Below are 123,584 nucleotides of genomic sequence, written 5' to 3'. Positions count from 1 at the left end.
TTTCTTCTCTCTGAAACAGAGCAAGGAGAGGCCAGGCTCTCTGGTGCTCCGATGAGCTAAGAGCACTTGTCATTTTGCTGCATCTTCAGTCTGCCTCGGATGGCCCTGCATGATCCAGCCAGATCCATGTCTGCGGCTGCAGTGGTGTCCATGAAGCAGCAAAGATGGACCAAACACTGAAAAATCCTGAAAAATCAGGATGATGGTAGGAAAATGCATATTTTTCCTTCCTTTTTTTTTTTTTTTTTTTTTTTTTTTTTTTTTTTTTTTTCCCCTAAGCATTTTCATTGTGAACCATGTGGCTGAATTCAGATTTCAACATCAGTACACAGTCCTCTCTGCCTCTTCCTCTCCTCTGAGAGGACATCAGCAATCTCCTCCACCACACTGCTCGGCACACCAGCCACTGGCACACAGCAACCAGGATGTGATACACTTGCAGGTCACTCCACTCTATTGTTTTAAGAAGAAACGCTAATATCTGAGGAACTGTGTAGTGCTGGCACCTTGGCCTTTCACGAGGTCTATCTGTGTCCTCTATGACCTTCTTGTGGCGAAAGGCTTGTACACAAAGAGGTAATGTGCAACCACTGCAGGCAGGTGGTTGCTTAACACCAGCCAGTGCATCCTGTAAGTCTCCAGGGGAAGGGAACTCATGTGAGGCATCATTAGCAGGGTGGTTTCATTAGTTCTCTATTTCAATCACCTGGGGTATCTTATTTACATCAGTATGATCCAGTCTCTGGACTGGATTCTCAGCAGTCCCCTCGTGTGGGGCAGCAGGCTGCCCACCACTAGTGCTCCCCAAAGAGCTCCCCAAGCTGGGTGGGACACCTCCACCCCCAGTCCCACCAGGCTGTGGTGCCAGCAACTTAAATGTGAAAAAGAGTGGCTTAGGGAATTAGAGGCTTGGAGGATTACAGGCCAGCCAGCCCAACTTGAACACACAGAAAGCTGCGAGCAAAAATTCTTAACCAGTTTGTACTTAGCTAGGGGATAGTGAAATGATAAGGAGCAGCTAACATGGATCTGTCAGAGGAAGATCCTATCAAACCAATCTCATTTCCTCCCTGACAGGGAAATGCTCCAGGGAATAAGAGAGAAGCAGCTAATGTGGCATATTTAGACTTCAGTAAGGCTTCTGATAGAGCTCCTCAAGAGATATGAGGATACTGGGAAATAGGATCCTTTCATGATGGGCTGAAGGGTTGAACTCAAAGTAGCTGTCAGTGGTTTGCTGTCCATCTCAGGGGAACCCAAAATATTCATGTTTTTGATAGCAGCCTGGATAATAGGACAGAGAAGGCAACCAAAATGTGTTGATGACACTGAGCTGGTAGAAGCATCTGCTTTAGAGGAAAGAAACAACGCAGTATGATTTGGGCATGTTAGCCATATGGAGTCACCATATGAAATTCAGTAAAATGCTGCACTCAGTAGCTGGAGGAAAAATGTACAAAAGAAATGGGGAGGTGGTGTAAGTGTATGCCAGGGCAGGAGGTGTAGCTAATGATGGCTGAGTATCCCCTTGCCAAAATTGTGACTGTCATTCTGAGTCACAGATACAGGAGGGCGGTGAGATCCGTGAGACAGGAGGAAATTATTCCACTTGACTTGGTGTTAGCAAGGTCTTGGCTAGAGTTCAGGCTCTAGGAAGGTGTGAGCTAAATGGAAGGAGTGAAAATGGTAAGACGATTAAAAGTTGGGAAAACACGACCCACAAGGAAGTGTTGAATAACTGAGTTTGTTTAAACTAGAAAAGAAAAAGGCTGAACTGAAACACAGAAATTTCTGTAGTACAGAAAAGAAGACAGTCAACCATATTTTTAATCCTATTTTTGTCAGAGACCAGGAGAAACCAGGCTAATTTCTTGTTAGAGTAAACAATTAGATTTTTTGAGTTAGGTTAGATATTTAGGAGGATTTTCTAAATTAAAAGGTATTCAAATACTCAAACAGGCTACCCAGGGCAAAAGAAATCTTGTCACTGCTTTAAGGAAAAACAGGACAAAATTTGCCGACGGTGATCTAAGGACAGGTCTTGCCTCAGAGGCAGGAGATGTGCAAAGTAACCATGTCAGGTCCCACTGTGTGATCTCTGCAGGATCCCCCTGAGGGGGAGATGTGCCCCCTGCACACACCAGGAAGAAAATTTGCTCTAAAGTACATCACTCACCAGCAAAGCAAGCAAAGCATGCAGATGGGCTGAAAGAACATAAAACCCCGCAATGCAAGGGAGCAGATTCGTCTGCTGACAGTGGCCCTGTCATGTAGGGCCAAAGGGCCTCGTCATGCTCAGGCCGAAGGGCAGGATGCCATTACTGTCCGCACAAGCCCTGTGGACTCTGTGGGGCCGTCCTCACATCCTGCTCTGTGCTGGGACAGGATGGTGTTGGGACCCTTGGCAGGGAAGCAGAGTCTGGACAGTGATGAGACCTCTTCATGGTGACAAGCGCTGCGTGGCTGGAGGGCTAGGAAGTTTGTATTGCCTTGGCCTGCTGCCCAGCCCCGAGTCTGTCCTGCTGGCAGATGACGGGGAGCATGGCACGTTGCCTTGCCCTGGGAGAGCTGGATGGATGAGGCCCCTTCCCTCTGTCTGTTCACCCAACACAAGCACCCTCTGAGCCCTTCACCTACCAGGATGATTGCTTTTGCACTCTATTTCACAGGAGAACAATCAAGACAAACCCGAGTCCCAGCATACCTGAAAGCCTTTCTCTTTCCCTTCTGGTAGGGCTGCCCAGGGCAGTGGTAGGGTGGCCCACTTTCCAGGAAGATCTCGTTGTTCCCATGGCTATTCCCAAGGAATCTCTGTCAGGCAGTGCTGCCCAGCTGGGACCCTCAGCATCAGCACCTCAGGGCGCTGAATACGTGTGTCCCCACAGAAGGTGGTGGCACATGCCCAAGGCAGCACCACAGAAGGGCTCTCCAAGAAGCCCTGGGCACTTTGTGTGCGGTTCCTGCAGCTGGAGCTAAAACACAACGCTGCCTTGCCCAGATTCCTTGTTGGTTATCTGCTCACCCCACCTGGCTACCTGGCTGGCTTTTGTGGAGGAGGCAGACTGCAGTGCTCGGGGGGGGGCAGCTTGGCTCTGGTGGGTCTCTGCCTTGACTTTTGCAGGCACTAAGGATGGATGGCAGTCGGGTGTTTCAGACAGCAAGAGAAGGGCAACAAGGGTATGGTGAGAGACCTGGAGAGCTTGTTCAGAGCTCTGCCTCTGCAACCATTTCCCTGAGATGCCTGGCAAGGGCCCTCGTTTCGCAGAGGGGGTTACACCGGCAAGCATTTATGACCTTCCTAACTGACAAGCCCAACCAGAAGGCTGGGCCCACAGCTTTGCTGGACTGCAACAGAGAAGGAGACCCTTCTGGAGGGCAATCCAGAGCTCTCCAGTTCAACTCCAGCCTTGCAAAGTTCCTGGAGACACACAGCTCCAGGCCCTTTCCAGCTGCTTAGTCAGGCACAGGGGATCTTGGCAGCTCCTGAGAGAGGCAAATCCGCAGGACAAAGAGCTTGACACCCAGAGCCACACCACAGGGCAGGAGGAAGCCCAGAAAGAAAGACAGGAGGGGCGTGCTGGGGCTTGTCTGCCTTTTCCATCCTCTCACATTTTGCAGTTTGAACCCTCCTTCTTGGTGCACAGCATGTCCCACCTTACTGCTGTTCAGGTTCTTTTTCTCCTTTGTGCACTCATTAAAGCTCTATTTTTGCCCAAGGACCATGTGTCCATTCAACTGTAAGGAAACGTGAAGCTGTAGCCATGCCAAAAGATTCTGGTGCTGTATAAAGAAACCAGCAGGTAATGTACAGAAGGCAGTAAAACAGCACCCTCTGTCCCCAAAGAAGAAAAAAAAAAAAAAAAAAAAAAAAAAAAAAAGAGAGAGAGAGATTTATAACTAAATTGATATTTATTTCAGCAGATAAGTCAGGCTGTATTTAGAGTAATCTGTAGAGTTAATCAAGCACAAAATATTCCATTCAAATAAGCAATCTCCTCTCTCTAGAAGTTTAAAAGGCAGCTACAACAAGCATGTAAAATCTCTGCCTTGTAACAACCTGGCATGTTCTCCAGCACTCACAGTCCACACAACTGAACACATGCCAGTAACCAGCTGCTCATTCCAGCTGCCTTCCTGGGACATTCTCCATTTTTCCTGAGTTTCCTGTCAGTGACCCAGGCCCATTCCCTGTGGCCCATCTTCCAGGCAGAGGAAGACAATCATCAGCCCATGGCATTGCCGATGTCCCCAGACTTTGGAGACAGCACCATGGTGCCCGCAGCCCCGCAGAGGCACCCTCCATCACCAGGATGTGGCCACCAAAACTGGTGTGGAAGGTTCGACGTGTCCTTATGCTGTTCCCTGGACCGTATACTTGCCTGACCTCACTGACAACCCAGTCACTGGGGCAGCACAACTGGTCCAGTTGGTGAATGCCTACCCTGCTTGCATCCTTGGAACCAAGCCACGGGCTGGCATGCCCGCATTCCTTCTGTATATATGGAGAGGGTGGGATGCAGTGAACTCTGTGCAGCGGCAATCAGGAGGATGAGCAGGGCTGGGGGCACCGTGCAGGGAGGAGAGGGGAGCCAGTGGTGCCCAGGGGTGCTGCTGTTAGGGCCGATAAAGAGCCTGGCTGCTGGCCACTGGGCCGGGGAATACAGGCTGGCGAGACCCAGTTTAGATGTTACAATAAAGAGTAATGAGTTTAAATTCAGTTGTTGGCATCAGACACCTGCACTATATGGCAAGAGAGTTCTTTGCTTCCTTTCCTTGACCTGGCTGCTATAGGTACCTTGTGCCTTGTTTTCCTCGTTGATTCTTGGCAGATACTTGGTTTCCACAGTCCTCTTCATAATCCTCCTGAAGACCTGTGATGTGCATCAAGTTCCTTAGGAGAAAGGTGCTACCTGAGTGGAAAACCGGTGTGTCTCGTAAAAGGTTTTGACGTGTTAATGTTATTGCACACCTACAACTGTTATTGGTGATGGTCTGCATCTTTTAGAATGGGCTTTGTTCCTCCTTTGCTTGTGTGTGCTGACAAGTGGGCTGGGATCTGGCATGCTGAGTAGTAGACAGAAACCGTGGTGATTGTATCAAAATAAACAAGTAACAAATAAAAGAAAGTAGAGCACACACACACACACAAATATCTTTATTAACTAGGACGATTGTATTTCAAAAGAAAAATCAAATTTTGAAATCAGCTGTTAAGAGTGGCTGCATGGCTCCATGGATTGGCTGGGCTCCAGGGAGCCTGCCCTTTGCTTTAGTTTAAGAGAGCTAACCAGGATGGACAGTGCCTGCCGGCAAAGATCACTGGGGTCTGTCCAACCAGTGCCTGCTGCCAGTCACAAGAGGAGAAAGTGAGCTTGGAGCTTTGATCCTCCAGGGGATTTTTCATCTGTGTTCAGATAGCTTAGACTGCAGACAGGGACTGTCAAAGCCACATCCAGGGCTGTCGATCTGTGTCTGCCCTTATGCAGCCCCAGAATTTGCAAAAAAAAAGAGACTATCCCAGCAGGGGGATGTGGACTGGGAGCTCTGATGTCCCCCCAGAGGTGAGTGAGCAGATGGGGGCTTTGATATGTGTGTATGAGCAGCTCTCTGCAGCAATGATGTGCATAACAAATCACCTGTCTCCTGACTGCCATGGAGTTAAGCTGTGTAAGCAGTTCAGTGCAGTGGTGACAGACCACATAGCTCTGCTGATCAAACTGTGGCTGATGCGAGTGAGGGAAGATGATAAAATATGCCCCACTACAGCTGGAGACACTGGACTTGCATAGGAGCAAAAGATTGACATCTTAAAGACTGGCGTAGGTTAAATGTCACCTAGCATCTTTATTCTGTTTCCTTGCAGGTAAGACTGTATTTCAGCAGTAGGCAAGCAGGTCTTTATCTTGTCGACCCTACAAACTCCATAGGTTTGCCAAAGTTGACACTTCTATACTATTACCAATTGTGACATAAATATTTGCCTAGTCTGCAGCCTACTGCAGCTGGCACTTTGTTATATGCAGCAACATATTTCTTGTGTGAGGGAGCTCATAAATAGGACAGTGAATTTGGTCTCTGAGGAAATTATTACTGTACCCCAAACAGCGGATGGCGGGAATAACTCCACTAAGCTGCACTCATGCTTTCTCCTGAAACTGCAAGTAGTGCACAGAGCAAGAGATAAAACCTCTAGCTTTTACCTACCACTGGGATTTGTTGCAAAGAGGGAATGCTTCTTAACTTTGGAGAGATATTCACGAACAAATGCAAACCACTTCTGGTTTGTGTCAAGTTATGTGGCCTTGTGGGAGGTATTTACCATTAGGTAAACTGCAGTAGGTTAGGAGGTATTTAACCCATCTACTTTTGTCGAAGTTGTCTAAAATGGGGAAATAAATGCTCTGAGTCAAATAAATGCTTTATTCAAGTTGAAACACTTTTTCTTTTTAGAAAAATAATATTAGTTATTTTTTATGCATGCTAAACTCTTTTCAAACACAGTTCTGATAGACAAGTTGAATAAAAACAATGCATAATCTCCAGTGATTGCTTTTAGTTTTCCAGCACTACTTTAAAAGACCAAAGGAGTCTCTACCATGTTTTCCAATCTGCCCAATTCTTTGAGTTTCTGTGGCAATGCAAGACCAGTTTAGCATTAGATTGTGGGAATATACAATCTCCTGTGTTGAAGTGATCAGAAAATGCTTCTCGACCCTACCCAGGAAATGCATGGGCAAGCTACAGCTGTGAAAAACAAATTGTGCAGTCAGTTGGAGGGGAAAACTTCCCCACGCACATCTTATCCAAAGAATGAACTGTCCTTCTTGGTCCTAAGCCTCACTGACTGATGTCATGTTGTACCCAGCTGTGGGCAGAGTTGTCAAATGTCCTAAGCAGGAAGTCAGCCTAGCATCACAGGGCTAAGAAAATACATGCTGGTGGGAACTGATTGTTTTTGTTGGATAAACCTTGCAGAAATGCTTGGTGCTGTTGCATTTACATACTGCAGAAGTTCAGCACAACGAGAAAAGCATCCCTGAAAGACACCACCGCGTAACGCAGCTCATAAGAAGAATGCAGCAATGGTGTTTCAACCATGAACACTTTGACAGTCTTCAACTGGCTGCTCCATTTACAGCTGGCCATTCCTATGTGGGTGAAGGGAGAGAAGATAACAGTGTTATGGCTTCATGCTACTAGCCAGCTTTTCTGCTTCTGGTTGATTAAAAAATGAGCCAGGCCCAGATAGGCTTAGAATGGGGGGTAGCAGTGGGTCAATCCTTCCTCTTTTCTTACGTCTCTGAGATAGTCCTTCTATAGCCAACGGCAACTGTCCTCGATGTGTCCTCCACAGTTTCCTTCAGAGTGTGTCCTCATTGCTGTCAAATGTTGGATTGCTATGGCCTCCCATATTTTCATCTACTGATATTGCCACGGAATCTGAGAAGAAGGTTTCATTCAGAGGTGGCCAGGATGAGTCCTGCTCTAACACCCGCTGCAGCCTCTTGTAATGGCTCTTTGAGTGGTACCGGAAAGTCTTTTTCAGCAGCAGCCACAAGGCTCTGTTCTCAATGACACCTTCCTGTAAAAGAAAGAGCAAAAAGGAAAATTTTGGAGGACTCAGCAGGTTTTCCTCTTCATCCACAGGACACAGGGCAAGTAGTGGAGACCTAGATCTCCCACAATCTCCTGTTCATCCACATCCCTCACAAAGCCTGTTACTGAGGGCTTCTCATACCAGCTCTACCAGACCTCGACACCAGAAAGATTCTGCAGGATTTGAGTAGAAAACACTGAAAGACTCCTCATCTTTCAGTGACTTGGGACAGGGTCTGATACATTCCATTCACTGGGAAAGAAAATGTAGTTGGGCCTGGCATTCCTTACATCCAATCACTCAGATGTGGGGATCTGAAGAGAGGAGGTGTGAGGCAGCAGCAAAAGTTTTACTGGATATTCCCCAACTGGACTGAGAAGGATGGAGAAAGGGTGGGACCTGACCCTGCTGTCTTCCCAAATAGTGTGACAGGTACATTCAAAGAAGCACACTCACCTCAACAAGAAAGGACACAGCGAGTGTGACCGCAAGCATTATCACCATGGAGATCCGCCAGCTGGTGGGGGTGCAAACAAGCTGGGAAGAAAGCAGAAGCCAGTAAGCAATGTGTGCACACTAGGCACTGGTGGGAGCTTGTGTCATCAACAGACAGAATCCCACACTGGCTGTGCATTGCTGACAAACCAATGTTGCCACTTATCCTGAGGAATTACTGATAAAGAAACATTTAAACTTATGACCCGGCAGAGAAAACCGTACTCCAGAACAGCAGCAGGAAATCTAAATGTTTCCTTTCTTCCTAATATCAAAATTAGTTCCAAGTATTTCAAATTCCAAGCCCAGTTCCAGCTTCCCATAGCTGGCAGCAATGGTTTTCTGGCTGTCGCTCAACTTATTTTGGAGATGCAGCTCAGATCCAAAATTTGGATCAGCAGTTTCTTCAGGGCTAGGTTACTGCGGTTTCTTATTGCCACTCCCTCCTTCTGACTTCTCAGTAAATCCAGTGCAAGCCCCCCAGATTTGCAGTTCTCCCCAAAGGCATTTTAGCCCCTCATGGCTGCAGTGCTAACACTGTCCTGTGCCACCACAGCCCACAAACAGGACTAAGACTTGCTTTCAAGTGCCATCTCGTGGCAGAGTCTTTAACTGGGTGTGCCTGCTCAGCCTCTGCTCTAAACTGTTAACAAGGTGAGGCAGCTGTGCTTGGCTGCTTGGTGTTCAAAATCCAAGTATGTTATTCTCATCTGTGTTTCTGTTTCTTTCATTATTTCAATTTCTAAATCCACCTGCCAGCTCTTATATAAAGATACAGGAGTGGAAGCAGCATCGGGTTCAGTACCTGTTATCCAAAGCCATCACGCTTCATCGCTCTGTTAACATATGTAGTAAAAAAAATAGCTGTGTATTTCTTTTGTTGTTTTGTTCTCATGACTCCTAGTACAAGGTTGTGAGACAATCACAGCAGAGGATATTAACATCTTCCTTACAACTTCCAGCCTTAACGTATTAATGGCTGGGTCCACTAACAATGCTGTCCTACAGCCCATGTAGATCTTACCCTTCCCTTGCACTTCTCCTAGAATGAATTTGCACAAGGCAACTCCCAGCTTGTGTTCTGCCAGACTAAATAAACCAAGCCCTACTGGTATTTACCAAGACAAATCCTCAGCCATGACAGCCTCACTAGTCTTTCTCTACAGCTGTTCCAAACCCAAATGCTGCTTTAGGAAATTACAGGCTGTCTGACATTTAGACAGGGAGCCTGAAAATGTTGGGGAGTGAGTACTGAAGATTGCTGAGAATGCTGAATTTTCAAGAGGATCTGTGTGCAGCACAGGCTGAGAATCTGAACTGCATGGTATTTTAGTTTAAAGCTGCAGGCCCTAGCTCCTTTCTTCTGGCTTCACAGCTATCAAGCCACAACATACCAATCATGGTACGTTTAGCAATGTCGTCCCTTGCTGCATGCACAATTCACTGAAACAATCAAACTGAGGTATAGCTGTCCAGTTGTCAGAATGCACAGATCTTGTTTGTTAAATATCCTAATAGTTGTGGAGCTACAATGTCTCCAGAAGGTTCTTCAATCCCATCACCTAAAATCCATCTCTTTAAACCTGATTTGTCATCAGAGGTGCCAAACATTCCTGCAAAAATCTGTGCCTTTTGTTAAAAACAGTCACAGTGCAGTGGAACAATACTCACATCCATCTTAGAGTAGAGATCATCAATATCAGCAAACACCAGAAAGAGGCAAACACCCAGCTGCCCCATGAGCACCAGGATGAACACATCTGAAGGAACAAGAACAAGCAAATAAAACCACAGGTATATGAGCACTCTCAGCTGCTTGCCTTTACTACAGAAGATTGTAACCATAATTTTCCATGTTAAACACTCAAAAAAAAATCTATTAGATAGCAAAGAATTTTCAGCAAAAGAAAAAATGAACAGAGTAAAGCCCCAGCTTCACTCAGTCAAGCAGATATATATTAGGCCGGTATGAGCCTATATGAGCTCATATGAGCCTATATGAGCACACATAGATTTAAAATGCCAAAAGAGTATTTTGATCATTTGATCTGACCTCTCACACTGAGAAGCCAGAGAACTTTTCAGCAAGTCTCACACCAAGCTCATTATCTCCTGTCATTCAGAAAGAAGTCTAGGATGTAGTCTTGCTCTTGTCGATATAATTAGGAGCTCTGCCCTCCATTTTAATAATATCATGACTTCACTCTTGATCAGGATCTAAAAAGTCTGAGTAATTGAGAATTTACCCTCTCTCCCCCCCAAGGCAAATATTGCAATAATATGCAAATTATATTTTTCTCCAGCTGGCATGTGCCAGACTTCACCCTCTATCCACTCACTCGAGTTTTGCCCAAGACTGATGACATTTCTGCTACCTGGGAGGAAGGTCCCCTCCTCACTATTACTGAACCTAAACATCCAAGCCATGAACCCTACAGCATTAAATTAGTTCTTTAGCACAAAAGAACTGAACAGAGCTTTGCCTGAGAGACAGCTGCAGGATTGTCCCACAGACAAAAATAATAGCCCTCCTATGCCATGCAGCGACTTCTAGAACTTCAAAATCATGTGCTGACCTTCCATTCATATCAGTCTCTCAGAGGCAGAAAAGACCTACTAGACTTCATTAGTTTGTTCTAATGTAACATGACTGCCTTAAGTACCATGATGCTTCTGCAAGCCAACTCCACCAATTTTTATCAAACAGTGGAGTTTTTTTCAGAAACCCAAATGTCTGGGCCAATTTTTTAGCAGCACAGAAGCACAAAAAGTGGGCCCAGCTCAGAGAGCTGCTGATTAAAGGATGCCACTGAGACTAAAGCTTCCAAAAGCTGACCTTTAGTCATTTAGGGATCCACTATTGGGTTCCTACTTTTTTGGCTGGCATCACTTTGGTCAAGTTTTAACTTTGTCCTAGTGAATTGACTTTGTGAGCTGACCAACTCACAGATCCCTCCCACCCTTCCCACACTTACAGTTTGTGTAGATGGGTTTCCTGAAAGGCCTTCCCTTGGAAAACACTAGAGCAACAATGAGGCAGTTGATGGTACTCAGTAGCCACACTGTGGTGTTTTCATAGCTCTTGTAGCCATCGTCTGCTTCATTAGGGGCTCCATCTCCCATCCCATGGAGGCCCAGGCTGGAAACAGAGGACGAATTCTCCATGTGGCTGTCTACTGAGAGGCAGGCGCTGTAAAAAAGCATCACTCTGGTTAGCGAATGATCTCTGTCCTAGCCATTTCACCTGGCCACTATCAGGCATTCTTCCTCATCATCATGATTTGCTCCCGCTGTCACAAGGATGTAGGTTGTTGGCAGTGCCCCCAGTCTTACCCACTGAACGTGGCAAAGCCTAAGTTCAAACCTACATGGATACTCTGGTCTTCCCCACGATCTATTACTCTTCTTAGTGCTCATCAGAAGTGTTCTTACCACTAGCACCGTGCTATACTTTTTGGAGAGGTTAGGGACCTGCAGACACCACTGCTTACTCTGTTAGTAGCTGGTGGGGAAGCAGAGGGTCTGCTTGCAGCTGCTCACCCACACTATAGTCAAGCTGATCAATAGTATCATGCAGCCCTGTCTCTCTATGTCTGCCCTGTGCCACCCAAGTCCCAAGAAGGGGACCTACCTGTGTATATCAGTCCTTGAATACCAGGGCTGCTTCTGGACCATCAGAAATCCAAAAATTTGCATGCTGAGGCTGAAGAGGATGTTAAGTACGACAGAGAGCAGCAATGGGGGTGAGATGAGTTGGCTAGGAGGCCTGTAGGGAACCAGCTTTGGGTAGGCTTCTGTGAAACTCACTGAAACATGTACAGGTATGTTTACTAGTGTGTCCAAAATACCAGCAGTGCTGCTGTGTATTACTGACTGCTATCAACGGCCAGCACTTTTACATTCTGTAATATTCACTATAGCACATATAAATTTTATATCAAGTACAAAATACAGAATTATTTTCTTACAAATTCTTATTGGCCACAGAATGGGTTAATTAATGCCATCTGTCTATCATGAGGCATTTTTCAAAAACAAATGTTAGATTTTATTTTATTTGGCTACTGTCAGGCCCAATGCTATAAGGATATGCCCCGGCTCTCCTGTTCTTTCAGTCACTTGTCAAATCTGGCTTGGGATTTTTGTTTTCTTATGCTCAGCAACTGCACCACTACATGTTACCCATTTCAGAGCTTTCTCTTCTCAAACAAAATGCCTTATTTACTTATCTAAAAGTGCAGTAGTCTATGTAGTCTCCTTCCATCCTTTCTGTACATAGGATTATGCATTTCCAAGCAGGTTAAAAATATGTGAGATCCATTCCCTTAATACAGAGGATGACTAAGGGGCTTACTTGTCACACCAATTACAGTGGTAATAGCCAGATCTTGGAACAAAAATTGGTAATTCCCAAAGGTGTTTAGTTGCTGAAAAGAGGAACACAAAGAAAAAACATTACAAATCAGACATTTGCTGTCGGCTTGTTTATATCATCTCCAGAAAGCCGTATTATTTTCACGGAACTAATGCTCTGCTGTTTGTTCTGAAATTCCAAGAGTATGCTAATGAGCAGATAAAGGGACTGCACAATCCACCACCCTGCCAATAGATTCATCATCACGAGGACTGCAGTGAATGCACTCATTTTGTGCATTGTTTGGACTAATGACACTCCCAGTTGACTCAGTGCGATAAAGACGCCTCTTTGAAGAGACACATCCTTTCTCAGTGCTGGGTGACTTCTGAACTGAAGGCCTCCTCTCTAGTTGGGAAGGAGCCATGTAAAAGTGGTTTAAGGCATTCCAGGGGATTTTGCTTACTGTCAAGCTAATTCATGCTTTAAATGCTGAGTAAATTGCAACAGCATATGCTTATGCCAGATTCTCCCTTTTCACAGACATATGTCCTTATACGAAATACTGTTCAATATCTCAGCCTTCTTTTTGCCCAGAGCAGATCCTGAGCCCATAGGCTGGAGTTAATGAGAAGAATTCAGTTTTCAGATAAGTGTACAGAAGGACCAAAAGATCATGTTAGAGAAGTTTGCAGCTGAGGTAAACCTCTGTATCCTAGTTTTATTGTGGCTCTTATGCCATGCTTCTCTTACAAAGGAACAGTAGCTCATCCTGTTCTATTGAACAAGGCCCATATTCCCAAGACATACCCAGTACAGCAGGAGGACACCAAGGTACTGAATGGTGCTGTACAGTGCCATGTACTTGAACATGCAGAAGGAAGTGACCAGGGCAGCACGACCCTCCCTGTGTGCAGATAGGAATAAAGGGCAACAATTAGGTGATGATCTGCTCCTGTTGCCAGTCTTCTGAAAATGCAGTTGAAAACCAAGGCATTTGTCACAAGGACAGAAGACTCTACTGTTTTCTTTATTGGGAGGTGAAGTAAATAAAATCTGGCATAAACAAAAGTAGAATCTTCACTTGCAGAAATCTTGCAGCAAGTGAAACAGCTTGATTCCAGTAAACCATGTTCCCAACAATACAATTTACCCCAGCAAGTTTTCCTGCTGACACTAATAGCACAGATAACAATTCCACATGAGGAAAAGCATACAAAGGCAAGCACCTGCTCAGTGAGTTCAAAATGACAAGTCCTCTCTTCCTGCAGTGACCATGTAGTATCCAATGACAGTAAAAGACTCTTTCCAAGTCCTTCCCAGTTATTTATCTGGCAACTAAGCAAAATTGTGACCCTGGCCTTCTTCACAGCAATATTAAATACCTTTGGGATTTTAGAGGAAAACCCATGAGAATAAGGAAGACTCCTATCCAATGTTGTAGATTCCTCAGAAAACTGTGTTTAGTGGTTAAAGCAATGGACTAGGCTAGTTGTTGTGTCTACTCCTAGCTTCACCACAGCTCACAACATCAGCTAGAGGTATTCCTTCTCCGAGCTGCAGTTGGAGGAAGCTCTAGGAAGAGACTCCATGATGAAATAACCTGCAGACCCAATGCTAACGCTGTTCCTAATGAAGTTCATTCTCTAGACAGTGAATTCTTCCAACTCCTGATGTTCACTGCAACAAATGCTTAAGTTTGGCACAGCCCTGCTTCCTTCTACTTTCCTCAGTAAGAAGCAGAAAACTTACCTTTTTCAAAACTTAACTAAGGGAGTGGTACAACAGATGCTAATGTTTTGCTTGCATAGGATATTAGAAACACAGGCTAACAGTAGTGAATAGGTTGATATTGTGGACATTTGGTTCAGCTTATGTAGTATTGTTCATTTTGCATTTAAAATATTGCTAATAACAAAATGCTCAGCTGTAGTTGCCCTCCTCCGGTAGCTTTGAGGGGAAGCTACCGGAGGAAGCTTCCTTTCCTGAAATTCCTTTTAAAGGAATTTCAGACAGTAACTAAGCAAATGGTGATTTCCATGTCAAAGACATTTATTTTTCTATATATATATATGCTCTGGCCTAGTGGGAACAACTAACACTAATACTTGAGAGGAGTGGGGACTGTCTTCTTAATGTAACAGGAAACAAAAATCCATGCTTACCTGATTAGCTCTGGCACACATGCTATGCTGGGGGTTTGGGATGTGAAAGGTGAAGCTACAGATGCCTCCTGCTCTGACAGCGATATCCCTGCATGCGCCACTTTCAAAGCCTGAAAAGCATAGTCCTCTTCAGCACTTACAAGCCAGAAGGACACAGGAACTGACGTGTCAGCCAAGAAACAAGTTCTTATTACAGTATGTGTTCTGTGAACAGCAACCCCTTCTCACTCCCTGGTTGTGCTCCACCCAAAAGGTTTATCCAATAGGGTGTAGTTGGGGCATCAAGTGCAGAAGCAGTAAGGGGATGAGAGCATGATAAAGCCCATTTGCCACAGACCCCAGAGCCATCCACCACCAGCTGCAGAAGACAGAGTTGGCTGTGCCTCCTTTGTCAGATCTTCCATGCAGTCACATCTTAGGTAGAAGTCTAGCTTCTCTGCTTGCTTACCCTGGGAGAACCCTTGGGACTTTGTTTAAATGCAAGTGAGTGCTTCACTGCCAAGGTGGCATTGCTCCCACTGCCACAAGGATGTGTGAAGTCGTGGAGTGAACTGAACCTGCCAGCAAACCCAGAAGGTAGTTATGGATACCTCCTGAGCATGGATCATTCCTCTTGGGGAAAAAATAAAAAATAAAAAAAAATAAAAAAAAATCCTTGTCTTGCACTTCTAAAATATGCACTTACAACAGTCTTTTAGGGCTGTATGTTTCCCTGGGAAAAGTCCTCCTCACCCCTGTATCCCCTAGCCCCAAAACTGCAGGTGTTGACACAAAACCCAGTGGAGGATTTGGAGAATCTTCTGGTGGTTTTTGCGAAAGAAATCAATCAGTCCTCAACACTGCAGTTTGCAACGGTATCAATTCTTGCATGGTTAGAGGGGATCAGGCCTGAATCAATGCTAGTGGCAGGGAAATTGCTCTATAAATAAGCAGAGGGCTCCCATCTCCAGCATGTGCTCAGTTTGGGGTATTCTACTGGCACTGCATTCATTTTTAAAATAAATATATTGTAAAGAATTTTCACTTACCCCACAGTCATTGGCTCCATCTCCACACATGCCCACAAAGTAACTAAAAAAATAAAGAGACCTACAGTTCAGTGCTGGGAAAAATAAGACCTATAAACAGAAGGGAAGCAGAGCCTCCTCTTTTTGTGCAAGCCATGCCAGCTTCAAGTCCAGAAAGAGAAGAATGAAAGATGAATGTAGAAAACTCGGAATTATGAGAGTGTTAGGTATTTGTTTGCAAAACCAGCATGACACCAACAGTGTCTCTTCTTAAATAAGCTTGTGAAACTTAATTGCCAAGCTGTACTTTTGTAGAAGCTTCAGTTTTGTGTACTTCTAGGAAACACTATGTTAGAGAAAAGCTAGCTTTTTAAAAGTCTGGAAATTCATCACTTCCTAACTCAGTGCTTATTAAGAACTTACTCCAACTTTTGAAACTCTTCTACAAGGCTGGATTTCTGACCAGGAGACATTCTAGCAAAAACTGTTCCATTCAGCAGAAGCTGTAAGGAGAAAAAAAAAAAAAAAAAAAGAAAAAAAAAAGTGATTTTTTAAGCACTTGATGCAAGTCAGTGATTTTAGTGATAATCTGGAATAGAAACCACCAAAAAGTCATATTTCCAAACAACTGCTGCTAGACCACAAAGCAGGAAAGGTTGAGGATCAAAGATAAAAAGTATCTTGATTTGGAAAAATAACAATCACAACTCAGACATTAGACCTGGTGTGTCATTTATCAGATGAACACATATTACCAAGCAGAGATTTACTAGCAAATAATTCATGATACTATCCTTTCCATTAAACTGACAAATCATGCCAAATTGCACACTGTGTAATACCATTTTCTCCTTTTCTTCAACACCTGAGAGAAGCAGTTCTGTGCAAGGGCCAGACATATGGCCACAAATGTTTTAAGTCATGTCCTTACATTACAAGACCGGTCTGATCCTCTTGTGCAGGAAAAAAAAACAGGGATTTTCAAACCTTTCCCCACACATTAACATCAGAGATTCAACAAGCCCACAAGTTATTTCAGGCTTAGAGTTATTTCCAAAAGATGTCCTGATACAGATCTATTCAGCTAATGATATCAGGACAATTTGAATCTACTGATTGGCAAGCCTACCCCAATTAAATAATCCAGATCTTACCTTTGGAAGTAAGTGGCTGAAATGTTGTGCTATAATTTGGTAAGATTTTCCACTCATGGCAAAATGGTACTGGCCTGATCCCACTGCCAGCCTAATTCTTCTTTCAGTCTGACTGTTATCTTCCTGTAAAAAAAAAAAAAAAAAAAAAAAAAAATCCAGAATTAGTGCTCTTCCTAAACCCTCAAAAGCTACCATGTGCTTTTATAGACAAAGAAAAGGACATCCCATGAAAAGGGCACTTGTGAAGACTCTGAGAGAGCTGGATTCATTTGCCTTGATTTATAATTGTGTTCAGGCATATTATGCTATCAATTTCAACTGGGTTCCTTATATACTTTGAAAGCGTGACCTCAACATTCACATGTTTGGTATAATTTCTGCAGCAGTGGCAATCTGATGGGCTGCACTGTGAGTGAGAGGGGCTACAGGGAACATACAGGCACCATAGCTAGGCATGCCTTCTTGCAGTGAAATACAATGAAGATGCTGCTGAGGCTGGGCTTTGGTGGAGCCCCTCAACAGCCCCTGCAGAGATTCCCTACCATCTGCTTGACTCTAATACTTCTTAGAGGAGGGTCAGCACCTTCAGCCATACTCTGCAGGGAGAGAGTAACAGGTCTTTGTCTCAGTTCCTTTGTGGAGATGTTTGATGAAGTACAATTTCTTAGTATAGCTAGCCTATGTTTCACTGTGTATTTGCAATTTCTCAACTGTTAATCTGTGTTTTAATTCTGCAGGTATGGGAAAGCACTCTCTATATGTTCAAACAGGTCTTGTTCCTTCAGTGCAGTTCCACTGAGTCCACCTCTCTACTACCGAACCTACCTTGCAGGGAAACATGCTTGAAAATTGCATCAGCTAAGCATGAGGGCTATAGTCAAATCTTGTGTACAGCTGTTCTCAAACCTAACCCAGACAGTTAACAAAAATAGTGTTTACAGGATAATATGCTAGGAAGGAAGCTCTAGGGTAGTATGTATATCACTGTTTTTAAACACTTTTCTAGCACATAACATTCTGACATGCAGATGATGGTGAATAACTGGTCTCTGTTATACTAGCATAATCCCACTGTATTATTTCAAGCATTCCAACTCAGTTTTCTTTCCTGCTGCACATCACCTGCTTTACACTCACCAGGCTTCCGTATTCTTCAGTTTTGTTTTCTTCTAGTGGTTTCCAGGTAACAGATGCTAAAAAAGATCCAGGTATTTTGTTTGCTTCCACAAGAATCACTCTGTTTGTTGGAGAAATCATCCCAGCATTTTTGGCAACAGTTACAGCTGTCTGAATGTTATCACCTAGAAAAATCAAGGGCGGTATTATCTACAGTGAGGAATTGTTTATAAAGGAAACATTAGCCTTTTCCTGAATTCCCAGTTTTCAAATATAATCACAAGTATCAATACAATTTCAGTGTCTATGCATAAGGAAGTTTTTGATAAAGATCAAAACTTAGCAGATGAGGTCTGTCTCAATAATTAAATACATATTTCATCTGGCCTGAGCTTGAAGAAATCTAGCTGGGGAGTGTGCTCCTAGTTTCTGTGTTTTAGGCAAGAAAAAAAATAAGGGATTCACTCTTAAGTTGAGCTAGTATCACTGATTCACAGCAATTGCCTTTAAATGTCTTTGGTGTAAGACAGGTACTGAAATAAGTGAAGCCCAAGAAGACAAGGTCTGTGTAATTCCTGGAAAAAATGTCTTTGGACCATGGAAAAACTCGGATTTATCCTATCCAAATCCAAACCAGCTCTTCAAGAAAAAAAAAGAAAAAAAAAAAAAAAAGTTGAAAAAGTTGGGGGGGGATAAATAGGGACTGGTAGGCATGAAGTACCAGATATCACAATTTTTCATCCTGGTATCCATGCTTGATCTTGGTTCATTTATAACAAAAGAATTTCTCAAGATCCTATAAAGAAGGGATCTGGCATGACATGTCTTCGTGTACAACACCCGATAACCTTAGCAGGGCGAACAAATGGGCTCACTAGAAAGTGTCAGAGGAACAGAAAGGCTGATTTATGGTGAAAGGGGAACAGATAGAGTCAGGTATTTGACAAAGCCCAGTGAAGTTGTCAGGGACATAAGCCTGCATAGGTCAATTCATGTGATTATTACAACACAGTTGCTTCTTGGACTGTAATTGTCTGAAAGACACAAATGCCTGTGCCTTCCTACCAGTGGTGGTGATAAAGCAGCAGACTGCTTGTTCACTCACATATGGTTGAATTCCTTATCTGGGTGAGCAGCCACATAAATAATCCATCCTATTTAGATACCTGTGACCATAACACTCCTGATGTGGGCAGCACTGAGCTCTTCCAGTACAGGCTTTGTCGCTTTCTTCAGCCGGTTCTCCATTATCAGCAGACCTAGGAATGTCAGATCTGATTCCACCTCCTCCCTTAAGAATGAAGATGAGAAAGAGATGTAATTCCTCTTTTTCCTTTTGGCCTGAATTTGCTGATAGCCAGTTACAACAGTTAACCATCCTGCCTAATTCAAAAAGATTAAAATAATTTGTTTGCTTTTAGCAGTCTTAGGCTGTCTGTCTTTTGTGGTGTTATTTCAATTTCAGCTGGGTTTGCATTCTACCAGCAATAATTGGTGCTCGTGGTATATGGAGGATCTTCACTTGGTTTTCATCCTTCTATTCTAGTCTTCCTTTGTTCTGAAGAAACAGTTCAGTACATAGCCAGCTTCCAGATCATGTTTGCTAAATTATCAAACCAAAAAATAGATGATTTGGTGTACACGCTCCACACAACAAAAGGAAGCCCAATGGATAAGTTGGACTGTTTTCTATTAATGCACTATCCCCAGCCAGTATGCAAAAAAGACCCTGATTTTCCTGCAGGATTCCCAAACTGGTCTGATGTTCTGATTTGAAAAGTTCATGCACACTGCTCCTCCTCATTTGAGGTCTGTACAATGAAGACACATGCCTCAGTAAACTTATCAGCTACTCTTAACAGTAGGACCCAAGTAAACAGCATGTGGGACCTCCAGCTCTCTCTCCTATTCTCTTTTTCACACCTGTGCTAATGCCTTTTTTTTTTTTTTTTTTTTTTTTTTTTTTACAGTTGAACGCACACAGTTCAGAACAGAATTTCATAAACAATCCCATCATTGTGGTCTAAAAGAGAAGTTCCCCAGGAAGCTGGGGTGACTCCTCTGAGGAGTTTGAAAGAAGTAAAAGCTTTCAAACACTTATTTTAGCCACAGCTGTAAGTAGGAGGTGAGGTCAAACACTTGCATGGCAGTAAGAGCAGCTGAGTCAGGTGATGCTGAATAGTCACTGCTTTCATAGCAGAAGTAGTGTTTGACCTCCCATCATCCTTTTTCTCCTAGCAGTATATACATCACCCATGTTATAACTGCACACAGAGCTGCAAACTCTGGGCCATATCACACACATTTGCTCATTGGGTTGGATAAGTCTGTTATGACACCTGTCACAAGAATTAAACAAATCATTTGCACTTTGCCTCAGTGTCACTGACTCTTTCTGCAAAGTGAAAAACAAACACTGTGAAAAAGCAAGTGAGCCCTGTCTAGATTAGGACCTGCAGCTAGTAAACAAAAAGGACAACACATGCACCAAGTAACTACAAATGTTTCACAAGTGGTATTTCCGGAGTATCACAAGCAAGAGCTAGAGGGATTTGGGTAAAGAGCCTACAGACTCATATGGAGGTGTTTTTGAGTGAGGCCTGTGTAAAATTAGCTCCATGAGAGTAGCAGAAGAATTTGCTGACTTCTCTAGAAGCTATAGAAAGTTAAAACTATAATGTTAAAGGAGTGGACCAAGACAGCAGCAGAAGATAGTCTGCTAACTTTGACTGGGCTAGAGAATAGGTAGCATTATGGGGGTCATCTGCTGTCTTTGCTTAACCAAGGAGCCATGAAAACAAAACAAAACAAAACAAAAACAAAAAAGAGAGAGAGAGAGACTGCTTTGGCTGAAAGCCTGGATAAATATGCAAAGAGATTGGTAGAAATGATGGACTGAGAGAAGGGTGTACTAGGCTTCAGGGTGTACTAGAGTTAAACCTCCTATGTTGAAGAAATGTGTAAAGATTCTAAGCATGTGCTGTAAGCATGGGGTAGTGAAGTGCCCTCTACTCATTCTCAGATAGACATATATCCAGATTTAAATCAGATTCTCTTTGGCCTGAGTCTAACAAAACTATCTGTACTACAGCCCTGCTCCTAGCAGAGGCTTTGTGGTAACGGTATTACGTGAGGCTCATGGCTGAATGTTGCTGATAAGAAGCAGCCTACTGCTTACCTTGTTAGATCAGTAGATTGCCTCCCTGTCTGTAGAGACTTACATGCCAGTCCGATGACCCTAAAGCCCTGTGCTGTGTAGAACAGAAGCTTGCTTTCAAAGTTCGATGGGACTGTGAAAAGAGGAAAAGACAGTTCATCAGGGCATTAGACTGCTCTCTAATAAAAATAGAATGGTTTTGGAGAAGGGAAGGTTCCTTCCCAGAGAACAGGTACAACTAGATACCACCAGTAGGCCAAGGGCATTAAATAGAGTTGCTGAAATGAGCTTTGATCAATAAGAAAATCATTGTGTCTCCTCTGCCACTCTGCACTGAGGATCCTAACCTATTCTGCAAAGACCTACCTTATTCTAGGGTGTCATGAATGAGCTGTGCTCTTCTAGCTGCCTACCCAAGGTTTGGAAAGAAAACAAAACATTTTTTTGGTGTATACTGGACTAGTAGACTACTCTTTCAGATATTTATTCCAGCAGAAACTGCACACCTTGTACAACAGTTGGTAGTTGCTGTTGTCTGTTAGCCCTGAGAAGGGTCATATGAAAACTTAGCCTTAGACTTGAAGCACAGCAGCCAGTCTCTAACTTTTCAGGCTGAGGAATAAGGTCTTAGACCCAGAAATCTCATTTGGACCTTCCACTTCAACACACCATCAAAGCCATTTATACATATATGTTTCTAGGACGCATTTACAAACATTAGTTACCTGTTTCTGCTCTGCATAATGTGGCTACCATTTCTGGAGCCCCTTTTGTGAAGACCTGTTTTTCCCCACCAATTTCCTGAGCAATGACAGACATTCTCTGCAAAGCTGAAGAAAATGGAAACTGGTGTAAAATGATAACTCCTTCCACAGAGGCCTAGGAGAAAAGCAAGCAGATTAGATATTGCAGCATGGGTTTTAAACTCTGTCCAAAGGAGCTGAGTTCTCTGAACCATGCTGTAAAACTAACCATATATGATGGACTGATTTGTCAGAATGGGGTTAGAAAAGATGGGTGAACTTTGTACAGATATGTTTAGGTCAAGCAATAGGAAAAGTTCACTGACAGTTTTAGCAGACTTAGATATAATTTACTAGAAGGAACTCACTAACCCTATTTCTTTAAGAAGACTGTGCTCGGTTTTACACTGGTCTTGCAAAAGAAAAAACAGACATCTGAAAGCCAGCCCCTTGTTGTGCATCACTGGTAAAGACCTGACATCAGGTGCTGGAACCCACTGCAGCCCCAATGCTTTAGAGATGATCACCACTCAGCTGAGACTGGACTGAGTCTGGAGCCACCAGAAGAGGTAAATTCCTGGACCGGACAATCTGTCATCTAGCAACGCCCTGCTCAAATCCTTGCTTCTAATGTGAGCAGCAAGCTCCTCCTGGCATCTCTTCTTCATCAGAGTGAGCATGGTGATCTCCCTGCAGGTAGTCCACGCAAGACGAGGTGTGGAAGAGATGTCTTGGACTAGGACAAATAAACATTCCTCTACTAAAAGGTAACTCTTATCTAACAGTTTAACTTGATCATGAATGTGAATCTTGCAAATAGCTTACACTGCTGGCTTTAGGTCCAGGTCTAACAACTGTGGCATGTGTGGATCCTTGACCTTCAATGTGATGTCTGCTGGAATCATCTATCACCTGTGTATTGAAAGACAAAAATCTTTTACATCATAGCAGCAAAGCTGAAAGGAATCTTAAGGAATTATTTAGAGCCTTTCCTTCCCTCTGAACAAGGTATCTTACTCATTCTTGATAGAGGTTTGTCTGACCTCACACTAAAAGCTTCTGTAAGAGAAAACTCAATGCCTCCCTTGGCAATCAAATCTAGAGCTTCACCAACTTCACTAAGATACTGTTGTACTCCTGCACAGAAAATATGTTGTGTTATCTCCCAGACAAATCCTTTGTCCCTTACAATCCACTCAAACATGTAAAAAACATTTTTCCTAGATATAACAGACCCAGTGGAAAAATAATAATTAAAAAATTATGTTAATGTAGAAAGCAGCATTCACTGCTCTTGAAATCTTCAACACATCAGCTGTTTTTTTTTAATCATCACAACATGACTGTGAGAACAAAAATATTTTATGGTGTCAAAGGGCACACAATTATTCGTTTCTGCCTAAGGCTGAGATGGTGAAGCGATGCCCCAGTGAAGAAAAAAAAAAAAAAAAAGTCAAACCAAACTAAAAACTCAAATTCCTGTCACTACTGGATAGTTCATTCCATGAAACTTGGTTTTACGTATTTTGCAAATACAAAACAGACAGGTGTTAAGTATGGGTGTTGTCACCTAATCCAGCCCTGAATCTTGTCTTACATCAGCAGTGGCTTGTGGCTATTATCTTCTACCAGGTAATTATTGACTATTTCTTTTACCCATCTCACATTTGCAGCCTTTCAGTTTTTCATAAATGTCCATTTTTTCTTCAATTGATCAGATAGTAAACAGGGACATGGATGGCATTTATAGGTAATAGGACAGAGAATGAAAGCACAGTGCTTTGACAGCTACTGTTTTTACTCTGCTCTCATTACTCCACAACTGTAGTAGTTCTTTCCCAGCTGTGAGGCCTTCTACCAGCCTTAGGTTTGAAATCCCATGCCTATGTGAAACATCTCCTCATCAACAGAGCTCTAACAAAGGTCAAAGTATTGTATCCAATTCAAAGCTAGCAGAAATCTGTTATATGCTCCATAAAACCAGTCTGCATCTACATGTAAGTTACATCTGGGGCTTCCTGTCATCTGGCAGCAGCCACAATCAGAGCTAATACCCCAGTAGGGTTTGCATGATATTCGCCACTTGCAGTCAAATGATTTAAATACTCAGAGTACCCTGGGGTGAAAGCTCTAGGCAGAAACAAGGAACATTTCTCTAAAAGCCTAAGCATGTGGTATCCCTTCTGGGATTACTTATTACTTACTGTTTTACTTATGTGTGGGAAGTGGCTATTTGCATGGAACAGCTTGAGATATTTCTCCTTTGCAAGAATATCAAAACTCCCCACTACTATTTGCATAACAAAAGCGCAGCATTACCCAGTTAGTTGCCTCAAACATTTTCACATCCAGTGGGTCTCCTTGGATCTTGCCCTCCCAAACAATTAGTGAATGACAAACCACCATTGCTCTGAACAGTGGGCCCCAAGGCAGGCTGTGGTCTGCAGGAAAACTGTGAAAGTCCTGGAAACTGACACAAAAGACATCATAAAAAATACCATCAGAGAACACCAAACACATGCGACTAACAGAAAAAAAAAAAAAAAAAATCCTTAAGGAGACTGTTAAAGTCCTATCCTGTGATCAGACAATAAGCATGTTTCTGGGGACTAGTCCTCCCCCAGAAGCTATTTTTCATGCACATCCCTGGCTAGGATACACATGTTCAGAATAGGTATATTCTGCATGCTTAAGAGCCAATTGGGATGGATGGAGAAACAGATTATTCTGAAACATCTTACTTAAGGTTTGTGCAAGGATTTGAGCTGTGAGGCTCATACAAGTATGAGCATCTTTGTGCATGCACACTTCTGGAAATGTAAATGGGCAAAAACATTGCCACTCAGTTCCTGCAGTGCCCATCTCATGGGTAACAGGGTCTTCTTGTCATAAAGGGTTGGGGCACTGCTGCAGCTTTGAAAGCTAACCTAGCATGTCTACTGCAGAATACCATGCCCGTGCGTGCTCTGCCTAATGCTGACAATAGTGGCTGCATCTTTTCATGGGATGAGGCAACCAACTAATTTTCCAAAGGCTACAGAAATAATATTGGTAGTTTAAACATGGGGAACTTCTAACTGTTGTTTGACATTAACCGTCTTTTAGATTTGTTCATATATCCAAGAGGAGAATCTGGTCACTACTCTACCAAATTTAACTTCCATTGGTTGTCAAAGAGCCTTACCAATTTCTTTCAGAGGGCAGCAAGCCCCAGAGATCCAGGCCATCTTCTGTTAAGGTGCCGGTCTAAGTTAAAATGTACATTTAAATAAAATTCACACATGAGATCTCCAAGAGGAATAGAAAGCAAGACATATTTTTAAAAGTTACTGTTCAGAAATGCCAGCACGGTGCAGAGCAAAAGTGCTACCAGCCAGTTCCTAGATTCCAAGAAAAACAACAATGCACAACAATGTCTGTTCAGACAACAATATGAAAAATGCTTGACCAAAACCCATACCCTCCCACAGCTAGCATTGCTCCCATTGCTAACACAAGAGTAACCAACTCATAGAAGTTACTTTGTCAAAGCAGATGAGGTTCAGCTGTCCACACATGTTAATCCTCTGTGGGCTGATGCAGAAGATGCCCTTTTTCTTTAGCCTCCTCTGTGTATAAATGATCCCTGTGGTCAAGGCAGCCGGCAGGGCTGGGGGGACAGCAATAGTGATAACATCCAAAGCTTTCTTCACTACTTCTCCAGCCTCCTCCTGACATAAAATCAAAGACAATTATCAGCAAGAAGATAGCAAGGAGTGCTGCTTGGATTGTCTGAGTATAGCTCTCATCTCTCCTCCCCTGCACTACAGGTGAATCATGCTCTGGTGTTTTCTGCCCATGGTACATTACATATTCATCTCCCTCTGAAACGAATTGTTTTGATTTAACCAAAGGGCTTAATGCTACAGAGCAGCCTCCAGACCCTCCCTCACTCCCCATGTCAACAAACCTGCCAAAATTCACAGTCTCCTGTAAAGCACATGAGTTCAAATGTGCCAGATATGCTATTGCATCACCTTCAGTCAAGCCCAGCTCACCATTGGGCAGCACACAAGAAACTGCCATTTTTATGGTCATTCATCCAGCCACCTACAGACATAGCTCTGGGCTCCATACTAGCATGATGGTGAGATATGGGACAGTGGTAAAAAGGGTGGCACAAAGGAAATTGCTTTTATGTGCAGGAAGAGACATGGAAGTAAAAATTACATTTTAAAAAGTAATCTCTAAATTGAAAGCATAAGAAATTGGTCTTAAACTGATTGCCAGTGCACTGAATGTTGGCACTGTTATTCTTGGCGGTCAGTATCACTAACTACTAAAGGATCAAATGCATTTCAAATTGGGGTCCCAGGACAGAGACACTGCAGACTAAACCCAATTTGCAGTTCAGATGGATCTGAAAACCATCACTAGAGTTTTATTATTACTGCTTCTGAGCTTGGAGTTTTGACCATAAACCATGCTGCTTTTGATGTGCTGAATTTTTATCATGTTCTCATTCTCCCTTCATTGATACTGCTTCAGACCACAGAAAGCTCCAGTTTGGTACTATTCTGTATCTATTTTATGTAAGAATGAAGCACTTATCACCTTCAGATAAACACAGTCACAGAAGAGAAAGAATGTAGTGTATCGTGACTGAATCTTACACCAGTCTGACAAGAGAGTTTCAGCTACTGTGATAACATCAGCATGTATTTTACATACTACAAAATGGGAAGAGGGTCTAAAAAAAAGTAAAAGCTTCAGAGCAGACACTAAGCTATGTTCTTAAGCACACTTTCTTTGACATCCCAAGGGGAATTCAATTTCTGCAGAATCAACCTTGCCACTTAGCGCTTTGGCTTTCCATTGGCAGATAATTATCAATGTATGAAATGATTTCTGGGAAGTTTTTTTAAAAGCTCTAAAACAATTAGGTTTTCAAAATTGCTCAACTATTGTTTACAGCGCACGACTATTTCTTAGACTGACCTTGACACATGACATGAGAATAAGTGAACTATTTTTAAAAGTGTCAGGCAGTCTCCAGAGATTTAGCGACCTATATGGGAGTCCATGTCACAGCTACATTGTGGGTGTACCTGCTGCTAGCACTGTCTCCTGGATGGCCACTTTTAAATGGGTGCTGCAGTCTTGTCTTGCCCTATCTTCTCCTGCTTCTGAATAGTCTGTCTGGATTATTTACCATTTCACCTTGTCTGGGGCTGCTGATAGGCACTTAACTATCACCCAGCTCCCCCCACCATGTTCAGATGCTGTGTGACTGTGCCCTGTTTGGTGACAGCACTGCCTGTGCTCTGGTCACCCTTGGCTCCTAGATTGCCTTCCCCTAGGGAACAGCTGGCCCTTGCTGCTTCCTGACACAGCAACTCTTAGTTCTACACTGAAAAACTTGATTAAAATTACCATATAGAATGAATAGACCCCAATGAATATAGCATATTAGAGAAGAGCTAACACAGTCTTCACAGAGGGAATTCATGCCCCATAAACCTCCTAGAGAACTCTGTGAAAATAAGTTGTGATGTGGGTGAGTGATTCAATTGATACAAGACACTTAGATTTCAAAAGTTATTTCCCAAAAGCTCTCAAGGATATTAAGCTTAGTGATTACTAAGTGAAGGTTTGCCCACTATACAAATGACTAAACGAAGATATGAAAAAAAAAGTGCAGAAGGAAATAGGGAGCTCTTTATAACATCAGTAAATTTTGGGGATGTATTTTTATACCTGTACTGTTCAGGGCTTTATAATGTGGAAGAAAAGAGGCTGAAGGGGTGGACAAGGATCTGTAAGTCATGAACAGTACGGAAACATCAAATAGAAAGCAGCTATTTACTGCTTCTTAAAAACAACAATCTACAGTGCCTTCAGTGATTTACCAGAAAGTAGGTTTAAAAACATCTTTACACAGTACATAATGAAACTGTGGGAATCACTGCCACAGGTGTTGTCAAGGCCAAGGCATAAATTAATTTAAAAATCTATTAAACTAGACTCTGGGGGATTTTCAGTAGCTATTAAAGCTAGACGATCTAGACACAATCGATGGCTTACTGAATTCTTAAACCTTTCTGTTCAAGAAGCCAGAAAACTATACCAAGGAAGAACTGTTCTGTACTTGGTTCTTTATAACTTCTTTCCACAAGCATCTAATACCAGTTAGTGTCAGAGACGGTGGATAGGGATATATGGGTCTTTCATTTGAACTGAAGTTTTAGGAAAGTTGCCTTTTCACAATGGCATGCTAGTCTGTGTCTGAACCTATGACTGACTGAAGATTTTTCTAAGAATGTACAAAAAGTGCCACAAGAACTCTCTAAAAGATAATTGCAAAGTGCTAAGCTCTTGAGATCTCCCATTTTCAGAGATCTAGGAAGCATTCTGCCAATCATATGTGTTTGCTCTTATGTATTAGCGAGCACAGGGTAGACAATACACAAATAAAGAGGTAGACACTATTCAAAAGGTTACTGATTTATAAGACACGCAATGCTCACACCTTGCTAAGAACTCAGAGGAAATGAAAACTGAGACATGGTAGGTTTTGGCACCTTAGAATTAATATCTAAGAGCTTGTGGTGTCACAAAGACAGTTGCCTCATATACTAAAGTGGAAAGAATCACGCTTTTATATATAAATGTATATGAAGCCACTCAAGTTCAAGTCTCTTTAAGCTGGCTGTGAGTACTTCTCCTGCATTTAGTAACTCACCCCATTAAGTGCAAATACACACACTGTGTAGATCATTCCAATGGCTGCAAATGCTATGAGGCACATCAGGAACCGAAGGGCATCTCTGTACAGCTTGAAGTTCATGGGTTTAGGGTAGAGAATAGACCTCACCAGATCTCCTTTGGCTGTATTGAAACCTGCAAAGAAAAACAAAAATCATTAGCGAATTTCCAAAAATTAGTGAATTTCCAAAAGTTCACTAAGAATAAATGTAGGATTTTGAAATAACTCAAAATATATGTAACTGAGAAAGAAGGCCCAGATCCTTCATTTTACTGTATATGAACTACTCTGCAGAGTATAGAAAAAAATTGTCACAAGCAGGAGGATTTTTTCAACATCTCAGAAGCAAAGCAAGATTATTCTTTGTAACCACAATGCTAATGATTTTTGTAAAAGTTATGCCAAGCAAACTGAAACAATGCATAATAGCTTAGTCCAGCCTAGGGTATCAGTTCCCCACCTGACTGTTGTGAATTTGGGTTAACTCCTTTAACTTAAGGTGCACCAGAGAACTTCAAGTCAGACTCTGTTGTGTTAAGAAAAAGCATTAAAGGAAAAGCAAACTGAAGTGTTGACTGACCAGTCCGCAGCACCACAGCTTTCGCTACTCCTCTGTCATCTCCCTTGGTCTGTATGACCTCTGTTCCACAGAAGAGGACATGTTTTTTGTAGTCCTCTGCACAGTGCATTCTCCAGGGCTTCAAGTTATCAGCTTGGGGTAAGCGGGTCTTTGTTACAGGAATACTTTCTCCTAGGGAAGATTATCTCAGATAAGGAAAAATGCAGTACACCTTAAAATTAGCCTGCTGACTTTGAAGTCAGTAAAGTATCTAGATAGACAGCAAACATATTTACTAGAGGAACCAGTTTAGAGAAATGTTAGTTTTATATCGACACATCTTCAGAGTGAATAGGAATTTGCAGCCTAGCAAGCAAAGAACAGATCCTGCCAGAGAAAATCTCTCCTTTGCATCAGTACAATAACTTCTTTTAAGTCCGAGAAATTAAAACAGCCCAAGGACTTGGAGCCCTGGCTGTAGATACAGAAACTTGAACAGAGACCTTAACTGGTGTTGCATGACTCCAGTTGATGGCCACAAGTTGTTCACCTAGTTTGACCTCCAGGTACAAGCCACTACATTATTCCCTCATGCCAATTTAACGTGACATTAGCTATTTCCCATTTCTAAGAAAAATGAGAGCCTTTAGCTCTCTGCTTGACAGCTGACAAATATCCTATTTATGTCAGAGCAGATGCACTCAGGGGAAGAAGCAGTAATACTTTTATTGAATATCTGGTATCTTGGGCTTTCTAAACAAAAGAGGGTTCTGGAATTTCTCATTTATATTGAAATTTCAGAACTGTTGATTTTGGTTTGATTCAGACTGGGACCAAATTTAAAGACAAGAAACAGGACTATGAACAACTCCTGCACCAAAAATCTTTTTTTCCCGTGAACTCTCCCACCTGGTATAGTCTCCACTGCTATCATATGAATGTGAGTTAAGTGTATGCAGATTGAGACAGATACTCCAGCTGGTTGGAGACATTTCAGCAGTCAGGATGAAACATTCAGAGAAATCCCTACAGTCTGAATGGACTGGGTGCCTGTGTGGGAACAGCTTTTTTTCCATATCTACTGTTTCTTTTCTTGTCCTGTTCATTCTCCTTCACTGTCTGCCCTTCCTTTCTTTCTAGTTTAAGTATTGCTTCCTAAATATTGTACCCCAGAAGGGAAGAAAAGGATGAGCAGCTCTTCCCAAAGTCCATCTTGTCTAGTTAGAGAAGATGGGAATCTATTGTTGCTGGGAATAACTATTGTATAGTCTTTTTCATAGCAAACATTCCAAAGAATGTCCTTCTAGGATAGCTATGGACTATCTCATAATAAGGATGATACGTGATAATGATAATGCTGTATGTCCTGTGCCACTGCCTGAAACCACAGGGCCATGATGATGTTTTAATGGTAAGCCTGGGAGGGACAAGCTGTACCTGTCAGCATGCTTTCATTTACTATGCACTGCCCACTGATCAGGATGGCATCACAAGGCAAAAGGGCTTTGCCCTCTTTCAGAACCAGAAGGTCTCCAGGAACAAGATGGTGCGATTCCAGCTCTTGGAAACCTGCGGATGACATGTAAAGGAAACTTTGTGCTTTGCATGTTTCTCTGTGTTACAAAGAAAAGTACAAGGAGCTACCAGTTGAACATATTATTACTTCTTTATAATGGCTGATAAACAATGTACAGCAAGAATGACCTGAGAATACAACATTCCATATTAAGAAAAGTCTAGGCACCAGTTCAAACTGCAGAACTTATTTTTATCTCCCCATACCCCAAATCATAGCTGCTATTCCAATGTCCTGACCTAACTAAAGAAGCTTGGATCTACATTTCTTATTTTGACATTTTTACTTTGACTCCCTCCTTCTGGATTGTTCTCCAAATACCATGACAATGAACAGACTTTGTATACAGCAATTAGGTGGACTCATAACCACTAAGTGGTTATGTGGTTGGCTTTGTCAGCACAGCTTTAAGAAAAATGGCATCGTTTTCCTGATAATTTTTTGCTAAGGCTGTGCTCACGCAATTATGAATATGATTGATGTGCCACAACATACTTCTAGGTCAAACTAAACCAATCTGCAGAAGCTAGTTAAAAAGGTTGAGAGACAATAGAGGAAACTGCTCTGGAAGGAATTTGATACTACATATTCTCGGTTTTGATATACATTGCTACAGAAATGAAACACATTGAAGAAAGAAGTGTGCAGGAGTTACCTTCCTTATTTCTGCAGACAGTGACCATGATGTTGTTATGAGACTCAACCAGTCTGTGCAGTTTAACTGATTGCTATAAATTAAAGGAGAACATAAAAAAAAGTGTTACATCTTACATGATGCAATTCATCCACTAGCAATTATTCCCTTCTGTTATTTGTGGTTATGAGAGCCCTCATAAACTGGGGTCTGTCCCTGCCAAGAACTGTACAATCATACAGAGAAAGAAACTCCCCACCCTAATTATGGAAAAGGTGTAACAAAAGGTTACAAAGCAAAGCACTGGAATGGGGAAGGCAGGATGTGGGTAAAGTACCACACAAAGATTATTATGACTAGGAGGCGAGGCCACTGCACCTGCTACTACATAATGTCACGAGACTAAACCTCTGAGTAACTCTCAGGGCACAGTACATATGCATGTTGTAACATATTGGGCTTTCCCAGACATTAGAAATAAGACTTCCTTGTGGAGAAAGGTGAGATGTCTCACCTACCTGTCTAAGTTCGTATACAGTCAAAGAAATTGAGAGGAGAGACATGATTATGATGGCAGTGGCATATTCCATGTAATCTTCCGCAAACCACAGACACACACTGAACAGCTGGAACACGTAAAATGGATTCAAGACCTGTTTGGAGAGGGAGCATTACTCAAGAGTTAGCCACATTTAAATGACTCCAGTATACCCAGAAAGCATTCTGCTGGAGGTGGGCTAGAATAAAAGCTATTGAGGTAAGTATTGAGTCTCCCCACCCTCTTTCTGATTTTGTTAGCAGTGGCTTCCGTCTAATCACTCTGGCCCATCTCCACTGAAAGAAAGGGCCAAATAATCTGGACTAATAAGGATGCTATTTGAGAAATGAATGGCTCAACCTAGTCCTTGCTTTGCTCTGCTCTTTACAAGAAATGTAACAGAGGTGAGAGGAGACCAGGTTGTGAAGCAAGCATGGAGCTCACATACCATGAGCACCACCTCCACCTTGCTTAGGGCACACGTATAAATAGCTGCAGTCTAGAAAGGAATATTGGTGCTTTACGCAATGCTATGCCCAGAGTCATGAGCTCATTGGATCTCTCTGCAGCTGTAGGCATGTGCCAGCAAGTGCTGTTCACTTCATCTCTGCTGATTAAGAGACAGCCTTTGCCTGGAAGGTTTGATTTTCAGCACAGCTTGTAAACATTCACTGACCCTTGCAAGGCCAACAGAATGAGCTCCTAGGACACAGGCAAGGGGGTGCAGCATTTGGAATAATGGAGAAGAAATGAATTAATTGTGATTTTATGAACAGGATATGAAAAAATAGTGTGCTTGATGGGTGACTGCTAGGAAGCTAATTCAGACATAGGATCCATCTTATTCTATATGCATACTCTGTCTCCCCAAGTAGCCTTAAGAATAAAAGCAACAGAAATGTTGAACCTCTTTGATGAGTAGTTTCCAAATAGGGATCACTGGAACATCAATACTGTTTGGCCCACATATCGCTCTCCTGCATGGGATAAAGATACATGACTTACAGATAAAACAGTGACGATATAGCTTGCTCAAGAAGCTGCAGCTTTCAATAGTCCAAAGAGCTTGTATCAATCCTAATGTAAAGTCTGTGAGGATATTTTTCCAAGAAAAAAGATAAAAAAAATTAATACTCCTTACAGTGTTTATGTCAAAAAAGATTACCGCATCCGTGAAATCTACTCAAAAAGACGAGAGGTATAACACAGCCATTAGGCAAATGTTTCTAACATGCAAAAACGCCTTTGAAGCACCACAAAATAAAGAATCCTGCACCTAAAAAGAAATGATCTGAAAACAAAAAATTCTGCATAAAGTTAATCATAGCATGACTTGAATGAAAGCTTCAACGTGAGCTAATGTCAGGAGCTGTATTTTCAGTATTTAATCAACAAAATATCATTTCTGTATTTAGCAGTTTCAGGGGTACCCAATCAGTACATTTTATAATGATACAGTAGCTTGTTAGAATAAATTCAATGACCGAATTAAATAATTTATACATTCAATATAATTACATGGAGTCCTACTGAAAAAGCACACACACAACTAATCTCCACTGTCTCATGGAGGCTTTCTCCTGTTGCGATCAAGAACTGCTCAGAGTTAATTACAAGACATAGATATTTCTTGATGGAGAACAGTATTTTAAAAACTTTGACAAGGAACACACAACATTCTCTAGCACTTTTCATTCATCTTTTGCACGTATGGTCATTTCATCTAAAATTATGTGCTTATTAATGTGTATACATAAAGCTCGAGAAAAGTGCACTAGCAGCAGTAAATTTAAATCTTTTTGAAATCCATATGCATTCAGAGTGCTTTAAAATATGTACCTGATATTCTGTTCATTGCAGGTGAGACCAGAACCAAATTTGGCATGTATAGCTGAACAAGTGTGGTGGTCTTCTAGGGCTCTAAAATATAAATGGAATGTTTTCCTTAGGGTGTTATTCCGAAGAAGCTTGACTTTCTCAGAGACTCATGTAACCAGTGCATGGAACTCACCCAACTTTCTGGAACTGTTTTGCATAGATATTCCAAACATAGCAGATTTTTTGCACTTGGATACTTTTCACCTGCAAAATAAAGCAAGGACAACAATAGTTGAAACTCAGCAAACACAAATATTCCCAGGCCTGCTCACAGATATGCCAAGAGACAAGAAAGGCCATTCCAGGATAGCTCCTGAATCACTGCTAATGCTAAGCACTTGCAGAGCAGTTATCTGTGAGGAATGCATGCTGTCATTTATGACTTGCAAAATGAGTCTGTCCTGTCCTGTGTAATAATAACGAAGCCTGTTAGAGATAAAGGTGTTTCACATCAGCTGGAAGAAGGCAGTGCTATACACCTATACACACAAGTAATAAAGAAAGCAGCTCTAGGGGACTCTGCCTACCCAGTGCAATAAGCACTATTATAGACCAATGAAATCTACATTCAGCTTATACCCTGATTCAAAATGGAGCTATAACCACAGTCATTAACCTAACAAGAGGTCTGTACTTAGGAGCAAAGGAGCTGCAATATTTGCAATGCTAAAAACTGGACTGGGAAATGAGGGACTCAATGTGCTGCAGAAGTAGCTCCTTGGATAGCTCTCAGGCCCTACACAATACTTGGTGGTATTAGGCAGCTTAAAAGGCAAAAAGGTTTTATAACTAACATATAAGTAGGAGCTTTTGAATTGCTAGTGAAGGATTAAACTGCTCTTTGCTTCTTGAAATCCGTTCTTTTCTACCTAGATGTTTTGACTGATACTACTGTTGCTCAAAGGGCCTATTATTTAAGGGCTATATTGAGCTTTTTTGTTACTAATTCAATCCTCTGAAGAATGTTACAAATCAGTCTTCACTTTCATACTGTGCCAGTTGATTAAACTAGCTGGCACTAAACTTTCGTATGTACATTAAGATACAGACACACAAAACAGCAAAACCAGCAAGAGCTTTGCTTAGCTGAAGTTGGGTTTATAATGAAAATATCTCCTGAAAATTGCTGTAGATACAAAAATAAATGCTAACAATATATAGCTCTTTTATGGGTTATCCAGTGGAGTGATTTAGTGTCTATAATCAAGAGGCAGATATTAGCAAACGTACCATTGCATTCCCATTGCTTACACCAATTTAACATCTGATGCTAAGCAAGACATATAACTGCACTGTCCGGTATTTGTTCTAAAATAGGGATAATTGCATTTACTCAACTCATGAGGGACCTTCTGATTTGCTTGGATCAATTAATCATCTGCCTTCTCCCCAGTGCCTCACTGGGATCTCTAAGCTATGGAACTGGCAGAGACCAGGATATTTTTTTGCAGGAATGGTTGGCAGTTTAAGAGATGACTCCAACAAACATACTTTAAAGCACAAATTGATGCGTACAAAGGCAAGAAAGAAAAACATGCTTCAGAGACTTCTTGGTAAAACATTTCTGGAGACAACGATAGAGTTTTGCCAAGGCACTTTTCTGTTCTATTTCCCCTTAGCTGCATTCATCCCTGCTTTCATGTTGCTGTTGGAGCTGTGATGTTGAGTTCCTCAGTTTCCCTGCAGACACACAGGCACCCCTAAGTTCTTTGATTTCCATGCCAAGAGTGAGTGTTTGATATGAAACTGCTTCTTCATGGCCAACTCCAGTGTTTTGAGTGTCTCCTATTTATAATGTAGTAAGAGACTCTCCCCTTTGTAGTAAGAGAGGATTTTTACAAAGGTGAATACAGTTCTCCAAGCTTGTCTTTTCACAGCTCACTATATTATCAAGCTGTAAGTCTCTTAGCTGGATATGTTTCACAGCTCACTTTTACTCCATAAAGCCTGGCTGAGATTTGCTGTCATCTCCCAGATGCTGCAGGCAGTAATTGACTTACTTGTAAACTTGGCTTCATTAAGGCTTCGTTGAAGATTGAGTCTTCTTCAGCAATGCCTGGATAATCCAATTTACTTTTGATAACTGCAGACACAGAGATCCATGTCACACTCTTACGTGAATAAATCTGAAATTCATCCTAAATGAATATAAAAGAGAAGTGTCACAATTCCCCTCAAAATCAGACCAAAGTCACCATCAGTTTAAAGTGAATGATTACTGTAGGCTTTCTAGAACACTGCTCAGCTTTTTCAAGGAACTTGCCAACAGCAACCTCCCAGCACCTGTGATTGATAGATAAATCAGCAGAAGGGGAGCAGAACCACAGTCCTATCTAAATGTGAGTACTGCAAAGTAATTCACTCAGCACAGGTCCAGTGCTTGGCTGATAAGGGTGGAATGTGAACACCTGGGTCATGATCAATAAACAAGCAAACAGTATAGAACAATCTGAGATTGTGTGATCAGACCGTAAAGGGAAGGTCAAAAAGTATATAGCTCTGTACTGCAAGATGGATGTTCGGTATAATACCTTTTCACCATCATTCATGTGTTAACACTTCATTGGAGTAAATGTGGTAGAAGCCATGACTCTCTTAGAGTAACCTTAAACAAGCTTTTGCCACAGTGAGGTCATAATCTTGCTTTTTTTTTTTTTTTTTTAATAAATTCAACTTTGGAACTGCCTGATAACTAGTATTGTTAGTGCAATCTTAGAGATTAGCGCAACTACTGTAATAAGTACCATCATGTTAAGTCTCAGATGGAAACACTGAACCACATGCATTAAAGCCAGCTATGGGACTGACTTATATGTCATACTCAGTACGTGAGAATTTTGGCAGATGGAAAAAGCTGATTACCTCAGCTGGCCAGGTTCTGAAAGCAGAGTTATTACACTTTACTTAGAAATGACAGCAGAAATATAAAATTATGAGTACTTTTGAATAATTTAAGGGTTCAAAAGAAGACCTTTAAGAATTTTTATATATCTTAATTATTTCTGAACTTCTTTTCTTAAACACATATTATGAGTAGAATAACATTTATTTTCTGATATTCATGTTTAATTTAGATTTCAGAATTAGTAGACATTGGGATGCAGATTGAGATGGGAAGCAATGAATAACACAGGTGCTCATTATTTAAACTAAAGTGAGTCAAACTTCAATAACAAAAGTGAGTTAATAGGCTCTTACATTGCCATTGCAGAGATGATGATAAATTATGAATGAAGGTCTTATGTGAGGCAAAAGAGAACTCCAAGGATCAAGCTGACAGGGTTACTTCTATTCTCATTAGCAGTAGCCATCACATTTAAGAACTAATGCAACCAGAAGGAAGGGGGGGGGGGGGAAACTGTCATTTTCATGCAAAGGACCCAAGAAGGAAATCTGCAATTGCCAAATGCCCAGAGCATATTTTTGGAGAGCTTACTGATAAAAAGAATGTACAATATGATTCAATTCGTGTTTAATTACATGAAGGATCATTTTAAAACTCATTTATGCGAAAAGTGCTTGGCATGGCAAATCCATTTAAAATGGCACACAAGAGTAGGTAATTAAAAATGCAAACTGAATTGAAGATTAAAAAGGGAGATTAAACCTAATATGCTTCCTATTAGGTTGCAGATTGTTTCCATATAAAATATGCAACAGGCAGATCTGTGATTTTCAAAACTCAAGATTCTAACTGCTTACTGTTGTGCTCCTTTAAGAAGGTAGCTCAAATACAATGGTAGCACGTTCCATTTTGCAATTGCACATGCCATTGTTCAGGAGTCTCTGAAGCAGAAAAAATCAAACTTGTTGAAGAAAACTAACACTGCCAAGCTCCTGGGGTGTTCGGGCTCAGCTGGGATTCAGAATCAAGTTTCAGTTTGCTTCTTTCAGTTTTGCAGTAGCTTCCATGAAATGAAATCAGGGTTTGGGTATGTGGCAGAGCTTCAGCACAGTTTTCAATGGATAGAAGAACAACTAGCAAAACATAACAGACCTGAAAGCATTATCTGCAGGACTACAGCCTTATTGGACACATGAAAGGACTGATGGAAACCAGAGGCATACAGACATGAAAAGCAAGCAGTCTGTGCTTGCCCTCTTCCTTATACTGATCCCTCATCATGCACTGTTGGACACTGGGACACTGCTGGGGACAGAGCTACACAAATCTTTGGTTTGGTCCATTGTCTAAATTCTAGCAGAGAGGGACAGCTTCACTAGGATGACCAAATGAGGGTAGAAGAAAGACCTCCTGGACACAGTCAAGCAAAGAGATGCTTTAGAATCTGGAGAAAAGATTTACAAGGTAGAAAAGATAAGGGTGGTAGAAGGGAGGAGGAAGGGCTGACAGCAAATAATACAGTCAAAAATCCAGTTATCATCTTACACAGAATTTGTAAAATACTACAGAGAGTTCTACAGCTCAGTGCTGCCAAATATATTACTGCAAGACATAGACAACATGAGAGATTTCAGCTAACTGGATTCTTTCCAATTAACTCACCTTCCAATTAACTACATACTAGGAATTAATTTAAAGATTATAGTAGGCACCTACTGTTGTTCTAAGCAATACAATGTCCGCTTCTTCCAAGCTGCAGGGGATGCAGTTTGCCCACACATCCCATTCTGGCTTCCAGTAGAACAGGAGCAGCAGAGCCCCACAGGACAAGATGTATCCAGCAATGCACAAGGCCTTGCGGCAGCCTTGGGTTTTGTAGCCAAAAATCTCCTGTACAGCAAAGACAAGGAAAAAAATATTGCTATTTGTCTTAAAAAAATACCTGGAATACTACAATTTCCCATCATCAATTGCTCTCCCATAGATACTGTTCAGTATGGCACTGTGAAAAAAAAAAGTCACGGAAATTACATTCTTTATGGTCCATGATTAGAAAATAAGTTTGCGTACTCCACAGAAGTTTTCATACACTTGCACAAAATGTGTACTGCTGTAGACTAACCAAACCTCTAATACAGTTTTATGTAGTTGTGAAACTGTGTATGAAACAATAAGAATGAGTTGGAATGATATGAAAACATAAAGGCCCTAACCTTTAGGCCCTGAGACATGAAGCCAGACTTGCTTGGTCAGCTTTTTTAAGGGTCTTGGGTGAGACTAGCTGAAGTTACTTTGTGCAACTTGGTACTAACACAGCACTTGTAGGCTTCCATGATATCTCTCCGGTGTGGGGATTTTGGACCTTTCCAATGTGCCACTGTCCTAACATCCAAAAATAATAATAACTGTTAGTAAGAACAGCTAATGAACGTTTGTGCAATGCTTGACATGTTCGGAAGGCAAAAGGAATCTACTTACTCTAGCTGTATGAGTAGGTATTATTATTCCATTTTTAAAGCTGGGGAAATTGCTACAGTGAAGCAAGGTGACCTGCCCAAAACTTCAAAGGGATGACTGTCAGCAATACAGTTTAAGAGCTGCCAGGTCACGGTACCATGGCCAAATTCTCTCTCTGTAGCACTAACAGGGCCTGGGTAAAGGTCAAACAAAATGTATGCAGTGATTTTACAGAGCAGACGCAGCCCTGACCTAAGGCAGATGGTTGCACAGCTGCAATTACATCGGATGACCACAAGAATTTGCACATAAGGGTTAAGATTCCTCAGTCTCCTTCTTCCTAGTATATCTGCAGCAATTGTGCAATCTGCTTCTCAATATCAGATATCCATGGCCACAGGTATTGCGAGATCCATTCATAAGAGAAGAAGAAAAGATAATGTAATTGGAAGGATGAGTAATACATAATTCCTGGTTCTGTGATGGGGTCTTTGCTTGTTACAAGAAACGCAGGCCCTACCCAGTGGTTCCACTCACTGCTTGCCCTGTGTCATTCCCCAAAAGACAGACTGACTGCATCTTCCTAGGTGGTCTCCATATGGATTCTAAAGGGAAGAAATTGGCAACTGTGGGAAAAACAAACAAACATGGAACCTATGCCTGCAAATTGCCTGCATTGCACAGGACCTGTTTATATCACCTTGAGATGCACATACTCAGCCTTTTCAAAGGTTTCCATAGTCTGAGCAGCCCATAAGGCAACTTTATAGCAGACAGAAGGAAGCTCATGGAGGACAGCAGATATGCAAAGATGTTAGAAGATAGCTGATGTGGCAGGCGTGCTACTAGAATTGACTAATTGCTCCTATAGACCAGTAAAGGGCTCTCCATGAACATCTGTCTATTTGTATTCTCAACGAAAAGGTTACAAATTAGTGTCAGCACCAGCATACAGAACAGTACATACAACAATGCAAACTCGCTGTTCACAGCAATTGGTTACTAGCAAGATGCAGGTACTTGGCTCCAGATCCTACAGCTTGTCAGCAAGGTAAAGAAACTCCCAAGGAGACAGAGATGCCTAAGGGAAGAACTGTTAAAAGAATGTGCCTTCGGATATCCTCCAGTAAATAGCTGTATCTGGAATAATTAGAATAATCTTTTCAAGTTGGGATGGGCATGGATATCAGGGTGGGGAAGAATGAGATTGCTGCCATGTGCATCTTGCTTCTGTGAATGAATCATTCCCTTAATTTCCAGCTTTTGTGCCTTACACCCAAAGTCTGAGAAGTCAATAAGGCTGTAGTTAATACAATTAAAAAAGGAAGAGGGTGGGCACTGTGACTGTTAGCATGTGACTGGCACTTATTTGGGATCATCTTCTGTTGACAGTGTTCTTCTCTTCCGAAATGCTGAATGATTCCCCAAGCCTGACATGTCAATTTAAACAAGAGGTCCACCCACCAAAGCAATGTGTTTGGAGGGATAATGGTGTCTTCTTACATAATGGCAAGGTTGGGGTGAGTCATGGAGCAAAATGCATCCGTCCAATTTTTTATATTTTTGAAATGAAGCTTCTGCTTTATGCAAATAAACATCCGAAAGCGCGGAAATAAAAACACTCTGCAAACAGATCATCCCTGTTCACCACAGAGCATTCATTGAACAGCAAGGAAACAGAGAGCAAACAGAAACCATAGAGCTAGGGCAGATTCTTTCTTTCTCTGCCAGGCACCTATGTATCAAAATATGGATTTGAGTTCTACCTACACCTGCCTATGTTTCCAGATCTTTGTTTTCCCATTAAAAAACAGTTTGATCCCTTAGATCTCAAAACGCTTCCCAATATCAAGCCAGCATCAGTATTCCTCATCTTGAGAGCTAGGAGAGAGGAAAAGAAGGGAAATAGCTCAGCTGGGAAGAAAAAAAAAGACATTCTCTTACATCACCCACTACTCTGCTGGTTCTTGCTGCTTCTGACATTGGACTTGCCTGAGACAGACACCCTCAAGCTGTTTTGACACAGTGCATGCTCTGCCCTATGAAAACTGGTGTTAGTTCAAGTTGTTTTGTTTGTTTCTTGATGAACGTAATGCTTCTGAACGTAGGTGTTTGAGAGCTCTACAAGGAGTGCTCTGGGAAAGAATAAACACTGCTGTTTCATATCTGGATGTGCAGCTGGATTCTAAAGCCAAAGCAAAGCAAAGTTTTCCCAAGGTCTGGAAATGTCTGGAGCAGGTTACCTGGGCCATACCATTCAGAAGTAAAACCAAGCAGGGAAACAGATTGAGCTCCAAACCTGACTTACCCAAAGTTCCCTAGGCAGGAACTTTTTGATACTCAGCTTTAGAATAAAATGTTCTGTTAGGTTCAGGTGTTTTTTTCTGACTCTCTGCCTTCAGCAAGAAGGACTATAGCAACGAATTATGGATTCATAAAAACATTTAGTAGGTAAATAATTCCTTGTTGAAACAGAAACAGTATTAGTGAAAATACTTCTCACTTGTCATATAACTCAACAAGTGGAATTCCTCTTCAGGGGAATTCTCAAAAAAAAAAAATCTCCTCTCAAAAACAAGGTAAATATTAGACCCACAACACAGGTAACCACAATATGCATGAAGTGGGAAACAGGCACACACATAATGCAAGTTTCTCAGCAGGTTTATCTAGCCACGTGAATGCCTTACAGTAATTAGTGTTTGGAAATCCTTCAAGCTTATTCAGGATTTGCTAGGTCTATAGTACAAAAGATCTCCAAGCAAATCTATGTCCTCTATGGGAAACAATACTTCCTGGGCTGGCAAAAATCCTGATGGTGATGTCACCAGTAGGAACATGCCTGTCAGGTTGATTTTATGTTGTTAAGGAAAAGAGAATAACTTTTGCTGGCTTGTATTTCAACGCACAAGGAGGCTGTGCTGATGCAGACATGCTTCTTGTGGAGACAGGCCTGAAACATACAGATTTGTACCATGACAATTTTTCTATCATGTGGGCAGGTTTTTAGGGCTTGATGTGTGCATTTGCCATATATAACGTTATACTGCCAAATAACTTGGGTTCATAAGGGCACGAGACAAAGAGATGGTAGAAAACAAAGTTAAGATTAGATATCTGTAATACTCTGAAGGGTTTCTTGCTATCTCACAGGAGATAGCACTGCCTACGAAAGAGGCTTATGTTCATGACTCATCTAATCTCTGTAGCATAATTTTCTGTAAGTTGTAGTGTGTTGTAAAACTGTTTCCTTTCCTCTTAGCAACCCCTGTTTCTTGGGACTCCTAACAACCAAAAGTGACAAATACAGAAGGGTTTCAATTCGTGAGTAGAGGGTCTAGGGAGGAGCCATGGATTATTGGACAGAAAAAGCTGTCAGACCTGCTCAGCTGGCAGAAAATATGATTATTCAATGAAAGGCTCTTAGCTGCATTTACAATCATACAAAGCCAACACTCAAGGGCTTATTACTCTAGTGTAAAGCAAGTCTCTGTTACTTACAGTTAAATGAAAAAATTCCTGTAACTGCAGAATCATCTGCACAGCAGAAATTACATGAAGAAGTGAAACAAATTCAGGTACCTTTTTCCTTGGTGTTAACGTGGCCTGTAGCTACCAAAGAGAAAGGAGCTTATACTGTGGCTGTGAAATATACTTCTGGCAAACCAATCACCAGATATCCTATTACGAATAACCTGTTGCTATAACAACAGATAATAGGATTAGACTTGAAAGACTGGCAAAGATTCACAACAAATTTAATAACTGAATCTCATTCTTAGCAATTGGAACCTGTTTCATTAGAGGTTTGTTTCTGTTCCTTCTGAAGCCAGTAGCAACACTCAATGTTGTTCTATTAGAAACATGGTTGTGCCTTTCAGATTCCATCTTAAGATGTGAATTTTCCAAATTCAAAGTGTATAAAATTCCTGTACCAGATTCCCTTGATAATTTTGGTATTAGGATGCAGGCAGCTGCCAACATGCAGCAGCAAACTGGGGTTCACCAGCTGACTGACTATGGCTGTCCCTTTCCTTCAAACATAACCAGCCTGGGAACATAAGATTAAGATCTGCTTCTAGCAAATCCTTCCTGAAGCAGCAGCCTGTTGAAGTCCATTACAATCTTTTGCACTCTAGGGCTTGCACTTTGCACTTTATGGCTTGTTCAAAGAGGATGATTAGTTCCCAGCTGTACAGAGAGGACCATCAAATTGCCAGAAGGCATAAAAACCTTGATTTTCTGCCCTTTTCCTATTCCAACAAAAATTACTTATTCTCAAAAACACCTTCAAGCAGATCCTTCTGAAGGAAAAAAAAAAAAAAAAAAAAAAAAAAAGGCAATTCCTAGAATAAATCCTATTACCACATCTCTTAACCCTCTCTGACACAAGCTGCTGTGTCCAGTGCTTGCACACTACTAATTCTTTCCAGTACTGCAAATGGTTATATAAAGATATCATTGCTCATGCTCTGAACATATATTGCTAAGTTTTTCCTGGGTAACAGGAGAGTGAACTCTGCTTCTGAGGTACTTGCCCCTGCAGCTCTTGTTCAATTAGATGTGCTTCAGCTGTGTAAAATAATCCCATACACACATAAAAGGACATATAGGGTAGATTTTCTAAGTCAGACTGACTATTCTTAAAGACAGGACCATCTAGCATCTCAGTTGTACAAAGAGACAGACAACACTGGAGATAACTCTCAGTATTTCTTCTCATTAGAGCTCCCCAACATTCCCCAGCAAAATCAACAGGGAAAAGCATTGCTTGCCCAGAGTTCAAATTAACAATCTGCATGCTTTCAAAATGCATGAGCTATTTCACTCTGGAAGAACTGGCACCTGAACTTCAGCTGTTACATTATTACATGAAACAATATGATCTTGTCTGAAGAGTCACGAACTGCTTGTTAATAATTTGGTTCAGGTGGATTAAAATGACCTAAAAGTAATGTGGAAAAATATTCTGCATGGCTTAGAATTTTAAAAGAATGTTGCAGGGTCACTGAGACATTATGTGCCAGTGTCACTTGCTGTGGCTTCCAATAATTTAAAGTACACAATTTTAACAAATAAATGTCTGCACATAATTCTCCTTTACCCCGTACTCTTTTCCTTACCTCTGCTCAAACAGTCTTTTTTCAGCTTTCTTCAGAACTTACTGTAAGCACATCCCACTCACTTTTTCTTTCACGCAAATACACACACACAATAGCTGTTCTTTGTGTTTCATTTGTTTCTTCCTTGTCCCCTTGCAAGCCCTCAGGCACTCTCATAGACCTCTTCCTCTCTCACACACAAATCTTTTTTCTTTTTCTTACACACATGTACCAAAGCCAGAAACATACCCACCAGATCTAACAAAATTTGGCTATGGTTTTAACTGCACTTATGAGTCAACTGCTTTTTCAATCTTTTTTCTGTGATTTTTATTTGGGACATTTGGGAATCCCAGGTAAATGAGCACTGTTCTTGTTCACTACAGGCACTGAGAGCAACTGCCAGATGCCTTGAATTCACAAGTGCAGACTGATTCCACACTGTGCACACGTATCAGCTGCACGTGGAACACATCAGAGTCATGGTGCAGATCCCAAAGCACTGGACTCATGGCACATGTACTGATTGTGACTCTGGTGAGAAACAAGAACAATACTGGAAATGTAATGTGGTATAGATGGCTCCATGCAAGCATAACCTGGGTGTGCACAGCTGGAACTGGACATGCAGTGTACGATGGTGTAGCTCTACCCAGAACCAGACAGGTCCACTTAAACCGTAATTAGCTCAGGCTCGATTCTGGCATTGCTAGTGACAATGCTGGTAGTGGAAAGAGAATGACAGGGCGTTTACAGTCCTAGAAGGACAGAGGCAGGGTGGAGCACAGGCACAAAACCAGCAAAAGAAGCTGGGGAGCATCAGCACCAGGGCTAGAGCCAGGAGTGGGGTGCTGTGAGCAGGTTTAGTAACTCAGCTGCAGAGCCAGTTGGGTTCTGTATTGCACTGAGCTAATTAGTCCCCACCCTCAGAGCCAGTGCCTTGCACTTCCTGCAGTGCTCCCTTCATGCTGCTGGATGACTCTGTACCACATTCTCCAGCACATCACAGATTACCCAGGTCAGCATTATGCAAAATATGACATCTCCCCTTCTTTGGATGGCAGAGAGCTGACTGAAAATCTCTATTTTTATAAAAACGTGCTTTTCCTTGGCATGCTCTCTTTTTCACTAAAACAGAATTCTCAGTGACTACATTTTTAAGATTTGTCCAGGATTTCTGGATGTGAACTGTCATGTCAGCTTGGATGTGACTGTGTTTCACTAAGTTTGCTGAGGCTGCTGTACACCCAGACATCCTACATATTCTCATAGCAGAGCTACAGACATTGTGGCTCTGCAGCACAGGAATTTTGAGAAGCACTGCATTTTCTAGACACGCAGGACAACTGTTGCTGTACAGCTGCATCATGGGTCTAACATCTCCAGCAGAATCTGTTTGATGGGCATATGCATATGTGACAAATAGCTGATTTGTAACAAGCAGCAATAATAAAGCAGCTCAGAAGCACTGAGTTTACTACAGTTGTGCACTGGGCTTACTATTTTAAAGCTGCAACATGCAGTAGATCAGATACTTTGTGGAAATATGAGACTTACTTCCACATGTTACGGAATGCATGTAAACATAGTCCTCCCTGAAAAACTTTGGAAAGAAATATGGTAGTATTTAGAAAAGCAGCTTTTTGCAAGTTCTCAGAATAGAATAGTGTTGCCAGTTCAGCAGGCTGCTTATGCTAATAATTTATGCAAACATAACACATGTGGTTTTATGTTCCTGAGAAAGCCAAGGGTCCCAGTCCTCATCCAACTGCAGCTGACTCTATAGATTCAGCTGTCAAATTGTTAAGAACACCACTCTAGGCCATCCCTCAAGCTACAACAAGGCCAGCTCCAGCTAGTTTTACAATGCCACATCAATATTCTGCTGTCTTCTTCTAGACTCTGTCAAACCATCCCCTGTTGGAGATGAAAACCAATTAAATCCAGTGGACTCATACAACTTAATTTTCTTTCTGCTAAAAAAAAATAAAAATATATCCCTTTCTAACTGCATGTTTCTGCAATGGAAACACCTCCACCATCCATAACTAAATTACTGACTGTGGCATTTTAATGCTGAACATGTGCCATCTGCTGCTTCACGTTAAGAAAGACCTAGACAAAGATACGACTCACCATCTCATTCTCCTCTCCCTGGTTAAGCTGTGCATAATGGCTCTTGGCAGGATTCTCCCCCATGAAATGACCCTCTGGAGACTTTCTACAGCACCCTCAGGACAGGTCTTCAGCGTTGTGTGGCTTGAACTTCCACACTGAGGAAGTGCTCTAAGTACACACCTTTCTTATAACTTTGCTGATGTTTGAAGAATGGAGCTCCTCCCTCTCTGTGGGGTTAGCAGGTAACACTCATCCCTCCTCCCCTCATTCTGCTGCTGGGTTTTTTTAGATTGAGGGGACATCTTCAAACAAAACTCACTCAAAGGCACTGGGAGAAAGAAAAAATTACATCTAACACGTTTTTGCCACAGTATGACTCCTAGTCATAACTCTGATAGTTCAGCAAGTGCTGCTGGCATCCAACTTTCAGGGGAGGGCAAAAGGGGAGTATTTCTCCTTGAGAGATTATGGAGTCACTGGGGACTAAGAAGTGTGTCCAAATGAGAAGGAAAACAGGCATTGCTGTTGTTATACTCTTAGCAACCAGCCTGAACTAAGCATCCAGCTGTGATCCCCTCATATTCCTTGGAGAAAAATTCAAGCTCTAGCATTGCAAACAGCAGCCTCGGTTTGTGCAGGTGGATTTTGTGCACTCACTGTGTCAGAATCAAGCCATGTAGGGTCTGTAATGTTTTTGTTCATTATTAAGAATATTGTCACAGAATGTCTTCTGACTTCACTAAAGAGCTTTGGGGGAGGTAATTAAAGTTATTTACTCACTCTTCAAGGAAACTGGAGCTTCAGGGAAACTGATGTCAGTGAGATGGATACAAATAACTCTGACCTCCAAATCAGGACCAAAAGGAAGTTGGCAGAAAAAAAAACAGCAATCAGAAAATCACCTCATTTTTCACTACTATGGGCTGAATTATTTATTATTTTTGTGATTCATTCCCAGTACTACTTCCTTGTCCGTTGCTACTTTTCAAGAAGTTACCCATCAAATATTGTAGGAATGAGGCAAGGAGAGCCAAACCTGTTCTTCCAGAAAATATGTTAAGGAAACTAAAATATTATTTCTAGGGTGACTGAAACAGATCAAGAGGTGCGAAGTTAGTTTCTCTTCACCAGTATTTTATTTCCATGGGGCACGGGCTTGTACTGGTTCCAAACACCTCAAGTACCATTGAAGGCCAGTGCCTGTTTCATGCAATGGCCAGAGAAACTGAAATGGGACAAATGCAGGGAAGAGAAAAGAGAAAATGGGGGAACTAGACCAATTAACACAAGAGAAGCTGCCAATTTCACTTTGTTCTTTTGAGACTCAGCAACAGGAACTATGGTTATTACATGAGAATCACAATTTTCGGTTACAAATTAAAAAGAAAGAATGCAATACAGTCCATTTCTGATAAACCTGTTTATAGGGATCAGTGCTACCTAAAAGTTACAAACGACAGGAAACAACCACCAAGGTACCTTTCCCAAAGCAGGTTGATGATTTTGGGAAATGACTCATCATTTTGGGAGGTGACAGCAGCAGAAAACAGGAGTGCCACACACACTTTTTCTGCCTGGTCAGCTTTTGCTGCATCTGCAAATGTCAATCTTGCTACTCGTAGTGTTTGTAGAAGGCTAGGGAGCAGTAGGGGTCACTGAGCTGCCTTTTCAAGGAGAAAAGAGGTGAGTTGCATGCAGGGTATCCCACCAAACCCAGAGCTCCTGGGAAGAATCAGGACTCATCCAATCTATTCACTGTTTACAGGCAGAGTCCAGCTCCTGATGACAATTTCTGCTCCTACAGTACACCTTTTCTTGGGAGATTTGGTTGTTCAAAACTGAAAACAAAGGGAAAACAGATTAAAGGTGTAAAACATTCATAATTTCCATAAATTGGAAACCTGTCATAACATTCCAGTAAAATCTGTTAATCTAGAACCCATGAAGATTGTGGAGTTTGTCCATTTTACCTAAGGAGATTCGTTTTCTGATGTAGAAAATGCCTCTAAAGCACCCTAAAGTGCTTTTTAAAGTGCATTTAACCTTTAGTTAAATGATGCCCTCTACTGTTAAAACAAAGCATTACAGATTAGGTTAGAAATACAAAGTTCCTTGTATTATCTCCTACAGATGGTTATCATCATTCCTCTTTTTAAATTGAAATTTGCCTAAAAACACAGATGAAAGTCACAAAATTGATTGGTCAAGTTAAAATGCAAAAGTAAAGATAAGATTTAAAACAAAGACTATGCCTTAAAAGTTAAAAAAAAAACAATAAACCTAAAAGCAAGCAAGCAAGAGATACGTGTGCCTCACCTTGTTCTTGCACCTTTAACCTTAGTCCTGAAAATGCATCCATGTTTCACGTCATCCTTTGCCAATCTTGTGCAATTTAATTTGCTCTGAAAAAATCCCACTGTATAAACAGCAGCCTGACTTAAAAGATACCCCAAATTTGTCTTTCTGTACAGTCCTGCAGCAATAAGGGTGCAGCACGGTGCTGAGACAGCACAGAGAAGGGAGAGGAGTGAGGAAACGTGGTCTGCGGGGTAGGGGGGGCTGGTTAAGCTGGGGAAAAGAAGGCTTTGAGAAGTCACGAGGAGGTTTCAAACACGTATGTCCTAGCTGCAAATAAAAAGACTCATGGAAACATTGGAGTTGGAAAAGACCTCTGAGATCACCTGGTCCAACCACACAGCACCATCACCACTGAACCCTGTCCCCAAGCACCACGTCCAGCCTTTCCTTGAACACCCCCAGGGACGGTGACTCCACCACCTCTCTGGGCAACCCGTCCCAATGCTCTTTCTGAGCAGAAATGTCTCTGAATTTCCAACCTGAACCTCCCCTGGCACAACCTGACAATACTTTTCCTCGTGTCCAAGCTGACTTGCTGCAAGAAGGGCGCAAACTGGGCTCTGGGTGCAAGCCTGGAGGTCCCCACGGGCAGCCTGGGCACGCACCCCTCAGACCCAGCCTGATGGTGGGAGCCCGTGGGCAGACAGACGGGCAGAACCCCAAATTCCTGCTGCTGCTGCTGCTTCTTCTTTTTCCTCCTCCTCCTCCTTTTTCTCCTCCTCCCCCGGAACCTTCGTTCAGGCAGCTCCGTTTCTGGCCGTGCTCTCCGCAGCGGGCCGCGGGGCCGGAAGCGGCGGCGGCCCTGGCAGGCCGGCGGCGGCTCCACCTGCCCTTGGCCGCGGCGGCCCTGGGGGCGCCCGGCCTCAGCCTCCTCCTCTTCGGCCTCCTCCTCCTCCTCGGCCTCCCGCCGGCACCCCCCGGCCCTCAGCATGTGGCGGACGCGGGCGGCGGCGGCTTGGTGAGCGCCACGGGGCAGGGCGGCCGCCGCCTCCTCCACCCAGGGGCTGGGGGAGCTGGGGGGGTTTGGTCAGGGGAAGAGGAGGCTCAGGGGAGGCCTCATTGCTCTCTGCAGCTGCCTGAGAGGGAAGGTTTGGGGAGCTGGGGTCGGCCTCTTCTTGCAGATGATCAGTGATAGGACCAGAGGGAATGGCCTCAAGTTGCACAAGAAGACGGTTCAGGTTGGAAATTAAGAGACATTTCTGCTCAGAAAGTAGCCAGTCACCGGGACGGGCTGCCCAGCAAAGTGGTGGCATCGCCGTCCCTGGGGGTGTTCAAGGCAAGGTTGGACGTGGTGCTTAGGGACAGGGTGTAGTGGGTGATGCTGGTGGTAGGGGGGTGGTTGGAGCAGGTGATCTTGGAGGGCTCTTCCAACCTTTATGATTCTTTGGAAGATTGTTTCATGGTTAACATAGTTAACAGAAGTATTTATAGCATGTCTTTATGAAAAGTTTGTCCCAGCTAAGGGGGGATTTTTTTGAACTGTTAAACTGTAACAATATGCATAAGATGTTAGGTATGCTTCGGCATCCTCGTATATATCGTAGTATATATCCTAGTAACGGGCCACTTTTTTTTTTCTTTTTTAACAAAGTATCTATAATCTGTGCGATGTGAGGGTAGTCAGGGTGCAGGCCTGGAATCAGACAGGTTCTGATGGCAGAGCTGCTTGTGTCTGGAAGGCTAATTTTTGGGTTGTTTCTTGTTAAATGCAGTTTTCCAGAGGCTTTACATCTGGCAATCATGAAACACTTAATTTAGTGCTGTAGATTTGGCTTTCATTTCAGTATCATTGCACTTTTGGTGAAGATCTTCAGTTGATTTTTTTTGTCAGCTTTCATCGATAGCTTTTAGAGCAGGAAGAGGAAAGAGTAAATAACTTCTGGAATAACAGTGGAGCTGTTTCTTTGTTTCTAATGTAAAATTTTATATGTAGAAGGAAAGCAGATAGGTCTTTACATGAGATAGCACTCAAAAGGCAGTTGTTGTTGATCAAGTTCTTTCCATAATAATTTCTGATGGAACACAATTTTTCATTCAGTTTAATCAGTACAGAATGGATGCAATACACGACAGTGTATTTTAAAAGAACAGTAGCAGAGAAGAAAGTTATGTACCATTAGAGTACCGCTAATCAGGATGAAGGCTGATAACCAGAAGTGGCTGCAATAGTATGAACTGAAAAATTTAAATATCTGCGCAGTGGTAGTGACAACACAACAAAAGGAAGAACCGCACAGTTAGCTTGCTTCATCGAGGCTTACCACACCCTGATTAAAACTGTCTTCCAAAGCAAGAATTAGAATATTTCTAGTGTTGAAGCATTTTCACTTTTTTATTTCTGTGTGTCCACTTTTTGTATTGGCACTATCTGTGGCTTATTTCTGATGCTTTTGTAATTCCTTATCAACGAGGAGATACCTGATGTTGCTTGAGGGGTTACTCTGTTCCTGCTTATTATGCTTTTGCTAGGTAATGAGTTTGTTGCTGCAAGAGCATGGTCTTCAGAACTATAGCAACAAGAGGGTAAATTTCAGAATTGTATTGACTTTTAAGAAAGAGGACTTCTGCAACAGTTGGTGGAGTTCTTTTTTTTTTTTAAGGTTGCCACTACACTAAAGAAAAATTTTAAACATATGCTGTCTGTTTTTTTTTTTAAAAAAAAAAAAAAAGCAGAAGTAGACATCACTGATTTTTAATTTTTCTTCCAAATCCTCAATCTCTATGTAAAAGTGCTTTTATAATGAAGTCTTCCATTTGTTTGGAGGTAAAGAATATGCCTGTGAAAGAATGACATCTGTGGTACACAGAAAGACTCAGGGAAAGGACTATTTATTGTGGAGCTTTTTTTCCAATTTCCTGGGATTCACTTATGTATTCTCTTTAAAATCCCTTAATATTAAATGATCAAGGATTAAGGGATAAATAATTTGCCTTCTTAATGGTTTGAAGCTCTTTCTACTTTTTCATTTGTCCTCTTCATAAGTAAATACACCAGAGAATATAACAAACCCTGAAAAAAACTTCAAGGAGCAAGCATTAATTTCAAGAACTGTAATTTCACTCATATTTTGCATCCAGTAAATGGTTTAATGTTAACTGTTCTATTTTCCATTAGCTAGCAAAGCTACCTCAAAATGTTAAAGCATGCAGATAGCATAAATGAAGGTGTACAAGGAGCTTTATTCCAACCTGTGTGTGCAGTTTAATCTGGCAGGGTTGATAAGGTTCTGTGTTTTATTGTATTAATTGCTGAGTTCTGTTTTCAGAATCAAATTGTTCACACTGAAATTTCCCAATGTTTAAATCTGAATTATTTTACTGAAGTCTTCAACAGACAGGGTGCAAGCATGTCTGGAAGTAATCTTGTCTGTGCATGACCCAAGACAAAACAATAATGCTATAAACCTAGAACCACAGAAAATTAAAGAAACTGAAAGATTTCTTCGAGTACATTCTTCAACTCCACAGGAGAATCAGCTTTGCCAGAAAAGTAACGTGTGTTTTGCAAAGGGTGTTTTTGTCTGCTTGTTGATTTTTGAAGTCTGAAAAAAGTTAATTTCTTTAAAAGTTAGTTTTCAGTAACAAAATAAGCCAAACTGTCAAGTTTTCCTTTATGATTCAAGTTGATCATAGTCATCTGTGGACTCTTAAGTACTTGTTGCCAAACTGTGTTTTACCATTGACATGATTTGTCTTAATCCAGTGTTGAAATTAAACTCACCTAACAGCAGAGTTCATAACTGGGATTAAAGGTGTTCTTTCTGCAATCGCTGGAAACACTATACCCTTTAATACCGTTTACAGCTTTTTTTTTTTTTTTTCCTGGTAGCATAGCAATGATTGCTGGACATTCAGAATGATGCTCTAATTTATCTGTAACCAGCTACAATGTAATGTGAATTGCTTCTAAAGAGGTTATTGAGTTAATTGTATGTTGAATATGTCTGTTACTGAGAGTTTTTCTTTGTTACCTTTTAGTGTCATCTGCCGGAGTCTAGCCAAGAGCAACTATGGAATAAAAAGAAAATCACCACTACAAAATTTGCATCTTGTTTCCCGAAGTATACATCATCCCTACTATCCAAGTTCAAAATTTCAAAGACCTCCCTTAAGGATATCCATTCAGCAGTTCTCTTCTCTTAATCGTCTTCCCTTTCGCAAAACAAAACTTTTAAATGTAAAGTATGGATACCAGTCCTACAGGAACTTTTGGCTAGCTAGACTAGCATCAAGGCTTCTCAGAATTCGCTACATTATATTAGGATCTGCTGTAGGTGGTGGTTACACAGCTAAAAAGGTATTTATCTTTGGAGGATATTCAATGCATGTTTATTTTTGTTGTTACAGGTTTCAGAACACTAATTGTTGTTAATCCACAAAAATACAGAATCTCATTGTTCTGTTAACTAATGAAAAGAAAGATGAGTGAAATTGGAAAACAGATTGTTGAGAGAACTAGTATAGATTTTAAAAGACCTGAATAATACTATACATATCTAAAAGATGGTGGGTTAGTATGCTTTATATGTAGGTACTGCTGTTCAATAGATGGCTCATACGATTCAAATATGCTCAAATGTGCATTTCTATTTCTATTGTATTTTTTTCCTTTTTGTATTAGACATATGATCAGTGGAAGGACATGATGCCTGATCTTGATGATTATAAGTGGATTGTACCTGACTTCATCTGGGAGCTTGACGAACATATTGACTTCGGTATCACAAAAGATAAAATGTTATACTAGCACATACACAACTTAAACACAAGGATGTGATTCTTAGTGCCTGGCTCCAATGTAATAGTAGTGTTATAGCTGTAATTCGGGTGAGCTTGTATCGTTAAAGGGTTTGGGGTATGTCATACCAACCTAGTTGTATCATTCTGTTTGTCTGAAGAAATTAAGCATTATTTAGCATTGAAGTTCCATAATTCAGCTTTTCGTTTGAGAACATTCTCGGTCCTTTCTTTTGTCATGTACTGCTGTTATTCAAAGCACGCTTCCAGCATGAGCAAGGGGACACGTTTTGGCACTATTATGCACAAGGTTCTCTCTATATGAATGAGTAACAAATAATATAATTAGACAAGTAGAAAGTAGGTATAATTAAATAATTAATTGAAAACACAGGAATTTATAGAAATATCTGCAAAATTATCTTGAAGATGCAGAGTAAAGAAAAATATAGATTTTATTTTCCTGAACCTTCTAGTTACATCAGATTTCTTACATATTCTCAGAAGTCTAAAAAACAATCAGTTACCTCCTATATATGAGAATAGTTAGGTAGTGGTATTTTAAAAAACGTTTGTGAACGTTTCCACTATGTGTTTGAGCATTGCGTTGAAGAAGTGAGACAAGTGGGTTTTTTCTGTGATTGCTAGTGAACACTATGTTTTTATAATACTCTCAAATTAATAATGTTGGTGGTTTTTTGAAACAACTGCAGAATTGGGTTATTTATAAAATTGAAAAATAAGTTTTTCTTAAAACATATAGCATAGATATGCCGTTCTATAATTTAAAAAACATTGTTTCTGAAGTATGTGAGGCAATGCATGAAATGTGGTGAACTGCAAGAATTAAGTTGTACAGAATTTAAAGTACATAAGGCAGCCAAGTTATCAGAAAGTTCAAAGTCTAAAAAAGCAGTTGGGTTTTCAGATCTGATATTCTTTCCCAACACTGATGGGGGGAGGTGCATGTGGAAAGCAGTGTTTAATTAAATAAATAAATTTATAAAAGTTTAAAAGAGAAAGGTATGCCTCAGAACAGTTACAAGGTTTTATAGCCTAAGCTGTTCCTATTCACAACAATAGTAGGAGAGAAACTGCTCACTAGCTTTTGTACTGTTTTCCTAGAAAAAATTATCAAAGCCCTTCCTGATGCCGATGACCTTGCCAAACTTCTGCCTGACTTTGACAAGATTGGAGAGAGCTTCGCTTCACTGAAAGGATTTTTTTCTCCTGGTGAGAATAATTTTTCAGCTTAGTTTTAATTTTGAGAACATAAGATATTACAAGATGAGGTTACAGCTATGTCCTTTGATGCTAAAAGAAAGTGGATCCTCAAAATGCATGCCTTTCATTGAATACCTCATCTCAAAGTGGTATGGACACAGGTAAGTTTAATGGATTTTTAAAGGCAAGAATTCTGTTAGCAAGTGCTGGGAACCAAAATGTGACTGTGAATAGAAAAACAGAATTCTTGTGCACCTCTAAACAAACAGATCAGAAGTTAAATGTTTCAGTAAGTCATAGAAGGTGGAAGTGTCCTGCTGGAACTTGCAGAAGCTGTGAGTGGCAGTGGACAGTAGTAACAGTACTATGCTATAGCTGTTACAGGAGGACAGATTGGATAATTAAGAGAATGATGGTGCTTGAAGTTGCAAGCATGTGAGATAAGAGACTTGTAACCCAGGTCATCTTCAGGTTGTGTGATATCTTCTAGAGCTGTGTCCAGGCAGAAAGACTTGCTAGGAGATTCAGATTATAGGTAGAGGTTACATTTCAATGGGGTATGTGGGAGTTCTAAGTCCTTCACAAAATAGGGGCATGGTTTGTCAATCCACTGTGTTCAGGTACTAGTACACTTAGAGGTTTTCAAATTTTAGATTTAAATAGGACATTTTTAACCAATGGACTTTAATTATAAAAATAATTTCATCATCGTTATCTGACATGCTCTTTAGCACAGCTCAAAACTTCACCCAGTCTTTCTTGTAACAGAATGAAAGATTCTTTCTGATGTATATCTTAATAATTACCAAAAAACATAAATGCATAGTTATGAAAGATTTTATCTCTGGGGTATCGTAGTCACCGCTTTACGTGTTTTTGAGAATATTTGCATATCAGTGTACCTAAGAAGTGTGTTTTCATTTTCTTAAAATACTGTTAATGGTGGAAATAGTTAATTCATCTCATTACAAACTCAGCGGGGATCAAGATCAACAGACTGACAAGTAGATGACAATCTCCTATATATCTTGCCTGTTTAAAATTGTGGCGTGTTATTGACCGGTACTGTGAGGTATCACCTACTATAATGGAATTTGTTAGCATATTCACCTGGGCATAGCTGCCGTTTATGGTTTTGTGGTCCTCCAAATGAGACAAAGATCCCTCATCTTTATTTTGCGTTTTGTTTTGTATTTATAATTTTTATTTCCCCTCTTCTGCTGATTTTTCACAGGTTACAATTTGGTTAGTGAAGTCATAGGAGCTTCTGATCTACTTCTGTTGTTAGGTGTGTAAAAGCCCTTTTTACTGCCCCTAACCTGCCTCTTTAAAGCAAACTCTTAAAACACTATTGTACTAAGAGGAGTGAATATCAGTGTAAACACAACTATTCGATTAATTTTGAGTTACAAATACCTTTCAACTATTTAAAAAAATTCTTAGATCTGCCCCTGTGAGAATGAGTAGTTGATGCTTCTCTATCATAGTCCTTAGCAGATGCTTTTTCTAGGAAGCTTATTTTGAAAACATGTCATTAGAGTAGAAAAGAATATGTGTGTATGTGTATTTATATATATATAATCGTTACAATGATACAGTTGAATTTGTATTGTCCTCTTGTGTATCAGAAATAAGTAAATTAAATAAAAAAAGCTTTTAGGAATTAAATAGTGTAGCTGATGCTGCCTGTTCCCTCTTGATAATAACTGCTTTGAGTCACAATTTAAATTTGAAATAAAATTTTCAAATGAGTTTTAAACTGAGTTTTGTTTTCAGTTACTTGTGGTGAATATTTTTGGGTTGATAGCAAGGTTATTGATTTAATAATACATAGGGTAATAGTAATATGTAGGTTTATTTTACATTGATTAGGTGTAGTTTTAATTTTTTGAAGAGTGTTTTGCATGTTGTAATGAATTTCTCTAATTGTGTCCTAGGTTCTCCTGGAGAAACAGCATTCAGAGCTACAGACCAGGGATATGACAATGACAAACAGTACAAGAAGGTAATTACTCTCAAGCAAATACAAATTTCTTAACAGGTAGTGTTTTTTTTAAGTGCTTTAACAGCTAGTTGTAGATATTTGTTTGAAGCAGCTTAGTAGAATTTATCTTTGAAGAGAATGCATTTGTGCTTTTAATATATAAACAGTACAGTGCTAAACACACTTTGGTGTAAGGAAAAGTGTAGGCAGTCATAAAGTATTACATTCTTCAGAAACTTGTTTTCAAAGAAGGTCATTTGAGGTATTTTGTGTGCATTTGGAATTTCTCAGGACACACTCTCAGTAGTATTTGAACTGTTAGCTTATTACTGAAGTTGCTGTAGGCTTCTACAGTTATTTTCATTTTTTTTCTGCTTGCAACTTCATTGGTGTTGCCACGTTCACAGTTGTGATTCTTACTGAAGGATCTCTGCTGTAATAAAGAATTTCTATTTGTAAAAGAAGTCTTTTTTTTTTTTTTTAATTTAATTAAAAAGTGTATAATCACATTTTTGTTAAGATTTCCTGGAAGAAAAATATTACAGTATTTTCGTGGAAAGAAAATGCTACTGTATTTAAATAACTAAAAGTGTTAGCATTTTTTCATTGAAGTAAAGAAGTTAGAATTTAATCTTTTGCTTTAATGAATACTAGATGTTATTTCCGTTTAAATCCTTGATGGTAGTGTTGCTCATTCTCTAAAGGCTTTTCATTTTTCCTTTGTATATTTTTTTAATTAAAAAAAAAAAAAAGGAATGAAAATGGTACGTATCGGGGAATTTGTAAATTGTTAAATATTTATTTTTGCAACTGAAAAATTGTTTACTGAACTGGAAATAGAGTTTTAGATGAAAGACATTTCTGTATATGCAGGCATGTATACGTTCTACATTCATTCTGCATGGCAATATGAAATGCAATGAAACCTGTACAAAGCTCACATCCTTTTCCCTTTTGCAACATTGACAGATTTCTGCATAAGAAATAAATTTAGGTTTTGTTTCCTCCTTGTCAATAAACTGTCCATACGTAGAAAATTTTCTCTTCAATGATTGCTTAGCACAGGTTTCACTGTTTAAAACAAAACAAAAAACATCCCTTAACTATGGATTTGTGAAGAAATGGTCATCTTAATTTATTGTCATCAGTAAGTAAATTAATTGAGATTTTTACTGAGTGCTAGTATTATCACTAATACTTATTATTCTATTTTTTCATATACAGTGACCACTGCATTTTAATGTTGCCAGGAAAAATGTAGTTGCAGTAGAGAAAATACCAGCCCATATTAAACCAGTCTGAGTTTTAAAATTTAGTCTGCCATAATAATTTTTGTAATTCCAATTATATATGACAAATTCCATTTAGAAGATGTTGTTTGTTAATTAGTGTGATCATTTTTGGTCATAATATTTCAAAAAAGACAGATATGAATGGCTAACATACCACAGTAGCTTGGTTTATTGGCAAGCAATAGTATTTTCTAGACAATGAGTAAGATGGCCTTTTTTCATACAATGCTTTTTCACTGCCAACCAATACTAGTTTAAAAATTGTTGTTGTACAGATGCATACAATGCTATGTTATTAAGTATGTCTTACAATCAGCTGATGAGCTGTTTTCAGCCTTTCATTAGGGAAAGATCAGTAATGGCAAATATCCAGGGATTTGTCATTTGAAGGAATTCTGATCTGTAGAATTGGACATTGTCCTCAGAGCTATAAAAACTTTCTGTAGAATGAGAGAGAGCGTAAGAGCAGTGAAAATTGTCTAGAACAAACTACTTTTCCAACTAATGTGTGGTTTAGTTGGTAACTTTTCATTTGATACAAGAAGTACAACTTTTTTGAAAAAAAACAAAATTAAAATTACTGGAGTGCTTAGATCAGTAATTTAAATAAATTGAATTTAAATCTGTTTCCATGTGGATTCAATAAGAAAATTTGCTTTCAGAGAAAGAAGATAGCTATACAAAGCTCCAGTATAGTAAAACATTTTACTGTGTTGTGTGTTTTGTACTGTGGGAATAATTCAGACTTGCACTGAAATGGCAGTATTGCCTTCTTAAAAAATTCTTTTGCAGTACTTACCTATCTCCCCCCCAAAACACAGACCAAAACAGAAAAAAAAAAAAAAAAAAAAAAAAAAAAACACTCTTAAACAGTTTCAACTTCCTATTAAGGCAAGCAAGCTCCAAAGTTAAAAATTTCTTTGTAATCTAGGCTATAAACAAAATGTGACTCAACTTTGGATTTGGGGCTTAGAACCTAGGTAAATGAATAATTCAATGTGTATTATTCAAAACCAACCACACAGTCCTTTCTCTGCCTGTGACACTTTGATACAATCAAAGAACCTTAAGAACCTTGGTTCGCTGTGGAGGATTTGGCAATGACTGAAGTGCCTTGCCTAGCCAGCAGAGGGTCACCTTCAGTAAGTGGAAGCAGCAGCGCAGGAATTCTACATGAGAAAGAGGTTTTAGTAAGGAGTGTCACTTGACTTGGGTATCAGTTCCACCCATCATGTGGCAGTTCAGATGAAAATAATGTTGTACTGTGAATTCATTCCAGTTCTATGATGTAGTATGATTATGACCTCTTTGTGACCTAACTTCTGGAATGCTTCTTCTGCACATTTTCTTTTTATGTTGTTGTTGATGATTAGTATATCCATAAGGACAAATTGTCTACTGATTATTTCTCTGGAACTTGGCTAGCTGATGTCCAAGTGAGCATAAAAATAAAGGAAATTATAGAATCTTTATGATTCATATAAACCTCCTTCCTATCCAAAAAAAAAAAAAAAGTACATCAAATCAAAACTACATGCTGATGCAGCTTGTAGGGGAGGAAAAACAACAACAACAACAAAACTAAGTTAGTAGCTGTAGCTCTTGAAAAGTAGTAAGAAGTAACTTTGTACTTTCCAAGTATGGGCAGTAATATTACTACGGACAAAGTTGCAGACATCAGGCAGTACTTTCTTTCCCTTGTATAGAAAGCTTTCCAGAATACATATATGGTGGACAGGAAAAGTGATGCCTATATGCTTGCAAATTCCTGCTTATGTAGTTCCAGGGCCATTTTCTGGTACTCTTTGTATAGCTGACAGGTTGTCTCCTGGAGTAGGATTATTTTAATCATTTTTTAGCTTTCTCTCTTTTTTTTCTTTTTGTTGTTGGTGTTTTCTTTCTAAATTATGTGGCAAAGTTTACATAACTTTCTCTTCTGTATTCATTGCCCAGTTGTATTCCCAATTTAACAAGGCATGGGTTCTGGTCGCTCTTGAAAATGGGGCACACATACTTCAGTTGTGAGGAACTTTTAAATTAAAAGATAGTCGTATCCAACTGACGTACAACAAATTTAACAAATGTAAACTAGTGTGTTTTGATTTTTTTTAAAGTATCTGCTGATACTGTAACTACACTTGTTTTGGGTTATTTATTGTGCACCCAGATTCTCATGGTGACTCTCCAGAGTTTGTGCCACCAAGTTTGTCAACTAGTGTTGTTCTACTTTCTTTGATAAGATGATTGATAATGCTTGTAAACAGTTTGTTAGTTTAAATCCCATTAATTGATCAGCATTGATTTTCTAGATGAAATTCTTATTTTAGAAAATAATTAGTTTTACATAAGAATGACTGATTTAGAGAGTTGAAGGCTAGGGGAGAACAGTGGCAGGGAGTTGTAAAAAGTTTTATTTATATCCCAAGTCAAACTAGGCTAGGTGTTGTGTGTGTTGCTGTGTGCTGTTCAAGCTGCTTCTTGTTTTCTTGTTGTCATTGTTTGGTTGATTTTGTTTTGGTTTGGTTTGTAATTTATGTAGTAAGAACTAGAAAACAAAGGTAACAATGTTATTGACTGATATACATGTATACAAAGAAGAAAGTGTTACTTAGAAGCAATCTCGCCCTTTTTACTGAAATACTCTGTTAGTGGGGTGACTTCACTTGAAAAAGGTTTTTCATATTTTGCTACAGAGTAAGAGTCAGATGTACCTGACCTCCTGGAGAGTAATTTCATATCAAATAGTTACACTTGGTGACTTCAAACAACTTCTGTTACAGTGCTCATTTAAATATTAAAAGGCCTTCGTGGCAGGTTGTTTTTTTTTGGCATTTTCTTGACCAATAGCATAATTTTGAAAGGAGCCATGCCAGGTTACATTAAGAATTACCTTGCTTGTGAAATGGTAAAATATTATTGTTGTTCTTCTAATACTAAGTATACCTGTGTGGGTATCTCTGACGCTCTATGGAAGTGAAATTGAACAATTGTTTCATTCAGTTTCTTGGCACAGTTCAAATGTGTTTGCCCATCTTCCAGTAAAGAGATTTATTAAATCTCAAAGTGGTTCAATAAAATACAAATGTGGAGACTTTTCTATTCTAGAAATGTTATACAAATTGCTATTTAACAAATGTTTACATTTGGTCATTTGATTGTCTCGTCTTTTATCCATTCTCTCCTGTGTTGTTTATCCTTATGTGTACATGCCTGTGTGTGTATTTCGTGCACCTAATGTATAAATTGATGGCAGATGTCTTGAACTTTTTACATCGAAGTTTTATTCCAGGATTTGTTTTGACTTCCTTAGTACATTTTTGAAACACCATTTTACTGAATGTTTTCTTAGAAGATGTAACATTTTTTAAAGTCCTTAATTTGAATATTTATTTTTTCTTTTATCTACATTATCTGAAATAAATTGTACATAAGATTCCAGAAGGTAGCATAGTATCTTTGAACCAATGTAGACTTTCTGAAAGACAACTTACTGTTGCAGGAATATTTGGCATGGAGGGAGAAGAGAAGAAATCTAAGCTGCACAGAAATGCCGAACAGTTAAGAAATCAGCATTGCATTGCAGAGATTTTGAAGTGATCAGGGAGGATTATGATGGCATTATTCTAAACTGCAGATTGTTACAGAATTGAATACTTTATGCCTTAGAAACTGTTTTGCTTCTCTTACTTTGAAGGCTACATTGCAGAAGTCATCTTTCTGTAAAGTGTCTGCATTGCTGAGAGCAAGAACAAAACGAGCTCTTAAGTTACTGACAAAGTTGAGCTGATTAACTGTTCTGTACCACTTTGTGTAGAGTATCCAAAACACCCTATTTAAATACCTGCATGGTTAAGTTGTGAAAAATTGCTGATACTTAAGAAATTCTGATATTATTTAGTTGAGATCAAATCCTGAAACCTTTGTCAATATTTTATAGCAATGTTGGTTGGATTTTAATTAATTTATTTATTTAGATGTAAGTGTTCATTTAAAATTGAATATTTTTAAAATCTAGCTACATGTTTTTATTTTGTTCTTCATGGATTTGCAAGGTGCATGGTTGTGCTAGTTGTATCCAGTCCCAGCTAGCTAGCAGGAGATCTTGATAATATTTCCGTTTTGTTTGAACTGACCCATTCATACCTGTTTCTCATCTGTCTTTGTCATGCCCTTTGGTTTAAATTTGTTCTCCTTACACCCCCAATTTTTTCCTTTCCTTTTTATTATAAACTCATGGCAGAGCCTGCTTGGTGAACTCATTCTGTTACAACAACAAATCCAGCAGCACGAAGAGGAAGCACGCAGAGCCGCTGGCCAATATAACACGGGCTCGTACCAGCAGAAACGAAAGGTGATGGCTTAAGGGACAATATGTACTGTGTTCTCACTAATCGAATACTTCAGCCTCCTGCATATGAGATTAAAAAAAAAAAAATCTAACTTCTAATTAAATCTCGGGCCCAAATAATTATTATAGACAACTTCGGTACATGTGTATAGTCCTCTTTCAGTTTAACCAAATTGCTATTCAAGCAAAGTGTTAAAAGCAGAACAAATATTTTGTATCATTTTGAATGCTCTCTACCCTTATAAAACTGTTACTTAAAGTTGATATATTAAAAAGTGCATTTAAGGAAAGTATGTGAATAAACATCCAGTTTACTTAACTCTGCTGTTACTTGCTGACTATAGCTATATCTTTTGAGAGTATAGCTATACATAGGCAATATGTCTCTGGGAACATATTTTTCCTGCTTATAACATTACAAATCTGAAAGTGACAGCAGCTCCTTAATTGCCTGTGCAAAATTGTTTCTAAATACTCCTGTTAAAAACTCCATGTTCATCAAACATATTGCTTGTCTATTGTCTCTCTTAAAACCTAGTTTATATTGATATACTGTGGTTGTTGAACATCCACGAGTGACTTGACTTTACTTCATTTATGAACTATTCACTGTTATAGAGCTGAGGCGAATTGGAAATACTTCCTAATTTGGGATATTTTAGTAGTCTATTCTGTTATAGCCTACAATTCTTAACCACATTTCTTTACTGTCTGCTTCAGTGCCCCCCAAAATATTTAATTCCTCATATCTTTGAACATACAGCTTTGGAATTGAGCACTGGATACAGTACTTACTCTTCTGTATATTTGAAGATACTTCCCACAGAAAGAATAACACAGTAAATGGGAATTAAACTTTTAAGCAGTTGCATAGCTGCAGTTTTCATGACTTGCAGCCTTTTAACAGAGGAGATCAGTTAAATCAATTAGTTTTCTGAAATTATACTAGCATTTTAAATTTAAGTATTTTACTTTTTTACCAGTATTATTATTTTTCTATTTTAGATTTGCAACCACTGGCCACCCTAAACTTAATCTTCCTTTAGTTAAAAAAAACAAAACAAAACAAAACACAACTTTCCTCAAATTTCATTTTTGAAATTTATTTAGCTAATATTATCTCTGGATTTAATATAACTGATGTGTTCCATTGTCAGTTGTTTATCTAGACACTGTATAACAATACAATGGAAATGCAATTATATGAAATTAGGTTTTATCTCAAAGGGTGTCCTACAAAAGTTGGAGGGATTTTTTTTTCATCCTCACATTTATTCCCTTCCAAATGAGTATTTAGTAGAAGAGGAGAGATGTCTTCAGTGGTCTAAATGCTCTCTATTTGTTCACTTCCTCTTTTTTTTAGTAAGGGTAACTCCTTCAGCCTCTGACAGATTGTGTACTGTTTATTTGGACCACTGGAGTATAGAATAGTAGCTTGAAGTTTATGATGAAGTATATGAAGATGTAAAAGCAATACAGTGTTTGATATATAAAAATGTATTGGCACGATAAAGGGAATTGGGGAAAAAAATGAGCTTGATATTACATTTGTTTCTGATGGAAATTCTACCTTGTTAGCACTTTCTTGCAACTAATTCTACAATTCCCAAGCTGTGAAATAGCTGTAAGGGCTATCCCTGTAAGTGTTATCCTGTCCTCCAAGGCAGGTACTTCTTTGTGGGTTTTGAGTGTTGGAAATCTAACTGGCCTTGCATATAAAAAAAACAAATCTTAATTTAGCATTCAGGTGTGGTGTTTGGTATACATGCCTAATGACAAGGAATGTCTCTTTTTGTCACACTAATCTTTTTGCTTGAAGTTGAAAGATGTGGTAAAATATTTTCTTTAATATATTGACAAGAGGTTGTAAATTAGATTCATCTATCCAAATTCATCTTAGGAAGAAGAAATTGTTACTCTCATTGAAATATGTCATTGCATGTTATTTTGATGGGGCATAAACTAACCTTGTTTATTTTTTTTAACTTAATTGGCTCTGCTTGCTTGCCTGCTAGAGAAAATTACTGTTTCATTTCCATTCTTTGAAGTTCTGTTGCTTGATTTACTTGCACATTTTCCATTTTAATTTAACTACTCAATGTTAAATCTACTTCAGTTATGAGATAATTCTTACTATTATTCAACTTATAATCAGGAGAGGGCATTAAGAACAGAAATGTAATTGCTTCCTATTGTTTTTTGTCAGTCTTTTGATAAATATTTAGCAGTGTAATTGATTATTCTTGTATAGCTGTGATGTGCATGCTTTCTGTGTTTTGTGTAGGTATTGGTATTTTCATTTATAACACTGCAAATCATTGCAGTTCTTCTGTTGATGATCAATTTAGAATTATTTATAGTCTAGTTAGAGAATACATAGAGTTTCGAAGGTACTGAATTTTCAGAGGCACATACTTATTTTATACAACATGTGACAAAAGTTGCTGGAAAGCAATCACTGTGCAAAGTGAGCAGTAATAAAAGAATAAAATGTAAGCTTCTGCTAATCTTAGTAAATAGGTATCTGCATTTTTGTGTGCAGGAATCTATGATTAAAAATGGCCCTACAGTTTTCTTCTGTTATAAGTCTTTATGGTGGCACTGCGGAAAGAAGGAGGCATCTTGGTATCCAAACGTGGATGAACTGGATTAAACAGAAATTTATGTGTTTAAATATATATATAGAGAGAGAGAGAGAGAGAGAGAGAGAGAGAGAGAAATAGAGGTATTTTAACACTAAAGTTTTTATCATTGTTTTTAAAGTAAATAGAAATCCCAGATTAGTCACGTCTGACTGTTAATACTTCAGAATGTTATGGTAGTTTTAACTTTCATTGGCAAATTAAAAAATACTTAGCAATATTAGTAAACACTTTACTGTGAGGGTGACGGAGCTCTGGAAGAGGTTGCCCAGAGAGGCTGTGGAGTTTGCTACTCTGGAGATACTAAAAGGATTCCATCCTGAATGCCATCCTGTGCAGTGTGCTCCAGGTGGCCCTGCTTGGCAGGGGGGTTGGACTAGGTGATATCCAGCGGTCCCTTCCAATCTCAACCACTCTGTAATTCTGTGATTAAGAATTATATGTTGAAAATACTGTACATACTAATTGCAGCTAAACATTCAAAGGACACCTGAACCAAAAGCTGAAACATAACAAACAGTTCTAGAATGATGTATGTTTTTAACATGACTTACTTAATTGTCCTTCACGGAATTATCATCAAGTGCTAGGTAGTTCTTTGCTTCACATCTTGCAAAGTGTAGCTGAGTGCAATATTTTTGTTTACTGTGTTTAACATAAGTATACTGCACATAAAAGACATTGTTCATGTGGTTAGAAATAATCCACTTGTAAGTATGCTCTTCAAAGATGCATCAAGGCCCCTGAAATACTTTCAGAAAGAGCTTGTTTAAGAGCAGAGAGTGGGAAGATGCTAGCTGCTTTGAAAATATGCACCAAATGGTGCACCTTGGCTTTCCTATTTTCTTGCTTTTTCCTGATACCCTACGCTATTCCCTTTGCCCTTCTGTTATTATTTTCCCTTTAATGTCTCTTAGGTGTTTGAGGTGTGTGTATATGTAAAGAAACATTTACATACACTGTGCCGTAGTTGCAGGCATCAAATTGTGTGTGCTAAGCTTCCCTTTCTGATGCACTCTTGCTATCACTTAACTAACCAGCAGAAAAGTAAAGGAAGTTAATTTGCAATACTTCCCCTTTGCTGCTTATGAATAAGAAAACAATTGGATGTTGATGGAAATATCAGCTTGATTGCTTCCTGTAAAGTGCATGTGTGATCCGGTGTATTATAGGTTTAATACCTTAATGATGTCAATATGAATAACTGAGATTTATTTTTTAATCTGTAACAACTAGAGTGAAATTATAGTAACTAAATTGATTTGTGTTTTCTAAATGACAGATGTCCTCTGCATGTTAATCACTCTTTCTGATGTAAAGTTGTAAATGTTACAAGCTTTATTTAAATATTAAGGCTTTACCTAATTCATTCTTTCAGTGTGAAAGGATGTTTCGATGATCATTTTTTCTAAATTACATCAGTCAACCACTAAGTTTCATGTTGCTTGTAAAGATTTACACAATATTGATTTGTATTGCACGGTTCATGCTTTTGTCTGTGTTATTAAAAATGGATTTGTTTGAACAACTATTACATCTTCTTGATGAACCGATTTGAAAAGTATCTGACTAAAAATGTCTGTATTGCATTTATGACTTGAACTTCAAAATGTTTTGTATTCTAATAACCTAATTTTTCCAGTTTTTAAAGTAATTTAAATAAATCTAAAACTACCTTTCAAGACTATCAGAACTATATTTTATGAAGTTGAACATGAATGTTTAGGATTATAATTCTGAAAAACAAATCTGAAATAAAAATCCCCTGGAAGTTTCAGAAATGGTGAACACTCACCTTTCTGTAACAAGCAGGTGTTTTAGTGACTGTATCTTATTAAGTACATGCTAATTCAGGACATAAGCATAAGAGATCCTGGGAGTTTGACCACATAATTGTATTTAGGCTAGTGACCAGAAAACCGAACACCGTACAAAGTTTTGTTCTTCCCCTAAGCCCACTTTCCTACTACGAAGTCTTGAAGGGTTTTTGAGTTTGCATGCACTGGAGTTTAGACCTTTTCATGTGATTCTCCTGTTGCAGATGTAACTTTTCCATCAGCGTTAAATTTTTAAATGCAAATTGAAGAATCTTAGTTGCTTTAAAATGCACGTAAAATCAATCTTATGTGAAATGAAGTTTGTGATTTGTGATTTGGTTACTTGCAATGGATTAACTAAACAATGTGTTAGTAGCCATGATTATTTTTCTTTATAGGTTTCTGACAAAGAGAAGATTGATCAACTTCAGGAAGAACTTCTACGCACTCAGGTAACTTTCTGAGTTACTGATGTCTTAAGTAATTATTTGTGTGCAGCAGTTTCGGATTTACTAGATTAATATATGTCTGAAATTTAAGGTATTAGGTAAAAATTAAGAACTGGAAGATTAAAAACCACACTTCAGTATACAGGGTTAACCATGTTGGCCCAGACTACAGGTTAATATAATCTGTTCTTTCTTTGACAGGGCTGACTGAATGTAAGAAGGGAGTGTAGGAGTAGGGGAAATGCATAATCATAATGTCCTAGAATACCTTCCTTGTTTCAATGCTATAGATTCCTGAAATGTGGAATTTGCCTGAAGTGCTGTTTCATTACAAGTGATATTTATTTTTAACTTTTGTTTTTCATAGGTAAAATTTTGCTAAACTGTACTATTTCTGTAATTATAACACTGCATTTGTACCACTGTTTTCTAGCTCAAATACCAACGAATGCTGGAGCGACTAGAGAAAGAGAACAAAGAATTAAGAAAATTGGTACTGCAAAGAGATGACAAAGGAATTCATCAGAGGAAATTAAAGGTACTTACATGTTAACCATTAGTATAGAAATACAATGTGTTTTCTGTAATGATATTCTAAGTTTTATCTGTTAATCCATATATGAACTTTTAACATTTGTTATAACATTTCTGTGCTTTTTTTTGACATGTGAAGGCTTTTATATACCAGATTTTTTGAACTATATGACTTTTGGAAAATGGGTTCAGTTGAAGAGCAGAAAGATTATCAGTTCTAAATAACTTATCTGAATGGAAAATACAATTTGTGGGATATTTTTTATTTTTTGTGTAGCTTCACTATATTTGCTAGTAAATATGCTTCCAATTTTTCTTACACATAATCTGGTACCTCCATGCTTTGTAATGAGCATTATTGAATTTGGTAGGAATTCAGTAACAGAGTCAGGAAACATCTTTTAATGGTCCTGTATAAATCCATAGAGATTTAACAAGGTATGGTTTTTGCTTTTGATCGATACGGGTCTTCATCTTTCCTCTGGAAACCTGAAGACAATAAATTTTTATTTTTACAGAACAAAGTTGATAGTTCAATACCTTTCTTAATGCTTACTGTTCAACAAGCTGAAAACTTAAATCTAGTTGTTTAATGGAAGAAATTCAGTTCAGCTTTGTACTCGGAAGCTTTCGTGAAGCCTGATCCTTGTTGCTCTCTTGTACGGTATGTAAGAGCCCTAATTTTCCTTTTTCATCCAAGATACATCTGCAGCTGTAGTATGTTTATCCAAAGAAGGTAAGGGGTGACTTTATGTGGTATTGTATTTCATAAACCAAATCTGTGCTGCAGTATAGATAGTTTAGGGTTCTGTCTGTTATTCTTTGAGGAGAGAATAAACACGCTTTTACAGATTAATTTATATTATGTACAGACGAAATCCAATATTTGTTCTGTTAGTTATCTGAGTGTGTTCTTTTAGCTTTTGTTTTACTTTTGTAGAAATCTTTGATTGATATGTATTCTGAAGTACTTGACATCCTGTCTGATTATGATGCCAGCTATAACACTCAAGATCACCTACCTCGAGTAAGTCAATAAAAAATCAGTTGTCTTTTTTTCTTTAATTTAGAGACCAATCTTACATTTACTGGATAGAACACTAGATTATTCTGGAATATAATGAAAGGTTAGAGTTACACTGTTTTTTTGGAACTCTGGGGTTTTGCATAAATACATATTGTCCATTTTAAGTGTTGAAGTTTGAGAGTAACCAATGCAATATGTTAAGTCTGCCTTGACTTATGGATAAAACCGTGTCTGATATTGCTGCTGTGCTCAACCTTTTATTTTAAACAGTCTCATTCAGTGTACCCCAACCTGCTCAGCTTTGTGTTTTTTTTTGTTTTGTTTTGTTTGTTTGTTTGTTTAAAAAAAAAAAAAGTTGTTTTTAGGGTGTGTATCAGCAGAGAGCTGAGAAGGGAAAGGTGCCCCAGCTAATTCCCCAAATTCCCCACCATAGTGCTTCTGTTGGAGAGGGGGAGGTTGCCTCATCTGACTGATGGTGTAGTGGAGAGATGGGAATGCTTCCTGCTTGTGCAGCCTCCTCTGGCATTGTTAGTTTCTATAATGAACTGATAAGATGGGATGTGACAGTAAGTCAAGGCAGTTTCAAGGCAGAAACAGCATATACCAAATGACTGATTTCGAGCCTTTCACCTGACTGAAAGGGCTATGCACAAGCAGAGACGCACTGGCTTCCATGAGAACATCATGCACTTTTTCCTGATGGCCTGGTAGATTAGGTCCATAGGCTTCTGTATGTACTGTGCTGTCTGAAGCAAAATTCAAAGTTTTTGCTTGAGTAAAAGTTAGCATTTTTTCAAGAATTCTATATTGAAACAAATGTTTTTGTTGTCAAACATAATACAGCCAGCATTGGTATGGATTAACATAGATTTAGTCAGCTTTTGTCTAAGCTTTCGAAATGTTCTTCTGAAAGCCAATGGTTGTTTAAACTTTCTCTTAAGGTGGTAGTTGTTGGAGATCAAAGTGCAGGAAAAACCAGTGTGTTAGAAATGATTGCTCAAGCCCGTATATTCCCTCGAGGGTCTGGGGAGATGATGACACGTTCCCCTGTTAAGGTAAGAAATGTCATAATCTCTTCATCAGTATTTACTGTATTGTACTATCTCCAATTAAGCCATTAGTTGAAGCATATGTGAACATTCATTTATAAAATGGCCTCTATCTAAGCAGGTGAGTTGTTAGTTAATGAGAAAACTTTGTCAGGCCAATATGGGATCTTTACATGTATATACTACCAGAGTAGTAGTAGTTCTTACTGTAAGTACTCCTGTATTTACTGTATAAGTAGTTCTGTGCTGAGTAAGTGTTACATACTTATGTCCGCCTGCAGTGGGAAGTCTATAAATGTTATGTGCTTTGGATGTTTCTCCATGTTAGTTTTACCATGCTTTCTCAAGTAAGGCTTTTACCATTCAGGTAACCCTTAGCGAAGGTCCCCACCATGTGGCTTTATTCAAAGACAGCTCTCGGGAGTTTGACCTGACTAAGGAAGAGGATGTAAGTATAAAAAGAGGTGACTGGAAGTTAATGTGATTTTTCATTAATTCTCTGAAAATTTTGTATCTTACGTTAGCCCCTGTTTCTTTAGAGTGAAGTGTGTTGACTGGGGCAAAGCATTATATTAGGTGTTACATTATCTCTTAATAGGATTTTTGACTAGTACTTAGATGGGTAGAACGATTTAGGAGGAGACATTCTGGGGACTATACAAGGGTCGTCAGGTAATCTGCAGTTTAATGTCCTATTTACCAAACTAGTTATTCAACATGCATGTTTTTCAGATGCGTATGAGACATACTTTTTCATGTTTATAAACAGATTTTGAACAATCCCTAAGTAAAGTTTCTTTTTATGTTTGTCATTTTTATTCTGTCATGGTTGGGGAAGATATTATGTCTGATATTTTGCTTTTTATTGAAACAGCTTGCAGCTTTGAGAAATGAAATAGAAATCAGAATGAGAAATAGTGTGAAGGAAGGGTGCACTGTTAGCACTGAGGTAAGGCTTGTACAGGTATTTGCTACTAAATGTTTGACATGTATATCTTCTGTAAGTATTCTTCAAATAACAGACTACAGCAAATCCAATCTGTATATACTTAATGCTTTGTCCTACACAAAGTGTGTTTGAACTGTTAAAATCAGTTTATATCACAAATATGTGCATATAAAATTGGACCTCCTATTTAAAATTGCAGACTTGCTGGCTTAAAGCGTGTGTAAATATGTACTTAACACACAATAAACATACAAAGTAGCTCTGTGTATGTATAAATATTTCATTTCTATTTTACTTCACAGACTATATCCTTAAGTGTGAAAGGTCCTGGTTTGCAGAGAATGGTATTGGTTGATTTACCTGGAGTCATTAGTGTAAGTATGCAGTTTTTAAAAAAAATCTTTAAGATCTGCAAGTAATGTTATTACTGAGAACATTAACTGTTTTAATGTTTGTTTTTTCCTTTTTTATATCTTTCCGTTTTCTTCTTTCCTTTAAATGTATATCTCTGTATAAAAGACTGTGACATCAGGTATGGCTCCGGATACAAAGGAAACTATCTTCAGCATCAGCAAGGCCTACATGCAGAATCCTAATGCCATCATCCTTTGTATTCAAGGTAACAAGAATCTAGATGGATATCCAAGTGTCAATTTTTTGTTTTGTTTGTTTGTTTTTTTAATTCTAATTCTTACGTTCCTTTTGGAAAATTCCTGACTTTATATATTTATTTCCATGCAAGGAATTTATGCAGTGTACAAAGCAGCATGTTATGAAATGGCTCTCTGTAAATTCAGGCATCTTTTCTGTCTGTGATGGCAGAAGCTTTGATAAGATTTTTATCATTAAAAAGAAAACGGTGATAGTAATCAAATTCAAGATTTCTACAAAAGTGCTTTTGGAGGTAGCAGATGGTGAAAGAGATTAATATTTGAACAAGCTGGCAAATAGTGTAACCTTTAGTTTTGGTGGGAACTCATACTAGTACAATTAAGTGAAATTTTTATGATACTGGGAACAAAGCAAGTTTTCAGTGTGTGTAACCAAAAGTTAAATACATGTGTAATTTTACTGTTTTACAGTTGTAATGTGAAACTTATTTGATGCCTACCATATCTTCAGTACTGTGAGTCACCTTATATAGTCCCTAAAATACAACTGTTTGTTTTAGATGGATCAGTGGATGCAGAACGCAGTATTGTCACAGACCTAGTCAGCCAAATGGATCCCCAAGGAAAAAGGACGATTTTTGTGCTGACTAAAGTTGATCTTGCTGAGAAAAATGTGGCTAGCCCAAGCAGGGTGAGTTGAAACCTTTTTTTTTTTTTTCCATATTATGATGGCTAAAGTCACACACAGAAAAATGTTTGAGACTGTCAAAAATATTGGACTTCTCTTATCTTCTTGGAAGTTTTTGAGTGCTTATTTCTCTATTTGATATGATTTTTTTGGAGTGGTTTCTGTTCTAATCTCTCTTAGGCTTTGCTTTTGGTGGTCAGTGACATGATTTTAGTCAAGTTACAGCTTTGCTACAGCATGCTTTTGTAGTGATTACTTTCATGTAAGTGACCTCAGGAAGTGGAACCTGCTGAGAAGGCTTTAGGGTATTCTCAGATGGTCTTTTTCACTTTATTTCATGATTTGTGATGTTATGCCTTATTTGTTTTATGCCGCCTTATTTTATTTTTTTTTCTTTTAAATATCAGTAGAACTTACAGTCCCTTGACAAACTGCTTCTTAGAGTAATCTGTGCTTACATACATATGCAGCTGGCTGTAAAACTGCACTGAAGGAAAGAATATCTCTATGCAAAATTCACCATGTGTTTTTATCCTTTATCTTCATAGATCCAGCAGATAATTGAAGGCAAACTCTTCCCAATGAAAGCTTTGGGTTATTTTGCAGTTGTTACTGGAAAAGGTAAAGAGAGCTCTGGCTCTGCTTATTTTCTCTTTAATAGCAGAGAAAACTGTCTAAATAGAACTGTTGCAGCACTCTTTTCTTTCTCCAGGAAACAGCAGTGAAAGCATTGAATCTATTAAAGAGTATGAAGAGGAATTTTTTCAAAATTCCAAGTTGTTGAAGTATGTTGAAATTTATTCCTTTTACTAAAATGGGCCTGTGCTGGTAGATGCTAGCATTAGTTTTTCTTGTCGAACATGTTACAAAGATTGCAGTGCAGAAGTGCTATTTGAGATGAATTCTGCTTAAATTAAGCACCTTGTTGAGGTGACAAAGCTAGTCTTGTTACCTAATACTCACTGTCAGTGAGCAGAGAGAAAGAGATGAGAGAGAGGATGAGAAGAAAAAAGCAAAGCTTTCTTCTTGTGAAGAGAAAATGGGGTCCAGGAAGCATGGGTGTGCATGGAATAGTTTCCTATAGCTGTCTGTCTTTACAGGACATCTATGCTGAAAGCACACCAGGTAACAACAAAGAACTTAAGTCTTGCTGTGTCAGACTGCTTTTGGAAAATGGTGAGAGAGTCTGTGGAGCAGCAAGCAGATGCTTTTAAAGGTAAACATCGACTTCAAAAGACAAAGTGAAATAGCAACTTGTTACAACTGCTCTTCCACAAGCACATGATGGTGTTTTGCCGTTGTGCTTGGACAATTGTTTTGTATGATGACAACTTCTCATGAAATGATAACTGCTTCATTTAATATTTACAAAAGCACAATAAAAATAATTCATGCTGTAAAGGACTTGCTATAAAACCCGGAGGAGTCAATAATTATGAAGAAAACAAATTGAAGGTTTCTGGGGGCAAAGCACAATTCTTTCGCTACCTTCAAATGTTGTTTGAAATAGCATTCTAAGTACAGATACCATCTGATCAGTCAGATCTGCACAGGGTCAGTGCAGAGTTGTAAGTTGAATGGGACTCTTGATACCCTTTCCACTTTGTGATGTGTAAATCCTGCAATATGTAGACACAATGTATGAGCACAGATGGTGAAAAAAAATCATTCATTTATAGATGCTCTTGAAGTATTTGGAAGGTTTGTCATAAGCAATATTTGTTGCAATTTTAGTAACTTCTAAACTTTTAAAATAGTCATGAAGTGCCTGTAGACAATTTAAAAAGTTAAAGCCTGTTTTCTGATTTCTCTTTGCAGCCACACGTTTCAATCTTGAGACTGAATGGAAGAACAATTACCCCCGGTTGCGAGAGCTTGACAGGGTAAATTACACTACTGGTTTAATTTGTTTGCTACAAAGTGCTTTGAAGACTGGGGGATAAAATTCATGCCCTTTAATCTCATTTGTAAAGGTTTCTTAAAATTAGCATAAATTACCAACACTTTAAAATGTAAGGACAGTGTAAACTATTCTAGGGGAAGGAAACAGTGAGTTCTCCCATAGCACACTTCAAAGTTGTAGTAATTTAATGCTTAACAAGTCCTTCACTTATCTAGTATACAGTTAATTGACCTAAACTGCCCATAGGAATACATCTGTTTCTTTGTGATCATGATTAATAGAACTGACAAAGAGACGTTACATTCCGTGCTCTTTCCAACAGACAGAGTAACAAAACAATTATGATCCCATTCTCTAATTCTTTTATAGAGACCCTGAATATTCAAATGCCATGCCTGGCCAGAGGCATGCAAGAGATGGGTGGGAAGATGCATGGTAAACCAGGGTAGCTTATGACAAGCACATACATTGTCCAGAACATGATCAGAAGGTACCATTTTAGGCTTAAAGGCCCAAAGAAAAAGTTTTTTGTTACTCTTTACATAAAAATGTGGTCAAACTGTACTTAAAATAAAATCGTATTTCCTGTTTTTCCTTTTGCATAGAATGAACTATTTGAAAAGGCGAAGAATGAGATTCTTGATGAAGTCATAAGTTTGACTCAGGTTACACCAAAGCACTGGTATGATAGCTTTTCTGCTTTTTGGTTGACTAACAGAATTTACTGTTAAAATATAAAGGGTTTACTAATAAAATTATCTGATATAGTTAGGAAACTGTTTTTCTTAGGACAATGTATTATTATTTCTTTTCTCGGTGTAGAAGTATCCAGATTCACAAATACCTGTAGAATCCATTGACAAAAATTATATAATGCCAGTTAATGCTTTGTTTTGTTGTTTCAATATACAGTATAATTAACAATAGATATTTTTATGATTCTCTTGAAATATCTATTGAGATGAAAGGGAATGGTCATGTTGAAGATGTTCATTTGAAGTCAGTAATTCCGTTTAGCTTCCTGTTTTGGGCTTACCAGCGTGCATGTCAAAATAATACATAGCGCCTTGTCGAGGGGAAGAAATGATTTGTGTCCCTGTGAATTGGAGACTTCTAAGTTGAAAGATGATATAATTCTTGTCTGTAAAAACAGCTGTCTCATTGGTAGACAAAACAAAGTACCACCTTTCTATGCTACCCTACTTCTCTGTAAGGCACACTTAGGTATGAGAAAGAGAGAACTTACCCTAAGTATTTTAAGTGTAGCGTCACTTCATAGTAAAGTCACTCTACATGCAGTCTTAGAGGAGAATGGCCAATGAAAAGGATTACTTTGACAGCCTGTTTCATAACAGGCAATTACAAAGTTTCCTTTAATGCCTTTGCCTTCAGTGACCTGAATTGAACTGGCACTTGGTTATTGATTAATAACCAAGGTAATATGTCTGGCACTTAATGTCATTAAATAAGTCCAGGCATGCAATTATGATCAGAGAAGAGTGGTGTAAGCACTGTATTAGTCTGGATTCCTCTTCTAGTCCAAATATAATGCAGTTTTGCCATTTTGGTATTTGCTGCTATTTTCTATGTAATAGGTGCTAAAGTTCATTTTATGTTGTGGATTGGGTAGGTTGAACTTCTCAACTTGATTCATTATTTATCAAATCTGGGATGTTTGTTGGCATGTCCCCTCCGCACCCCCCAAAAAAAAGTTCAGAATACAACAGAAACAAACCCCACGTGCTTTGTTATGGGAGTGTGGACTTCTAAGTCAAATCATTTCAATGCTTTACGGTCTGACCCGTTAACATTCCCCCACCTGCCATGCATATGGACACACACAGTTTGCATGGTTATACTGTTAGAGTTAAAATGTGCAAGAAACCCTTATCGTGCAGTAGGAGCCAAAAGTCTTGTTGAAGTGAACTTCTGAAGCTGTCTTTTCTACCAAAAACATTGTGTAGCTCCATCCGTAATTCCAGCTGGGTTTGGGTTGAAGTTGTGCACTGGCGTTAAGGAGTGTTTCCTGTGGTCTGTAGTCCTTTGTCAGTGTTTCTGCAAAATTGAATGCACACCATTTAGACGGTTTTGTTTTGGAGGCCATTATAGATATTATAACTTTCTATTTTAGGGAAGAGATTCTTCAGAAGACATTATGGGAGAGGGTATCTACACACGTGATTGAGAATATCTACCTTCCAGCAGCACAGACCATGAACTCAGGGACATTTAACACAACTGTGGACATCAAACTGAAGCAGTGGACTGACAAGCAACTGCCTAATAAAGCAGTAGAGGTTAGAATTTAAGTGGATTAAGATATTTCAGCTCTGTAAATAAAGCTGTGCTTCATTTTCATTTTACAATGCATTTTATTTAAAATTAAAAAATATATATCTGTGTAAAGTTTGTTAAAATGCAAGCGTAGGTCCAGAGAAGTAAACTGATGGTTTGAAAGTCTATTTGCAGTTCTTACCAGCTTACATGTCAGAGAAGGCTAGCACAGTCTTGATGTCAAGAAGAATGTACAGCATGAACATCATATTTTGTTCTTCTGACAAATTTTTCTGTTAAAACAGAAGAAAAAAAAAGCTTAAACAGCTCCTTCGAACTAGGTATGTTCATATTTTATAGGTGTATGCAAGTTTAACAGAATTCAACTTGCAACACAATGAAGTAAACTTCATTGTTGACCTTGTAGTAATGGATAAGACAGCAAAGGAAAAGTCAGTGACTTATGATTGTACTTTGCTTTCAGAATGTATGCAAATTGTTGTAGGAACTATAGTAAATGTTCCTTCACAGGTTGGTGCATGGTATAGTGGTCTGCTTCAGTAGGTGTTGTCTTCTGACTTTCTAGGTTGCATGGGAGACATTGCAAGAAGAATTTTCCCGTTTCATGACAGAACCCAAAGGAAAAGAGCATGATGATATCTTTGATAAACTGAAACAAGCTGTCAAAGAAGAAAGTATTAAGCGACATAAATGGAATGAGAGAGCAGAGGATAGTCTGGTATAATGTAGTGGGTTTTTCATACTATTGCTAAGTGCTGTTGAAATCATTTGACTTAAGTTGCATGTTCAGTATTTTTGTATTCTTTAAATGTGAGAATTGTTCAGTATTACAGTATTAGCTTATTTGCTCTGTTAAGTATAGCCACATAAAACAACAAAATTTTACTGCTATTTTTATAGATTCCACAATCTAGTGGGACTTCATGTTGTCTGTTGCATTTTTTTTTTTTTTTTTTAACATTACTTATGCTAGGCTATACCAAAGGGTCAAATTAAAGGCACAAGAAAATATTTTTGTTAGTGCTTGGAAAACTGCCTTTTGGATAAATCATGTGTGTCCAGTAAATGCTGTTGTTGTGGACATCAAAAGGTGAAGAGGATATCAGAATTAGTTCTGTGTTGCTATATTGCTTTTTTGTGGTTTTATGGGGTTTTTGGCTTTTTGTTTTGTTTTACTAAATCCTGAATAAATTACTTATTTTATGCTAAAAAGATGTTCTGTATTGCAGCGAGTGATCCAGCACAATGCCTTAGAAGATCGGTCGATATCGGATAAACAGCAGTGGGATGCAGCTATTCACTTCATGGAAGAGACGCTCCAAAGTCGCCTCAAAGACAGTGAGTTGTGCAATGTATTCTAGTCGTGTTCTTTTTAATCTGGGCCAATTTTCTCATCACTGCAGTTGTGCTCATACAAAATCTTGCGCTGAGATAGTAGAGACAGTTTAAAGTTGCGCTGATAGTGATGCAAATACTGGTCAAAATGCAGCCTGAATAAGATAGTAGTGTTCTTCCTTTTGTAACAAATAAGGCAACCAGTAGATAAATGATAGAGAGATAGAGAATCAAAAAATGGCACAGAAATATATAAAATGGTTGGTCCAATTATGGTTATCAAGTATAATTAATTTTGATGCAAGTTGCAACAAGATTTGAAACTCATCACTTGGAACATGGAAGCTGTAAAGAAGGCTGTCTTAGTGGAGAGATGGCACGTTTCTTATATATTTCCTTGAAATATCTACCAGTGCCCATTGGCAGTCATTTTAAAATATTAATTAAAAAAAAATACCTGACTCGTGGCACAAAATATCCATTCTTCATCTCGAGTCTATTTTTAGAACTGTAAATTTGGCTGTTTGCATATATTTCATGTGATAATATCATGTTTCTTTTCTTTAGCTGAATCTGTTATTGAAGATATGGTGGGTCCAGACTGGAAAAAAAGGTGGATGTATTGGATAGGCCGCACCAAAGAACAGGTAAAAAGAAGAGGGACAGGGGAAGAATATAAAGAAAAAAAAAAAAGTAAAGGTAAAAAATAGAAAAAAAAAAAAAAAAAAAGATCCTTACATTTAGAAAACTTTGATTGTTACTAGGTCAGTTTTCAAAAATACCAACCCTCTTCACAGAATTTAAGATTTCAAAAACACTCTTAGGTTTAAATACTTTGCGATTGTTCTTGCTTTTAATTAAGTTTTAATTATTACAACATCTAGATTTCTATATATTTGTTTCATCTTAAGATAGATACTGGTTTGTAAACTGTCTTCTTCAGTTGAATTACATCTGTACTATTATACTATTGACCTGGATTTTATTCTTTCAGTAAAGATAAATTGATGAAAAGAGGGTGGAAGTCACTTTTAAGCAGAAGTCTTGTGCAGTTTTCTATTGTGCTCCATTCGGATTTCATTGATATGTGATAGCATTATCACTGGTGTTGTCACAGTTGTATGTTCTGATTGACTGTTTTCATCATAACCTCTCTTCTCATTTACTCTTTTGGAATTTGCTTCTTTTGAATTTAAATAGCACCTTCCTTTCAGTGCCCAGTGATGATGGGCTTTTTATGTTACTTTTTCTAGATATTTCTCAAACTGAATCATACTTTAAAGAAGTAAGTAAAATTTAACAGAATACACTAGAAAGTAATTTGTTTCAGAGGAAGGAGTTTTACAGTCAACTGTGCAGCCAGGTCTGGGAGAAAGGCAGTCATTTCAGCCTAACTTACTTGAATTTAATGAACAACAACTTAAAGATATAGTCTGGTGAGCTAAAGACCATAAAGACTTTTTGCTAGCTGATAAGCAAAGCTGACAGTTCTCACTGGTGTCAGAAAGCCTATGGTCTGGTTTTTGTTCTGATTATTTTTTTCCTCCTCCAGTTAGTATCAAAATAAAATGGCACAAAATTTCTTGTAAATTTTTGGTTGTATGTCTACTGCAGGGGGCAGATACAGTTCAAAACTAAACAGGAGTTTGCAGAGCAGCAGAATCATGTAATTAAATATATGAATGTGAACCACACTAGCTGATACTCCTGAAGAGGAAAGAAGGCTAACAGCTTTGATTTTTTTTTTTCTAACCTTCCATTCCTCTCCTATACTTCTGTGCATAATGAACAGGAAAAAAAATAGAAAATTAGCCATTTAAAGTTACTTTGTATTAGATGTATGTACACAAATACACTTGGATCACATAAATGTAATAGTGTCAGAGGTATTTGACACTGGCTTATTAGGAGATTGTTTATTGAGGAGGTGATTATGATCTCCAAATCTATAATAATCAGTTCCAACTAATCATTCTTATCCTAGAATATTCGTAATGAAACAAAAAATGAACTTGAGAAGTTAATCAAATGCAATGAAGAACATGCAGCTTATCTGGCAAATGATGAAGTGACAACTGTCAGAAAGAATCTTGAAGCAAGAGGAATAACAGTGGACCCCTGTCTGGTAAGATGCCATTGTGATAAAACATATGGAAGCTCCCTATGAACATTTGGATGTTCTTTCTATATAGTATACAAAGGATTGTGTCTAAATACTGAGTTTGTAGTCCAGATGTTTGCAAATGGATTACTAATGACTGCTTGCACGCAATTCACACACTTCTGTTGGCTGTCAGACAAGTGCAGTACAACACTGTGGAATCTGTCAGTTCAGACTGAACTCAGAATCTGCTGAGCAGATTTTCTCACCAGCAGCACAGGCCTGAATTGTGACAAGGCTTGTTTAAAATTATTGTTCATATGTTATACAGTGGAATCAAGGCCCTTATGAGCAAGATATGATAAAAACATGTTGCACATTCCTAAGCTTTCATTGTGGTTATATATACAGTTCATAATTACATCCAAGAGAGGGGAATTTTGTAAAGACACTTGCAAAATGCAGTTTTATTAGAGTGCCCTGAGGGAATGTAATGTGGGTTTAAAATGTTCTGTAAAATGATTTATCTTTTTGCAGTGTAAGGCTCTTAACTACAATTAAACCTTTTATCTAATTAAAGATTAATTTTTAACTAAATGAAAATTCAAACAATAAGTAATAGATGTGGATGTTTTAACAGTGATTTTTTTCTGCAGTAACTTCAGCTACATCTTTGATATTCATGCGTGTGTTTATTCACAGTAGAAAAGTTATATAAATAACTGTTGCCTGTTTCTTATACAGCATTTATCATCTCCCAGTTTTAAAGGTCAGCATAGTAATTCACATCTGCTGTATGAGTGCTAAGCAACTTTTTTTTTTTAACAGCCTTGCTTTCTAAGTGTGTTTAATTTTGAAGAACTAGAACATAAATATGGAGAAAATGAAGAAAAGATAGACATTTTTGTTTATATAAGACCCATTAAATATTTCTCTATGCTTTAATCTGGTTTAACTAGCAAATTAATTTGCATGACTCAAAAATGTATTCTCAATGTTAAGATTGCATCATGCCAAGAGCAGCATAATTTGTCATATTCTGTAGTATATAATTTAAAAATATATTTAAGTACTGTTTTTTTTGCTAGATAAAAGACACATGGCACCAAATTTATAGAAGATATTTCTTGAAGACTGCTTTGAACCACTGCAACCTTTGTCGAAGAGGTTTCTATTACTATCAACGGCATTTTGTGGACTCAGAGGTAAAACGTAGGACTGATACGCATTAAAGTTTCGCTTAAAATTTTCAGTTAAGTTGAAAACCTCCCACAAATACTTTAAACTAGTCTAACATTTCTTTTGTATCCTTTATCTTAATGTAGCTGGTAATCTTGGATGTTTTCTGTGAGGCTTGTGATTTATTAAAATTTCACCCTGGTGGTAATTATACAAAATGACCACTAGAGGTCACATACGAACTCAGCATCTGCGAATTTGTCAATGTGCATTGCAAATACACTGTTAAAAGCAGTATTGTACAGCTATTGATATTTTGTTGGCATCCATTTTTCCCACTTTTACTTTGGTATTTGTTTTCTTTATTGGTACTAAATGATCAGTGATAGCTTTAAGTAAAGGTGTTTTTTATGAAATAAGCATGGTAAATAAGTGTTTAGAGTTGATGCTTGGAACCCTATGTGATCAACAGGGGAGAAAAGCAACTGGAGCTTACAACTGGCTGGTTGTAAATAATTATCTTTTCTGTTAAATGACTTTCCAGTTTTCTAAAGCCAAACTTGTACAACAAATGACCGTATGCACAAAGTAACACAAAGAAAAGAATATGCAGTTTTTTACTTCTGTATTTTAAATCAAAGAGAAATTAGTGAAAGAGTGGAGCTCCTGACTTTCTGTGGAGTTCTGTTTTGCTTTTAAATGAGAAACAACTATCCTCATGGAGCCAGAAATCTTTACTGCTGCAGAAATATCTTTGTCTCTGAGAGACAAGAGAATGAGATTGTAGGGTAGAAAGCTGCCACTCTGTGATGTCCAGCCACCTCTCCCCCCCCTCTTTTTTTTTGTCTTTTAAGGTGTCCTTAATGTGATATTAGTTCTCCTAGCAAGTATAGAAACTGTCTCTTCTGTTGTTAATTAATACAGCCCTTGCTCCAACTCTGTCTTCAGAAGCATTTGGCAGACAGGGAGTTACAATATGGAATTCAGCTGTTGTCTTTCAGTGTGTTATGAACAAGTGTGTTGTTTCAGTGAGTATTAGGTCATACTCACAACCTTGCTTATAGGATGTGTAAACTTTCTTAATATGTCAGTTTCTGTTGAAAAATGAAATTAATAGATTGAAAAGAGATTTAATACACATACACTGTATTAAATAGGGCTGATATGTTTTTTAAGATGTATATTTGTTTCTTTGTTACTTCCAGCAGTTATTCTGTGGGATTTTTATGTGAGATCAGGATGTGTATACGTAGGGCCTTGTAAGTGTAGGATATTTACTTGACATCAAGGGTCTGACAGTACGACTTCCTTCATTTCAGCTTGAATGCAATGATATTGTCCTCTTCTGGCGAATTCAGCGAATGCTGGCAATTACAGCAAATACACTGAGGCAGCAGCTTACTAATACTGAAGGTAAGGCTCACAGTGAATTGAGGTGTTTGAATTAAAAAAAAAATATATTTTTTTTTTTAGCATTCCTCTAGCTCTCTGTTCCTTTCATGCTCAGCATGACTGACTGGCTGATTTTTATGTCCTGGTTGGGTAATTAAAGAATGTAAAGTAAATAAAATTTGACATTTCATTTACGTTAAATTAGAGTGATTAATGATTTACATTAAATTAGAATGATTTAATGTAAATGGAATGTCAAATAATTAAGATACTTTCCAGTTTAAAGTATTTTCAGCTTATCTGATGCCAATTGTCTATTTTTCCAAGCAGAAAAAAAATCAATAAATAGTGACTACATTTTTCTTTCTCAAGTCAATGATGCTATATATTTTAATTTTAAAATATTTGATATTTTAAAAAAAATGTAGCTGCAGAAGTGCTATTGCTCACCCCTCGTTTGTTTTTCCAACAGTAAGACGCTTGGAAAAGAATGTAAAGGAAGTGCTTGAAGATTTTGCTGAGGACAGTGAAAAAAAGGTTAAGCTCCTAACTGGCAAAAGGGTCCAGCTTGCAGAGGATCTCAGTAAGTACCTGTTTTATAGTCTTCGGGAAGTAGCTTGAAGTGAAACAGATTCCGACCTCTGTCCCTATGAATGGGAAAGTAAGGTTAAGAACACCTAATGCTATGTGGCTCATTCACGTACCAGTGTTTTGTAAGTATTACAAATGGATTATTTTTTTTTAATATAGTCAGATCTTACTGATTTAAATGTGGACATGGGCAGTAAAATGTGATAGAAGAACATAATTTACACTAGATGTATACTCACTGATATAAATACATTGCACCAGTATATTGAGAAATATAGTTAAAACACAGTAATGTCATAAAGGGTGGGTGCTGTTTTTCTGGTACGATACGGTTAATCCACACCTCTGAGACCTACCTGTCTCTGGGTCATTCAGTCTTGACTATATAAGGAGGATTTGATCACACATACTTTTAATCATTGGGTGCCTCCCACAGATAATGCTGACGCATTTAACACAGATTAGTTGGAAATGCCTTTGACTTCCTGACCAGCTGTTTTTAGTCCTTGCATACAGAACCAAAACCTGTCAGCTTATTAAACTGAGATGACCATTATATTGAGAGACAAAACAAGGAAGAAAATCTAGCAGATTTAACCTTCTGGAAGGACTACAGTTAGTGTAGTGATTTGAGTCACTCAGAAGTGTTACGGAGTTCTGTTGTTAATATATTAAGTTCTTAAACAGTGAAAGGTTTGAAGGGGGCAATCGAGGCTGGGGTACTACTTGTGCTAGCTACCTTCACATCTATTGAGGTTTAGACAGACTTGTAGCTGCTGGGGCTTCCTCTTGCACATGCCTTGTTTCCTTGGCAGCATTCTGCTATTATTCTGTGAGGCTTCCACTCAGACCCTCTCTGTACACTCAGACTGGCAGGGGAAAAAAAAAAAATGTTATGCAAAAGGAGAAGAAAAAAGTTTGTGATAAGTAAAAATCCATGTGAATACATAAATATCTGTATTTGGAGATCGCAGATTGTTGTTATTGAAAACTCAATCAATTACAGTATTTGTCCTTTAGGTGTTGCTGTAATAGTTCAGAATTGTATGTAGGAGTTGTAGTGAATCTAGGACAAATGATCTATCTATTAGGCTGTTTGGTCTCTGCAATAGCTAGTGTGACTATCTAAGGTTTATTATAGGTCCACAACTCTCTCCACACACCCTGTATTGCTTTTGAAATCCTGTATCAGCCTTCTTGTAGCCATTCTTTTGGATGGAAAGTATTTTACAAAATAAGGTTTCCCCCTTGCCTTCCTGCCAATGTTGAGGTAAAACTAGTGGTGACCTGTACAGTGAAGCATAGATATTTAATGAGGTAGTGGTCTCCTTTTATTACTGAACACTGCTGTTTGCTTTCTGACAAATTGACTTGGAAGTTTTGTGTTGTCAGTTTTACTTCTCACCAGCATCGGGAATAATGTTCAATTTCAAAGCAGTAATGGCTGGAGTTTTTATTTTATAAACTCAGACTAGACCTGTAGGAGCACACTGTGTGGTTATAAACATAGGTATCCGTGCTTTAGTATGCATGCTTCAACTTTGTAGTATGTATTTCATAAATTACCATCTAGCTAAAACACCATCATTGCACCAAATTTCTTTAGATTCAGGAGGTCACAGATCCCAGGCACATTTTTCTAATGAAATAATCATTATTCGGTGCAAAATGATGTATGATGACATTCTCTGTTTTATTGTTCCTATGGGAAGATTTTAAAACCACCACTGATTAGCTCTGTTAGTCAAATCAGCAATGTTCTCTCTACTTTCTGCATGCTTTTATTGCTAAGTGGTGATAATTTTTATGGACAAATGACAAGGAAAGGGGATTTCTGTGCCTTTCCCGTAGCGAATAGAGTGCTTGTCTGCGTTGCAATTTTTTATACTCCCGAGTCAGACTTTGATAGCATAATGCATTGAACTCTCAGGTGGCTTTACAAGTAATTTCATTCTTACAGCATTGAGTGGTGATCAGAACTCTGCTTAAGGAAAGAAAGTCCTCAGTCCCACAATGCACATTCATAAAGTATTTGTATTTTAATTAGGAATGGAAGGGATCTGCGGTGTCATAAAGTCTAGTCTCCCTCCGTTGTAGACAGCTGTGTTTATATTATCCATCTTCTTCATTTATTTTGAGCTCCATCTTTAAACTGGTTGACTTTTGGAGGCTTGCTATTCATACTGAAAACCTGTTCCAGTATATCATTCCTCTGATAGTTACAAACTGTCTTTTAATTTCCATTGTAAATTTGTTAATATGAGGCTCTGCTTGTTAATAGAGTTTCCTGTCAAATAGCTCTACAAACTCTATCTATAAATCTAACTTCTTTATGTAACTGAGGTTGGGATGCTTCTTTTTGATACTGATTATATGGCAATCCTGCCTTACTTTTGTCTGTCAGCTTTTTCATGTTGAAGCACTGAAAGTGTTTTACTGTTCATTCAAGATACTGTTTGATGGCAAACTGTTTATTACATGGCAACCCAATCTCATAATGAGAGCTCACATAAGTCTCAGAACTTACTTCAGCAGGTTTTGTCTATATTCTGCATCCTGGAATTGTATTTCAACCTCAGTGAATTTTCCTTGACAGCCTTTAGGTCCTGAGTCTTGCTGCCTTTCTGTGTTTATTTCAAACAGTTTCTGACAAATTACACGTTTTGTAATGTACTGAAGGTTTTCTTCTAATAGAGGCCTTTATCTGTTATGGGCTCCTCCCCAGGAGTATCATTTTGATACTAGTGCCAGTGAATGAATACTAAGTTTATGGAAATAAAGAAGCCCTAGGACAGGAGACATCTGGAAGAAGGGGTTATAAAATATAAAAAGAGGCAGAGCAGAAGGTGAATAGCTGAATTGGGAAAAAGTGACTTTAAAAACTTTTCAATTCCTCCATTCTTAGAGATTAATAGCTTTTGAAAGAGGCCTGCAGTGGTTGTACCCCAGAGTCTTGCCCCTAGCAGTGAACAGGTATGGGTACCTAAGGAAAAGCGTAAGAACAGGTTAAACATACAGCAGTGCTTCTCTAGTGTGGTCTTTCACCAATCTGTGGTTCCAAGATTCCTAATCCTGAGGTAATATCTTTGTGATTAATAGCCCTTCATGATTTTTTCCCCCTGTGAATTTCTGTAATTGCTTTTTGAACTCATGTAAACTTTGGCATCTGCAACATCCTGTGGCAATTAGTTCCAGAGTTTAACTACACATTGTGTGAAAAAGTACTTCCTTTTGTTTGTTTCTGAGCCACCTGCCAGTTTCATTTGGTTTTCCTTAGTCCTTGCACTGTGAAAAACATTCAGTAATCTTTCTCCCTTCATTTTTTGTGCCTCTTATGACTTCACAGATGCTTATGCTACCAGCACTTGCTCTTCTTTTTCCTGGTTGAAAAATTCTCATATGTAGTTGCTCCTTGCAAGGACATTGGCAGGGCTTGTTGAAATCATGAAACACCCTTTGTAGTTCTACTAAAACCTTTTTGAATTGAAAGAGCAGGCCTGCACACAATATTTGAGCTGTACCTGCCTTCTAGATGTGTACAGTTATATTATGATGCTTTCTGGTTTTTATTCTGGTCTTTTACTAATAATTAGTAAGTCTGTTTCCTTTCTTGACTGCTCATTAGCAATGAGCTGATGATTGCACAGGGCTACCTGTTACAACCCCAGGTTATTTTGTGAGAAGTAACAGCCAGTCCAGAGTCCATCAGCCTAGTCGTTTTCCATGCTGTATTCAAAACTGTAGAGATAATTGAGATTTGTTTGTTTTGCTGAGGATGTGGAAACAAGAGGAAACTGCTGGCTGTCTCTTGCTTGTATAACTGGGTACTTGAGGCATATTCAGCAGTCCGTAGGAACCTCTTCTAATGTAGTTGTTTACAATCTCCCTCGCAACTCTGGTGCAATATCTGTCTTGAAGTTCTTCACTGAAGTTGTCTGTCAGTTGAAAATCGTAGCCAGGTCTTTCACCCTGTGTTGACTTATCAGCAACAACAAGATTTATGTTTGCGTTCCAGTTCATAGATGCTTCTAGATTGTGCTGGCTGCCAAAGGACAAAGTATTTTGATATGAAACTTATGTTATACAGACCTTGGTATTTTGCTATATGCTTAGCTAAATCAGTATCTTAAATACATCATGTGTTAGGTTCTGTAAGAAGTAAAATAGGGTAAAGTGAGCTAAAAGTATTATGGCAAACATTAATCTTTTGAAGGAGAATTTCCGCTCATAAAAATGTCAGGACTGCATTATTTTTATTGCATGCTCTAAAGCACTGCTTGTGTCTTCTTTTTTTTTGCTGTTTTGTTCGTAATAGAAACTACAGAATAGCAACTATAATAGAAATATTCTATAGATCAGAGCAAAATTGATGACTTGAATAAATCTAAACTTTCTGCAGATGACTACATAATGTGGCTACTTTTGTTTTTGTTGAACAACCAGTGAAGGGCTTCCCAGAACTGTTTTCAGAATGCCACTCTGCTTGGACTTGCTTCTTTTCTGTAGAAGGCCAAAGCAAGCTTCCTCAGTAGCATGAGCTTTGTACAGTACTTCAATTGCTTTACACCTTTTCCAACACAAGATGGCAATGATTGGCCTTTGTGGGAGTGGGAAGGATTAGCGTGGCAGCAGAGCTGGTGCCAAGCCTTCCTCCCTGGTTACTATTTCTTGTTTATTGATGCATGCACATAGCATACGCAGTGGGCATTTGTTGCTTGGATAATAGCTTTTTTTCCTCTGGGGGAAGATGCCTAGCCTTGTCCCTCTTGTTTTCCACACTCTGATATTTTTTGTTTTGTTTTGTTTTTCTTTTATATATGAAGATTACAATTTATAAAGATTGTAAGGGATGATAATTTTTTCTCAGATATATAATTCTCGTTAGCAAATGTATGGCAAGCTTTAGTTTAATAAGCTTTGTTACTAAATAACTGTTAAAATCTGAATACTTTAATCATTTTGGAAAGGAAATAGGATCTTCCAGTATTTTATCCTAAATCTGAGCTACAATTGCAGTAGCATTTAAAACACGCTAGGTGGTGCACGTGTACATTGTATTCTTAAAGCGGATCCTACTTTCAGGCCACCAACAGGAGCTTTGCCATTTACTTCACTGGAGACAAAATACTTTACTGAGACTAAGAAAATATGCACATGATCTATCTTCCCTTATTTCCTTTCCTTTATTCCTTTCAAACAGATAAAATAAAATGCAAAGGTATTGTTTATGGAAAAAAATATTTCTGTACAGGATAATCACACAGAAGGACAGTACTCATAAAGCATCTTTCCTAGGCCAGCATGCTATTCATTCAGTGTCATGTTTCCTCACAAGCTAAAAAGCACAGAAAGAAAACACAGAACTTCACTAAATTATATGTAAAACCATGTGCGTTTCCGTGGGGTGAGTCACTGGCAGAAAGTGGGAAGAAGCTTGCAGAATGCCTGTGGAAATTGGATCCAGAAATTACTAGGTATGAATGTGAAGGGGTCAGCCTCTGAGTTCATTTGTCAGTAATATTGACACCTGTACAGGTGTTCTGGGCTAGCTGAGACTTCATTCTGCACAAAAGCCTTTTGAAACTTGTAAGCAGTGAGCCCTCACATGAAGAAATGAGAGTCCTTAGCTTAGGGCAATTTGTTTAAATTCTGTTATACATTTGTAATGTGGAAAATATAACAATTTGTAGAACTTTATTTTTTTTGTAGAGTAGAGCATACAAAAACTAATAAACCAGTGTTGTAGTAAAATACTTTCAAGTTTGACATCTAAAACCATTGCTTAGTAGTTCACACACAAAATCCTTAACATACTACTTCTTGTGTTGAATCCATTACAGTTGAGTGCAAACCTTGCAATTGTGCTGTGCTGCACTCTATTTTGCAAACTGTCTTTGAGCATGAATGATTTAATATCACATACATAATATGCTGTAATTCAGTTAGCTAACAGAAGTTCAGGTTAGTACTTTCAAATTGCTGACTCAGGATCTGGGATTTCTGTGATGTATTTGGCTAAGCTGAGTGGGCTCTGTTATGTCTGTTGTATGCAGCAAACTGATTTAGATCCAAGTGAATCTCCTTTTATGATTATTCATTTATGTGAAGTTGAGGATAAAGTCTATGAGCAGTACTTTGCAGATAATGACTTGCTCTGTGGTTGTTGCTTTTTTTTTGTTTTTTGTTTTTTGTTTTTTCTCCTTTCATTGCTCTTAGCCACAGAATAAAAATGCTATGTGAAAGTAATCCTATGTTGTGGTCATTACTGTAGCCTAATTAAATTTCAGTCCTTTGAGATGACTGTCAACAGTATTTTGATTTTACCTCTGTCCTATGTGACATTGTTGATTACATATGCTCATGACTTAGCATTGACTTGGCTTTCTAAAGCCTTTGCTCCTCTTTTCTTTGCTGTTATGGGCTTCCCCTTTTTTAAAAGGTTAAAAGTTTCATAGGGGAAAAAGCTCAGCTATAGGAAGAAAGTTCTTCTCTCAAACAGGCATATATCAGATAGTTTCCCCGAGAAACCAAAGGCAGACAAAACAGCTCAAAAGGCAGCTGTTAGTAGTCTTTAAATCAATGTTTAAGGTGCTTGTTGAGAAGCAACATGGTTTTCAGTGTTTACAAAAGAGAGGAATAAAAGGTATAATTTTGAAGATATTTAGTTAGAGCCCAGATGTTATCCCTACTGCACAAGGAATTCTCAAAGAAAGGCATAGAAAAAAGGAAAGCATCCTAGGAAATCCAAATGGAGGAGTTATTTTTTAAGAATCTTCAGAATTACAGTTTTGTGCTCTTGTTTTTTTCCATGATGCCTAACGATTGTTTGAGAAGCTACTGCAGTAAAAATGCATTCACTTCGTAGTTGTGAGGCGTTTCACAGAAAGGCAGCATTTCTTCTTTTGCTCCATTCAGCTGGTCATAGCAGTGTTCCTGAGGAGCGTGTAGTTACAGTCTGATCCTGAGCTGACAAGCTTGCACCAGGAGGTGTTGTGGCCTTCTATTCAAACAAAGTCAGAGTGGCCATTCCTCCCTGGGAATCATCAAACACGTCTTCAGGCTCCTAATAAGCATGTGCGGGGTAGCTGCTGTCTTCACAGTCCCCTACCAGCAGCTCCCACCAGGATGCTAGTATGGCCTGCATCTTTTCAGAGGCTGATTGTCACTTCGAACACGTTCATTTCTGCCCACATCTCAATCAGTCAAATAAAGTGCTTGTGTGGGCCATATGTGTCTAATGACTTCAAGATTTACTGGCGGCAGCCCCGTGCAGGTGGCAGTGTGACTCCCGGGCTCCTTGTGAGCTCTGTAGAGGACTTGGAGCTCCATGATGCAGAAAGTCGGGGGCAACACACTTGGAATCAGTCGGTGCATTCGTGTCTTCCAGTTGCCCTCCTTTGAACAAGAGCGAGTCAACAACATGAGACTAAAATACATCCTGTTAATTTAGTAGATTTGCCAACTTGCAGTTACTAGGATAGAATGTAATTAAACTGTTTTTCACATGATTATTGAGTTTAATTCCATGTAAAGAGTTTATGAAATGAACCTAAGTGTGCTTTGGTATGAAAGACCCTGGCTGAATGTTTTATTTTCTTTAAGTTCTGCGGCAGCTGCATGAAACTGATGAATTAGAACCAGAAGAATGTGTAGGATGGTCTCTGTCAAAGTGCAGATAAGGTAGTTCCTGCTTTGTATCATGGCAGAAAGTGCTTTAAAAGCTGCATCTTCTCAGAGAGGGAAGTAATCCTCAAGGGAGAACATCCATCACGTGTAAACCTCCTGTGATGGAGTGATGGTTTACTTAACTTAAGAATCCCAGATGACCAAAGTGCCTCTGCTACAATTCCTTAAAGTTATTGATGAAGAGTTAGGCACTGGTGTCCAGGTTCCGAAACGGATGCTTACAAAGTTCAGCGCATTTGTCACTGACGAAGCGAAGTCTATCACTTAAAGTTGATGTTGAAAAATGATGATAAACTGCTGTATGAGTAATGACGTATTTAATCCCTGTTAATCTAGACCTAGATCCACATTTTTGGTAATCAACGGCCATTCTTTCCTATGCCAAATTTATTTATTTTTTCCTAAAATGCCCTTAATGATGCAAGGATCAAAATATTTAATTGTACACTATTTTCTTTTCAGTACTGGTTGTTTGAGGGTTGCTATTAATCAAGTCTTGAGTAAGTACTTATTGTGTAGAGATTGCTACTTGTGGAAATGCAAAATGTTAAACTGACTGGTATAGGTATTTGCTTAGAACTAGTATGGAACTGTGGAGTGTTCACTTCAGAACCTCAAGAAATCAGTGAAATGGGTGCTATGCATTTTTAATACTGTAATGGATTCTACTTTGCTTCTAATGTAGAACTGTATACAAATCAATTAATATTTTCAGTTAGGAATGATAATAAACTAAGAAAATCATAGCAGAACAATCTGTTCTTCCTCAGAACATGATGACAAACTTCATTTTTGATGGTCAGAAACTTTATTATTGTGATCTAAAAACTTATCACAATCTAATTTTCTGACAGAGTTTCACATAAATATTCCTGATAGCATATTAGATCATTATTTAACTAACTACTGAGTACATTTTACTTTGGGTGGAGAACCAGTGTGTATCAGTTATTTATACTGTTAGTCTCCTTACACTTTCATAGCTCCAAGGGGATGGTAGCCTTTATGTAAGTAATTTACTGTATCATAGCTGTATGTATCTTTTCTGCATCAGTTAGAAAAAAGTAAATTATTTTACAACACTACATAAATCATTGGGTAGTATTTCTGGTTTGCCTTTACCTTACACTTTTTGCCATTTCCACCCAAAATAATGAATAACATCATGTTCTGATACATGCTAGGTTAATTTTCTTGATTTTGAAATGAAAACTGTGTCTGTAAGTCTGATTCAAGAGGTGAGTCTGGTTTATGAGGTTTCCTTGTCATTCTGCTGCTAAGCTCCTTCTAGCTGTCCAGTAGGCAGCAAAACTAGAATTTGTTGAAAGATTGAGTTATTAGAACAGTTTTAATTAAAAATATGTGGTAGAGACAGAGGACTGGAAGGAGCCCAAGTCCTACCTTGCTACTGCAGACATCATGACTCTCATAAACTCGATTATTAATCTTTATTAAGCTGCATTTGTACGTTAAGCTAACTGTAATGGCAGTAAAGAAATGTATACTAGTCTGTGACCTCACATTTTGCAGTGGTAATATTTAGTTTCTTTTCTGTAGACAAGAGGGACTTGTGTAATAACCTGTAGAAACATCTTGTATAAAGTCAGAAGTCTGCGTAGTTGTCACTTCTGCTTCAGGCACGTACCTCTGCTCTATGTTCCTGCCCTGCCAGGGACAGAAAGACTTCGTGCTTACCAGTCTGAAGAGCCCTGGGGACAGCTCCAAGAAATACAGTGAGCTTCTGTTCTGTTTGGCTGAGGAGCAGGGAAATGTGTTGTCGAAGCCATTTCATTAAGCTGCAAAGGTCCCACTTGTGAATCTGGGGCAGCTATAGGTCAAGGCATTGATTGATTGGTAACCTACAGTTTCACCAGCACAATGCACAATTCCCATTTCTGGTGCTAAAAAGCGTTATTAGTAATGCTAAATTAACGTGGCAAAGCTCAATACCTTATAAAAACAGCTGAAGTGTTTTCAGATTAGGTTATCTTCTGCTGCTGCCTGGTTCTCTTTAGTCTGAAATAAAAGTGGTAAATGATAGCTTTGCTCAGATAAAATATGTAGGGGGAATATGATATTAATACTTGCAACAGAAGCAACTTCAGTGATGGCAGGTTTGATTTTTACTTTTATTTTTTCTGTCTAAAATGACAAGATTAAAATTTTATTAGGTTCCTAGAACAGGCTAAATTTACGATCTAATTGATCTTTTCCTGCTTTAGAGGCAGATCCACCTGTAAATAGGGAAAAGAGGAATTTTCACTCTGTATGTATTTGTAAGAAACGGTTTCTCTGTTTTCTCCTGTTAATGCCATGCTGAAGAAAATTTTTCAACCAGGTCAGTTACAGATGAAGTCAGATCTGTGAAAATGAGATTGGAGATCTTAATAGAGGTATTGGAAGATTATGACTGGTGACTTCTCTGGTTCTAGTATTTAAAATAAATATTTCTGAGAGGACGCTGAAATACTGTATTTTGTGATGAAAATATCTCACCTGATTCACTTCAGTAGAGTATGTGTCTGTCCTCATCGTTGTCTTTCTGGGACTGATAACCAGAGTACACTGATTCTAGATGTCATGCGGATTAAAATGCCAGTTGGCTCAGGGTGGCAAAGGGATTTAAGGCGGCAAGTAGAAGGGTTGTAACTAACTCTGAATATAATGGTGGATGTATGTCTGAGAAGGGAAGCCTGATCCATAAATGTATTTACAAAGCTTAGTATCAGAATTGTCCTGTTCCAGAGAGCATACTTTAAAATCAGAATTTATAGAAAGAATTCAATTGATCTGGCTGTAAATTCAACTCTTACCACAGATTGCAGTAGGTATAAGAAACACAGTCATAGTGAATGCAAGCATCAGTTAGCATCTTCATTCAAAGTGCTAGTAACTGAAGGGTATGCTAGCTGTTTTCTGCAAGCTTGCGTTTTAAAGGCTATTTCTAATGATTCAGGGATTGTCTACGTGAACTATTATAAATTCCATTTAAACTTTGCCGAGTTCTGCAGAGCTTTTATTACACTAATGAGCTAATTGTTTAAGAATCATTCACGTGATTCATCCTCCTGTTCAGCCTTTTAAAAAAAAAAAAAAAAAAAAAAAAAGTAGATGCTGAAACTCTCTTGACAAACCAATATTTATAACGGTTTGACAGCAGGATGAGGAACAGCGTTTGTCTTTGTAACAGCTTAAAGAAAAGGCCTTTCCAGCACCCAGCCATGCAGTTACAATCTTGACCTCTTTCTTATGCTGGGAACATACATAGAGCAGACAAGCAGCACCTCCCGTGTGTTTTCTTGACCCTTTGACTGTCCATTCACTTCCCATCTGTTTTGCAGCCTTAAAGGAACAGAGGGGGCCCTCTACTTATAAATCTGTCTTTGCAGCTGATAAATGATGTTCTGTCTCTTTAAGGGCAGCCTGGGTGGTTTTGCCTTTTTTTCCCCTCTTAAAATTTTAGCTTTCCTCTTGTCCTTAACCAGAGGGAAATATGGTATGCGATCAAGAGGAAACTGGCAAAAAGTGCAATGGGTGGTTTCAAAGGATTTTCTAAATTTCAGCAGGACATGACCCTGCCCCGATCAGTGAATTACGGGAGCTGTTAGGCTGCGGTGGGGTGAGACAAGAGAAAGCGTGTTGGTGCAGGTCTGGGGACTGTGGGTGGAAAGCCTGCTCCTTCGGATATTACTTGGAGTGCCTTTTAGCACGCTGCCTCTCACTGTTTCGACAAGAGGTCTGGCTTTTGCGTGGCCTTTAGAAAGTTCAGGAATGTGGTGCAAATGGCTGAACTTCAAGGAGATTTTTTTTTTCAGTTCTCCACCTGGATGGTTGTAGGGGGTTGAGTACAAGTATGGGGTCTATGTCTTAGGTAGCCCTAAGCAAAAATTCAGCTGTCAATAGGAAACCATGGAGCAGCATTTCCAGCTTTTAATAGCGTGCTTCTGGGCATCCTGGTGAAATCTGACTACAGACTGGGCTTTTCTTTTTGCTAGAGGAAAGATGAGGCATTCACAGCAATAAATTCAACATTTTTGCCACTGTGGTTAATTAACTGTAACACACAAGTATCACAGCAAGCAGTGACAATGGTTATAGGCAATGAAGGGATGACGAAAGGCAGATTAAAAAAAAAAAAAAAGAAAAAGAAAAGGCAGAGAAGCAAGGCTAAAACCAAAGTAAAATCCAGAGCAAAAGGAAGAACCATGAGCTAACAGATACAGAAGCAGTGTAAGTGATAGTCAGAAGTAGAAATCACTTTAATGTATAACAGGAGGATTTATAATGAACTATTAACAAATTTTATCATGCCTTTTCTTGCTATTTGCGTCATTGAAATGCAGAATAAAGATGCATCTCTGTCCTGAAAGAGTTTTCAATTTTTCTTGATGGTGCAACTGAAAATCAGTGTCATATGGGCAGACTTGTAAACAGGGGAAAGGGAAGCGTTTTGACTTGTCTTACATAACAAAATCCTTGTGCACTTTTCTCCAAGTTGTGGTACAGAGAGCCATGGTTATCTTTAAAATTCTGTGCTAAATCCATTGCTTACTTACATATAAGTATGATTGATTTGAATGCCAATAAATTCATTTATATTTAGAATCATAAGCAAGAGCAATTTTGTGAAGAGAGTTCACATCTTCTGTAAAACCAATTAACGCAGCTGAAAAATATCTAGAAACCTTTTTTCTTGCTACTTACAGTATTGTTGAAATAAGTAATAAGCTTCACTTTTTCAATTTGTTTAACAATATTCCTAAGATTATTTGGCCTTACTTCAGGAGTTTTGTTTGATAGGTTTGATATTTTAGTTTCACTTTAGCAGTGATTCTTTAGCCTCTATACTATTAGTTGGTAGATGATCTTAGTTAAAATGGCCTGCAAGCAGCCCTTGTGAGAATGAATATCTGAGGGAGTTTTCTTCTGAACAGCTTATGATGTTAAAAGCAAACTTTATCTGTGGCTGTGGGGTTTTTTTGGTGTGTTCAAAGCGTATCCAAATCCTAATTACAGATCAATTAGTCTGGGTTTGGGCCTTTTAGATCTAGTATCACAGGATTAATGAAAAGAAAATGAGTAGGTAGCAATATCATTTCTTACGGAGATAAGGATATGAATGGAGATAAGGTGCATGAATGAGGATCTCAAGATACCCGAATAAAGAATTTCCTCATTCTGTCAGTGAAGTTTTATGGGATATGGAAGGAGGATTATGGGAATATTCATGACCAGATCAAGAGGCATAATGAGCTGATGTATGAACAGCTTATCTTTTAGGTAAACACGGGGTAAATGGGAAATAGAATAGCCATTCATTGCCCCTAGGCCTGTGAATTTTCCTGTTCTGAAGATGGAGAATAGAGTTCAGTTACATTTACTCTTCATTGGTACCATTTGATTTTTTTATCACTGTTATGTATTTGTAACTTCAGTTCTGCCTTAAAACTGTCAGACACTGCTCTTTCTAGAAGCTATAACATTAAGCAATAGTGTGTATTTAAACTTCTGAAATACCATATAATAAGAGTGCAGTACTTCAAAGGCTTCTGCGATACTTCAGCATGGCATAACAGTACTGGGCTAGTTTAACATGCTACAGAAATCATTTGCTAGCAAACTGAATGCTTTTAATCCAAGATTTACTTCTACATGGAAAAACACACAACCATAATATATAGGAAGGGCAACGGGTCACTTAGGCTGTCTCATAATTACCTTTTGTATTAAGTAGTAAGTGTTCTTATCTGAAACCCAAGTGATGTTCGGGGTTTGACATGTTACTACGTACTTCTAAATTAAAGCACTTTTTTTGAGGAAGTTTTCAATCAGTATTTTGGTAAAGCTGTCAATGATAACCCTGCAAATCTGGGTACACAGATTCTGTATTTCACAGTGAAGAGAACTGCATCCAAAAACTTCCTCAACTAAAGGCAGGTAAAATCTGACTCTTGAACTGCAACAATACGTTTCTGTGGCAAATGCAGTGTCACAAAGTGCTGGGGAACCTACTGGCATCTATCCCAGAACTGCAGCCCCTGCACTTGTACTCTTCAGAAAAGTTCTGCCAAGCATTTACATTTACTGGTTTATTAAGATGTGTGTAGTGTCAGTGTGTAACTCTGCAGTTCCTCTATTTAAAAGGTAAGCTGATTTAACATACTGCTTCTCTATGCTACAGAACGGACTTGTGGGGTAAATCTTACAGGTTGGCTGGTATCTGCTGCTGCAGGAGGCTTTCCTACTGCTAGGAATGCAAGGCATAGCATGAGTAATTGCAGCTATTTGGCAGTCATTGTAACTGTTCTTTCTTAAGAATAGCTAGCGTGTTTTTTCAAAGTATTAAATTACCCCAAGACCTCATAATTATTACAGTTAAGCAATCATTTCAATTCAGTCCAAGTATAAAAACTAATAAAGTTCTCATAATATGGAGGCAATTTTAGTGTGTCTGTTCTCTAAGCAAACACAGCTGATTCAGTACATTCTGGTGGAATAAATATTTGCTATCCTGTTATTTTAATATGCCCTAATCAGAAAATTAGAATAGCTTTTGTTGGCACAAACCTTTTCTTTTTTTAAGGGTGAAATAATAATTACAGACTTTTGCTGATGCTATTAATTTTCAATACTTGAATATTTCATTAGCGAGGAGTTGAGAAGGGAAAATATTTGCATTTAATACTGCTAAATCTGCCTGCTTTCACTGAGCCTAATGGCTTGATCAATAGGAAAAGTATATTTGGGGAAAAATGTACCAATTTATAGTTACTGTATAAATAATATTTGGGGGAAAATGTACCAATTTATAGTTACTGTATAAATATATACATTCACTCCAGATTGTGCTCTTAATAGCTTTGTTTTTGAAGAGACCTTCTGGGCAGTGAGATTGAATCTCCAGATATCACTGGCAACTGCTGTTCATTTTGGAGAAAGAGATACAGGGTTAACAATTCCCAAAAATGTGTTGACTCTCTCCAAGATAATAAGACACTTTTTTCAAACATTAATTTTGTAAACATACGCAGCATCAATATTAGAAGCTGTGCTAAGCAGCTGCCTAATATATGCCAAAGTATTGTTTTTGTTACACGAGAGGTTTATATACTGACACACCAAAAAGATCAAACTGCGTTTTTCTGACTTAAAGATAGCAAACAAACACTTCAGACTTAGTGAGAAGTAGTGATTTTGTGATTTTTTTTTTATTTTTTTTTCCATTGGCAGCATTCAAAAGTTCTTTCTGCTGAACTGGTTCACAACTTTTTCTGCTAAAAATAAAAATAAAAAATCGGCTACTGCTGTTCTGTAACTTCCAAAAATACAGCTTTCACCCCTTAAACTGACTGTAATCTTAATTTAATATCAAAGTACATTAAAAAATGAAGGCAGCTGAAACTAGAGAAAGTTCTTTGGTGTTTTCTTTAGGACCCAGAGCGTGATTCATGCTCCCTGTGCCTCTGTGTTGGTAGATAAGCACTACTGGGGAAGGGGACACTGAAGTGTTGAAAGTATAAGTGATTTGCCTTTCATCACCTAAAAATTGCATGATAAAGATGTAAGTTAGAGATTTCTTCATTCCCATACAGGCTATTTTACATATTTTATTAAATGCTAACTAAAATCCTGTACTTCTGCTAGAACAGGACTACATGATTTTGTTGAGTTTGGGTATCAGTACTGCTCTAAAATTGTTTTTATAATTATCTGTGGGATTGGCAATTTATTACTAGATGAACTTCTATTTCCCTTGGCTACATTCTTATATTCCTGTTTGAGGTCCTACTTCTTTCTCCCATAATGCTTATGTATCCCCATTTAAGGATAATAAGTGTACTTTTCATTCTGTTTTGCTGTTATTTCAGCTCAGCAAAGCAAGTTTATAACATATGGTATTGGCAAAGAGAAGAAAACATTAATAGAAGATAGACTTTAAAAAAAAAAAAAAAAAGAAAAGAAAACAAAAATCAAACCTTGTATTTCATGCAACATACAGGTTTAATCCAACAGTATTTTGTGTCTTGGGATGTGGAGGAAAGGGGAAAGACTGGACATTTTTACATGTATATTCTCATTGGACTTAGTTTTGTCTGTCCCCGCTCATTTTTCTGAAGTGTGTTTTTTTTCATGGTTATAATCACACACAGAAGGAGCTTCAATGAGGATGTGGTGAGAGAGAAGGAGGAAATCTTGCAGGCTTTAGATTCCAGCTAGGTTCTAAACCTTGCTTCATAAGCTGTTTAACAAATCAAATAGGCTATATGATGACAAGCATTGTGTGGAATTCAGAAAAGAGTGGAAAAATGCCTAAAATCCTGTATTTTTCCCAGTGTTACCTTTTTATTTGTAGTAGTTGCTTGCAGTGATGTTCTAGTCTTGTGTTTTATTGGTTTGGTTTTGTTTTTAAGAAACAAGCTCCCATCTTTAGCATTTGTATAAAATAAGGTTCTGCCCACATCCATCTGGTTACTACTGATATGCAAGGAAATGAAGTGTAAACATTAAACATTTTTAATGTTGTATATGCCCTTTTGTATAGGGGTATTGAATGCTGTTGTTTGGTGGTTCCCTGAAATTCTGCCTGCTGAAAGGTCACTTGTTTTTAACTCTTTTTAGAATGATTTGTGTTGTTTGTGACACTTGTTGTGGATAATAAGGATATTTGATTAAAAGAGAGGTGGGTTAGTGGACATTAGTTAAAGGGTAACAATTCTCTACAGGTACCAGGTGTACGGTAGTTCTGCTGTGCATGACATAATGAAAGTTTCAGATTTTTGAAATACAACAATATGGGATTTCTTTGTTAAATTATGGAATTATTAGCATGATAATCATTAAATGTATTTGTAGAAGTTCTTTGTTCAAAGGGATCAGTTTCATTTCTTCTGATGTGGAAAAATGTAAGTAGCTGGATATTTAAATGACAATCTTTTTTATTTCTTCAGAAAAAGTTCGGGAAATTCAGGAAAAACTTGAAGCTTTCATAGAAGCCCTCCATCAAGAAAAATAGATTTTAGACGAACAATCGTTCAGACAGGTAATCACGTTTAGATCATGAAAGAATCATTATAATTTCTCATTGCTCAATATAAAGCAATTATTCATGTCTCTTAGATACATGTTTTCATAAAGACATTGTGAAAATTCCTTTTATTTTATTCCATTGCATGGCCACTGCTGCTTCCTGCTTCTAATCTGCAAAACTATAGTTTCAGCTTTTACACTACAAGTGAAAGTGAAACTTTATAGAAATACAATTAATGGCTAGATATTGTGAAACACTTGAAGCCATTTGATTACTCTTGGTTTGTTATTTTTGTCCATGTTAAGAGGACGAGTCTGTAACTAGCTGGAATGAAAATTAAGGAAGCAATTTTCTTTTCTGTAAAGCATTTTGAAATCTTTTCTCTATAGGCACTGTATATATAGCAAGCAAAAATAATATACATTCAGGTCACTTACAAACATTATTCTTCAGTATTAATTGTCAGAATCAGAAGCCTATGTTCTGTGATATATTTGCATGCATTTTAAAATAATGTCCTTTCTGTTTCAGAAGCAACTTTACACAAGAATGCAGCCTTTTCCAGGATACCTTGCACAAAGAAGACTGAATAAAAATGGCTTTTGTGTCCCATTATGTTTCCTATCTTTTGGGGAGCATCCTGAAATGTTGGAGGAGAAAGAAAATAATGTCTTATGGGATTGAGAAGTTCAATTAAAACCTACCTGCTTTTTTAATTTTTGAAGCTAAATGTATACAGCAGAAGAATATGACTTGTGTCTCAGTGAGATAGCCTGAGAGCTTGCTGAAGTTGTACATTTAAGGTGTTTTTTTTTCCTGATAGGAAAAAAGGCTTTTGTTTTTGGCATCTGTCTTGTACAGTGGAGCTGGATCAGATTGATAAAGTGATTTTATCTGTTGTTTTTTTGCCTGCAAACGATCCTGAAAGTTTGACGTAAAGTTTAGTATTTGTATGTACATTAAACCACCCTTCCAAGTTATGCCACTTCTATTTGTTAAGCTGTGTGTTGAAACCGTCTCTGATCACTCTGGTACAGAATTTAAAGCATGGCATTGAGATCTTGAGAGGAAGTTGTGGATTTTGTTAAAATCCTAAACTCCTGAGAGATGTCATCCAAGGAATTCTTCTAGTGCTTTCAAGTGAAAGTACTGACTGCTATTCACTGACACCTTAAAAGGTTTGGCTCAGGAAATAATGTCAACAGCTGTTCCTTTCACGATTCTTTCCTAATACATGTTGTTACTCTGAATCATAGCCGATTACATTTCATTTATGGTATTGCACAGACTTTGATTTCCTTTTTAACTCCTCTCTTCCCCATAGGTACAAAGTAAATTGATTACATGGAAAATGTAGAAAAATACTCTGTACAATTCCAACTTGTCCAACCTCCTTAACTCAAAAAGCAAAAATATAATTAATTTCCTTTTTGTAATAGCTACTGTAAGACCAAAGTCACTTCTATATTGAATTTAAACAAAAGGTCCTTCCATACCCACTTGGTTTCTATCATTCAATACAGTAAAATAATCAGTAAATATAGTATTTTTTTTACTGTTTTAGTTTTGCCATAGAAATGTCACTTCTGACAAATTTAAGCATGATTTAGGCTCTGTCTCATAGGTGCCTGGTGATTAATCACCACAGTATTTTTCTGCCCACACTTTGCAACAAATGATCTGGACACACTTCTGATTGCTTCTGTGAAAGAAGATATCAGGCTTATTAGGCTTACAACAATTTGTTTTGCAGTTGTCTGATTATGGAGGTTGAAAAAATTGACATAGCTTTATTTCCTTCTCTTGAAAAGGCTATTGATTTTGAACTTTTGGCAATTAAAAGAGAGGATTCCAAACATTTTATGATGGATACTTTTTCTGTTTGGTCTCACTGAAAAACGGAGATCTTTGGTAAAATTTTCCCTAAACATTCGGAAAATAAAGTATTTAGTCCCTTGTACAAAAAGTTAATATAGAGCTATTCATAAAATGTTGTTGAAAGGTTAAATATTTTGAGGAGATCTAACTATGTTTGGGGACTTTTTGTTTGTTTTTGTTTAAAACTGCTTTCTGAAAATTAGTTTTTAAGGATTGAAACAATGAAGAAAAAGCTTGTATCATCATCATTTTCTGACAATAACTTTAGAAATGTATGCTTGGACAATTGTGAAGACAGAAGAGAGATTCCATAGGCTGTATAGCAAGCGAAATAAGTCTGTACTTGTGTTAAATTCCTCTTTGTATTAAAAAAAAAAAAAAGAAAACAACACAACAACAACAAAAGTTTTGCATTACTTCAAGAGATCACTGTTTAAAACTTCTGTGTAATGTAAATGTTGCGAAATTTTGCATCCAGTGGTCCAGCCTTCATCTCTTTCAGTGTGATGTTCCTATAGTTTTAGTTCTGACTTCTCTGTGCTGCTCATCTAAGACTTAGCATGATGTATTCCATGAAAAATAGGTATTTATTGAATAAAAATGTAACCGAAGGAAAAATAAAATGTGGGTTTTGAACACAGTGCTATTGCACCTAACAAGAAGTCACTTTGGCCTTCTTTTTCTTTTTTGTTAAACTGTGAAAATATATGCTGGAAGTTAAACATAGTTAATGGGAAAACGGGTTTGAGAAATACAGACTACTTAGTTTACCAACCCATGCATGAATTCAGGAATTATATCTGCTTTTTTTTCAGATGAAGAAGAATACTACAAAATCAATTGCAAAAATACTGTAAAAGTCTGATGTGGAAGGTGCTGTGAATTTGCTCCACAAAGCTTAAATTGCAGACATGCATATCAGGAGCAGTAAATAATTATAAGTCTGTAGTAATTTGATTTCATGATTAGAATTCAATTTACCAGAAGTGATCTTGGCAAATAAGGAGGAGGTAATTTAATGCTGTTTTTATAGGACTTTACCATAACTTTTTACTTCCTCTAACCTTAATATAAGTTATGCTTAAATCTAGTAAGTTAGCACCAATTAACAAAGTTTAAAATAGAGTTGTTAAGCACTATTAATGCTTTTAAACATTAAAATTACTTTAAAATTACTTTAACATTACTCTTTTTAAGGATTATCTTAATAAATAGTTAGCTGTGATCATGTTAAGCTGCATGAGAAGCATGTGCTGTTATGCATATTTTTAGATAACAAACACAATTATTTGAACTGTCTTTAAAGATTTATATGATACAGAGAAGTGCAAGTCATTTCAGACTGTGGGTCTTGCAAAATCATTGTAGCCACACAAACCAGTTTTGAAACTAGGAAAATTAACATGTCCGATTATTTTCCAGTAAAACTACAAAAACCTTCCTTGTGTATTTTTCAAATTCAGGGTATTTTTCTGTATTACATAAACTACCATCATAGTCTACATAAAGCAATTTGTGTGTTATAAGTAGCAAAGACTAATCTGTAATTTCTGTGGTTTTCTAAGGTTTAAGAGAGAGGCATCAGCGAGTGCAGATATCATCATTACATAAATGAAATATCATTATTACATAAATGAATATTTCATTTCCAAAGCAAGTTACTTATGTCATGCAGCTATGGTAAGATATTTCAATTTTCTATAAACTGAGTTTACGAGCCAAGGTTTAAATATTAATGGCCAAGGATATTTCTTCTGTCATTTCTTCATGAAAAGGGCACAGATGGTGCTTTTTCACATGTCAACAGAATTTTTCCTTCTTAGTGGTTTCAAGTAACCTCATACTAAGTTAGCAGACCAGGAGACACATGAAAAACTTGGTAAGTGCAGTAAGTTAGAGTGAAAATGTCAAACAAAACTCTTATTCTAAAACCTACTAGTGTGTTCTATTTCAACATAGAGAATCAATTTTTCTGAGTATGTTTTGAACCTAAACTGAGTTTTGATCTTGTATTTCCATAGCTAAGATTTAGGGCACTTAATTTTCATGTATCTTAAAATTTAACAACTCCAGCAGTCATATTAAAAATGCACAAGAGATTTCATCGCTTCTGTTGAGAAACACTGAAATATGGGATCTAGAAATCTGACCCAGGACCCCTTGAGTCATTTAAAACTCTCCCTTCTTGGTAGAATTTGGTTCTGGGCATGTTTGCGGGATACTTTTGCCAGAGAAGGTGTTGCCAGTCTGTGGTGATCTCTGCATTTTTGCAGAGTTGCAGCAGAAATTTTCTTTGACTACTTGGAGTGTGTTTCTGGTTTTTTGAGATGTTTTAGAAATGATGTTCCAATCATGCTTCCTCACATGGAAGGGATGCACATTGATTAGTCAGATTACTCAGATAGTGGGGTACCTCTCAAAAACATGGCATGTATGGCTATCTTAAAAAAAAAAAAAAAAAAAAAAAAAAAAAAAAAAAGCTAATTAACTTCCTACTTACTAACTTACTATTTTCCTTTTGTTTTCACTTCCTCAGAATGCAGCTCCATTGACTCCAGAAAACTCCTTTAACTGAGAAGTAGAAACCTGCATATTTCCAAAGCCTGGAGAGAAAGAAGAGGTTTGACTAGAACTCTGATACAAACTACCTTGTTAGCATGAAATATTGCTTTTCCAGTTATTGCTGTCTCCTGTATAGACATGACTCCAGAAGCTTGATTTCCAGGCTACAAGTCCTTTTATGAGCACTCTCTGATAACCTGCACAATGGAAATATATTTATTTTTCTAGAGCTTAATATTGGCTTAAAGAAAAAACTAGTTTCATCTTAACATAAAGATTTTGAGCAATCTTAAATCTTGGATGATTCTGTCACTTTCCTTGGTAGGCTGCCTTTGCAGTGACTTACCATCTCCAAGGTACTTGTTTATTTTTCATTTTTGTTTAGACCTATTTAGATCTTGTTCTGTTATGTAATTAGTTCAGTAATCCATCTTCCCTTGCAGAAATCTTTGCAGACCCCAATCAACCACTTGCTAGTTTATATTTAACATGTAAATAAATTTACATGTTTTTTTTTACATGTTAAATTTTATTTAACAACATAAATAAAATACATTGTAAATCCCTTGCAAGATGCATTATGCATGGTCGTCAGATGATAATTCTTAAAGATGTGGTTGTCAAAACTGTTATTTGCTCTAAAGGCATGTTATCACATAATTGTTTTTATGGAACAAGGCTGTAGTTCAATATTTAAGTATATAAAAAAGTATAAAATATATATACAGAAACAAAGGGAAGAAGCTGAAAGGATACAGAGATTGTAACAATTATTTATGTTGTGTGCTGGAATGTAAAAAAAAAAAAATAAAAATATGTGCACACAAATCCTGTTGACATCTGCCATCACCTCTGTGCTGTAGCACATCAGAAAGTGAAAATATCCAAGTTGTCATTCTGTAAATGAATGGTAAAAATTATGGGTGTGACACTATTGGACTATTGAAGTGATTCGATGAATAGTACATGACAGTACTTCTGGAACGGGTCTTGAAACAACTGCAGAGTCAACCTCTGAAACAGTTCGAGAACCATTTCTGGAATTGGCTCTAGGTAAACTTCCTGCATTGACATCAGAAGTTAGCTGGGGAATGTTTCCAAAAGTGGCTCTAGAAGTGATTCTAGCAAGAAGGTTGAGAGTTGAGTCTGGCAGATATTGTAGCAGTGTTTTTGAATCAACTCTCAATGCGGGATCCAGGCATGGTTCTTGAGCTGAATCCAGAAGCAAGCCTGCTGTTGGCTGTGGGATTTACTCTGGAATTGGTTCTGTTGGTGCACTTCTAGAGCCAGTTCCAGAATTATTTCTAGTCACTTCTGCTGAAAAGTTGTTTACTGTGCATAGATACAAATGGTTTGTGTTTGTTACAGAACACTGGTAGAAGTCGTCTTCTTGCTGCTGCTGCTGCTAGAAGTCTGTAGGTTGCAAGACAGTTTCAGGAGCAGTGCATCCTAATTTATGTGTGTTAATGTCACTTTCTGACTCAGAAATGGATTTCTATCCTATCCTTGATAGTGGCAACCAACAAGATGAGCATTGTTCAAGTTTTTCACCCCAACAATGACAATGAGCCTCTTGAAGGTTAATCAGAGTGGTGCATTTATTAACGTCTTGGATTAAACCATTCCTAATGCAGGTAAATATTTGAAGTTTCAATTAAAAGAGTACTTTATAAAAGAAATAGTTAAAATACAGTACATAGAATAGAATGCAGTAGATGACGTAAGCCTCTTCACCTCTAGAATCATAAAATCATAAACAGAGATCATTGTCGCTTCCATTTCAAGCAAGTGTTCTCTCTTTTCTAGCCTCACAAAACAGGTGTCAAGCTAACAGTATGCCCTGTATGTTTAAGAGCATTCAAAGCAGTGTTTTGCTTCATCTCCACAAGCCAATTGCCTATGACTTTTGATGTTTAGAGATGGAACATTCATTGCAACCTTCCGTTCAATGAGCCTGTTCTGGTTCATGTGAAAATCAACATCCTTTTTTGTGTTGCTGCCTGACAGGATGCTACAATACTATTAGCATTTGCAAAGGGTTTACTCCGTCTAATAGTGCAACCCCCAGATCACAGGCTGCTCAGTTTGTGTTTCTCTATTATGTGAAAGACACAAAGAAGCTGAAGGCTGGCAAAGGCCTGTCAAATCTTGTAATGTAGCAAGCGACCCCAGAGCTTCATTCTGCTTTATATCATCCCTTGTTCCCCATCCCACCCTTTCCCTTGAATGGGCTCTGAGGTAGGTAAATGAATTCAGCGGTATGGTAGGCGGATGATTCCTTTCTGACCTCATTCCTGTACCATTTGTTTCCAGGCTTGTTGGAGGGAAGGGGACATATCTGAACCTTTTGTTTCAAATAATTTTCTTGCAGGTTGGGGAGTTAATGCAGACCTTGTCTGAACTCACCCGAGCGGAAAGTGTTCTGGGTACATGTTCTGACACGCTTGGTCCCCTGGAATTGCCACATTAAAGGAGAAAACTGTGAATTGGAATTCTTTAATGTTTGGCATTGCTTAAACACCTGGACACCTTTTTTTCTTTTTTTTTTTTTTCCCCAATGCACGTGTGTTTATATCCTGTTTTATGCTTGAAACATCTGTCTTAAGAGCATGCAAGAAGTAAACAAAGAACAAGCTTTGAACAGCCCAGTGTTAACTTGTTTTAGTCAGGAAGAAGTTGTTGAGGCCGAGACACAAGCTTAGTACAGCGTACACTGAACAGTGGCTTGCAAAGGGGCATCTCAGCCCAGTGTCTGAAACTGGCAAGGTAGTTCTTAGCTTTGAACAGTCATGTTGGTTTGTTTAAGGATTGTGTGTTTCATGGTAAGGAAAGCAATGGTTTCCCACGTAGTAGGACTGAATTTGAGAAGCAGTGAATCTTCTAATGCCAAACTTGCCAGCACTGTGCATCCTTAAAGATACTTTTGTGGAAGGAAGAATAGAGGAATGTGACCACCAGGAAAACATGAGGTGGGAATATCATCACAGCTGTCCTGCATCGTTGGGAGTTAGCCCTCTGCACAGTCATTGCTATGATGTTTGGAAGGTCATTTTTGCCTCTTAAGTAACGGATTATGAAGATGTTAAATACAAAACAAAAACGTTAACACCCTTAAGTCTTAAGGGTATGCAGTAGTAAGTTTACAGTATCTGAAGTGTGAAATCATGATTAAACCACAATAGGAAACTATTAACATTATTTCACGCTCAGTATTCTTGGAAGTATTCTGCTGAAGAGAAACATTCTGGATAATTTCAGCTGCCACGGCAGCATATATCTGTGGGAGGAAAATGGGAGATGCACGACCACCTCCATCTATCTAGTCTTGCAGAAATGTAATGAGAGGCCTGCTTATGATCTGAGCTCATCGCTTTATATTGCACATATGCTTTACAGAAGGCTCCCACAAGCCAAATGAGACATTGGAACAAATCTGCTAGAACTTCAGCTAGTCTAGTCTCACAGTTGATGTGAAAAATACAGACATAAAGCGAATGAAAGAGGATGGTCATATCCCAGGTAAGGGTGTTGCCTTAAAACCATAGAAGTATTGATGATTTTATGTTAATGTTCTGTAGCTCGAGTGTACAGACAGAAGGGGTGTTTATCATATTGATTTCTGTACATATTAACATATTTTCTGCATGTGCTTGTAGAACTTCATGATAATGATCTTTTATGATACAAATAGTATTACTCTTGAAATACAAAATTCCACATCCTGCACAGATTCAGGGCATTCCCAAAACAAACTCTTTGTTCATGCTTCATTTGTGACTCCTCTGTGGCATGTTTATGTATCTCAGGTGGGAGATGAGCTTATCTAACAGTTGTAATCTCAAACCCACCTAACCTGAAGGTTATTTGCATGTGCAAATTATCTTTGTAGTTTAGGACTAATTACAGACTAATTGTATCAGCCAAATAGAATAGCTTCCCTTCCCTTTCCCCCCACCTGCTAAAGGAGTTTGTACTTTCACAGGGCTCCAGTGCTGATGATACACAGCTTTGTGCGAGTCCTTGTCTACTTTCTCACTAGCAAGGCCAGTGTGAATATTGGCTAAATAAAGCCCTTAAAATCAAAAAATGATCCTCCACCAGTAACCAGGAAGGCCATCACTTTTGTTCTTATCATGTAGTACCTCTGCTCTAAACAGTGGAAAAAAGTCTAATTTTTGTCTTTTTTATGGCAGCGCTGATCAACTGGATCTTTTTTGCAAGGAAGCTTTTTTAAGCTATTAAATGTTTGTTTCACTGGCTGCCACTGGATACTATTTCCCTAAGGAAAATAAGAGCATCCCATTTTAAAAAAGCCCTTTTTTTTTAACCTCCTGTTAGTTTATGCATGGTCCGTCCATTCAGCTGGAGAAGATAGCATTTCCCTTTTCAATAAAAGAAAACAAATTTCCATTGCCCAGTGCCTGAAAATTAGAATTCAACAGGGCTTATGGAAGTGCAGCTAGCAACAGGTTTTTTTATGAAGGTTTATCTCAGTACACTGCTTTGTTACAGATTTTTACCCACCCTATTTGCTTTTCCTGCCTGCGCAACTTTCTTCCCTGTTCTTATCTGTCCTGTTGGCATGTAAATTACTCCCACACCAGGTGACATCCTCTGCCTTGTGATGTGTTGAAGGTCAGATTAGATTTTCACAGTAGAGCCACCTAGCTTGAAAAATGTATGCAGTGTAATTCATGCTACTGCTCACATCCCTTTTCAGTTTAGTTTCTGGCATCTTGGTTTTAGGTACAAGTGTGTAGCACATACTTTGTGAATGTACCTGTATCTCAATGTATATACTATGTATGCAATGAAAAGAAACATGCTACATCAGAAATTCTAACTTTCTGCCTGGTCTATGCATAACCCAGAACAGAATTTATATAAGTGTACAACCCAGTCTGAAAGACAAATGCTGTTAATAAAGAGTAGCAAAGAAGCATCAGAGATGGGTTGGTGGCAAGAGGCTATTTTCATGTGGAAACAAGGGAATATTATACCACTTGCTGAAGCTTAAAACAACTCCCAGATCCTCACTGAAAATGAGCTTCATGATGAAAAGACTTGTAGCCTGTTGGGCCAAGAGATGGGGATTATAAGAATATTCATGATTCCTGAGAATCAGCAGGTGAGACCTAATGCACACATTTGCCCCCTACCCCTACCCCAGTTCATCCTTTTGGTAAACAGCAAATAAAGGCTGGGTTCCCAGAGTGGCTGAACTAAGTTCCTGATTTATTTTTATTTTATTTTATTTTTTAAATAAAGAATAGAGGAAAAGGGAGGGAGGGAGGGGGGTGAAGAAGATTGCAGTGGTTTTGCCACTTGTCCCAAGCAGAAGCACGGACTCTCCCTTTCATTTGTAAAGAGTAACTGTGTGGCCGAACCAGAAGTCTTGTGACATTACTTAAGAAAGCAGAATGGTATCTTAGCATCCAGGGCCTCATTTAAAACATAAAGAAAAGCCTGTCTTAGAGCTTGGATAAGCTGGAGAGGAATCTCTGTGACATATGTGCATTGTCTTAGGAAAGCATGGGATGAAGCCAACTGGTGGGACATGGCCCTTAATACACTAGGGATTTGTCATGCCTGTTTTAGTGTATTTACTAGTCAGTAAACACCCAGCATGTAGAGTCCGTGCAGTGACAGTACGTGATGCTGCGCACTGTTACAGGGCAGTGAGTGGCAGGCGTTACTATATGGGACATTGATTCCTTGGGCAAGGTGGGCAAAATAATTTGTACTACATTTCCCAAGTGAAACACAAAGATACTGTCAATAGTAATTCTTGCAAATTAAGACTTCATGAAATTGTCTCACTCTTTTCCTGTGGTGTGGGCTAAGAGGGATTCTCATGGATGCTGATCTTGTCCTAATTCTGACAGACTGCACCTGCAGGCACGAAGTAGCACGCTCAGTGTAGCAGGGGGAGGGATGGCTGTCATCTGATGAAGCCTGGGTGTTGTCAGCTCTTTGAGGCCTGAATCAGTGCTTGCACTGAACAGAGAAGAACATGCTTGATTTTGCTTTAATTCAGTGTTGTTTCCTGTTTTTTCTTTGCAAAACTGGGTCTGTACTGTTCGCTCTGCCCTGTGATCTAGCACAACCCCGTTCTACTGACTTTTCATTCTCCTGTCCGTGGATTGCAGCAGCAGGTAAGTGACAAAGTGATATGACAGTGGGAGGTGTCCTAATGAATGCAAGGGAGGGACGTTTAGGCTGCTTTCAGTCTATGGCCAGTGCCACTTAGCAAGGACAGGGCACGACTGGAGTACTAATCCTGCATATATCTGCCTATGGAGTAAGGCAGGTGCAAGCACTTTCCCAGGTTCTTTAGGTTTCCTGGAAGGGATATGCAGGTGAAGCCTTTTGGCTGTACTGAGACACAGATGACTGAACAAAAGTATGTTTTGGTACAAATTTACCACTGTGCCAACATCTAATGTGGCCTGAAGCTTGCAGAACATCTGTCAATGAAGCTGCATTAAGGTGAAGGTAACGTTTTGTAAGGTTTTCAGCCTTTCCAGGAAGGCTTCTTTACCGTGTTTAATTCCCCCTTGAAATTTCAGTCTGCAAGAGCAGTAGTGCCTGCCTCTGACAAAATTGTTGTTACACTTAGTTTGGAAGTGTCTCAGCATAAGGACACTTGTTTGTTGTAACCCAGTGACAACATCAGAACAAGATTTCAACAGTGTTGATGTTAATCTGAATGTAACTCAATAGCACTGGCTTATGTGGTTGGATTTGAGTCCTCAGCAGTTGAAACTGAACTGCTGCCTGCTCAATATAGTTTTTCTAGTAACTGATGCATCTAGGTCAACAAATTGACAGGCATTGCTCATTTTACTGCTTGGCAAATATTGAACTAAAGTCTTCAGCACTGTAACACTGTTGACAATTGCAGGATAATGGCATTGTCCTCTTTTGTTACCGTGAAGTGCATCTTTGCATCTGATTCTGGCATATAGCACACTCTGTAAACAACAAGGGATGTTGTGATCTGGAGTCGCAAGTGTTTGCTCTGACAATATAAACTTAGTGCCTGCTCTCTGAAACCAAACAGTCTGTGTCTGCCATGGTTACTTCAAACTGATAATGAAACAAGCCACTCTCCTGAAAACATTGGAGGGCAATGGGAAAGCTGTTGTTGAAGTTCTTTTCTGTTTGGAATGCTGTCCTTACCACACTCCTTTATTACATTGCAGGTCTACATTGAGGAGTCCAGACTAAGCTTCAAGAGCCTGAAAGTGGAGAAAAATACTTGGCAGGAAATTAAAAAAAGAAAAAAAAATTATTACAGTTAACGCTGGTCTATCTGGTAAGGAAATGCTTTGTTGCAAGCTCACTATCCGTTCTTTCTTTTCCATAATAGCATATTAGAGGAAATGCAGCTGACGTGAGGTTCTGTCACACACATCCTGTTACCTGAGCAGAGCACTCTTTCTTGCTTCCTCCTTATCTTCTCAAGAATTAAACTTTAGCCCTGCTTCTGTGTAAGTCTGGGGTCATTTTAGTCCCAGCCTCTGTAGTTTCATTTCATGGTCTCTCCCTTCCGCTTCACTAGCATCTCTGGCTCTCTTGTTTGCTAACATGAGTCATCACTCTGGATCAGACCAGAATAATTCAGCTGCGTGGTAGCATGCCCCAGGAGAATGGAGTCATTAACAGATTTTCTTCCACACCACCTTTCCATGCTATATTGTTAGCTATAGCTTTATTATTTATTTCATGTTTAGGTCCAGGGTGAGGATTTAAAGCAGAACCACCTTTCTTCTATTTCACACCTCCGCTTTCACCCACAGTTTTTATTTTGCATGTGAACTGTGTAGAATCTTTGTTTATGCAATGGTTTGCAAGCTAATATGGTAGAGAACCCTAATCACAATGAATCTGTTTGAAAAGTGTCTACTGTACATCTGCTGTTAAGATATTACATATGAAACATTAACTCAAACGCTGTTAGGAGGTGACTCTACAAAGAAAGGGAGCCTTTGTGGATAATGGATCCTGCTACTCTTGACAGATGTCCATGAGCTTGCAGGATTGGCCCCCTCCACAGATACATTCAAAAATTAATCTACAGCTTTTTATAACCCTAGTGGGGACACAGATAGGTTGGCCTGCACTGCTTACTGCCTTTTGGGGTTGAATTAATGGTGTTTCCTTTTTCTTCTGTGTCTCAGGAAAAAAAAAAAAAAAACAACAGCTCTGCCTTTGAGGTTAGTGCAGTCACAAGCTAAAAAGAAGCCTAAGGTCAAAGAACAAGAAAGAGGCCAGCATGCTGTTCCCAGCCAGGTGCTGAGATGGGACAAGCTGTATGATCTACTGTCTGCATTTTGCTAGACTTGTCTCTAGTTGTCTGTGGTTATTCACAGAGCTGGGGGCTATGGGAGATGGGATTGTAATTGTGTTCCCAGCAAAGAGAAGAGACAAAGCTCCACGCTTCAGGAAAATGCCACCGTAATTCTTCTTATATTAGTTCAGAGAGGCTCGTTGATCATGAGGCTGGAAGCTTTTGTGACGGATGTCAAGTGACTGCTTTTGGGGATGATTCACTTATTGTCTATAAGGCTCTTTTTACCATAAAGCAGCTGTGAAGCCTCTATTTCCCCTAAACAAAACTGTCTTGAACTTCCAGGGGAGAACAAGGCTTTCACTGTGCCAGCCTTGACTGAAGTCACAGCCAGGAGGGAGAAGTAAGACCAGTTTTCTTGCTTTTGCAAAAGCAAACTTATTTTTTTTTCCCAGCAGTAGCTGTGAAGTGGACAAAAGAAGTGAGCAGCCACCAGCCCTATGAGAGAAAAGAGCCTGTCCATTTTGTAAAGCCGCAGTATTTTTGTGTCCACCTGCAAATGTGGACAGCAGAAGTGGCTGCTGCTCCGGCTGAGCCTACCAAAGTTGTGTACAGCAGGTGGTTATTTCCCAGCAGCTATACAGTTCAGGTGTTGTGTTTTTTGTTGTTGTTGTGTTTTGTTTTTTTTTCTCATATTTAAAGCTGATATTATCTGTTTTTTACAGAAAGCACAACTCATTCAACTTTTGCTTTTTGATTATATGTATCCCCATACGCTGTTCACTAGAGAATGGGGCTTGCAACTAACTTAAAGATAGGGAAACAATTCCCAGAAAGGTTCAGCTGGAGCCTGTGGGCCCTTCAGGTGAAGGGAGTAGCAGGGAAAAGGACAGGCTGTCACTTGAGATGGGGACAGTAGTGAATTATTGTGAGCAAGTGAATGGGAGCCTCCTAACGAGCAAGTTGCACTCTTGGTGAGGCAGCATCTTCCAGCTTCCCTGCTGATAGGAGCTCAACAGGCCAAGCAGCCTGGCAGCAGCCCACCACCCTGTTTGGGCTTTGGATTAGGACTTTCTGCACAGTGACAAACTACCTTTCCTGTACAGATGGGGTCAGCTGAGTGCTGTTATAAAGCAAAATGGAGAACACTTTATATTGCCATTTGAAACATTAAGCTATTCGTTTAAAAGGTTTGATGTGTGGCCTCCTCAGGCACTGCATATGTGTATATTACAAGCTGGGCCTATCCATACTAAATAATATCAGTTCATATCTCTGGTTCTTCAGAAGCTGTTGGCTTCAAATTTGTTCCTCAGAATAATAATCAATTGGTTTTTAGAACGAGAAATAGCTAAAAAAAAAAATCCTGAACAAAACCTTTTCTCTATCAAGAATGTTCATTCATGGACTTACAAAATATGTGGTAGAAAGGTTTTTGCAAAATTTGTCAGATTCCTTGAGTGTGATAATTTTATGATAAATGTTAATGTGAAAATTTCCTTCTGCCTTAAGGAAATACTGGCTGAACAAAGACTTCTGGATGACCCGAACTATTTATCTCCTGGAGTGTACCAATACCTGATCCTAGACATCACCAGAAACACTGCTCAAATGCAGCAAAGCAAAACCACAGCTTCTTTTCAGTGACTAGGGAGAAACACATTTGCAAGGAACTGTCTTGGGCAGACAGACCTGCAGAGAGAGAGAATAAGCATGGCATGCCACGCTGAACACTTTGAGCTGTTCCGGACCCCAACAAAGCCCTGGGAGAATCTATTGAGTTTTAATTGTACAAACCCACGTGGCTGATGAGAAATACAAGGGTGGCTTTTTTTTACTTATTAGAATTGTAAAATCAGTGCTTCGGTATGGCCTTTTTCTCTGGAAATGTCTCTCTGTGGCAATATGCTGTGTCTGAATCCACTTGCTCTGAGCCCTTCTTGAAATAGCTTTCCTGTATATAAGGCTTAATTTAGTGTAAAGAGACAAAAGGATTCCCTTGGAATCACATCACATCGTATTTGGTGATAGAGGACTGACAGGATGTGCTAAGACTTCTGTCAAAAATCTTTTGGGAGAGCTATGTCATGAATTCCCGCTCTCTTGTAGAATTCCTTTTCAGTGATTTTGCCAGTATTCAGGTTTTCGGGTCCCCCAGAAGGTCATTCTCATTAGTTACACATTGCTCAGCCATCACTGTGATTCTACACTGTTGTACACTTTGATCGCAATTACTGTAATGAACAATCAAGGCAAGATTAACTCAGAAAAGACTGTCTAGACAAACATCCCCACACAAAACTTTTTTTTAAAGTGACAATAAAGAGGAAAGGGTTTGCCAGCCAGTCATACAACTTTTCAAGCAAACATTTTCAAGATAGCAAACATTGATTACATTTGTAATAACCTGAAAACATATCTGATAGGTCTAAGATACATTTAAGGTGATGTGTTTGTTTGGTCTACAGGGGAGAGATCCTGAGGTATAACGCATGCTGATGGTCATCTTGGCTTGTCCTGTCAGCGCTGATCTTGGGTTTTCACGGTTGCTTAGTGTGGCATGGGTATGGGTCCTCTGATTTATATGAAAATTTTCCTGCTGTTTTTTTCCACTGACACTAGAAGTGAAAGGAATTCAACAGTCCTTGGCATGAAGTATTTGAGCTAATACCAGATTTTGTGCTTTTTCTTGTTTAATTGTTTGTTTTTACAAGGCCAATTTCTAGTGTAACATGCATACTTCACAAATAAAAGTATTTTACATGTTAGATTTCTTATTTATTTTCTTATAATGGATTGTCTTGGGCAATTTAAAGACATCAGGGAACAAATGAAATTCTCTTTCCTGCTTATATGCAGTTTGTTACAAATATTCCTACTGCTCGATATTTATAGGTGGTAAAGACCGGAATGTGCCCCTGTGATCATTTGCACCAAGCTTCCAACTTCTGTCTGGGCTAAGAGACCTGCAAGAAAGAATCATTGAGGACTGATTTAACAACTCTCCGTGATAGATCTTGTCAACGGGTAAGTTTGTTAAGCTTATTACTGTCTTTGATAAATGTTACCACCCTGCTTTGGCCAGATTTGTTCTGTAGCTTCCAGCACTGAGATCTCATTCTGCCTTTTATGTGCTGAAACAGAATCTGTCTTGAATTGAATGTGTTTCCCCAGAGCATTAATTATGACTGAATGTTGAACTTAGAGGCTAGTAATCCTGTTCCCTCTCTGCATAAGCAAAGTTATTGAAGCTAGCTTTCTACGTAGACTCTCCCAGCTTCAGCCATAATACTTTGTACTGTTGCTTTTCGGTAATCAGAGCGTTCTGTACCTGCAGGCAGGGTACCTTGTTTTGCTGATGGAAAATAAAAGAGTGGCTGAATGGGCCAAAAGTGCGAGTGCAGCTCAAGAATTCTGCTTGCTGTCTCTCCCCTACCTGACCCCAGGCCTAAGATCCTGGTCTGGAATTGGATCATGGCTTCTTATCTGTTGTGGACATATCCGGGCAGCTGCCATCCTTTGTAGAACAGACCATGCAGTGGGCCTTCTCAGTGGCTGATCAGATCTTTGGTGCAGTCAAAACAAAAATCTTTGCTCAGGGCTAATGATTCCCCAGAGCACGACCCTGGTCATCTGACAGGGACTGGCAGGTGCACCCCTTTCATCCTTGATTTTTTTTTTCAACCAAACTTGTGGGTTCTGGCAGAACTTGAAATCACTTTACTTTGCATTTGGCATTAGCACAGTTGAAGCAAGAAAGTTTATGTCTGGAAACAGTTGGTTGAGGTCTGAAAGTAGAAAAAATTAAGTCCAGGCAAGGAGAGCCTTTAAAAGAGAAGGAATTTCATGGAAATAAAAACAGTCTAGTCCGTTAAGTTCCTCTCGTGGACTTTTATGAGGACAATTATTAATACTGTTGAAAATTACACTCGTGAAACATGTTAATGGGAGCTGAGCTGGCTGCTGCCAGAACAACTGCACCCTTTACAGCTCATTTGGAGACAGAAATATTCAACAAAGTAGCCTACAGGGTGCAAAGGTTCGCGTGGTGAAGGCTTAGACTAACTTAACATATGCCCTCTGTAGCCTTGGTATTGTCCAAAGCCTAATGCTCATAATAAAAGAGAGAAAAATTGGACCCCAAGTGGCAAGGATTGTAAGCCCCGGGAATTCTCCTAATCAGAGATATTCAGCTATTTTTCGTTTATAATGTTTAGTCAAATAGCAACAATGATTTTTCTTCTTTTTTCTAACTCAGCTGCACGGTGTGTTGGAGGGGGTCTCGCTGGCCTGTGACCTTGCCTTTATCTGTCGGTCTGTCACCACTGGTCTTCAAAGCGCAGCTTAAAGGATCTGAGGCTTCTGTGTGGCCTTGATGTGATCTGCTTTCCTGGTAAAGTTTTTCATTAGCGGGTGCTTTTTTAAGCTTGCTGGAGCTTTCTTGGCTTGCACTGTGGGATGCTGCTGGCTCTGGGGCTCTCCTGACCCCACAACCATGCTTAATAACTCTGTACGGCCTGTATTCGTAAGCTTTGTGTGCCTGGTGGATGCTGCTTCTGCATGGTGGATACAGCTTCCTGCCCCATTGAACAGGCTTTCTTTTCTCATCTTGCCTCCAATATATCCATCAAAGACTCTTCAAAAGAGCAATTATTTTTGAAGTACAGTTGGTTAGATACAATGACTGAGCAACATGGCCATGCATTTGCCCTTCCAGTGCTTACTCACCTGATAATGGTACTGCCCTTCCTTCCTGTTGCTGCTGTTTCAGTTGTACATTTCTCTTCCTCTAAATCTTCAGAGAGAGAACACATCTAACAAAAGAGCAGTCGTGCTGCATCAGACCAGTGGTCTGGGTAGCCCAGTATCCTGTCTCAAACAGTTGCCAACAGCACATACCTAGGATAGAGTGAAAAACAGAACAAGTGAACATGCTGCTCCAGCATAGTCTGCCAGCAACATGTGGCTTGTGAACTTCTTATGCCAGAGTTGTTCTCTATGCATTTAGTATAACATAATGAAGTTTTCTTCTGTAGATTTGTCCAGAGCCGCCTTCTAGCAGAAGTAACTTCCCTGGTGTCTTTAACAAAGGACAAAAGTTTGGTTTTGCTTGCATGATCCCTGCATTTGAGTGGCTTTCTGTGGACACCTGGAAGCAATTGTTGGCATGGCTAAAAAAATCTGTCTCAGTCAACAAGAGAAAGTTGTTCATTTATGTACATAAGTTTAGGGCAAACGAGTTATGTGCCCCTGTGCAAAATGACTGGAGTTTTTTAAAAGAAAAATCCTTTCAAAACTGTGGCTAGGTCTGGGAGATGCTGACCTTTCACTGATAGGGCAGGTAGGACCAGTTAGTTCTTCCCAGTTAGAAGCCAACTGCACCATTCCTACAGTGCGTTCTTGCAAAGAGACCTTCTTGCTCTGATTTTGCTGCAGCACAAAGACAGACAGACAGATCTGTGTATTTTGTCCATCAGTAAATGTGGGACAGCAGAGACTGATCGGCTGGTGTTCCTGCTCAGCAGGTTTCTCAGGAAATAGGTTTCCGTTTCTTTACGTAAGACTTCATTCAGTTGAGAAGCCCATGGAGCACTTCTGGAGCAGTTCAGACAGGTTCCTGTGCATTGGTGTGAGGAGACAGCCCCTCGCTATGAAAGAATATGCTGGGGCCTGCCTTATTGCAGGCCTAACCACCTACACATCAGAGCTCTTCTTCCTCAGTTCCAGCAGAAGGGCATGACAAGCACTAACTGTAAATCCACGAGGTGAGAAGAAGGACACCTCCAAAATGTTTTGTTTGCTTTAGTGAGGTTTGTGTAAGGGGTAGGCCAGAGCAATTACCAGCATGCAACAAGATGCCTGCTATGTTCATTGGAGTGTGTTTCTTTACTACGTGTCAATACAAACGTAGAGCCATTTTTCAGAGTTTGCCAATGGCTATAATTGAAAAGGCACGAATTGCCCTCAAGAGATTCCCTGTTGCTCTGCGTTATTATCTGCTGGATAGCAGCTCTATAGGCCATGTATCATTTTTTTCAAATAACCAGTTAATTACTAAATAAAACAACCCAGCTTTCAAGCTGATTAGCCTAGATTAATGACCAGCAGCATGTTTCACTCTCCTCCACAATTTATCATGGAAAAGAACTATGTCTTTAATGATTTAGGTACCTGGTCTATTGAGGCTTGCTCCAATCTGTGCAGCCTCCAATTTGATTTAATTGCTCTTCTTAGTTTGTGACCTGGAAAAAACCAAGTGACAGCTCCCATTAGTGAAGCCCAGCTTGCAACTTGCTTGCACTGTTACAAAGGCTCACTGGGTGTCTTTCTATGCTGACTTCATTAAGAAGATATATAGAGGTCAAGTGTCACTTTGGCACAGAACGAGTACCGTGCCGTTTATCAGCTGAAACAGGTTGAATCAACCTGTGTATTTTATTTAAGTTTATATTCATTCTTTTTTTCCCCTCTTATAGTCTTTAAAAGATGTTTTCAGAAGTTTCTTATTTTCTTTAAACTAAGATTGAATTTACAGACTGGCCTTAAAGGCATTAATTGCAGTTCATTTATTGTTACTTTGGCTTGAAAACTTTGGCATTGCACTCCTCTACAGTTATTCAATGAAAGATCCTTTGTTATGAGGACCTATTCAGAGCCCTTGAGTTTGCTTCCTAATTAATATTAGACTTCCTCACAGTTGTGCTCTGGAGTACAAATGCTCACTTCCCAAGGATGTTGCTGCAAAGGCACATTGAATGCGTCTTTAAGTGCATCCTGAATTACTGACTTGTTATTGGGTAAATCCCTGAAGTCTTCGCTTAGCCAAAATTCCCATTTAAGACAATGGACCTATGGGAGTTGTCTCATCATTAACTGAACTCCAGCAGTTGTCTGGCACTCAGTGAACTAAGTCATGGTCACTGCCCCTGCAAGTTTACCATCTACATTGGAGACAAAGACTAAACAAGGCTGAGAAGATAATGAGGCAGCATGAGCTGGAACTGGGCTCCTGCGCCCAGTATCGCATTTTGTTCTCTAGGTGTTTGTGAAGGGAGAGGGCGACCACTGGAACAACGCCGGTCACTGTAGTGGTATTAAAGGCAGATTTTGACATGTGCTGTTGCTGACTGGCTCTTTCATTGTGCTTTTCAGCAGAGGCCAAGACAGACGAGGTCCATGCTATATTGCCTCCTCCTAGGGGGATTTGTGGCCCTCCTGGCGTGGGAGCTGCTGGAAAGGGGTTGCTTGACACTGTCTTGTTCTGGGCTTTTCCTTCTCTGGGGAAAGTATTGTCAGGCTGACACTCACTAATGTGTTAAATCTCAGAGGTTAAACTTGCCTGGTGACAAGGCCAAGACATGCCCATCACAGACACTTGGATAAATGTGTGGTACCCGGCAGTCCCTAGCTGCTATCCCCTCCCAACTCCCCGAGACGAGCTCCCCAAGTCACCAAGCAGGTTACCTGGACAAAACTCTCTTGTGAGTAATAGACATGGTCACCATGTCAGTAATGTTGGGTCAAGTGACATCCTGCCCATATCAAGGCTGACTCCGTGGTGCTGGTGACCCGTGGGGGCCTGGAGGAGAAGCCTGGAGAACTAAGGGGCACCGACAGGCTGCTGAGGGAGAAGGTTAGGAAAGAACAGGAGCTGTGGTTTGCACCTAAGGAAAGGCGAAGTGGTCAGTGCTTTCATGGGTACATTGTTACCTTGCTGTGGGGTGTAGGCAGGCTTACAAGGCTGCCCCGTAGCCCAACTCCCCTTCTTATTTTTGGCTATCGAAAGTATAACAGGCCTAGGAGGGGATGGCTGTTACTGCCTAACATACATTCACAGGGAGCTCAAATCTGTGATTTGTTTCTTCCATGCTACAGGCAAGTGTTACTGGTAATCCTTTTTGCAAGGAATAGGCTCTTGGGGAACTATGGATGGGATTGATTAGTACTGGTATAAGAATCATTATCAATGCCATGGGAACTGTGCTGTGTACCGTAAAGATTCCTGCCAAACCTACTAGAAGGCCTAAAGCTCTACAGCCCCCTTGATCTACTCTCTGCATAAGCCTTATTACTGCTCTGTCCCCCTTGGTGCTGTCCTTCATTAACACATGAGTTCTCACACTGTCATTGCTGGAGAGGGAACTCATCCCTACACAGAAATCCCTTGCAAAGTAACACATCATTATTTTGTGTAGCCCTTGACCCTACTCAGAGTAGGTGCTATGAAGAACAGAGGAAAACCAGGGCCTGTGTACAGTAACTCCCTGCAAGACAGCCTTGGAGCTGTTTTTGTGCCATTGATAGGTACACGTGTATGCCTCCGCACCCTGTGGCTGCATGACCCTAAGCATGAAACTTAACAACTGAGCAATTGAAGGTCACTGATTTATTTGCTGAGCATGTACATGAAATATGGGGAAAATCTGGTCAAGTTTCCTTGATTTTCACCAATTTTTGTGCCTGCTGATGGAAACCAAAATGTTCCCAAGGTGTGACCCAGTGCAGAAAAGTGTAGGTCTGCTCCCACAACCAGCCCTTGCCCTCAAGGTGTTGGTGCGGGAACCTCCTCAGCACTTTCCCATCCCTAGGGCTGTGCACTAGGACAGGGACCTGCGGGAGGGGTACCTGCAGCAGTTGCAGAGCATCACTGCTTGTGACTGTGCCTGACATGGGTCTTTGTCTTCATCCTGCAACAGTCATGAAGCTTCAGCCCCAGCCTCTCCCCTCACTGTCTCCCCCTGCTGCTCGGAGCTATTTGGTTGCTGTATGAATCCAGCTGTGGGTGAATGCATGCAGGTGTGAAGCCCGTTCCTAATCCCCTGGCTCTGCACCCGGGTTCCTTTGGTACGCTTTGAACACGTGCCTCAGATCTTCGTTCCAGTAGGTAAGACTGCTTCTCATCTGTGCAAGCTGATGTCTTATATATGCTTTTTGGGTTTCCCTAAAGCAGCCTAAAGTCTCCTAATCCTCCCTTTCTGCCCCATATCTCTTGCTGGCTGCGCTTCTGAGTCCTGGTGCCCAGTGATGGCTCACTTCTGTCCCTAGAGAAGGGGGGTGGTTGCTTTGGGAGTGAAGCAGCTGCTGCCAGCTGGCATAAAGGATGTGTGACAGAGCCAGCATGCATCCCAGCTGCTGGTGTGGGCAGCGTTTGGGTGAGGACTGACACAGGGGGTGCACCAGGGCACAAAGTTAGCCAGAGCCACCTTTGTGGCCTGCAAGCAGCTATCGCTGCTGAGCAGTGCAAACCTGTCGAGTGGGAAAGAGGAGAAGGGGAGGTTTCTCCTGTTTCAAACCCTCTCCTGTTACTAATGGGGACAGGTCATAGCCATGGGAATAAGGCACGAGGCATTGATTCATTGAGCTTTTCCTTGTAATGCTGTAGATCTTCATTAATGTTCCCAGTTGTGCTTTCTGCTGCTCCCAGTGGGGCCACTTAATGACGTAAAGAGCTTAATAAGGAGAAGCTGTGGTCACAGTTGAGGGGAAGGGTCTGCCTTACTGCTGCCAAGGGTTGTGCTGTTTATCACACGCAGCATCAGCCTCTAAATATTTCTTACCATTGGGACTGAGGGAATCACTTTGCAGAGGTTATCCAGTAAATCTGGCAGGGCAGAAACAGAGACCAAGGTCTTAGGATCATACTGATCTGTAAAAGCGTCTGGCAGGATTCCGGATGGGGCTGCTGGCTGTTACGAACTGTAGCTGTGCATTGTCCACGGAGAAAAAGTCTTAGGAGGCATGCAGCAGAGTTTTCTCCTGGATTTTTTTTCCTGCTTGTTCCATTCTCCTTCCTGAGGGATCCCAGAGCTCCAGGCAAGGAGCTTGCTGCTGGGCCCAGTGCCGTGGAGCCAGGGGAGTGAGCAGAGGGAGGAATCCTGCGTGGCTGTGAGAGTAAGTGGCCCCAGAGAGGACACATGGGGACCTGAGCCTGGGGAACGAGGAGGCACACAGACATAGGCAAGAAGGGACAGCAGGAGTCTGTTGGCAGTCCTTTAAATGATAGATATGGGGGGGGGGGGTGACACCAGAACCTGAGTGGGACTGTGGTATGTTTGGGTGATGGGTATGTCTTTGGCTTGACCTACAGAAATTTTGGAGGTTTTGGCCACGCTCTTTGGATCTGTGAATGTGCTGTTATCCCCAGAAGGATGGCTGTACATGTGACTGCCCCGCAGTCACTGCTCTGAAAACTCTTCTTTGTGCAAATCCATGAGGAAGGAAGGGCTGTGTCTGTAGCCATGCAGAGTCATTTGCTTGACCCCTGGTGGAAAAGCATCTTTACTTTCCAGCTGGGCAGGCAGAGCAGCACCAGGCATGTTAGGATAGTTCCAGACCTGGAGGTCTTTACTTCAGCAAGAGCAAGTCATTGCATGAAGGCACAGCTCAGATGCACACGTCAGGGTCTTTCCTCTAGGTGTCCACCCAAACGCCCCTCTAGCAGGGTTTGTTGAGCCTTCCCCATCATTCAGGATGCTTTTGCACTGGTGTGCAGCTGGACGAATGTGCAGTCAGGGTGGCTGCAGGGTTCTCAGTGCTCTGGCATGTTAAACATGGATAAAAGCTGGGCTTGTAGCTGGGTGTGAATTGATGTTCAGCAGTTAGTGCAGAGCAGGTGTTAATAGAAGGTCATCTGAGGCTTCTCTGCAGCATAATTATGGGGCTATTTCAAGCTTCCTGCTTTGGTTTTAATGCTGATCAATGCTGTAAATTGTCAAGAATCATGAAGTGAAAGCGTCTCTGTGGCGGCTGGACCAACTGCCTTCTAGAAATGCTTCTTGCATACTAAATTTAGAAGTTCATCACCTGAGGCTCCAATTTCCAAGTGTTTGGAATGCTTTTCAGCATTGAAAGCATTACCAGATGCTAAAGGTTGGGTCATGACACTGGCATAAAAAGCATCTTCCTCCCTGTTTAACCCCTCTGTGGTCCATGCTCAGCACAGAGAGGAGCACCCAGCCAAACATCTGTGCTGCCCCGTGACTTTGAGGACTCTCTGAATAACCCTGCACTGCAGACAGTGGAAAGCATTGCCTCCTTTCTTCCAGCTGAGGAGTTTCAGGGAAGAAGAGGGACTGCTGATGTCAGATGTGTAGGGCCTCTGTGGTTCCCAACTGGTCCCTGTACACAGCACGAGGGCAGGCAGCTCAGCCTTCAGGAGCTCAGCTGATGAGCTGAGATTTGGCTGCAGTCAGCAAGTCAGCTGGACTCAATTCTCATGGCAGGGTTATAAATGGGGGTTCTGGTTTCTTGCACTACATGCCTCTAAGTTATTTCATTTCCTCAAGTGGTAGCTGTCATGTCTCTTCTCATCTCCATTTCTTTGTTCACAGCCTGTCTGTGTCTGAGTGATATACCCAGGAACATCCTTCTACATGTATTTCCTTCCGAGTGC

General features: G+C 39.2%; 2 protein-coding genes across 5 annotated transcripts; one reads left to right on the top strand and one right to left on the bottom strand.

Moving 5' to 3' along the window:
* Positions 1 to 6,974: 6,974 nt before the first annotated feature.
* Positions 6,975 to 46,413, bottom strand: LOC309881556 (putative cation-transporting ATPase 13A4). The gene is made up of 30 exons (XM_082767668.1): positions 46,259 to 46,413; positions 38,280 to 38,453; positions 35,719 to 35,856; positions 33,852 to 33,922; positions 33,680 to 33,760; positions 32,748 to 32,817; positions 31,821 to 31,955; positions 31,324 to 31,396; positions 30,530 to 30,661; positions 29,114 to 29,284; positions 28,510 to 28,667; positions 25,310 to 25,498; positions 24,973 to 25,034; positions 24,108 to 24,258; positions 22,614 to 22,700; positions 21,771 to 21,924; positions 21,067 to 21,178; positions 19,055 to 19,179; positions 17,910 to 18,073; positions 16,773 to 16,895; positions 16,042 to 16,121; positions 15,640 to 15,682; positions 14,612 to 14,721; positions 13,257 to 13,353; positions 12,447 to 12,519; positions 11,724 to 11,898; positions 11,068 to 11,282; positions 9,764 to 9,852; positions 8,054 to 8,134; positions 6,975 to 7,582 (listed from the first exon to the last, which is right to left on the bottom strand). Exons 1-30 carry the CDS (start codon positions 46,319 to 46,321, stop codon positions 7,361 to 7,363), a joined length of 3,618 nt encoding a protein of 1,205 aa, XP_082623794.1. The 5' UTR covers positions 46,322 to 46,413; the 3' UTR covers positions 6,975 to 7,360.
* Positions 46,414 to 49,391: 2,978 nt separating this feature from the next.
* OPA1 (OPA1 mitochondrial dynamin like GTPase) lies at positions 49,392 to 101,723 on the top strand. 4 transcript variants are annotated; one of them, XM_082766723.1, is made up of 31 exons: positions 49,392 to 49,556; positions 52,577 to 52,895; positions 53,220 to 53,316; positions 54,461 to 54,568; positions 55,794 to 55,847; positions 56,497 to 56,564; positions 62,076 to 62,186; positions 67,041 to 67,094; positions 67,525 to 67,629; positions 68,566 to 68,652; positions 69,594 to 69,707; positions 70,069 to 70,149; positions 70,576 to 70,650; positions 70,953 to 71,024; positions 71,170 to 71,269; positions 71,822 to 71,952; positions 72,498 to 72,570; positions 72,662 to 72,734; positions 73,050 to 73,165; positions 73,768 to 73,832; positions 74,458 to 74,534; positions 75,984 to 76,149; positions 76,713 to 76,865; positions 77,377 to 77,485; positions 78,050 to 78,129; positions 79,467 to 79,607; positions 80,672 to 80,788; positions 82,082 to 82,175; positions 82,627 to 82,737; positions 99,380 to 99,471; positions 99,991 to 101,723. In XM_082766723.1, exons 1-30 carry the CDS (start codon positions 49,528 to 49,530, stop codon positions 99,442 to 99,444), a joined length of 3,045 nt encoding a protein of 1,014 aa, XP_082622849.1. In that variant the 5' UTR covers positions 49,392 to 49,527; the 3' UTR covers positions 99,445 to 99,471; positions 99,991 to 101,723. The 4 variants fall into 4 exon arrangements, with proteins under 4 accessions (XP_082622849.1, XP_082622850.1, XP_082622851.1 ...); XM_082766724.1 differs by lacking the exon at positions 55,794 to 55,847; XM_082766725.1 differs by lacking the exon at positions 62,076 to 62,186.
* Positions 101,724 to 123,584: the final 21,861 nt, after the last annotated feature.

This window comes from Aythya marila (genome assembly GCF_965140915.1).
Source record: "Aythya marila genome assembly, chromosome: 9".
In the NCBI taxonomy this organism is placed as follows: domain Eukaryota; kingdom Metazoa; phylum Chordata; class Aves; order Anseriformes; family Anatidae; genus Aythya; species Aythya marila.
Note: the sequence above shows the minus strand (reverse complement) of the source record. Positions and strands in the feature narration are given on the sequence as shown.

What these genes read in the sequence shown, in the direction of transcription:
- LOC309881556 (XM_082767668.1), bottom strand. Translation starts at nt 46,321, where the DNA reads ATGGGGGAGAATCCTGCCAAGAGCCATTATGCACAGCTTAACCAGGGA. An exon ending in TAATGAAGCCAAGTTTACAA is followed by an intron (nt 33,923 to 35,718) that starts GTAAGTCAATTA and finishes TTTATTTTGCAG; the next exon opens with GTGAAAAGTATCCAAGTGCA. An exon ending in TGTCTGCAGAAATAAGGAAG is followed by an intron (nt 30,662 to 31,323) that starts GTAACTCCTGCA and finishes TGTCATCCGCAG; the next exon opens with GTTTCCAAGAGCTGGAATCG.
- OPA1 (XM_082766723.1), top strand. Translation starts at nt 49,528, where the DNA reads ATGTGGCGGACGCGGGCGGCGGCGGCTTG. An exon ending in ATGACAAACAGTACAAGAAG is followed by an intron (nt 56,565 to 62,075) that starts GTAATTACTCTC and finishes AACTCATGGCAG; the next exon opens with AGCCTGCTTGGTGAACTCAT. An exon ending in GCAGCTTACTAATACTGAAG is followed by an intron (nt 82,176 to 82,626) that starts GTAAGGCTCACA and finishes TTTTTCCAACAG; the next exon opens with TAAGACGCTTGGAAAAGAAT.